At 45.1% G+C, this 142,554-nt stretch overlaps 5 protein-coding genes across 11 annotated transcripts; 3 read left to right on the plus strand and 2 right to left on the minus strand.

Moving 5' to 3' along the window:
• The first annotated feature begins 20,605 nt into the window (after positions 1–20,605).
• On the plus strand, positions 20,606–24,285 carry FPGT (fucose-1-phosphate guanylyltransferase). Of its 2 annotated transcripts, XM_048312547.1 has the most exons (4): positions 20,606–20,690; positions 20,790–20,957; positions 21,823–21,915; positions 22,680–24,285. In XM_048312547.1, the coding sequence occupies exons 1-4, from the start codon at positions 20,621–20,623 to the stop codon at positions 24,140–24,142; spliced, it is 1,794 nt and encodes a 597-aa protein (XP_048168504.1). In that variant the 5' UTR covers positions 20,606–20,620; the 3' UTR covers positions 24,143–24,285. The 2 variants fall into 2 exon arrangements, with proteins under 2 accessions (XP_048168504.1, XP_048168505.1); XM_048312548.1 differs by lacking the exon at positions 20,790–20,957.
• A 325-nt stretch (positions 24,286–24,610) lies between these two features.
• On the plus strand, positions 24,611–65,448 carry TNNI3K (TNNI3 interacting kinase). Of its 3 annotated transcripts, XM_048312545.1 has the most exons (25): positions 24,611–30,288; positions 30,872–30,980; positions 33,386–33,471; positions 34,974–35,071; positions 35,581–35,691; positions 40,253–40,351; positions 41,783–41,921; positions 46,331–46,475; positions 46,564–46,668; positions 47,328–47,422; positions 48,026–48,175; positions 49,295–49,381; positions 50,631–50,687; positions 51,733–51,825; positions 51,911–51,968; positions 52,083–52,277; positions 52,619–52,723; positions 57,125–57,177; positions 57,345–57,397; positions 58,674–58,806; positions 59,503–59,612; positions 62,436–62,495; positions 62,707–62,876; positions 63,844–63,923; positions 64,058–65,448. In XM_048312545.1, the coding sequence occupies exons 1-25, from the start codon at positions 30,249–30,251 to the stop codon at positions 64,132–64,134; spliced, it is 2,508 nt and encodes an 835-aa protein (XP_048168502.1). In that variant the 5' UTR covers positions 24,611–30,248; the 3' UTR covers positions 64,135–65,448. The 3 variants fall into 3 exon arrangements, with proteins under 3 accessions (XP_048168502.1, XP_048168501.1, XP_048168503.1); XM_048312544.1 differs by having other exon boundaries at positions 63,844–65,448; XM_048312546.1 differs by lacking the exon at positions 64,058–65,448 and having other exon boundaries at positions 62,720–62,876.
• Positions 65,449–68,288: 2,840 nt separating this feature from the next.
• On the minus strand, positions 68,289–91,055 carry ERICH3 (glutamate rich 3). The gene is made up of 17 exons (XM_048312157.1): positions 91,036–91,055; positions 90,822–90,962; positions 87,314–87,407; positions 86,577–86,702; positions 85,897–85,968; positions 84,009–84,137; positions 83,289–83,372; positions 82,665–82,814; positions 81,120–81,332; positions 80,325–80,499; positions 79,382–79,568; positions 76,681–76,976; positions 74,717–74,938; positions 73,198–73,665; positions 72,756–72,902; positions 69,835–71,990; positions 68,289–69,425 (listed from the first exon to the last, which is right to left on the minus strand). Exons 1-17 carry the CDS (start codon positions 91,053–91,055, stop codon positions 69,354–69,356), a joined length of 4,752 nt encoding a protein of 1,583 aa, XP_048168114.1. The 3' UTR covers positions 68,289–69,353.
• A 1,410-nt stretch (positions 91,056–92,465) lies between these two features.
• Positions 92,466–100,636, minus strand: CRYZ (crystallin zeta). Of its 3 annotated transcripts, none has more exons than XM_048313257.1 (9): positions 100,557–100,636; positions 99,860–99,984; positions 99,369–99,521; positions 97,979–98,142; positions 97,317–97,368; positions 96,015–96,164; positions 95,517–95,618; positions 95,272–95,367; positions 92,466–95,010 (listed from the first exon to the last, which is right to left on the minus strand). In XM_048313257.1, the coding sequence occupies exons 2-9, from the start codon at positions 99,968–99,970 to the stop codon at positions 94,849–94,851; spliced, it is 990 nt and encodes a 329-aa protein (XP_048169214.1). In that variant the 5' UTR covers positions 99,971–99,984; positions 100,557–100,636; the 3' UTR covers positions 92,466–94,848. The 3 variants fall into 3 exon arrangements, with proteins under 3 accessions (XP_048169214.1, XP_048169215.1, XP_048169213.1); XM_048313258.1 differs by lacking the exon at positions 100,557–100,636 and adding an exon at positions 100,364–100,382; XM_048313256.1 differs by lacking the exon at positions 100,557–100,636 and adding an exon at positions 100,087–100,306.
• Positions 100,637–100,847: 211 nt separating this feature from the next.
• On the plus strand, positions 100,848–109,503 carry TYW3 (tRNA-yW synthesizing protein 3 homolog). Of its 2 annotated transcripts, none has more exons than XM_048313213.1 (6): positions 100,848–101,040; positions 101,499–101,579; positions 104,578–104,676; positions 105,409–105,480; positions 105,732–105,865; positions 106,037–109,503. In XM_048313213.1, exons 1-6 carry the CDS (start codon positions 100,882–100,884, stop codon positions 106,239–106,241), a joined length of 750 nt encoding a protein of 249 aa, XP_048169170.1. In that variant the 5' UTR covers positions 100,848–100,881; the 3' UTR covers positions 106,242–109,503. The 2 variants fall into 2 exon arrangements, with proteins under 2 accessions (XP_048169170.1, XP_048169171.1); XM_048313214.1 differs by lacking the exon at positions 100,848–101,040 and adding an exon at positions 101,103–101,132.
• Positions 109,504–142,554: the final 33,051 nt, after the last annotated feature.

A 142,554-nucleotide genomic window follows, 5' to 3' on the forward strand; every position in this document is an offset into this window, starting at 1 on the left:
CCACCCTCCTGTCAGGGGCTTGTGGAGAGAGTGAAGGTCCCCCCGTCACGGGTCAGGGCCAGAGAGAGACTTCAGGGTGCAGAGCCTTAAACCACAGCAGGTGGGGAGCTGCGTCCCAGTGCCACCAGTGCCGTGCTCCCTTTCTCCAGAGGATCCTTCCCTCTCCACCCCAGTGCTGCACACGTGTGCCATGCTGCAGATGGCTCAGCAGTCCCAGGCTGCTCCCTGTGTGGGCAGCAGCAGTCAGGCAGGTGCCACAGTTGGCACTTGCCAGCTGGAGAGCAGTAGCCAAAGGTTTTTTTGAAGGAAAGCGGTAAAATCCCAATACTAGATCCAGTAAGAAAGCACGAGGAACCATCGGCACTGCTCAAACGCTAATTGGGACCTTGGAGAGCTGGCTGCAGCACGCCATCTGGGCAGACCTTAGAGGCATTTTCCAGCAAGGTACCAGCACAGCAGGTACCAGCCAAGGCTCTTGCCCGGCCTCAGCGCTCTCTCCGTGCACCATGCAGCTCACTCCGTGCGCTGGCTGCTGCTCAGCAGACGACCACAGGCCTCCTTTCCCTGGAGGCAGCTGTCTCCAGAGCTCAGTACATTAGAGAGTCTCCTTGACACTGATAGACAAGTTGTCACAGAGCTGTTTGGCTCTCGGAGGGAGCTGCAGAGAGCTCTGCCCATGTAGCTGGCTCGTGACAAACGGCCCAGGGTGCTCATTTGCTTGCTTGCTGATTACTTTGCCAATTAATACCTTTGCTCCCCATACCTGCACTGCCACGGCTGCACAGCACCGAGTCCCACATGCCCTAGGGCAGCAGCTCTTCTGACAGCAAGAAACTCAGATGGGCACGAAGATCAGAGACCTTCTGCAACAGCTTCTCTGTCCAGCAGACAGCGACATGAACAACGTTTCCCAGCCCAGGAGGATCTTCTCCAGCCCCCACCAAGCCCTGGGCTCCAGGCAGCGCTCCTTCCCCAGCTGGCAGCACCGCCTTTCTCCCAGCTCTGAACGCAGCGTGTAGAGTCAGCTTGGGCTCGGGGGCACGGCTGAGCCTCCAGCTGGGGATGAACAACTCACCTGAGAACTCACTCCTCTTGTGCATCATGGCTGTATTTAAAAGCCTGGCTTTTGAGGGTGTTTGGGTAAAACCCCTGCCCATAACTGCCCATGACTCCTCAGATGGATTTTCAAACTAGATAGATGCCTAGCTTAAACAGAAGTTGATGAAAACATTTATATTAGTAAGAATTAAACATTTCCAGAAAAAGTAAGCCTTGGGAAAATCCCGGTGAGCACCTGGCTGCACCTTTAGGAGCCCATCATCTTTTACATCGTGTCTGTCAGTGACAAGAACTGTCTGCCTTTCCTCGTCACACCGGTATAAAATCCCAGATAAAATTCCACAGAAGATGGTGAGGGAAAAGACGCATTCAAAGCTGACTGGTTTTAGTGAACACCAGCCAATGGACCTGGAAGGTCGCTGAGACCACCTGGCTGCCAGCCCACAGTCCTGTCTGGAGCAGTGGGGTGTGAGCAGCCCAGGCACTGAGTAGGGGGTGACTCACAGGTGCAGCCAGAGCTCCCCTCTGCCCAGTGAGGTGTCCATACCATGCACAGGCTGGTAAATTGGGAATCTTACGCTTGGTTATTGTCGAAACGAGGTCATTCGAACCTCCTGAATTCGAATGATGGAATTCTGGCATTTACATTGTAACAACAGTTTTCCCCTCCCTTCCATTTTTTACATGTGCAGATGGTTCTGACACATGCTACCAAATGCTTTTTTGTGGATGTAGGTTTTTGGGTTGGTTTTTTTTCCCTTTGCAAACCAGAAAGCTGCTCTAGGAATCCTAATGCATGAATTGTCTGTTCTCCAACTTAATGAAGCTGGTGCTAAGTTCCCAAGCGAGAGCCACCAGGAAGCTTTCAACCATATATGCTCAAGACAGAGCTTTTACATATGAAGTGAAACAGCAATCTCAGTGCTGTTCCAGCCCAGCAGGGAAAAGGGAGGCTGTGGCACAGCTGGCAGCACTGGCACAGCACCACCTTGCTGCTCAGCAGGGCTGTGGGCAAGAGCAGGAGTCCGAAGCCTGAGCTGCAGCAGCGCAGCAGAATGGCAGCAAGGAGAGGAGAGCTGTCCTGGGGGGAGCACACCCAGAGATCCCTCCAACTGCACATCCTTGAGTGAACCAGCTGGCACAGCACCATCCCAGCCTTGTTCTCAGACTGGGGATTTCTCATCAGAGACCTCCCAACAGAAGGAACTGCTTCTAGCACCTTCCAACCAGAAAGTACTGCCTTCAGTTATTGTCTTACCTCGACAAACACAGCAATTCAGAAGAGGAGGGTTCCCCAAATCAGCCTCAGCTCTTACCAACCACATCAGGAGAGTCCCCAGCAGACTCTCACAAGCGTGCCCTGGTGCTCAAATCATGAGCTGAGCTCACCCTGATTTTTCCTGGGAGAAGAGAGGGTAAGTGCTGGGAAATAGGGGTTTATCCCAGTTCTATCACTGCTCTGGGGTTGGCTCAGAATCCATCACAGATATCTGGGTGATGGTGGGGATGGCAGTGACCAAGGGTACAGGTGACTGAGGTGTGGCTTCCTGCAGAGACAGGCAGAGCAAACCCCTGAGTTCTGCTGCAAAGAGCTCTGAGCACCCAAACCTCAGGCTGAAAATAAGCCAGGAAGGGAGTTCTGGAGGCACCACACACAGACAGGAGTCCAGGCAGGAAGGAGGGGAACACCTTTTCCTTTTCTTTTGTTCTACCACCAGCAGAGCGCCAGACCAAATTCATGCTGCGATTGTGTCATCTCCTCCTCCTCCCAGGTGCGAGCAGCTGATTCGCTGCCCTCAAACACGTCTCAGCCACATCCCAGCTCGACTGCACAGCTGAGGCACACCCTCTCCTACAGCAGGAAGCTGCTTGGGCATATCAAACGGGGCTAAATAGGAAGACCAAAACACTTAGATGGTAGAAATTCCCCAGCTGGACTGTCTGCTGGTTTTATTACAGACTCCATGTCTGGAGAGTTTCGTGATATCATATTTTATAGAATATTGGGTAAAGGTGACAACAGGAGAAACAGTGAGGAAAATGAGAATAACCTCAGGAAAAAAAAAAAGCAGATTACTGATCATAAAACTGAGACAGTTACAGATTTAAAATGAAAGTTTGGTTTAATTTCTCATGTTCTCCAGTCTCACAGGTCCCAGACAGAGTCTCTGTTAGACTATTTGAAATATTTGATTGTTAGGTTTTCCAGAAAAATATGAAAAGTTTTAGCTCCGAATTTATCCAAGACATATTCTTTTACCTTCACAATGAAAATGCACAAGATGGAAACAGCCTGGTTGAGCAGGTCCCAGCACAATACAGCAGTCATCCTGCCTCCCACAGAACAGAAAGAGGGCTTTTGCTCCTTGAGCCATCCCATTGGAAGGATGGGACAGACATGATGTGTCTGTAACCACTACTTTTGAGGGCTAAAAAAAGTTAATTAGAACTTCTGAAACAATGAGACATCCAATTTTTCAAATATGATTCATCCTGTGTCTGCACAAGTCTCCTGAGGGTCATTTTCATAGTAAATTAATCTCTCTAATGTCAGACTGAAGTTATCAGCAGTGGCACCATGGCCACAGTGGTGGCAGCAGCCGTGGCCGTGCTGCAGAGGCGTGGGGGCGACACTGATGATATTGAGCCTGACAACACGAAAAATTAGTTCGAAATTAAAATAGCTCAAATGACACCAAATGCAACAGAGGCTCTTTCAGCCCCTGGCCATGTCTCTGGCCACAAGCTCTGTTCCTTCATCCTTCCATCTGGAACGGATGAGAATAACACCACTGGAGTGTCCTGCAACACTTCTGAGGTGCTGCTGGAAAGTGCTGGAGACCAGGACAAAATCCCTGATTCCTGCTGCTCCCAGCTGTGGAGACAGGAGCTGCAATGACTGTTCCTAGGGCCTTCTAGGGAGAGGGGGGATGAGGGAGGACCTGACCGGCCAACACGTCCCCGTTGGACACACAGTGACCACGCCGCCCTGGCTTCCCATCACTCAGCCACGGAGGAGACAGGCCCTGATGCTGCTGAATTAAACACTATTTTCTTCAGCTTGCCTTCAAGCACGGAGTACTGCAGCTGGAGGTCCTGAGCTCTGTTCAAAAGGGAGATTTCAGCAGTCACAAAATGCATTGGGAGTTGGGTAAATAAAATATAGTGAGTAGCTGTTCCAGCTCCTCAACAGCCTTTGCCTTGGAGATCACCGTTCTCTTTTATGGAGCTCTAAGCCATTTCCCGAATACATCCTGGAAGTAAATTTGTCTGCTGCCTGCTTGCAAGCAAGTCAGATAATAGTTCATATTTTTCTTGGCAAGATGAACTTAATAACTGGGTTCTAGCAAATATACTCTGGGATTTATACCCTCATTTCATATGCCATCAAAATTCTACAATATTTGACCAAATTTTTCTTTTTTGGCAAGCACTCTTGCCAGGAAGTTCATTAGCCAAGATTTGCAAAACTGGAGGAAAAAATCAACATTAGCACAGGCAGAGCAAATTCATTTGCTGATTAATGCAGGGATTGCTGGTATTTTCTTTAGCCCCAGTTGTCACTGGCAATACACAGGATGTGGCAACTCTTGAATCTCAAAGCCTTTAGCGTCACTCACAAACCAGGCTGAAATGATGGCCAGCCTGGAAATTCATTAAGCACAGGGAGGCACTTTGCTGAAGAATCCAATATTAACTCTCATTAAAAAAAAAGTAACAATTAAAAAAAAAGACATGTGGCCTTTTTGCTCCTGCATTTTCAGTTTGGCTGGCAGCCCGGCCCCCTTCTTCCCAGTTCCCACTGCTCCCTCAGGCAGCAGCACAGGCTCCCTCCAGCACCCTCATGGTCCATCTTGGCTGGAGAGGTGGGACCTCCCTGGGCAGCTCAGCATGCCCCTGAGCTCCTGTTTCACGGGCTCAGTCACCTGTCCCGCCCCAGGACACAGAGCCTGCACGGTGCCCTGGGGTCGGCACCGTGTCCTGGGGCAGTGGGGTGATGTCCCTCTCAGTCCACCTGCGTGGCGTTACCAACCCAGGGGGTCGGGCAGCAGATGAGGGTGTTGGGGGGTCCAACCAGTTCCCCTTGCAGGTGTTTGTTCAACAGGCGCCTGCTGGCGAGGTTGGCAACCACATCAGAGGCTCCCTCCTCCATCACCCACCTGATTTGAAAGAGTGATGCCACTAAGGGAAGGAAGCACCAGCACCATGATCAAACATGCAGAGATATTTCTGGCAGCCACATTCAGTGCTGGGAACTTCCTGGCAGCAAATGCCCTGTGGACAAAACATGAGCAAACCCAACCCCTCCCTGAACTAATGTGCTCACCCTCATTGTGATGCTCAGCAAAAGCTGGTCTAAATAAACAAGAGTTGTGGATCTACAGGAGATTACTGAGACTCCACAGAATCTGTGTGGGACACTTATTCAAAAGTAAAATTCCCATTTGCCTTAAACTTAATTCTCTTAAAAAATGTATTATAGTAAAGTGGTATCTTTCAGCCTTCTTAGGACTGGGGCGCACTCGGAGCTGTCAGGGTGATGGAGTTGAGTGCGCAGAGCCGCACACCACTGTGGGCAACCAACTTCTCTTGGATTCACTTTCAGAGCAAACCCCAGGCCTCCTGAAACAGTCTTAAAAATGCCTGGCTGAGGCAGAAAAAACCCACATCAGTGCCAGGAAAGCTTTTGCATTAATAAATCTATGTTAACTGCTAATTTGGACATTTTCCCTCCATGTCCCACCCAGGTGGGGGATCAATACCCCAAGGCTGGTTGGCTTTTAGTAGGAAATAAAAAGACGTACAGATCAGTATTTTGCAGACTTCATAGAAGTCTAGCAAGTTACATTTTACTATTTTAAAACCCCTCCCAGCCATGGACTTTCCCACTACATTCACAGAACTTACGCATGAGGAGGAGGCACATTTAAATCCTGTGGATGAGAAGTGGACACACAATGTGTAGTGCCAGTACATCACATCACACTGCCTTGGCAGCACCAGACACTGTGTCAGGAGGAAAATCCTGCCCCATCCACGCTGCTGCAATGGTCCCAGCTGCACTGACAACGTAAAAACCAGTTTAAATCCTGGAGGCTGAGTGAGTTGTGCACTTGGTGCGCAGGGGTTGCAGATGAAGCAGCACAGAAGGAAGCAGAATGACCAGTCCTCCTTCCGACCAGTGTCCAAGGCCAGGCTTAGAGCAACTCAGTCTGATGGAAGGTGTCCCTGCCCATGGCAAGGGGGTGGAATGAGATGAGATTTAATGTCCCTTCCAATCCAAACCAGTCTGTGATTCTATCATTCCATGAACCAGAGACATCCAAGCAGTTGTGCCAACAGTCCTCCCAGGGTGACCAAGCACTCAGTGCCATGTCAGAAACATTCACCATTCCTGAGACAGACACACACCCACCAGAGCCCAAGAGCAGCCCTGCCAACCACCACCACCCTCCTCCTGTAATTACAAAACAAACTATGCAACAAAATAAATGAGGTTGGTAATTTGTTATTGTTCTGCTGCTCCAGCAGCATGCTGAGGGTTGTAAATTAGGTCCTGTATTAAAAATGACAGAATCACTGTGAGTCCTACACAGAGAGGAGGATTTCACTGAGGTCTTTGTGCATCTCAGCATTTGCACACAGCAACAACATAGAGGGAAACAGCAACACAGAAACACTGAGAGGCCACAATGCTGCTTAATAATGCACAGGAACAGAAATCAGAAGGGGAATTATTACATGGGTGGAGTGTGTGTTGGTGCAGGATCCTGACAGTGGCAGCGAGGCAGGAAGATGAGGTGAGGTAGCACCAGGTCCCCAGGCAGTGGGCAGACAGCAGAGGGTAGCGGGCAGTGGGCATCCTGAGAAAGCCACATCCCCACAGGGATCCATCCTGAGCTCCACTGCAGCTCTTGGAGGAGCAAGTTTGAGCCATCCTCAAACAGGTGCATCACCTCTCTGAAGGCACTGTGTCACCCTGGACCAAGGGGCACAAGGAGCCCATAAACAGACAGAGGCAGTCAGAGCCGTCACCTGTGCAGCACCCTGGGGAGCAGAGCACCCAGTGCGTGCCAAGGGCAGCAGAAGCACAGCAAAAGGGAACATGGGGACAAAATCCTGGCAGGTCGGGAAGATGCTGGGACTGCAGAGCAACGCAGCCAGAACAATCTGATAAGCCTGGAAAGCAATAACTGAAGTGCTGTCTGTCTGAAACACACAGAGCAGCAGCTCAGACACTGCTTGTTTACAAAGCTTTGCACTTCCCAAAGGGCTTTACTCGGGGTGATCCCACACTCTAAGGCAGGATTTCCCTCCCTCCCTCCGTTCTGCCGAGCACACAGCCCTGTATGTATTATTGAACTCCTCGTTTGCCACGCGCTCTGGGTAATGGCAATCTGTGTGCTGAGAGGACAACCTGCCGATTACTCAATTTCCATGTGCATTATTAACGTGGCACATCGAGTACACACACATCAACAGCCCACGGAAAACCCTGTTTGCTTTAGACTCACACATTATGCAAAGCAAAGAAATTATTACAAAGAGGCTTTCCCCCCATTTGTTAGCAGGTTCAATTACGGGGCCACTTAACCTGTTTTAATGTTTATCTCCTTCTTGCTCCACGTGAAAGCTTTATTGCCAGTGCTACAATCATATAAATATAAGCTAAAGCTTGAGACTGCTGAAGAGTTTTGGCTTCAGAGCTGAAGTAGAGGAGCACAGCAAGAGTTACTGAATGGGAAGGAAGCCGGTGTGCACCGTGCTGTGGGTGGATACATCTCTGATGCCATTGTAGGGGACAAATTAACTCCTCTGTTTAATTAAAGGAGAAAATTTTGGTTTAGCTCTTCTGATGCCAGCATGACACCATGAGAGTTAGCACGGCCCCTGTCCCCTGGCACAGCGCAGACAGCTTGGTAAGAGAGTCTATCTTTGTATTTGCCTCTATCAGTCACACATATCCAGGTGTGTACAGGTTGGTAGAAAATATGGCCACATCTAATTTCTTTCCAAATCAAACAGAAGCTTTCAGGCACTCTGCGCTATTTCCTCAGCAAGAAGCAGAACTGCACTGAAAGTACCTACTGCCCCAGCCCTGCAGCCACAGTCCACGGCTTACAAACACCTCTGGGTACCAGGCTCACCAGGAACCCCCCCGGCCGCTGCTGGAGGTGCACACGGACAGGTCAGCCCCGGGCTGGTTTCGTTATGGGGTGTAGGTTAGAAATTAAACACATCAGACCTCAGCAGCTCTTTGACCACACTATTTTGGAACGGCCACTACAGCTTGGTCATACATAAAATAAATGCATGTGAAAACTTCAGGAAACTCATCAAAGTAGCACCAATATTTCAGTCTGACTCAGTGCCTTCCATGCTGTTCCTTGACTCTCTTTTAGACTTCATTCTTCCAAAGATTTAAACAGGTGTTTAATAAAGTGCACTCAAGGGAAGCAGTCAGGATGTGCTACAGAAGCTGCCTCAGCCTAACAAGGTACCATGGACTCAGATGAAACACAGCACACACAAAATACATGAAAACTTTTTCCTAAATTTGAAAGGGACATCCATTTAACGAGACTCAGAGATGCCATCATGATTTAGTAGAACAATTCAGATAAAATTAAAATTTTCAGTAGACTTACTCAATCACACTCTGTCTTTACATATGTAGAAGAGAAAGATCTACTTATTTGTTCAACACTTCACTTTTCAAAGAGTAACATAAAAAGTGAATTGATAAGTAGTGAAAGCATTAACAGTCATATAAAGATTATTACTCTGGTGCTTGGTCATACAATTAAATTTAATGTTTGTTTCTCTGTCTCTGTACAAAATGATAAGATTTCCCTTGTGAATATCTAAGCAGTGACTGATAACATGAGGACAACTGCTCTGGGTGGCCAATGCAATTCATTACTAACTATGCATGTCATTAAAACTAAATTTTGCAATTACCTTAAGTGACTTCAAATGATAAGCAAGAAGGTAATATTTAGGTGTGATTACAATAAAGATGCATAAAACCATCCCCAAACCAGGTCACTCATTTAAAAAAAAAAAAAAAACAAACCAAAATCAGAACTCATTTGAATAATACTGAGATGTAAAGCTGCATTCATTTTTTGTTGTGTGTTCTCTCATGGACTGTAATAAAGGTGTGATTACATCCAGAGATATGAATTTATAGTTCTCATTTCTGGATAAAACAGCCAGGAAGGCATTAATAACAACTGAGGATCAACCAAAAGCAGAAATGCTTTCTGAAAAAGGGGTAATTGAGAAACAGAAAACTAGACACCTACAACAAATGGTTCTTGAGAGAGAGACATTATTTCTGAAATATGTTGACTGTTATCTAATTAAATAGAAGAAAACATCCCGGTGGTTGGACTGCCAGAACCCAGCATCACAGTTGTTGCTGAGGAGTGCTCATTAGCCAGAGGAGCCGTGTTGTGTTAGAGCAGCTGTGTGTGCGCTCCGGAGGAGCGCAGGGGCTCAGTAACATTTCCCCCTCGGGAGACAAGGAGCGCCTCTCAGAGGAGCCGAGTTGGAAGACGCCAGGGCTGTGGCACAACCGACCAAACCATTTAACACAGATCCTTTCTCTCACTCACGCTGGAATGTCCGCGGAATGCATTACTCGCTACTTTCTCCAGTTACTTGACCAGCCTGTGAAGTTCCAGTTACTTGACCAGCCTGTGAAGTTCCAGATGTCTGGATTAAACCATCAGTCTCCAGTGATAACAGCAATGATCACCCCATCCCCTGCTTCACCGTTTCACCGACTCACACAAAAACTCGGTGATAGCCCTGACCGCAGCTGGGGCTAATGAGAAATCAGGGACACCCAACAACAGGAAGAAGCTGATCCAATTTAAGTCGCGTCAGCTGTAATTGCACTGTGCTAATGACCAGGCTTGTCCTCCCAGCAAAGTCGGGTTCTGTGGTGCTCCCCCGCATGCCTGGTTCTCAGGGCTGCTGCCACATCCTGCAGGCACCAGGTGTTGGTGTAACACTATTTCTGCCTGGTTTTCCAGCCCAAGCTCTTCCTTTCCATTCATTTCACCACTGCATCCGTGTATACCCTGGCCTCACAGCAGCAAACCACCACTGCAGAGACAGCTCAGCACTGCCATGCTTATTGAATCCATTGAATGCTTCCTTGATCACCTGAACTGTTGGTGATCCACACTTATTTAATGTCCCCAGGAGATTCAGTTCATCAGGGTGGTACAATATGTGATCTACAGGATGTGACTGGTGCTGTTAAATTGACTACAAGATAATTAGATGCTAATGTCACCATTGTGTCAAGATGACAAGAATGTCACCCTCTACCACATCTGTGTAATTTCTGAGTGACTGCAATGACACCTTATAGGTTGTGTAAGGCACCCTGATGACATGATTGCAGGGTTGCCCCGTGCAGGGTGGGCTGTTGAGGTGTGAGCAGGCACCATGATCACTGCAGGGCTGTAACACTGTCTCACCTACCACATCACAAAGCTTGCAGCCGAGGGTGAGGACATAAATTCTGGCCTCAAACATGTTAATTAATGTCCTCCTGAAGAATGAGGACACAGCCTGGGATATTCCTCTACACTGCCTATTTAAAAGCCAAACACACATAGAATTATAGAATCACAGACTGGTTTGGGTTGAAAGGGGCCTTAAAGTTCATCCAGTTTCACCCCCCTTCCATGGGCAGGGACACCTTCCACTATCCCAGATTGCTCCAAGCCCCATCCAACCTGGCTTTAAACACTTCCAGCCACAGCTTCTCTTGGCAACTTGTGCCTCACCACCATCACAGAGAAGAATTTTTTCCTGATATCTAATCTACACCTACTCACTATTAGCGTGAAGCAATTCCCCCTTGTCCTGTCAATCTAGGCCCTTGTCAATAGTCCCTCTCCATCTTTCTTGTCAACTCCCTTCAGGTACTGGAAGGCCACAATGAAGTCACCCTGAAGCTTCTCTTCTCCAGGTTGAACAATCCCAATTCTCTCAGCCTTTCACAAGACAGCATATCACACCCATGAGGAAAGATCATGATGCTTTATGTTGAAATATTAAGGAAGAAATAAGAAACTGCCCTACTTGATGCAGCTCAGTCTGCACATCTCTGGTCCCAGGGTTTGCTTTCTCAGCTCTCTCCCGGGCCAGACACCTGGATTTTTTCCAAGGTGGATTTGGGTGACAACTCCTTGCATTGGAGCCTCCTCTGGGGAGCCCTGTCTCCTCACACCTGCAAGTCCCCTCAGCCATGGGACCCCAACACCAGCCCCTGCCAGGGCAAATGGGGAAAGCCCAGACAGCAGCAAACACCTGATGTGACAAGGAGAGCTATTCACAAGGAATTCCACGCTGTCAGCAAGGACTTCACATGGATGATTCCATCTCAGCCTCCCCAGTGAAACAGCTGCTATAAAAGGCTGCAATAGAAGATTTCAACGGCCTTTGCAGCATCTGGACCAAGACCAGCTCCCGTCCCATGTGGTCTAATGAGAGGGTAAATGAGAGTTCAGCACCCACCATGCATCCATACCTTCTGCTTTTATGAGATCCAATATGTAGAAACTGTTCTCTTCTCTACCACAAACCTGAAGTCATTTTAATCTCAGCTGGATCTTATCAGCCGTGATGTACCCATCAGCTCTTTGACACAGAAATCAAGGAAAACACTCGAAAAAAAGTAGACAGACATAATATGAGAGAGGAAGGGGTTATCTATAAAATATTATGAACTTTAAATGCACAAATATATTCCAGAATCCCCTTCTTTTTTTTTTTTTTTTTTTTAACAAAAAGTTGTTGCAGACAGATGTCCGGTTCAGAACAGATCATCAGGAGCAGCCCCATGGCCTACAACAAACCCATTCCTACCTCCCCTGGCCTTGAAGTTAAATGGGGAGTCAGTATTGGCCTTGGTGTTTTAATTATACTCTGAAAAAGTTCCCTAATTAAGGACATGTAGAAAGGATATGGACACTTAGAAGTGCAGACAATCTCTGTTCTAACAAATCCATTTTCCTGTGGTTTGTGAGATCTGGGCACGTGCATCACCTCCAGCTCCCGTCCAACACCTCCAGCCCTCATCCAACACCTCCAGCTCCTGTCCAACACCTCCAGCCCTCATCCAACACCTCTGGCTCCCGTCCAACACCTCCAACTCCTGTCCAACACCTCAAGCTCCTGTCCAACACCTCCAGCTCCCATCCAACACCTCAAGCTCCTGTCCAACACCTCCAGCTCCCGTCCAACACCTCCAGCCCTCATCCAACACCTCCAGCTCCTGTCCAACACCTCCAGCTCCCGTCCAACACCTCCAACTCCTGTCCAACACCTCAAGCTCCCGTCCAACACCTCAAGCTCCCATCCAACACCTCCAGCTCCCATCCAACACCTCCAGCTCCCATCCAACACCTCCAGCTCCTGTCCAACACCTCCAGCCCTCATCCAACACCTCCAGCTCCCATCCAACACCTCCAGCTCCCGTCCAACACCTCCAGCTCCTGTCCAACATCTCCAGCTCCCATCCAACACCTCCAGCTCCTGTCCAACACCTCCAGCCCTCATCCAACATCTCCAGCTCCCATCCAACACCTCCAGCTCCCGTCCAACACCTCCAGCCCTCATCCAACACCTCCAGCTCCCATCCAACACCTCCAGCTCCCATCCAACACCTCCAGCTCCTGTCCAACACCTCCAGCTCCTGTCCAACACCTCCAGCTCCCATCCAACACCTCCAGCTCCCGTCCAACACCTCCAATTCCTGTCCAACACCTCAAGCTCCTGTCCAACACCTCCAACTCCTGTCCAACACCTCCAGCTCCTGTCCAACATCTCCAGCTCCTGTCCAACACCTCCAGCCCCCATCCAACACCTCCAGCTCCCATCCAACACCTCCAGCTCCTGTCCAACACCTCCAGCCCTCATCCAACACCTCTGGCTCCCGTCCAACACCTCCAACTCCTGTCCAACACCTCCAGCTCCCGTCCAACACCTCCAGCCCTCATCCAACACCTCCAGCTCCTGTCCAACACCTCCAGCTCCCGTCCAACACCTCCAACTCCTGTCCAACACCTCAAGCTCCCGTCCAACACCTCCAGCTCCCGTCCAACACCACCGGCTCCCGTCCAACACCTCTGGCTCCCGTCCAACACCTCTGGCTCCCATCCAACACCTCTGGCTCCCAGGGACGTGGCCTGTGCCCCCAAACACCATTTAACCATGCATGTGACCAGTTAGGTACATAATTACCACTTTATATTCACTCTCAGCTGGAGCTTTTGGGTGCTGGGCATGTTCAGAGGCTTGACACTAAAACATGCAGAGCAGTGCATTAAGGCATCAAAAAGGGTAACTTAAAAGTCATTGCCATGGCTACATGACAACTTATTTTGCAGTATAATATGTTCTATGAAATATGTATGATCCTATTCAATATATATCATTTGTTTTTAGCATTTCATTTCTGATAATAGGCTTTTAATGATAATCATGGTCTTGTAATGATTGTAATAATTAGACTCTTATAAATCAACAAGTTTTATGTTAAATATGCTGAAATCCTTTAAAAATATTTATTTTTCTCTGTGCTTTAGAAAGTGCTTTGCTCTTTTGCAGTGTCTGGAATCTCTTTACAGCCACATTAAAACGTCTTCTGGGAGCCTCACTTCCGTCCCTGGCTGCCAAAGGCTCCTCATGTCTTTTTCTTCTTCCTTTAAGCATGTGATAAAGACAAGAAATCAAGCACCCATTTTTTTGCATCGAAATGTAACTGAGAACATTCTTTATCTTTTTACTAACCAGAAACCATTATGGGACTAAATCTTGGCGATGAACTTGTAAACAAGGGTCTCAGAACAGCAACACAACACTGAAGTTGTTCCATACCCATCAGCTCCCAGCACTGCTGGTTCCTGAACGTCCATACAACCAACAGTAGCTCTTTGTAGACTTTGCTTTTTTTCTTTCAGAGCCAATATTAGGCAGCTTTGTAATTTATAACTTCCCCATTCTTCAAAAAACCCACATCTTTCAGTCTTTCTTGGTAAAAAATATTGAGAGCTTTCAGTAAGGTCATCTATCCAGAAGGGAAACCTCATGGTTCATTCGATCTTGCAGCGCCCCAGATTACACAGGGAGGTTTAATTATACATCTAACAGTTACTCACACATTTCGACACAGCTTCATTAGACTTTTATTAAAGGCAGGGATTGAAAAAGAGATAATTATTTGTAATTCTTTCTACTTTTTTCTAACTTTAAATGGAAAACTAGATGCTGTGGAAGTGTTCCCACATGTCTGCCCACCAACACAGACCTGACCCATGTCCTCTGTTGGTCACGCAAGAGTCAAGATTAATTGTTTTTCAAATAAATGGGAAATACAGCAAAAAGATTGAAATGAACAGCACTATGCCTCGTGCCTGCCCTCCTGCCTGCACCCCTGGAGCCTGCCCTGCACACTCTCGACAGCAGGATGACCAGGAGACAGAAGGCACATTTTGGCCTGGCCCAAAGCCAGCACATTTGGCCAATGTATGTTCTAACATTTTCAATTAAGAAAAACTCAGTTTAAGCAATAACTATAAGAGATCCCCTCTATATAGTAACAATGGAAGCAGAACATTGTCACAACTGCCCATGGCAACAACTTGAACAAAAATGGGTTAGAGGGGAAAAAACATAATTAGGATGAGACACACATGCCTGACTCTGAAAGAAAGCAAGAAAGATAGTTTGTGCCTAATGCATTAGAGAAATTGCTCCAGAAGAGCTCAGCGAGCCCCGGGCTTATCTGTCACACACAGGACATGGCACACGGGCTCCAGGGGTTGGAGGAGTCCCACGGGCATGAATCGGCTGCAGCAGCCAGTGGGAGCCGTGTCAGCACCGGGCTGACTCCTCCTCACAGGCACGTGAAATACGCCTCACCTTTATCCATGAGGGATGCTTGGAAAAACGGAGCTGGAGAAGAGCATGAGCATCACCAGGCACCCCAGCTGCCCCAGGGGGATTGCTCCAGGCCATTCCCTGAGCAGACAGCAACACAGGGCAGCAGTTGCCTACCTGGTTGACCAGGAGCACTGACCAGTCCCAAAAGCAGAAGAAAACCTCTCTTCTTTCCCTGTTTCCTTCCCTTTCTTTGACAAAAAATTCCCAAAAGACATTTGTACAACCAATAGACAATAATATATTTATAGCAAATAAGTGCAACAGAAACAAAAGCGATGTATTAAAGGAAAAAAGTGCAGTATTGAAAAGGGAAAGTGCTGGGAATGAACAGAAAATAAGAATATTGAAACTGCTGCCAGGAGCAGTACAAAATAATCATTCCTGTCTTCCTGCATCAGCATCACTGTTCAGGGAGCACACCTGGAGAATGCAAAGCCAGTTTTTGCGACAAACCCCTCATTTCCATACAAGTACAAAGCTACAAGGTCAGACCTCAATGGGTGCCAGGAGTCAGCCCTGCTCAGGGTCCCCCCAGGCTGGGGCCAAGGTGAGCCCTGGGACTGAGCCACAGCCCAGCTGAACTGCAGCATGAAGCCACCACCCTCGCCATGGCAACCCAAGGGCAGATCTTCAGGCGGCTTAAATAGCAAAGAAAAATCCCAAACATTTAAAAACAAACAATCAAGGGGAAAAACCCATCAAAACAAAAAAACCTAAACACTTCTGAGGTGCATTTGCTATCAGGGAACTTGGATCCAATCCTATCAAGCCTACTAAAAGTATCAGCACGTTCAGTGTAAAGCCTGGCTTAGAGGTTTTCACATTCCTGAAGGAACAAACCAGCCCCACACCCCTGTCTTGCTCTTTTGTGTCTCAGGCCCAAAAAATACACTACAGTCAGAAACAGAGACTTTCTCCCACTCACTGAACCCTCCAGTGGAGTCTTCCTACTGAACTCCTCCACTCTGCTTCTCACCAGACATTTCTCAAAGACTGATTTACACTAGGAGTAATAGTTGTCAAATATTTGGTGATTATATAAAAAATAGAAACTTGTACACAACATTGTAAGGATAATACATTGGACTTTATGCAAGCATTTCCTCCACACTTTTTGAAGATTTTACTGTGGTTGGGGTAGGGTTCGTTTTTTTAAAAAAAGACTGAATGTATGGTGCCATCTCCTGGACAGCATAACCTAATCCAGCAACAGTTAAGTGTTTTTCTCAAAAAACTCTGAGAGGTGATCGATTTTACTTCCCTACAGTTCATAGAATCACAGACTAGTTTGGGTTGGGAAGAACCTTAAAGCTCATCCACTCCCCTCCACTGCACGGCAGGGACACCTCCCACTGTCCCAGGCTGCTCCCAGCCCCAATGTCCAGCCTGGCCTTGGGCACTGCCAGGGATCCAGGGGCAGCCCCAGCTGCTCTGGGCACCCTGTGCCAGGGCCTCATCACCCTCACAGAGAAGAATTTGTCCCTAATCTCCAATCTAAATCTCTCCTCTTTAGTTTAAAACCATCCCCCCTTTGTCCTATCACTATCTGCCAATGTAAAAAGTCACTTTCCCTCTTTTTCACAAGTTCCTTTAGAGACTGGAAGGAGCTCTGAGCTCTCCCTGGAGCTTTCTCCTCTCCAGGTGAACACCTCCAGCTTGCCCAGCCTGGCTCCAGAGCAGAGGGACTCCAGGCTTTGGACCATCTCCATGGCCTCCCCTGCACTTGCTCCAGCAGCTCCATGCCCTTCCTGTGGTGGGGATCCCAAACCTGGGCACAGTGCTCCAGCAGTCCTGCAGTGCCAGAAAGGTGCCCAGCTTGCCCACTCCAAAGAAGGGGGAAGGCAACCTGACACCCAACCCATAATATGACAGCACAGCTTAGCTTCAGACTGTTTATATATAGAGAGAGAGAGAGAGACTTCCTTTCTGGGCTTTTAAAATTTATTTCTAGCAGGTATCAATGTCATTTAATTTGAACATACTGCCCCGTGGGACTCATTAGCAGTTTCACAAACTGTCCAGGTACAAACACACAGCAGATAAAAGACAGAATCTTAAAATATTGTATGTATGCCTACAAAAATAATCCAGGTGAATGATGAAGGTTGTCAGGGAAGTGCTCAACCACATCAAACATTGAAAACATTCCTGAGATGGGCTGTTTAATTATTAAATAAATACCCTGAACTTCTGTAAATGTCAAACAGGAGAAATGATGGAATGCTATTTTTCCTAATCTGTTTCCCACTGTAATTATGGACTCTATACTCCAGCTAAAAAGATCATTTATCTTCTGCTAAGCATTTCAATTGCTTTGTCTCCAATAAATTGCAGATATTACCTCTGACAGGTAACTAAGCCCAGCACAGACACAGCTGATGTGCCTAGAAAATATTTAACATTTTTCTTACATATGACTTTTATAAAATGTTTATAAAATGTTCTATTTTTGTGAAAGCTTTTTTACCATATTATGTATTGCTAAAAAAAATAATTTCTTCTACCCAGAAAGACTAATTTTAGGGAGGGAAAGGTTATTTACAGGCAAATGTTCTGAACTGTATCCCCTTTTCTTATAATGCCACCAGTACAACATATATATACTAATATATAGTAGTATACAAATAACAACACATGTAAATTATTTTTCCATGAGCTGACCTGGCCACCGGCATGCAGTGGGGACATTTCCACTGTGACATGGATACACAGATAATTTATGCAAAATAAGCCCAAACCATAAGTAACTGCATGTGTGAGAACTGGGAAACTAATCAAGTAGAGACAGCGCTAATGAGGGTTGGCAGCCAGGAACAGCGGCTGTGCCAGGCGTGGGGAGAGAGGGGAGGGGGGAACACATCCGTGGGAACGGAGCGGGGCCGTGCACTGCAGATCCTGGGCACGGAGTCACAGGATCACTGAGGCTGGAAAACACCTCCAGGATCACTGAGTCTGTGCCCGATGCCCCCGTTGTCCCCAGCCCAGAGCCCTGAGTGCCACCTCCAGCCCTTCCTGGGGCACCTCCAGGGATGGGCACTCCAAACCTCCCTGGGCAGCCCCTGCCAAGGCCTGAGCACCCTTTGAGTGAAGAAATTCTTCCTGCATGGCACAACCCAGCATCATACCTGTTTATATTTTGCCCCCTGAAGCATGTAGGTATTTCCTCCCATTTTATGCAGCATTTAAAATCTAGTTCTAAGAAAAGGGACCAGTAAGAGCACAGATTTGCAGCACTTATCAATGCATTTAATTCACCTTGAAATACCAGATACTTGCTGTTGTGGGTGGGATTACAGGAAATCTGAGCTAAATCAGAGACTATACTTTAGTCATTATTTTTTATTGCTATTTAAGCCAGGCAAAGCAGAGCAGCGGGTCTGGTGTTACAGGTCCATCACTGCTGAGAATAAATAGTTTCTCATTGTGCCTCTGCAAGAGCTTAGATTACAAAAATGACATCAAATCTCAGCACTTCCATAAATATTGAGCATATTCCATCTGAGGTGTCAGAGGGACTCAAGGTCTTCCACTGGCAGCACAGGTCACTGCTGCTCACACTGCAGGTGTGGGAAACCTCTTCCTCACACAGTTTGATGGAATTTGGTGGAATAACTGTGCTCAGAATCAAATGCCTGTGCTTTTTTTATTACTGCATTACTCTAGTACAGCAGCGAGTGAAGGGATACCTGTTCAGTGACAAATTTAGCTCGGATTGTGTCCTGTGTAATCACAACACAAGCGAGGCGCCAGCACTGTGGGGGCTGTACTGGGGGGTGCACTGCCAGCAGACGGAGTGGGAGACACCCTGGCAATGCTGGGTCCAGCTCCCCAGTGCAAGAGAGAGAGAGATACTGCACAGTCCAGCGAGGGGCCACAAATATGAGGGGCCTGGAGAATCTGGGCTCTGAGCAGAGGCTGGGAAAGCCGGGACTGCTGTGCTGAGGCAGAGAAGGTTTGGGGGGATCTCACCTATGTGTACAGATACCAGCAGGAGAGAGCCAAGGAGACAAAGCCAGGCTCTGCCAGTGGTGCCCAGGGCCAAGACCAGAGGCCATGTCTACACACTGACACAGAGAAGGGTCCCCTCGGACGCCAGAAGACACTTTTTCTCTGTAAGGTGGCCAAGTATCATAGGGAGATGGTGGAGTCTTTGTTGCTGAAGATACTCGGAATGCACCTGGACGTGGCTCTGGGTGGCCCTGCCTGAGCACTTTCCTGTTCCAGCCGACTGCTGCTCCCCCTCAGAGCTGTTCTGGTTTAACGGTGTGGCACTCAAAGTTTTTCCTATTGCAGACCAGAGCTTTGCTTTGACAGCTAATTCCTTCAGCCTCGCCTCTGGCATAACAGCTTTGTGGTGGAAGCTCAGGCAAAGGAAGTCTACTTTAAGAAGCGGCCTTGTGACTGTTACTGTACAGGATAACAGAAGCAGGCAGTGCTCAGAACTGGACTGAAGCACAGTTCATTCTTTCAGTGCAGCTTAAACGAAGTGAACCGACATGTAAATGTTTGTTTAACATTACTGAAATACCTAGTCTGAAGTTTTAAAAGATTTAAAATAATCCATATTTAAGCTCCGCAAAGTTATTCTATACAATATTCTATACAATATCCTGTACAATATACATAATTATTTAATGTATCTCAGCTGCTGTCAGCAATGAAAGCTCAGTACAAAAGAGCAGAGGTGTAGTTCCAACAGAACAGACCATCGTCCTTACTGGAGCGAGTAGAGAGCACAAGGAAGGATCAAACGGATCTTTGTGGTGTGCATTGCTCTGATTAGGACTGTTATCACCTGCATCACAGCAAAGCCTCACACTGAGAAAGCACAGTGAAGCATTTATCTTTTTTTCTTTAATCTTCTCTGTCAGTGGTTTACAATCATGAAAAACTATGGATTTGTCATACCTTTTTTTTAACTTCATAAATTCTTTTTTTTTTTTCTCAGTAGCTCCTATTGTGCTTTCACAGCTACTTTTTATTGTAAGATTTGTGTATAATGAGATCTTATCACGGCAAAGCCTTCTTCCATTCCTCTCTGATTGCATTTGGTATCCGTAATCTCAACAGACTGAATACAGACGGAATCCGCAGATCAAAACCTACAATACCCAAGGCAAGGAACCACAGCGGGAAAAACCTTCAACTGGAAAAACCTTCCGCTATGTGACTCCTGCCAGTCGCTAACAGACAAAACACACGCTAACAGCCTGCAGCGAGTGCGGGTAAATTCCGCCCACCAGTTCCCAGCCCTGCTCCGCGCTCCCAGCGCGCCCCGCCGGCTGCAGGTGCGGCCGGGAGAAGCACCAGCGGGGCGGGAATGGGCAGGGCAGGCGGAAACGGGCGAGCTCAAGCGCGGTCGGACTCTGTTTCTAACCGGATTAACAAACCGGGCGCCCGACTCCAACCCCCGTGAGCTCACGGACCTGCCCCCGAGCCGCGCCCGCTCGGAGCGCGCAGAGCCGCCCCCGGCCCCGCCCGGCGCCGCTCCGCCCCGCTCCGGCCCCGCTCCGCCCCCGCTCCGCCGGCGCTTCCGGGCCGCGTTCCGGCCTCGGCCTGGGCGCTGGAGCCGGGCCCGGCGGCGCCGGCGATGGGCGAGCGCAGCGCGGCGCGGCGGGAGGACACGGGCCTGCGGCTGGCGCGGTTCGCGGCGCTGCGAGGTGCGGCGGGCGGGCGGGGCGGGCGGGGCCGGCCCGCGGGGCTGCGGCGCTCGGGGCCGGGCGCGTCCCGGCGGAGCTGAGCGGGGCCGCTCCCCGCAGGCGCGGCCGCCCGGCCCGGCGAGTTCTGGGACGTGGTGGTGCTGACGGCGGCGGACGCGGCGCAGGCGGGCGCGTTCCGGGAGCAGCTGGCGGAGAAGCTGCGGCGGGGGGAGCTGCCCAGGGGCGTCCGGTACCTCGTGTGCGCCGACCCGCCGGGGCCCAGGATCGGTGCGTGGGGCCGGGGCTGCGGGGGGCTCCCCGCGCCGGCCGGGCCGCTCCTCGTCTGCCGCGGCTCCGGCTCGGGGGGCCCGGGCGGGGCTCGGCGGGGCTGTGGCGGGCAGGCGGGGCGGCGTGGGGGTGCTGGTGAATGAGCTGTGCAGCTCCTCCGTGTGTCCCATGCATACAGAATAGCGCTAACTCGTGTGTTACGTATTCGTACTTACCTTAGCCTGGTTATTTAAACAGTTTGATTATGTTTTAATACACTACCCAATGGTGATGTAAAACTGGTCTCACTGCCCGTAATACCATCCTGTAATTCTTAATTCCTGTTCGCTTGGATGTACAAAGTAAGTAAGCTCAATATTATCTGCAGTGTAGAGTAATATGTAGAGGCTAATTCTCAGAAATCTGGCAGTTTTAAGTTGTAGAAGCACATAAAATAACCCAGACCATTTCCTCAGATCCCAAATCTTCCTTATATCCATACTGTAAATGTCAGAAATACTTCTGAACACTGCCTTGAATCCATTAGTAGGCTTTTGTGTGACTTGTTTCTTACAGGAGCTGGTTTTTATGGCTGAGTTGTGGCCTATTTAACTGATTAAGTGCTTCAAATGGTGGGGCTGTGTGGAGGTGACTGGGAGGGGAAATCACAGAATTTTCCCGGGAGCTGTCTGCTCAGGATGCCATCCCCTCAGAAAGCACAGACTTCCAGAGGGACTGTCCATCAGCTCCTGTGCGTGATCTTACCAACCATGATACGGTAGAAAGACTACCCCATCAGTGCTGGCCGGGCACCAGTACACCTCACCTGTCAGAAACAGGCATTATTGGAGCTCTTCTCACAGATACTAAAATACTTTTTCTTTAGGAAATGGTGGATCAACTCTTCATGTTCTTCAGTGCTTGGAGGAACAGTATGGTGATCAGTGGACTTCCTTCACTGTGCTGCTAATCCATTCTGGTAAATTCAGTTTTCCGTATTTTGCTCTAAAATTATACCTTTTCTTTTTTTTCTTTCTTAAAATATTAAAGTGGCAGAGGAGTCGGAGTTCCAAAATACAGTTCCCTTAGAAAAGTAACCAGTGTGTCTGATAATTCGAAATTAGGTTGGTGCTTACAAGATGTTACTGTCACTTCAGCATTTCTTCTCAGCACTAAATTTGCTCAGTCAGTGAGAAAGAGATGTGATTCACAGGTGTGATTTAAGTTTCTACCTTGAAATATCCATTTAAGGAGCACAACCCTTCTCGGGGGACCTTGGGCTCCTCATACCTCTGGGCAGGCTGAATACTTGCCTTCTTATGCACTTAGGCCACTTCCAGATCTGGAAGAACATCAGTTCTCTGCAGAGGAGAAAGAAACCAAGTGATAACAAGTGTTGCGACCAAACCTCTGCTTATTTGACTCATCTCTGGCTTAAAATTCCCATCAGGAATGTGGGGGTTCTCCTCCAAGCAAAATGGGTATCATTTGCTTTTGTCACTTCAGCGACAGGTAGCTCTGAAACAATTTTAAAAGGTAACGAAATCAATCACAGTTTTAATATGAGCTGTATAAGGCAGGCTGGGTTTTGGACACAAAGTCAGATCTACTTTGGGACTTGGTATATGACCAAGCTGGGAGGTTTTTAATGCCTTTGTGTACCTGTGAAACAGCTGCACATGTTTAGTTTTTTGCTTACTTACGCACAGTGTCTCTGTGTAACTAAAAGAGTCTTTTTTTCAGGTGGTTACAGCCAACGTTTGCCAAATGCAAGTGCCCTGGGGAAGATCTTCACAGCCCTGCCGTTTGGCGACCCCGTTTTCCAGATGCTGGAGCTGAAACTAGCCATGTACATTGACTTCCCCCGTCACATGAAACCAGGAGTCCTCATCACATGTTCGGATGACATAGAGCTGTACAGCACTGGAGTCACAGAAACCATCACATTTGATAAACCTGGATTTACTGCGTTGGCTCACCCCTCAGATTTGGCAGTCGGGACCACTCACGGCGTGTTCGTGTTAGATCTGTCCAGTTTTTCGGGAAAAGGAGGACTGGAATATGTATCATGCTATCGTTTCCTGCACAAACCAGACGTGGAGACAATGCAGCAGAGTGGTGCAGTGTGTGTGAGGGGAGATCGCCCTCAGCTCAGCTCCTCTGGGAACCACGGCGACTCGGGAATGGCCTCGGAGTGTGTGTACACGGACAGCGTATTCTACATTGATCACAGCACTGCAAAGCAGCTACTGATGTTCTATAAGCAGATGGGCACTCTTTGCTGTGAAATAGATGCATATGGTGACTTTCTGCAGGCGCTGGGGCCTGGAGCCACTCCAGATTACACCAAAAACACAAGTAACGTCTCCAAGGAGGACTCAGGGTTGGTGGAAGTGCGGCAGCAGCTGTACTCCCTCCTGCAAGGCACCGCCCTCAATGTCATAGTCCTCAACAACTCCCAGTTCTACCACATCGGAACTACTCAGGAGTATTTGTTTCATTTTACTGCTGAGAGCAAACTGAGATTCGAGCTTGACTTGCAGCCTGTGGCTTTTAGCATCTTTGCTGACGCAGCCACAACCTTGGATCGCTTAAGCATCATCCAGAGCGTCCTTGAGCCCGGATGTGTGATAGGGCCTGGGTCTGTCATTGAGTACTCCAGAATTGGGCCTGAAGTCTCGGTGGGGAAAGGCAGCATTATTAGTGGGTCCTACATAAATTTCAATGTAGACATACCCTCAAACTGCTTCCTGAGTTCAGTAAGTGTGAAAATTAATGATCGAGTGGAGTATGTCACCATGGTGTTCAGTGTAGGCGACGACTTGAAAAAGAGCGTGAAATTGCTGTCGGATATACACTCCCTCCAGTTTTTTGGGGCCTGTTTACCAGAATGCCTTGAGCTCTGGAGCATAGAGGCTTCAGACCAGCTCTTCTCCAGTAAGGATATGCATTTGGGGCTGTGGACTGCAAGGATTTTCCCTGTTTGTTCTACTCTAAGTGAATCGGTTAGGATGTCACTGAACATGCTGAATTCTGTGCAGCACACGTCAGCTTTCAAACTGAGCGGCTTTCAGCTTTTGTCTGTTGAAGAAATGCTCATCTACAAAGATGTGGGAGACATGCTGAAGTTTAGGAAGCAAATTTATGATGAAATCTGCCAACAAAGACAAAAAGGGAAGTCTGATTTTAGAATGAACAGTACTTGAACAAATCTCCTGTTTTCATTTGTGGATGAATTGATTAATTCTTACTTATAAGAATCCTGAGGGAAAACTACACAGATCTCTTCTCTGATCTCATTGAAGTAGAAATAAAGAAATTGCATAACATTAATAAAGCAGCAAATGCAGATAAACTGTTCTGTTGATTAAAGCAGGGAAATATTTCAGATCTGAAAACACTAACTGGTGACTTTTTGTGGGTTATATGTTATGTCTTGTAGTCTTTGTCAGTAAGGATATGGTACAGATTAATTCATTAATTGTCTGTTTGACTGAAAGCTGCTTTAAAAGCTTTTAAAGGGTAGAATATTAGCTCCAGCAATGTGGAATAAAACAACTTAGGTTTCTCTGTTTTCATGCTGCCATTTTGCAATACAGTTTCAACTGGGTAAATTACTAAATGTGCTTTTAATTCAAGATGTCTTGTCTTGGGCATTAATAATTTTTTCTCTTTTGTAATTTTTTTTATCCTTTCCTGTTTTTTGTCAGAGGATAAAAGATTGCCATGAGAGATTATTCTTCCCCTTGTGACTCGTAATAGCTAGGTCAACACCTGTCATCAAGACCTACTGATTAATTTTTTTTGCTGGTAGTTGTTGGAAGCTGGCAGTGCAGTTGAGAAGGTGCCAGCTCTTTGTTACCCATGGATTGACTGATGTGGGCCATGCAAAAAACAGCATTTTGTATTTCTCTAAACTGAGCTGTTGGAGTCCTTGGTGTGGTGGTTCATCTTGCAGAGCAGACACCGGAGAGGTTTGTTGTGAGCAGCATCACAGTGTGTATCTTCAGAGAAAATCTCTTCTGCTTCTCCCCCCTCTGCACATAGAGTTAACAATAAAGTCCCCCTGTTTCTAGTTTAGATGCCCAGGATCCAGCTCCAGATAGATAAATCTGCTGGTTTTAGGAGTATGCTGTGCAGTGCATCAGTGTGATTTGTCTGTAAACACGATGCATCTTTTTCTCTTGAATTTCTCTGTGGGTTTTCATGTTTTATTTAATGTTTCACAGTGACAGTGTTTATCTCCCTGCTGACTGAATTCCCAAATGGCACCTTTCTTATACCACCTACGAGGCAGCAGAATAACATCCCCTGAGTATTACCCACCCTTCTTTAACCTGCACTAGGTTTCTTCTTTGTTAATAAAGAAACCTTCCAAGAAGAGATTCAAAGAAGCTAGACATGGAAGTTGGGAATTGCTGGAGTTGACTTCGAAGGAATAAGAATTTCTGAGCATACAGAGGGTCTAAATGTCAGTATGAAATATTAGTTAAACAATGGCAGCAGTAGGTTTGGGAACGCTCAAGTCCAAGATAAATGCTTTAAGTCACAAAGTGAAAGAAGTCATAGAGCATGGAGTTGTCATTTGTATATCACCCTGTTTGCATGATTTATTCATCTGTTGTTACACAATTCATTTTAGGAGAAACATGTGTCTGTTTGACACAGACTTTGCATCTTCAGTTGGAGACCAAACTTTGTTTGGCACAGACTTTCCTGAGGGTTGCTGTGCTGCCAGCTGAGTTCTCCGAGTGTTTGGTAACAGCGAAAGGCATCCTTTTAACATGGTTATCCACTTTAACTGTTATAATCGCATTTGTTCTGAATTCCCTGAGTACCATGTGTTGATTTCATTAGTGAAAGCAAACTGGATAAAAATAGGAAGTGGATTTACTTCTGGTGCATAGGTATTGGGAAAAGAGAATGAGGAAAAGCAGTGACAACAACTTGTGGAAAAGATTGCAGTAGGTTGGGCCAGCAGCAGCTGCTGCTGTAGTTTAGGGAGCAGTGTGAATTCAAGACAAAAAAAAGGGGCAGGAGTGTCATCCTGATGGTAGCCATGGACTAGCACAGCTAGCCCCCAGGTCGGATCTTGAGGCAAAGGTTTTAATGAAAAAAAATCAGTTGTAATGGAATAAGCATTGATTTACCAGGTAAGAAACATTGCAGTTCCTTAAGTCTGTATGTCACCCAATGCTTTCCTCTTACACTGAGTATTTTTGTCTCAAAATGAGAAGGCAGATTTTGGTCACTATTAGCCCTGGATAACATCAGCAGGTTTCATGGATTTACTCCACAGGTATTGGAATATCTGGTGGTGTACCATTTTTCATTTATAAACTGCAATCAAGTTTAATGTAAAAAGTTACAAAAAACATTAAAATATATGTTTTATTTATACAGGGCAATATTAATTATTTTCTCATATGTTTTTGTCTCACATAGGGCTCTGTGTGTGCAAGTTCATTCTGTAAATTCATTCTTGGATTCCACACTTGGCCATAAACACTTTTTCATATGTAGGCTTCCACTAATTTTCATTGAGCAACAGATAGTATATATTTGCCCATTAAATTTCTAATGCATCCATCATCCTTGTTGGTCTTACTATCAATAAAGAGATCATTGTGAAGTTGGAGATTAGAAAGTTTATGGAACTATTCAGAGGAAAGGGCCTGTGCTGTAGGGAATGTCAGTGCATGGAGGTTTGTAACAGTACTGGCACTCTTAACGTGCAGCTGTCCAGGGCTGGGAGAATTTAAAAATTAGAATGCACATCCACTGTACTTTGGTGAATTTTGTTGAAAAGACTCGGCAGACAAGAGACCTGCTTTTGTGCAGCCTCTTCTGTGAGGTTGAAATGTGGCTTTAACCCACCAGCTACAGAGAACAGCTGGTTCTGTTGAATTTCCTGTATCAGCTTCAGACCAAAAACCCAGAGCCTTCATGAATTCTGTGTTTGATGGAACTCTTTGCTGTTTCTCCCCATTCCTGGAGGGGTTTAAAAGCCATGTGGATGTGACACTTGGAGACAGAGGTTAGTGGTGGCCTTGGCAGTGCCAGGGGGAATGGTTGGACTTGATGGTCTGGGAGGGCTTTTGCAGTCCAAATGCTTCTTTGATCCTACGATTCTCTCTAGTGCAGCTATTTATGAAGTGTGTGCATTTTTAGCTATAACAAATTGCAGTCCTTACAGCAAGGGTTGTGTTACTGTGTGAGCACATGTTATTAAAATCAAAAAGCCTGCAGACCAGACCCTTCCTGACGTTAACAATCCAAGTCTGATGTATTCAATCCGTGTATGTATTTTACCTGTATTGCATTTACAACTTGAGGTACTCTTTGTATTCCACAGTCTGCTGTTATTGTAGATGACAACAATTTTCTCATGCAGCCAGCTGGGATAAGTGTGTCCCAAGGAAACTGAGAGACTTGTGCAAGGCCACCCATTAAAACTTCACAGCAAGATCGTAGTAATTTGGGGGTTGCTGGTTTCCAGTACCAGGTTCTTAAGACCATCACAGGATCCTGGCCCATGATTTTCCTGCAGTCTGAGTGATGAAGGATGCAGTACTGAGAGTGCCAGGCATGCAAAACCTTCTGTGGATGGAAGTCATCTACTGAAACCTAGAGTTTGATTTTGGTTGAGCCTCATAGTTTCCCAGATGGGTGCAGTGTTCGTATGTCCTCTCGATCATTGCTTGGCTCCATCTATCCTGAAATGCAATTTGGGCTGGTACAATCTCAAACAAAGTCAAGATGAGCTTTTGATGATTTTTTTCATGTCAGCTTTCTTTATTTGTTTTGCTGTGTAGTGCAATAATAGGCCTCATAATGAACCTCATTGCAATGATTTTCCCTGAATGCCTTGAGCATGTGCTGTGATCAGCAGAGGTTTAGCCCTACTGTCTGTGTTACACTGAAACTTGAGAGGGGTTATTTGAGTGACCTTTGGTGCAGGAAACTGAAATCTGAGAAATTGGGCACTTAACAAAGAGCACAAGGGAAGGCAGCTGAAATAAAAATGAGCAGCTGAGAGGAATCTGTGCCAGAAGGATTTGGGGAGCTGACGAGAGGAAGTAAGCTCCAAGGATCAGTTGGATCTGTAGAGCAATGTTCATGCCTTGTCAGGGTGTTTTTGCTGGAGCTCAGAGGTTCCAGCCTCTTCTCATTCCCAAACCTCTGATGCAAGAGCTTCGTTTTTTGCTCTCTGCACATGTGGAACTTGAGTTCCCATGCAAAGGCCTCTCTGGTGGTGTGAGAGCAAAAATAGCAGCACTGTTCTGCCATACGCTCTGTTCATCTGTGGCCACAGGGGAGCCACTGCAAACACCTGCTCCCTTACAAGGGCCACAGAGTTCCTCTATTTTCTTCTTAAAAATACGTATTTTCTTTTAGCACCCTTTTCATTTCCTGTGACATATCTGAATATCACTGGGATGGCAATGAAATTTATGGGAGCAACTTACAGCATCTCCAAGTTAATGATAGATGTGGATATGTTCTATGAATCTGAAATAAAGATAATTTCAAAAGACTTCTGTAAAGCCTCCCTGGGAAGGACATTTAAAACCAGAAATGGGAAAATAATTTTTCCCACATTTCTGCTGTAAGATTGGCCATGACAGCTGCACGTTCCAAACATAAAACTGCAACAAAACTTAAAAAAAAAAAAGAAATTTGTACAGCTCAGTGTTCTGTAAAATTCACATCTGAAAGAATTTACTCGCTGACAAATATTGCTCATGGTATTCCAGTGCTTCTTGTGGAGATGTTCATTCAAACTGGCCATACAGAGTCAACACAGTTTCTTCCCTGTTTGCTAATAGGCTCTACAATTATTCTTTTGTCTTCCTCCCCGATTTCAATTATTCTGCAGCTGCTTCTCACAACCGAGGGTGTGAATGCTCCAGGAATTCACCTGAGGCTGCTGCCAGGTGAGCAAAGCTGCTGCATTGGCATGGGGGGCAGACGGGGTCAGCCCCCGGAGCTGCCCTTCCCAGGGCTCTGCTCCCACCATCCCTGCGAATGAATCTTCACCCACACAGACGCTGGCAAAGGGTGAACAAAACACGACTCCTTTTTGGTGTATTTTCATAAAGTTGATGGTACTAGAATACAAGTACTGTGCAAGGTATTTACTTCTTGTAAAGCAAAGAATTTCATCTCTGTCTCTTCTTGGAAATCTTGTGCTCTTGATTTATACAGCTGTTGTGTTAAACTGCATTTTCTGTGCAGGATGAATAGGGCATTTCTTCGGTTCTGGGGTCTCTCTTACTCCTGTCACAGCTGGCTTGGTCTGGATGGAAGGAAAGTCCTGTTCTTCAGGAGAGGGGCTCCCGTGGAAGAAGGGGCCCTGTGGGAGAGGGCACACATGGGAAAGGTGTCACCCTGAGAGAGGGAATCCCGCCTGGGAGCGTATCTCCAGCTCTCCCAGTTGTTTGGCGACTGGATGTAGGAATCAGTTGCCAGGCTGGTGCCTTTCTGCAAGTAATTGGTTGAATATCGCAGGATACATTGTCACAGCAGTTCAAACTCTTCTGAAATAGATCCTTGGATTCATATGTAAATTTGTGCAAGTAAATTGATGAGCTAGTAGTGCCAGGAGCTGTCAAGGCATCGAGGTTGTTACAGTGGGATGCAGCATGCAGGAGGTTTTAGAGATGTGTGTTCTATTGACATGTCGGCTTGCCTGAAATCCTTCACTGAGATGAGAACTCACACACGGAACAGCTGCCAAGGTCAATCACCACACTTTAAATACATAAATATATAAATACATGAATATAAATATTTATGTGTGTATATTTGCATTTCACTTTGAATTATATCTTGCACTTCCTAAGTGCCATACCCAGATGCTCCCACGGCCACCCCCTGTGTCAGGGGGTTGTGAGTTGCAATCATCCCCAACCTCTCCGAGCTGGGGACCCCCTGTGCTCCTTGGGGATTCTCACAGAGCACCTGGCATTCAGCTGCTTAAATTCCATTTTCTCTACAAAATCGGTAGCAAGCTGCCAAATTACCACTTCCCACTAGTTTTAAGTGTTCAACAGACGAAGGCAAGTGTTTGTGTGAGAAAAAACAGGAGATTTTTAAGCAAGCTGAGTGGGTGTTTCTGTGACTTCAGCCGTGTGGACAGCACAGGCTGTTTCGCTCCATGCTATTGTTGCATGACATTCCTCTTGGCACAGTGTTTATTTTTAGCCAGAGACTATCACAAGTATTTTTCAGCAGGACTGTCACTGCCCCTGAACAGGGAATCATATTACTGCAAGAACTTTGCTGAAACAAAGAAGATATATTGGACAAATGGGAAATTATAAATCTAGACCAACCCAGACTTGCACGGGTAACTAATGTCACTTTTTTACAGGCAATGTGCCATCCATCCATCGGCAAGGAGCAAATGGTATTTCGGGAGATAACTCATTGCTGGTTTACTCTTGAGTTCAAGGCTCAGGTATTGTTCTTGACTTAACCCAGATACAGACTGTGAAAGAAGACAAAAAGGACAAAAAAAGCTACTAAACTAAATTTAGCTGGGCAATTATATAAGATCATATTAACCTATATTACTATGTTGATTTAACTCATACTTCATGAGAAAAGCCTTTAAATCTCCAACCTTTTTCTGCTGTGTGCCTGTTTAGGAAATGAGAGCTAACAAATGCAATCTGAGCTTTAAGTTTTCTCTTAAATATTAGTTAATATTAAAATATTTCTGGTAAGGATTCATATGCACTGTCTCTGAAATCCTTGTATATATTTCTGTATTGGCTGCAGCAGGAGCAGTTTAATAGCTATTTTAAACTTTAATAGAAAGATATATGAAATTTTACAATTGGATGTTAAAAAATTGAGAGTTTCGGTAACAGGGACATTATGACTTTTGTGCTTTGAAGTGTTTTATCAATTAGGAGTTTTTGTTGTAGATGAATGGAAGAAGAAAGTCAGTGAATCCTATGCCACAGTCACAGAGCGGTTGGAGGACAACCTGCAAGTCAAGGAGAAGGAGCTGGCAGAGTTGAAGCATGTTTTTAGGTAAAATATTCTGGGAATCTGTTCATTGATTTCTTTCAAATGACTATTTGCTATCGAACAGTATTTTCAGTCTCAGGTGTTTTTTATGGACAGAGTTTCTCGTATATGGAATGCATGTTCTTTATGTCTATTTTTGGGAATACGTCATCACAGTGCTGGGCAGAGCCCCACAGCAGAGTACCAAAATTAGTGGCTGCTGATTATTAATGCCAGTATTTTACAACAAACACCTATATACTTTTGTAAATTAATTAGCATTAGTAGAATGTCTGATTTTGCTGTGCACTTTTCAGTTTTGCGGATGTGTTTCTGCAGCCAGGAATATTGCTGAAGTATCACACTGTAAACAAACACAAAAGTAGTGGATTCAAAATTAGGATTCTACTGGTTTTCTCAGGGTAGCACATGCTCCCCCACAGGCTCACCCAACCAAGTAATGCCCTGACGTGTTCATTACCTGCAAAGCTCCAGTGCAGCAAACACCCAGCTCACAGACTGGAAGTGAGTTGAGAAAATGACCAGGCAAATAATTTCAGACATCAAAATCCCTTGGAGAAACAGGGGATTCTAATCAGAAATAAATCACAAGATCAAAAAAGCCAGATATACCTGGCTCTATAAATTATTCCTCATGCTCCATTTCAGCTGCCACTGCTACCACTGTTTGAGCCACTGAGCTTTCTCTGCAGGGTGCTGACTACTTCGGTTATGCTTCAGTTAATTACTTCCCTCATTTTAATCCTGTTTAGTAGTAAAATTGATAATTTTTACAAATTGGAGCCAGGGTACTCTTTATTTTAGATAATCAAGACAAGGGAGTATATGGTGGAAGTGCTAACTCCCTGCACTAAGCATAAGAAGAAATTAAAACTCCCTTCAAGGTTAGCAGGGCTCTGGCAGCTCAGCTCAGTCTGTCGGACCAGCCCAGGTAAGCTTCAGTGTTAGCGAAACTCTTCAGCTACAGAGCCTTGCTCCTCTCTCCATAGCAGGGGGAACTGATCATCCTGAGGACAGTGCAGTGGGAAGGCTTTTCTTTGTAGGTCAGGCTTTAAGAATCAGCCAGTGATTTAGTTTCCAAAAGTTGCCCTCACCCATGGGGGAAAAAAATGTTCCTTACCAAAGTGGTTTTAATATAAGACATCAAAAAATGAGCTCCCCTGGCATGTGAAACCCTTCTAAGGAATGCATATGAGAATCTAGACTGATTGTAGAATCATTCTCTCTGAAGCACACAGTTTTGGCAAATAAGTCCATTTTTTGCATAAACAGTAACTGTTATACTCTGGTTTTATCCTTTTCAAATCATGCACTGTTTCTGCACATCATAAAACGCCCAATATGGAAACACAGGTTTTAGTCCACCTTCAGAGTGATGATATACAATGAACAAGTAGGTTAAAGCATAGACTTAACTGATAAAACAGAAGTAAAGACAAGTCTCCATCTTTGTCTGCCTTTTAAATTCTATTTAAAGAATAAATTATTGAAATATTTATTGAAAGAAAACCCCAAATGTCCCCTTTCTTAATGGGTCATCCTGCTAAGGGGAGCTCAGCATAAGTTTGTATTTTAAAATTAGAGAAAAGTACTGAAACATTACTTTTTATTGTAACCTTGTTAAATGTATTTAATGGTTGCTTCTCCCTCAGGGTGGGTTTATAGTTACACAAATCCTGCAAAATCAGGGTCATGGATGTGCTGATACGGAATGGAAAATCCCAAACTTCTATGGGCAGGCCAAAATCAAGATTCTCCAAAGAAATATTAACTATAGGTCTATTTAGTTTTCAATAACTGTAATTACTTAGAGTGTTTGATGGATCAGTAACAAATCAGTCTGTGCTGAAGGAAACCTACAAGGCTTGATGACAAAAGCTAAAATGTCCAAGTACCATTTCATTTAACAACTTGTAAGTGAGCACAGTGATCACTGTCCCTGTGATCCCATTTGGGGAGTATAAACTCATGTTTTATAGGCTTTTCCTGATTATTCTTTTCACTTAACAAGATGGTCCCCGCTCCATGCATGCCCTACTCACCATTTTAGAATCAATACACACATTTAAAAAATACTTCTTAATTATTACTGCATTACAAGAGAAGCTGAGTTTGTATGGATTATTTATATTTTTAAAGAGTCTTTCCTCTTATTTCCCCTAATTTAGATACATCTTGAATGTATATATTGTGATTGCATAGCAGGATTTCTCAGAAAACAATAAATCTGGACCACCCAACCTGATAGTAGTAAAGTATTTTTAGATTTACAGACTGTAACCTGGGTATAAATTCAGCCTTGTGTCTCAAAAAAATTACATTGAGATTTTTCTTTTAAATGTTTCCCACATGCAAGAAGCTGTGCTGAAAGATGAAAGAAGTAATCATCTGTAAAATCCCCTTTTCAGCTCTGATGAAGCCTTCTGCAAAGTCAATCTGAATTACCGCACGGAGAACGGGCTCTCGCTGCTCCACCTGTGCTGTGTGTGTGGGGGTAGGTGTCTGCAACAGCGCGGTGAGACACTGGGGACAATTACTGATTTCTTCTGGCTGGAAGTGTCAGGAGGACTGTGTTTTCAGGGAACTTCTCAGATGGAGAAGCAGCTCTCAGCCTCACTCTAAGCTGCACTGCCAGAGGGCTGCACTGAGTTACAAAGAGCCCCATAACAGCTGATTCTTCAGTCTGACAAAAGTTCTGGTTGATGATGCAGTGTGATTTACTACAGGGGTTCAACTCATTCAAAATTGCTTCTATATCCATTCGTTAATCTACACTCATTACGGAGCATGGCTCCACATTTCCAGATTCTGTCCATGGCTCAAGCTCCAGGACAGGGACATTGTTGGAGCAGCACTTTGCCATACTTAAACCACCAGTTTTTCTAGTGTAATGAAAATACCTGTATTTTATTTCACATTGATTAAAAGAAGAATAACTGAAATGCTTTAGTGACAATCATCAGCTGATAGGGCTTTGGCAGATAGGAGATCAGAATACACAGGAGAAGAGGGCAAGATGTGTTCTGGGATGCTCATAAATGGTGGGATTTTCCACTTGGATCCACACAGCTGCTCTGTTATCCACACCAAGTCATTAGTTCATGCACTTGCTTTGCTCTTGTTATACAGTTTTCAGCAGAAATTGGCTAAGAGAGGCAAAGAGACTTTTACCCTGAGGTTTCAGCTCTGCGAAGTACTGACTAATGATATGCATAAGTGATTTTATCAATCTTTGTTAGATGTTCACCACGTGGAACCACCTGATCCTGCACTGCTGAAAACCGAGTGGATCTTCACTTGCCACTTTCGAATGCAAGAGCCTATCCAAAGATGGCATCAATGCATGGGAACATTAGAGCAGTTGGGGTAGCTGAGAGGAAGAAAGCACACGCGAATTATTATGTGAACACTTGGAGGAGGGCGAAGAGCTACTAGAGCTGACATTGTCCTTGGTTACTGCCACAACTATTCAGAAGGCAGATGAATTTATTGAATTTATTTATGTATTCACCATGCATCAAAAAGGTCAGAGCAAAGCTACTTGCCTGTGTGGACCTACATTAGCACTCCCCAAAATGACTGTCCCTGTGAGGTTGTCCTGCGTAGGGAGAGCAGTGCTCCAGTTGTGAGATGGCAAAGGAGCTCAGAGACTGAGGAACCAGAGGTTCCAGAAGCACCTTCTGGTTCATGGAGCTCTTTGCAGCATGGTCTGGATGTTAAAGGAGGAGTTTGCTTCTCTAGCAGTTCAGCTAAATCCTCATTAAAGTGTGAACAAACAGTGAGCTGGTATGTGGCCAGACTTCCAATTGTCCTGGCCAATGAGATATTTCCATCAGCCTCATCATTTCAAGGTTTCAAAAGATGTATTTTATTACTTGCCTCAGGTCAGCAGTCGAGATACCTATTTCTCTGCTTTCAAACTCACACAGGAGCTTCTTACCTCATCTGCATGTTCTTTCCTTTAACTTCCTTTTTTTTCCACTTTTCTCTCTAAAGGCAACAAATCACACATCAGAACTCTCATGCTGAAAGGGCTGCGCCCATCCCGACTAACGAGAAATGGATTTACAGCTCTGCACTTGGCAGCTTATAAGGTAAATGATTTTAAATAGAATTGATGACAGGAAATCAGAACTGAGCAACTGATTTGTCTGAACTGTCTAGATGAGCTCTCTAGTCATTATTTCTGGTGAAAATGTAAATTTCACAATTGCGGTGCATAGGAAAATGCCTTTTTAGGAGCCCATGCACAGGAAACAGCATGTGCTTTTGCAATGTCATCCACGGGGTAGGATATTGCTTTGGAATTACTGATGCAGACATCCAATGCAACTCAAGACAGAGGAGTTGTCCAGTGCCGCCATAAAATCAGGATAGAGACTTTTCTAACACACAGGCTTTAGTATAGCAAAAGAGAGATGTCTGGTGCCTGGGACAAACCTTCCCCCAGCCTCTCCTTGCACCCTGAGCCCCTGGACCACGGCTGGTCCCTCTCCATCAAGGCCAGCGGTGTCACAGCCGGAGAGGCCAAGGCTGGGGCTGCTCCCTTCAGCTGTGAGAGCTGTGTCCCAGGAATGATATGGGTTAAATCCATGGCTTTTAGGACAATGTGGAGCTGCTCACAGCGCTGCTGCATGGCGGGGCTGACATCCAGCAGGTCGGGTACGGAGCACTGACGGCCCTGCACGTCGCCACCATCGCCGGCCACCACAAGGTATGTCTCTCTTTTGCTGCACAGGACTGAAACAGGTGAGTGCTAACATTGGCAGGTCATTCTGTTTTATACTGATGTCTTCCAAAACAAAACTCAGAACTGGTTAAGTACAGCTGGATTTTACTGGATTTTTTTCTGCATTTTGGGAAAATTAATCTGTGCATGTATTTTTGCATTGAACAAACATGCACAAAGGACACAGACCAAAGGTTGGACATGATAGGTCTTGGAGGTCTTTTCCAACCTTGATGATTCTTTGATTCTAATAGTTCTGTGCAGGCTGATGGTGGAGCTGTTACCCTGAGCCCTGCCTCTGGGAGGGTCTCATTCACAGGTATTTAATGTCTCCTCTGTGGACAGTGCAAACTGCTTTTCTCTGAGCACTCTGGGGTTCCAAGTAATTTTTAAAATGTCTGGGCCTTTTGCTGTAAATACCAAAGGCAGACCTGCTGTTGCTCCCACGTCCCAAGACCCTGCTGAGGTTATGGGCAAATTAGGGTGCTCACAACCCAACAAGGATGAGTCCATTAACTCAATAAAAAATAAACTGTAAGTAGTTTTGAAAAGTTCCTTATATCTACCTTGGGAATGATCAGCTCTGTATCAGAAGCGCCTCCATAAATGAAGTGCGACTCTATATAACTCATTTGGTTCATCTGCTGCTCTTGGAACCAAGGATTTATAGTCCAAGCTCTTGCTTTCCTTCTTTATATAGTTGTGAAATTTTCAGTCAGCTTAGAAGTTCCTCTGCTAGATAAAGTAGCTTGTTTTGTCCACAATTTCATTAATATTCATGACAATATGGAATCATTTTTTCAACCCCCCTTATAAATACAATAGGTTTAAGAAAGAGGAAATTGATTTTTGGTTGTCTTCCTGATTCAAATAAGGTAAATAATTTTTTATAGCATTAAATAAATAGCAGAGGTATATATCCCTGTCTATGCAACATAGTTTTTTACTGCAGGAGATTACTGACTATATTTAGAAGAAAGGTAGAACTGAGAAAAAAATGCTTTTTTTCCCACTTCCCCAAACAGTCAGTCTTTGGCTTTTCTGCATTACCAGACCTGAAACCTCTGAACCCACTCTCTGGGATGAGGCCATCAGCATCAATGGGATGTTGCCGCTCATTTGAGCCAGTGGGCATGTTCTCTATGACTTAGGGCTGTATTGTACTTCACCAAAAATATGCTGTTTGCTGATTTTGACTGTTAATGGAAATTGCAGTTCTCAATGAGAAGAATGAAAAATTAATGAAAAATTAAAAAATAAATTTTAAAAACCTGTAAGGTAAAAAAAATTAATGAAAAATTATAAAATAAAATTACAAACATATTAGAAAATCAGCAAATAAGTTCAATAAATCTCTCACTAAGACTGTTATTTTGAAAACATGAAATGTTTCCAGTCTAGGGAAGTCATTGCTGAATAAATAATGCATGGACCTCTTCCACATTTACGTGCTGTCCAATATTAGCACCTTGGAAAGCCAGTGTCTTTCTGTCTTTTCTATTTCATATAAATTAAAGTTTTCACTCTGAGACTGCAACACCTGCAGATGCATGAGCTGGATGGAGGGTCACAGGCAGGATGAACCAGTGCCACTCAGTTTCTGTACCTGCACACCTGAGGGTCTGAGCTATGAGTGTATGTGTGCCAAGGATCTGTTAGAGAAAAGGGAAGAATCTTCTTAGGGATTCTGTAGATATTTCAGTGTAAGGCTGTATGGAGGCTGGCACTGTGCAAAGGCCTTAATTGCTGAAATTGTCTTCTCATTTAAATTTTACCTGCTAAAAAATCAATAATCACTGATCTAGTTTTCTTAGATGAGCTTTTATCCCTTGCCCTTGTCCAAAACATAAGGTCCTTATGTCTGTCTCATGGGGTTTTTTGTTGGCTCCTTCTGAACTTCAGAGTGACTTAATTAATTGTCTTTGAAGTGAATATCATTTGACTTGACTGTTCAAAAATTTCTGAATAAAACTTTTTAAAGAGAATTTTAAGAGAAATTACAAAGTAAGACTATTGTACAAATAATTCAAAGTATTGTTTTGAAATAAAAATTGGTTGTACGAGGAAAAGGGAAGTATTAGTTCCCCTTGTTTTTCAGGATGGCGTGAACCTCACTGGGATGCTGCTGGCTGCCTTTGACCAGCCCATCCAGCTTCTTTCTCTGCAGCTTGGGAATGTCCCCTGGGTTACGAGCTTCACCTTCACTCACAGTCTGTCTCCTGAGGATTTTTTTTTTTTTTCTCCTTGGTTTCTGAAGTATTTCTATCCTTGCACATCCCTCCAGCATACCCTCCTACTTGTGATGCCTATGACAGCTTTCAGTGCTTTCTAAGACTCCTTTTTTCTTTCCTAGAAAGATGTCTTGTCTGAGAAATTATCAAGCCTGTCTCTGTACCCCTCTCATAATTTACACTTGAGTGGAGTTTGCTTAGTACAGCACACAGAATTCTATTTATCAGGAGATCACAAAGCAGCAAGCATGGCTGCCATTGCTACAGCCTGGAAAATGTGTCAAAACCCATCTAATTTTATGTTCATCATCAGAGATGGATTCACATTACTCAACACAGTTTTTTCATCTTGAAGATCCACCTTGAAAGCTTCTAGATTAATCTAAATTTTGAATTCCAGCTCCCAAAGAGATTAAGGAGAATTGGAGTTGTGGTCACATCTCTGAATGTGTTGCAGCCTCACAGTTCATGGCTAAATTAAAATCAAGCTGATCCAAAGACATTTCAGTCATATTCATGTAAAAGCCACAGGCTCGAACATCTCTTTTCAGAGAAAACAGCTACAACTTCATAGTGGTTTTATCATGGAAGTTTGCTGAAAAATGTCTTAGATGAATCACTTCAAAGCCATTTTAAATCCCTGGCTAGCTGGCTCTATGTTTCCACCTCTGACCCACCAAGATATTGAAAATTGGCCAGACACGGGAAAGACAGTGGAGGGAATCAGTTGTTTGTTAACCAGCCAGCTGTGTTAACTAAATAACTGAGTGTGTCCTTTATTTACTACCTGAACACGTTCCCACCCATCCAGTGGGTGCCTGCTGCTGAGCTGTCCTTTGGTTGATAGAAGAGCCAGCAGCTTCTCCAGCGATCTCAGGGGATCTTTCTTAAGATTTTTATTATGTAGTCAAATGCTTTTTTGAGATCTGCAGCAAAAGGATTCACAGCAAAAGGATGTCAACACATGTGACATTTAGCAAGGGAAATTCTGACTGTATATAAAGGGGATGAGGGGATCACAATGAGAGTGATGCAGCACTGAGAGCATTCCAGGGATGACGCAGAACCTCCACCCATGGGAATAGTCAGACCTGGCCCTGCAGTGCTGCCTCCAAGGGAAGTTACAGCTGATGCCATAGAAAAATGGTTAAAACTAATGGGAAATGGACACATTTACATATGTCAGGCACAGACTTTATGCAGAAAATATCTTCAGGCCATCACACGGAAAAAAATAATTCAAACTGTGTAAAGAAACAATCCCTGTACACTGATGTTGCTTGGGAACAATTTGTGTTCTCAGAGCACTTGGGAGTGACATGGATTGAACTGACTGCCCTTGTTGTTGCACGTGTGACATGATTTGGGGGGTCTCAGCCTAGAGGGCAGGTGACAGACTTCTGCATCGCTGCAGCTGACACTGGCTGGCGTCCTCCAGGGGCTCGTCACGGGCAGGCTCCGGTAGGAACGGTGTAGTACAGGAGCTGGCCACTTCCCCACCCTTGTTAGTCCCAGTTCTTCACTGTGCTGTGGTGATTCATGGTCCAGTGTCTTTCATCATCATGACATGCAAAAATTTGCATCCATCAAAAGGATATGTAGAACTTCTGGAGTAATCCCCAGCCCAAGCCCTTCATGTGCCCAAAGACTCCCTCGTGCTTCAGAAAAACGAGCAGCCCTCAGGCTTCAGTGTAGAACCCAAAGTGGTTTCATTCAGGCTTCTATTTTGACAGCTGTGCAGCAAGATTTTTCTTGAGAGTTCATAGCTTTCCAGAAATACATGGGCCTCCTGAAGGACCAAAAAAAAGTAGAAATTTGAAAGAAAACACTTAGGGTTATTTACTGAAGCCAAATAACTATTATCTTCTAAAATACAAAGAAATGCTTCCATGTTTGAGGATTTACCTTCACACATTTAAATTTAAAAGGATCTTTCATTTTGTGTCCCTTTTTCACTTCTAAAAGCTGTGATATGTTTACAGCTCTTTGTTCATAATGGCTAAAAGAAAATTAAGGTTGTTCTGAGAACATCCACATAGCCATTTCTGTGCCTCTTACTTCGTACATCAGTTTTTTTACCAGCACACTGATTTTCAGGCTTATTTATAAAGCATCAGTGACATTTAGTGTTCAGTTCAAGTACTGTAAGTTAATCACTTTTACATGCTGTACACAGCTCTGCACCATTATAACTTGTTTGGGGCTGACTTTTTAAAATTGGAGGCATGAGGTTTCAAAGTCCTGTTTTATCAGCTGAGCACATATAATATATATATATTGCTTCTAACTGGAATGTCGTGTTGGTTTCCTTGCAGGCTGTGGATATTCTGCTGCAGCACGGAGCCTATGTGAACGTGCAGGATGCAGTGTTCTTCACCCCCCTGCATATTGCTGCATATTATGGCCATGAGCAGGTAACTGAGGGCAGATTCAGACCCCTGGGAAGGGGAGCCAAGTCACCTGTAGGTTTAGTGTTAGATGGTTCTGCTTTACGTTCCAGAGGGTCCTTCCATGCAAAAACCTCATATACTGAAATTACACTCAGAGATGTGTATAACTACACATCTCTGCTTGCCCTAAGAGTCTGAAAATCAACAGGAAATTTCTACACTTCTGTCCTCTGTACTAGACCCCAGCAAAACATGGAGTTTTCCCCTTGAGACCTCTTGAAACAAAGGGTTCTTTAGCGGGCTTTGATAAGCAGGCTTGGGCCTAGAGGCACTTTTCATCTGCTGTTCATTCATCCCATGTCAGAGATTGCCTGGGGAATGTGTCTGTGCTTTCCAAACCTCTCGAGGAAGTGAACATCACTTTCCAGTAATAATTTAATGGCAATTCTATTGGCTTTCCTTGGAATCCACAAACTTTTCACTTAGTGGGAAAAAATGATCATTCAGCGAGCAGGATTTTCCCTGAAGTGCTGTGCACATGATCGGTGCAGCTGAGCTTTCTCCATTCACACAGATCACAGGCTGACTGAAACACAGTCTGGAGTTCTGACCAAAGCTGACACTGAGCCCCTCAACTCTCTTTCTTCTGTATATTTGGACAGTACAATTGACACATGGCTAATCCACAGCCCAGTATTAGCCCTGAGCAGCCCTTTTATTATGTGAACTGTGATAATGGGCCTGTTTGGTTTATGCAAGTATTCTCTGTGTCTTTCTCTGGCTAAAGCCTTGTGTTCTGGGGTGTTCAAAGTTTCAAAGGATGACTTTGAACGGTGTCTTTTCCACTCCAGTGAAGTGTTACTTCGAGTGCATGGAGGAGCTGTCTAGGGAGAGCTTTTGAAAGCAGCAAGTCCAGATGATTGGAGTGCTCTGCCCTGCAGCTGGGTGAGAGCAAGGGTGTGAGTGAGCCAGGGACCTGAGGTGCTGCTTTCATGTCTGTGCACCTCATCATCCAGAAGAAACTGCTGCTGTAGGGGCTGAGAGATTAGCTCGCTCGTTTGCCACAAGCCACTTCAGAACAAGCAGTCACAGTCCTGTGAGATGGTGCTGAAAGCTCCTGTGGGGCTCTGGGAGAAGAGACCTATCAGACAGGAGCCACAGCTCTGGCTCGTGGGGACTTTGAGAGTGTTGCTTTATTATGCCGATTGGTCATTCAAACATGTCTGGTGACCCTTCACCATAGAGAACGTTTTTGAGAATGAATGTGAGCTTGCTTTTGAGAATTTTAATATTTTTATAGACATGTAACTTAAAAATTAGTTTTCTATTGAATCTCTTCTCCCTGTTTTAACTTTACAGAGATACATATAGTATTACCCAATGCAATACTGGATCTGATGTTCTCAAAGTTTTATTTTCATGTGATATTTTAATTAACCTTAATTAAATATTTAGGTAACCCACCTCTTACTGAAGTTCGGAGCTGATGTGAATGTGAGTGGTGAAGTTGGGGACAGACCTCTCCATCTGGCTGCTGCCAAAGGCTTTCTCAACATCACAAAGCTTTTGATGGAAGAGGGAAGCAAAGCTGATGGTAAGAAAAGATATTTAAAAATCATCCTTAGCATTGTGTTTTGTAGACAGAATCTTAGCTTCCTAACACATACTATTTGTGTGTGTGCATGTATCATCTTTGGACAACTGAAACAAGAAAAGGGCAGCTGGAGACTTTTCCTCACTTAAGTATGCTGGTTTGTCATCTCTCATTTACTCTATTTTCAGTAATAAGTTAGAGGTGAAAAACATCTAACAGATGTTAGATAGGGCAGAAAACAAAATTAAGTTTCATATGCAGAGGTGGCTCATTATTTAGACATTTATCCAGGCAGGGAACATGTGGCCATGTGGTGAGTATTTGTAGTCAAAGTGACTTAAATGCACAGAGAACTAGAGAATGAGGTACAGGAGAAGGGTTTTAAGTTGAAATTATGCAGCAAATAATTTAAAATAATTCATACGGAAGTTGAAATTCCACAGAAAAGGAGATTTTTTAGCACATGATTTATTACGCTCCACAAGCTTCCTACTCTTCACTGTGGGCCATTTTCTGTCAGAGAAAGTGCCTGTGTGAAAACGTGGTGGGCTGCACAGAGGTGTCTGAGCACACTCTGGGTGTTCTGTGGGTTGGGGTGTTCCTTGCCCAGCTGGCCTCACAGCGATGTCACTCGGCTGTGACTTTGCGTTTCATTGCTTATACTCCGCCTGTGTCACAACTCAGAAGAGTTTCTCCTGTGACTAATGTCAGTGTGCAGCTGGTGGTTCTGCTGGGTTCTTACTCTTGCTCTGTTCCCCCTCCTTTTGCTGTTTCAGTAACGCTGAAGGCACAAAATGTGCCACACTGCAGCCTTACTCTTGCTTTGCTGTGACTCCTGTGTCAGTGTGGCCGTGCATACTGCTGACACATCCCACAAAGGCACACAAATGTTGTAACTTAGAGGTCACATTTTATGCATATTGTGATTATTAATGCAGAGATTCTTACCTGTGCCTGAAGGTAGCCCTAAAGAAAGATGGAGAGAGACTATTTACAAGGGCCTGGAGTGACAGGACAAGGGGAATGGCTTCACACTGACAGAGGGCAGGGTTAGATTAAACACCGGAAAAAAATTCTTCCCTGTGTAGGTGGTGAGACCCTGGCACAGGGTGCCCAGAGAATCTGTGGCTGCCCCATCCTTGGAAGTGTCCAAGGCCAGATTGGACAGGGTTTGAAGCAGCCTGGGACAGTGGAAGGTGTCCCTGCCTATGGGGAGGGACCTTAAAGGTCAAGGTCCCTTCCAACCCAGGCCATTCTATGATTCTGTGAAATACTGAGCAAAGTTCAAATTATTTAGAAATTAATTTCTTATCCTCAGAGTAAGGGACAGAGATGGTTTTTGGAAAGGAACAGTACATTGCTTGGAAATGTACTGATCTTTAATACATCAATTTACCATGTTCTCTGTGAGTCTTGCCAGCAATCACACATCCTCCTCATGCAGGAAAAAAGCATGGAGGGAAGCGGCACGGTCAGGTCTGTGCATGCTGTTTTCAGTAGCGAGCTCAGGGTGTTTCAGCCTCGATGTGTGTGCACTGAGCCGATATAATTATAATAAAGGGGGGAAAAAAGAGACATTCTCTCATCATGACAAGGCAGTGGGAGGTTTGCTCTGCATTAGAGACTTTATTCCAAAAGGAAAGAATCTGGGGCACCATTTCAGGTCCTTTTCTTTAAACTCAGAATCTTCAGCACAGAAAAAAGAAAAGGGAGACTGGAAGCGGGAAGCCTTTTGCTCTTAAAGTAGCACACTTTGAAACTTGCTATAAATGCAGCAGTGGAGGAACAAGTCTTTAGAGCCCAGGAATGAAAGGATTTGGGGAAAGAACCTGAATAAATTTGGCACTGTTCAGTGCAGATCAGTAATTGGGGTCACAAACTTGAACTATTTCTTTTAACATAATGTGACTCGCTAGTCAGCCCAAAACCACAGTGACTGAAAACAAGCAGTGACCACTGAATCAGGCTGAAAAGGTCAGAATGCTGCTGAAAGTAAGAATATTTGCAGCCTAACAATCGCCAAAATCCTTCTCCAGCCCAACCACAAATTATAAGAAAAGCATGTAAAAGAAATGTGCTGCTTATATATGTGTCATCACAAAGGTTCATGTTCTACATGTGGCCCATGTATAAACCCAGTGTTACAAGTGTGGCTGGTTCTCCAGATGCCAATCCCATAATTTCTTTTAGCATAAACACTCTGGGGAAGAACTAAGTAACCTCTCTATTTTCAGAAATCCCATAAGCTCTTCCAGGAACTTTCCTGCACTGTCCTTTTTTCCATTTATTCGTTTACAGTGATGGTTTCACCTGTTACTTTCTACCAATGTCATGTCTCAGTGCTAAGAATGATTTCTGCAGAATTCTTTTTTTTTCCAGACAAGAATTTGGCATTTGCTCAGTTTTCCTGCTTACTTGTAAGGCAACCTCAGTTTTCAGTCCCTGACTGCCCAGACAGTTGCATTCTATGGTCTAATTTAATATAAATGTACTTCAAAAATTTCAATTTGAAGAACTCTTCTGTAGTCTTCTTGAGTAAATCCTGAATCAGTAGGATGGTATTTTTTCTCCATAACACTCTTCTAAGATGTTTTGACTGATTTTCTGCTGTATTGAATGTGAACTTCTCCTTCTTTTTAAGACAATATTCTCCTTCTTTTTAAGACAAAGTGTATCTGGTGTGCTTCATTGAGAAAGCAAAAAGCTACCAATTGAAACAAAACCCATTATCCCATGGTCTAGTTATAGATCCTTCTAGAGGCAAAGGAAATGGTTTGCAGGCATTTCTGACTGGATAAGTAAAGGAGTGTTCCTTCCTTTCTCCACCCTGCACCTTGTTGTGTTGTAGACTGAGGCCCCTGATGTCCTTCAGGCCATTCTGTGGGAACATGTTCTAAATTGCTGATACTTATCATTATAAAATTTTGACATTTATTCCACTCTTACTTATTGCACTTCACAATGGATCTGGTGAAATGGTACCAGAATGTCAGGTCATAATAAAAACTAAAGGCCAACATGTCACATGACGCTATAAAGTGAAGAATTATTTTAGAATAGAGAGGGAAAAGAGTCTACTTTACTTCTTATATACAAGACTGCTGGGAAGGTTAATGGGAGCAGTTAATGAAGTTTGTGGATTTCAGTAACAGAACACACCATTGGAGCTCTCTGTCACTAGACACAAGGGAAGTTGTAAGTTCCACACATTTCAGAGGACTGTCCATTTCTGTGAGCATTCAGCATCATTTCAAAAAGGTTTTAAAATAGGAATCTATTTTCATTTTCACTGTTTGTTATACTCACAGAAAATCAAAGAGAAGACAGACCCTCAGAATGTGATTGGGTTGGCCTCTGTCCTGAGGAGGCTGAGCTGTAGGAGATGTTCCTGAGGAGTGTTTGTCAGAGTTGCATGGAAAAGCCTGGCAGTACAGGTTTGGACATCTCCAATGGACAACTATTCCCTTGTAGTCTATTCATTTATGTAAACTGCCTCAAAGACCTGGTGCCAGGCTGAACCAAGAACTAAATATTGCACAAAGAAGCCTAGGTTTGTCATTTTTATCAGTTACAAAATCAACTGGTTATGGTTGTTCTGGAAGGACATACATACCTTCCAGAAGGTTGTTCTGGAAGAACATAGGAAGAAATACACCAAGAGTCAAATAAACACATTTAAAACTGACTAAAGACTTATTTTGGATAATGAAAACAGTACTTGTAGGTGTCTGTACCAACAAAGAACTCTGCCTAGAGCCTTGTCCAATCTCTTCTTCACTCCCTACAGGATAGATGAAGGAAGAGCCATGTAAGGTACCTCCACTCCCGTTTCTGGTGCTGGAATGCAATTGCCCATCCCATAAACAGGCAGAAGGCCCCCTGGCATGGATGTGGTCCATGATAGCTGGCAGTCTGAAACAATTGCCATCTGCAGATCAAGGATACTCCAGGGACACTCCATGCAATTGCCCTTAGAACAGTTTGCTACTACTGGTAGATACCAGCAGTTCTGTGCTGCCTGGACGTTCCCAGTTCTGTTGATGTTGTTATTATCTTACTTTTGCTTCAAAATTGGTCTTTCTAAGGGTCACTTATAACTCATGATTGCTTCATAGAAAGCTGCATCAAAACACTCAATAAGTTTGCAGCTGGAAGAAAGCAGTTATGCCCCAAGTTCAGAAAATCACCGTGACAGTGCACTGCAGGTGACACAGAGCAATGTGGGTTCAATATACGGAAGGTCACAGACATTTCAATTTTAAATAAATATGCCCACAAATGTTTTTCCAGGAGGTTTCAAAATGCATGGGTACAACACATAAAATTCTACTAAATATCCCAAACAATCCCAGACATACTGTGCTAAGGATAAAATCCTTTCTGTGGTCTTTTTCTGGGTCAACCGGCAGTGAATGCTCAGGACAACGAAGATCATGTGCCTCTGCACTTCTGCTCTCGATTTGGGCACCATGATATTGTGAAGTTCTTACTGCAGAGCAGCTTCGAAGTGCAGCCCCACGTGGTGAATATCTATGGAGACACACCTCTACACCTGTGAGTGCCCCGGAGCAGCTGTTTGACAGGTTTGGGGCTCGTGGGAAGGCCGCGTTTGCTAACACCTCTGTACTGGCTTCCTCTTCAGTGCCTGTTACAATGGGAAGTTTGAAGTTGTCAAGGAAATAATTCAGCTCTCAGGAACAGAAAGCCTCACTAAAGAGAATATATTCAGTGAAACAGCTTTCCACAGGTGAGGTGTTCAAATGCCATTGTCAATAGAGCTCCACTTACACACGTGTGTGGCACAACACCCAAAATTACAAATGTCTCACCAGCAGCCAGGTGAGGGACAGAGCCAGCAGGGAGCTACACAGGGAGGGTGAGTTTGTGTCATGAGATGCATGACAGGGCATGAAGTAAGAGGCAGAACCAGGCAGTGAATGAGAAGAGAGAGAGAGGGAGAGAAGAAGTGAGAGCAAGGAAGGTAAGAAAATCAGGTTCACCAACACCTGGTTGGACGATGGTTCCTTTCCTTGTGCAGTTTGGGAGCTGAGATCAGAGCTTGTTCCACCTGGATGTCTGCTGGAGCCAGGTACTCTGAATGAGAAACCAGGTGGCAGAACATGGTTTGGTTGGGATGCTGGAAATTTGTAAAGGGCTATTTAAGAGGCACTTTGCAACACAGACTGTTTGCACAACTGTGTAAAATTAGGTGATTCAGCAATAATTAGAATGTTTCTGAAACAATAAAAATGAATATGCTTTGGTGGATTAATCATGCATTTGCACATTTCTAAAGATCCTTTATTACTGCATTTTTATCTCTGTGTAATTCTTTGTAAATTTTTGGCTAGCCAAAGTACTTCTTTTATGGACTATAAGCACTCACCCCTCCCTTTGCTTCTGCAGTGCTTGCACCTATGGAAAGAACATAGAACTTGTCAAGTTTCTTCTTGACCAGAATGTTGTAAGCATCAATCATCAAGGGAGAGATGGGCACACAGGTAACATCATCATACTTACTGTGTATGAGGGTATATGCCAGCACCAAAATATTGGGAAGCCATACACCATCAGGATTTCCAGGGTAATTCCAGCACCCAAGTACCTTTCAGACAGAGCACAGCTTTCTTGAAATATTTTTACAGGAGGCATAGAAGTGATAAGACTTCAGTGAGGATGTATCAGGCTCCTCAGGGTGTATATGAGTAACAAAACCTGGTGTAAACTGTTCCTCCCATAGTGAGGCTTCTAAGTAGCATTAGAAATTTTTCTGCAAAGACATAGGCTCCTGGGATATAGTGTCTGAAGGGCTGCACACCTTCCTGTCCCCACTACAAAGAGCTGTCTTTGTTTCCACTTGCTTTTTCTCACATACAGAGTCGTTAAATGTGGTTTGCAGGTGGCAGAATAAATGGTGGCACATTGGGCAGAGGCAATAGATTGGTTCTTGCAGCCTTAATGTTTAATTTTCACCTCTCGCCTCAGGTATTTTTTTGACAATATATTTGTTTATCAAGGAAATCAATTTGCACTTTACAGTTGTTGCTGCAGTTGTTTTGCCATGTTCTGACAGTTGTGCTCCCCACACATCTCTGATGTTCCAGGATTGCACTGTGCTTGCTACCATGGCCATATTCGCCTTGTGCAGTTCCTGCTGGATAACGGAGCTGATATGAATCTCGTAGCTTGTGATCCCAGCAGGTCCAGTGGAGAAAAGGATGAGCAGACCTGTTTGATGTGGGCTTATGAGAAAGGTATTTCCATTTTTTAGTTTCTGCTACAAAATCCGCAGAAGCCGTGCAGGAAGGAGAGGGCAGCATGGGAAGGAGATAATGCTGCAAAATAACCTGCCAATGCCTGCAGACAGAGCTCTCACCATCTGCTCCCCAGGGAATGGCACAAAGGCTTATAAACCCCAGCACTTCAATTTGTCACCTCAGATCTCTGTTAAACACCAGTTTAATCCAGCACAAACTCAAGAAGAGGAGTGTTTCTGTGCTGCTAAAACAAGAGACATGCAGCCTGAGCAGCAAGGGCTGTTCCTCCTCTGGCATGTGCATTTTATTGCTGACCATTTTATTGCTGACCATTGTGAGGAAGGATGAATCAGTCAGTAATCTTGAATTCTTGCAAATGTGGATCAAAGTGAGGCATTTTCCATGGCTCCTGTTATACTGTCTTGCATGGACAGACAGGTAGCAGCTTCCATCTTTCTGAGTCTGCAACTTCTGGGACATTCCCCTGCAGTGCCTTTTATTGTGAGAGTGACTGTAATATATTAAAACTATGAGTTTGCAAGGCTTTTCAAAACCTGATTATTGGCAAAATAATACGTATTAAATTACTGAGGGAAAACTCATCTTGGAAAGGTTTAGGAAAGAATTTTAAATGCTGCCAGGCAGAGTTTTGTGTATCAAACACCTGAGCAGGTGGCCCCACTGCCAGCTGGTGCCTCTCAAGGGACAGGGGCAAGTGTAGCTTCCATCTGCAGCAATAGGTGTACAAATTTCTCCAGTTAGGACTACAAAAAGAATGATTACAGGCCCTGGTTTTCCTTGTCAGGTCCACTGAAGACTATTTCAACTTCCATTGCAGAATTTCTGCAATGCAGGTTTTTCCTTTGCCATATCTTGCATTTTAGGAGTAGGGGGACTCATGAAAACAACATGCTTGTTTTTACTGGCGGAAATTTCCCACATTTCTACAATTAAGAATCACAGTAGGTTTAGATTAGCATCACCACATCTTTGCATATTTTATAGACATGTTGTACATTTTTTTTAAAAATCCCCTGATTTTGTATAAATTAATTTAAAAAAAAAAAAGTCTTTTGAGTTACCTGCAAATCCATGTATTTCCTCTTTCCTTCCCAGGTCATGATGCAATTGTGACCCTCCTGAAGCATTACAAGAGACCTCAGGATGAATCCCCCTGCAACGAATACTCCCAGCCTGGAGGAGGTATGGGCTGAGCAATCACTTTGTTCTCTAGCCAAAGGGCCTGATCTAAAGACTGCTGAAATCTCTGGAAAAGCTCCACCCATGTCAGAGAGCTTTGGGTCAGTTCTGTCTGCCACAAATAAAATCACTGTCATGGGACTCACCATTTTCTGGGTACACTTAATTTAACGTTCCATTATTTAAATTAAAGTTGTCAGTTGGTTTTATTCCTAGAAAGGAGAGCCCAAAGCTGTGAGTTGAAGATCAGCCCCTGTCAATCATTGCTCACACCTTTTCATGTCCTGAGCAGTCTTCCATCACTGTTCTTTGTGTGCTCTTTAGTCCTGATGTTTCTTTGACTGTTGACATTTTCTCTTTCTCTACTCAGTCCCCTTCATACTTTTTAATATCTTTGGATATCTAATGCCCCCTTTGGAAGAATTAATTACACATTTTGCTACAAAAATACACATTTGTATTGGTGACTAAATGACAAGAGCCAGGAAGTGAGCTAGATTAAACAAAACCTTTGGCCATGTGTTAGAGCGCTGCCTCAGAGAGGATGAGGATGCTGTGCCTTGTGGTTTGTCATGTTCTGCTCCAGGTGTGGAAAGCGGAGGAGCCTACAGCCAGCAGCAGCAGCAGCCTGCTCCCTGAATCTTTTGGCCTGTTCCAGGTTTAGCTGTAGTATAGCTCAAATGTATGTAAATCTGTAGGGGACTAAGGTCACAGGTGTACTGGAAATTATTTTGGCAAGCGATTAGCACATGCAGGGATATTTTGTAATTCTGATTTCTAAAAGGACTTGGCTTCCACTTGAGCAGAAAAAAGGGGATGAAATTTCTGGTATAGGGAGAAAGCTGAGGCCTTTGGGAAAGTCTCATCAGTGAACTAAAAAGTGCAGTATGTTCACAGTCCAGTTTGGGAATCTGGCCAGAGCTCCTTTACAAAATCTAGTGGATCTAAAGGCTACGTTGGCTCCCTTAATACCTGTGAGTCGATACCATTCTGCAGCAATCAGTAAAGCCATACACAGATTCCTTTCAAGGCTGAGGGGATACAACATCCCAATCTGCTGTGCCTGGTAGAGTGAAGAAAATGAACTATATCCCAGCCCAAACCAGCTCCCATCAGCTGTGTTCGTGTGTTCGTCTGAATTCTCACCCTTTATTATTAATTCTTTCAGCCATCATTGACTCATTAATTTATCAGCACTATCACTTATGCTGTTGTTGAACTCCATAATATTTCACGCTGTTCTTTATTTCAGATGGTTCCTATGTGTCAGTGCCATCCCCTCTAGGGAAGATTAAAAGCATGACAAAAGGTATTTGCCATGGCAAGGGAAAACTTGAACTTTTGTGGTCTTTTGATCCAATGTGTTTGTCAGCCTGAACATCCTACGCAGGATTCATTATTCCTGGAATTTTTATGGTTCATTGTTCCATTTCCTTGGCATAATTTTAGGAAACAATATACTTCGTTTTGTTACTCAGGACAATGACAATTCCTGTATTTGCCTTGTTTTCATTCACTTTAAAATATATATATATTTCTTTTTATTTCTTTGAGAAAAGGCTGTGATGTGAAATAGCACTAATGAAATACCCACTTCTCCATGAATGCAAATAAATATCATTTAAATCACACCATAAAATGCCTGAATTATCCTTATAAGAAAAATTCTGTCCAAAAATAATTTGTGTTACTGTGAAAAAAATACAGCTGAAATATGCAGATAAATATTTTAAGGTATTTTAAGGTATTTTAAGGTATTTCCTCTTTTTTTTTTTTTTTTTGGTGGTACTTTCAATTTTCCCCTTTAAATGTTCACTCTGGATATAATCAAATCCTTACATCTTTTACATAGCAGCATCAAAATTCTCTGTTTAGAAATATTCTGATAAACTCTATAGTAATAAACTAACAAGATCAACAAGATAGAGACATTTGACAACTAGTTGACAAATTCAGTTGCAAAGTTTAGATTCCACATGTCACTAAGAGCCAGCCAACTCTGGAATAGCATCCCCAGCAGCAGCAATGAGCACTGGCTACACAAAAAAATGAATTAATTCTCCATGTAAAGAATTTTGTGCTACCATCCCGTGGTACAGGCAGAGTTTGGGAACGTGGGACAGTGCTCATGGCTGATACAGTGCTAGAGCCAGGAATGCCCAAGGCAACCTGTGGCATTGCAAGTGTCTGTCACTGGGGTTTGCTGTAGCAGGGAGCAGGACTAGCAGTCAATTTTCAGGGAAAAACCTGTAAAAAACAGCTCTCCCCATGCAAGAGTTCTGAAGGTCAGAGCTTTTATGCTTGCTCCTCCCCTGACCCGTGTTTTACAAATGGGATGAGTGTTTCTCTTGCAGAAAAGGCCAATGTCCTCCTCCTCCGCGCTGGTTTGCCATCACACTTCCACCTTCAGCTCTCTGAGATAGAGTTCCATGAGATTATTGGCTCAGGTACCAGAAATTAAAGTGCATTGACTTTAAATGTTTGATGTTCATAACCAACATATTTGAGCTTATTTATTTTAAACTGTTTTAGGGTCTTTTGGAAAAGTCTATAAGGGACGATGTAGAAATAAAATTGTTGCAATCAAACGGTAAGTTTGTCAGGCTTTTCCATCCTACTTGGTCAGTGACCTAGTTTGAAGTATTTAAAAAGCCCATATTTTATGACACTTTTGCCTTCTGCTTCCTCTTATGTGAATTCTAAGTTACCGAGCCAACACCTACTGCTCCAAATCCGATGTGGACATGTTCTGCCGTGAGGTTTCCATTCTCTGCCGACTGAACCATCCCTGTGTCATCCAGTTCGTGGGAGCCTGCCTGGATGACCCCAGCCAGTTTGCCATCGTCACCCAGTACATCTCCGGGGGATCGCTCTTCTCCCTGCTCCATGAGCAGAAGAGGTATTACCCTCATCCCCCACGGAGGCCTGCCACACAGAATTTGGAAGTGTAGGGAATCTATGCTGATGTAAATACTCATTTCAGGATAAGACAACAGAGAAAGGAACACAGTGGAAAATATTGAGCTTTGGTTCGCTTTAATGGGGTGTACGAGGTAAATTGATGAGTAATCACAAAGTTGTTATTGCCATTATTTTACAATATATAGGTTTACTTTGCATAGATTACGTAACATTATTTTGTATGTAAAACAATTTTAAACGTCCCATGATTTACAGATAAGAATAATTTTCAACTGTTTATTACCTTCAAGTAATTTTAATTTTTTTTACGAAATACAGAATTCTTGATCTGCAGTCTAAATTAATCATTGCTGTAGATGTGGCCAAAGGCATGGAGTACCTCCACAATCTCACACAGCCCATCATACATCGGGATTTGAACAGGTCAGTTTCAGTCTTCAACCTAAAAATTTAGGCAACATGAAAGCTCAAAGCCACGGGGACACCCTGCAGCCTCCTGCAACCCCACAGTGTCTCATTAGCACTCAATTGAAAATAATCTCAGAGGTTTTATACAAACCTCTATGAGTCACAACTGCTGAACTGTGATTGTCCTGGAAGGCTGCAGTCACTGATGGTGTTTCCCTACATCTGTTTGTTTTTCTGAATCTCCATTTCCCAATGCTCAATTTCAGCCTAACACCTGCTGGCAAAGGACACTTGGTCACGTTCCCTCATCGCTTCATCTCCTCCCCTTTGCTTTGTCTCTTTTACTCTAAATATTTCCTGCTAGTCACTGAGTTCGTGTGTTTCTCTGTTTGCTTGGCTTGTTTGTTACAGCTCACAGCAGCTCTGATTGCTTCCCTCTGGGAGCTGAGATCTTCACAGGACTGGGCACTCACCCATCTCTGGTGGTATCCGAATGGGAGCACTGAGTCCTTGGTGGCTGCAGGGAAAAGCCTGTTCTTGCTGCTCCAGCTGTGAAAAGGGTCTTGAGCATGTTTCACCAACAGGGGGTGAAATACCTGAATGGCATTGATTGCAGGATTGGAGATGAAAGTGATCCTTTTGCTAGAGCCAAAGCATGGTCCTTAGCTCTGTCAGCCCTCGAGAGCAACAGGCACGCTGAATGGCGTCCTCCACTATCCTTCTGAGTCTCCTTCTCATACCTGCATCCCTGCCCAGCTTCCTTCCAGGCCGCACACCTGTGTTGTTCCAAGGGAGAGCCTTGCTTTTGAGGCAGTGGCACGAGCCAAGAGCCCCAGGCCTGACTGCTGCAGCCTGTGGAACTGCTCTAGGGGAGCCAAGGCTCAGACCAGGGCAGCCAAGACTCAGACCTCACAGTTCAGCTTCATGCCTTGGTGGCTCTTAGAAGAACAGTTCTGCACTGAAGGATTTTAAATAATGATTTCCACAAAAGAAAACCCAAACCAGTATCTTCCTAGAGATCCAGAAAGCATGTAACTGCCCCACAGAACTCATACAGATCGTATTTGTGAGGGTCAGAAGATAATGTGCTGTAGGGAACGTTGGAGCCATTGATGTGTGCTGCTGAGAGAGCTCAACTTCTGAAAGTTTAGTGCAAGAGCAGGAGTCGTGTTTGCAGCATGAGTCCCAGCCAACCCACAGGCACAATTACCAGATGAAAAACTTTGCAACAACTTAAGAGAAAGACTAAGAGTGAAAATCTGTGTTAAGTTTTGCCAGTGGCTTCACAGGAGTCTCATATTTTTTGCCTTAATTTTTCACGTAACTCATAATCACTTTTGTGAGTTCTGAAATCTAATGCACTACACATAATGCATTAAATAAACCTGCAATATGGCTTGACAGAATAGAGAAGAAAATTAGTCTTTCGTGTCTCTACCCTGAAAAAGGAGTTATCCTTCCATTTGAAGAATAATTGGGAGTTTTATTTTGCTTTTCACTTCTGACAGCCATCAGTAATGGTGACATGCATCACCTTATTACTACTTACACCATGGTGAGGGATGGAAGCCACAAAGATTATAGCACTTTAATAAAAGAGAGACCATTTTAGTATCCATTTAATTTAAGCCATGACAGCTGAACATGGCTGGAGCAAGCCTTTGAGCAACTGACCTGCTTTTGATGGCTCTAACTATCTGTGAACACTTCTGAGAGCTGCTTGGTGAGGGAGATGAAAGAGAGGATGGCAGCCTGGTGGTAATGGGCATGGAGTCTGCAACTCTTTGTTGAAACGTCCCTTGTGAAATCTTAAAATATCCATTGCTTTTTATTACACCCACAGCGTGTTAAAGGCAGAAGGATCTTTTAATGGCCCAAATCCTTAGGAAAGGGACATGCTGTGCCTGTCACTTGACATGGGAGAGAGAAGCCTCCACGCCTGGCAGACCCCAGAACCATGTCCTTTCACAAAGCCAGGATGATTGCACACTCCTTGTTCTTATCTCGTTTTCTTCCTTCCATGGTTTCATGAAGAGAACAATGCCTGCTCTCACTATTGCAATCCCTGTGTGACCTTAACAGAAGAAAATTAATTTCTGATTCTGCTGAACTCTGTATTAGTCTTCTGCCAGCTCAGTTCAGCTTGGATTTTTCTTGCTGCATTTCTCAAAACACAGGCTTAAGAACACCTGTTTCACCTGAGGTTTTCACATTTTCAAGTGCCACTGAGTCAATTACAGCATTTTTAAGCTGTTACCTTCCAAGCCTTATTTCTGTGGGGTGTATTTGTTTACTTTAAAAAAGAAAAATCAGTATTTGTAGTGTTCCCTGGAGGTACCAGACTGACGAAACCCTCCCAGAGCCTGCTTCCTGCCCTCAGATATGCCCGTCAATGCACTCAGCACCAAGATGAGCATTTCAGCATTGTTTGTCAGATTCTGAGCCAGGGGAGGTTCAAATTGGACATCAGGGAGAATTTCATCACTGAAAGGGTGGTCAGGCATTGGAAGTGGCTACCCAGGGCAGTGGTGGAGTCACCATCCCTGGAGGTGTCCAAGGAACACCTGGACATGGCAGTCAGTGCTGTGGGCTGGGTGACGAGGTGGGGATTGGTCACAGGTTGGACTCCGTGATCTTGGAGGTCTTGGAGAGCTCCAATCTCAAAGATTCTGTGATTCTATGAAAGGCTGATGCATGCCATGAGGAGAAAGGGAATTTCAATTGATTTCTCTGCTTCTCCATAAAAACTGTCAGCCTAGATCTTGATTATGTCTTGACTTGTCAAGTTGGATTTATTCAAGTCTACACAATCCTGGAATAGCCTGAAGTTGAAGCTAGGGCTCAATGCAGTTGAGACATGGTGATAATTTTTGTCCCTACTGACAGAGGCCAAATTTGAGCGAAGACCACAGCAAAGTCTGTAGCTCTGTGTGGCTTGTGTACCTACACTCAGCCTGGGGTGCAGCCTTCAGGAGTCTCTCTAGTTCCACCTTGTGTTTGATTCATATTTTCATTTGGCATACGGTGTGGATCTCAAAACAATTCCACATGTGATACTAAAATAATTTAAATATTTTGATGGAAAGTACATATGAGAGCTAAAATCAGATTGAATATAAATCAGGAGAGTCATGGTTACATTTTTATGATTAAATTTATCATCCCAAGGGTTGGGTTTAGGTGAAGGTGGAAACCTTGAAGACAGTGATTTGTGGGAGTCCTGCTTGGGAGAGCTTAAATTTTCTTCTGTCCTAAAACTGTTATCTGGTAAAATTTGTGTTCCTCACTTGACTGCTCTTGTTTCTATCTGCAGCTCTAATATGAGCAGGTTGTGCTTTTTGTTGAGACCATCAATATTACTTCCATTTTCCCTCCTCATGTAAACTCTTGCCAACTTTTTCATTTCTGTTTTTCATACACTTTTCACTCTTCTGAATTTTCTTGACTCAGTCAGCATTTGATAAATACCCTGACATCATCATTGTGTCCACATTCCTGCACTTTTATGTTGTGATTTGCTCGGCCCTTCCAAAGCCCTGTGCCATGAAGGTATAGTGACTGGGGTAGGGAAGCCTTTATTTCCAGAGGTACTGGAAGCTTGTGACCTAGCTAAAGCATCTTGTGCGTCTTTCCCCAAGCTTCCATTCTCTTTGGAACCCTGTATTTGTGTTGCCGATTTCTAAAATTCTCTCTCTGGATTTGTTGCATGCAAATCAGTCAAAGGTTGGATTAGCAGTCAAAGGTTTGACTCTGTGATCTTGGAGTTTTTTCCAGCCTTGATGATTCTATGACTATACTGTTTTATGAAGTGGTCTTTTTTTTACTTCATCTTGTGTGTTCTTTGCTGAAAATTAAATCGGTTGCTGTAACTTCCATGAATCAGTAAAAAAATTTTCAGTAGATTCTATATACACTTTTCCTGCTAAATGACATTTTGCAATAGGCAAATATATTTTGCCTGCATGATCCATTCTATACGGAGTCTTCAGATCTGCTCCTTCTCTTCCATACACTGGCGTAAATATGGGATTGCCACCTACGTAAGCCTTAGAAGGAAACAGAATCAGTCTGTGCAATTTTATTTTAAGATCATCACTATGTTTATATTCAAATATCATGATCTTTATCACTTCATCACTGAGATTCAGTGCACATATTAAATAAAGCTCTTGGACTTGGTCTCTAACTAATTACAGAAGGTGTTTTGCTCTGATATTGATTAGAAGCTGGTTTGCCCTCTCAGGGGTAAGGTGCACTTTCTAACAATAAATATGAGATGTACCTACAGACATTTAGCTACCCAAGGAGGTGATTTGAACTCAAACATTTAGCTATGACCCAAAAATGATAACATTTTCACCATCTTTAAGGCACTAGCAAACAATTACCTATAGGATTTGTTTTTTTTTCCCCCAGTCACAATATTCTCCTGTATGAGGATGGTCATGCAGTAGTCGCTGATTTTGGAGGTAAGGAGATTTTGTGAAACACTTATAAATTAACCCCAAATTCTCTAAAACTAAACATGTGCTGACTGAGAGGGTCCTGTGTAATTGTACTTAAGGTGGGATTTTTGTATAATAAGGTGTGTGTCTGTATTGGCCTGAGAGTAATTCTTTTTCTTGCTCTGTTTCAGAATCTCGATTTCTGCAATCCCTGGATGAAGACAACATGACAAAACAACCTGGGGTTTGTTTCTTGTTTTATTCCACATAATTAATATCAAACATACAGGCAAGCACAGTTTAGGAGAAGAAGACATTGGAAATATGTTTGTTGGAAACGATGAACTGGTGTAGTATTTCATCTCTCTCAGTGTTTCTCTGTCTTGGTTTAATTTTTTTCCTCTGTCTTTAATAGCAGAGATGAGAGAATATATAACATCTGCAGCAGAAAACAATGCTTTATAAGGTTGTCTTTGGAGCTCTATTGCCCCAGTTCCTTACTAAAGAGTTTTTTTTAATCCACTCTTCCCCACTCACACACACATGCTGTTGGCAGGTGGTTCCTTTTTCTAACGGGGAATTAGTTACTCAGCACTGATTCCCTTATTTCACAGTTCTTTTCTTCACAATAGCCTATTGCTCACTGTCAGATTTACAAGACAGTTGTTGTCTTCATGGGTTGGGGTCCAGATATGTCCTGGGTGTCACCCCATGGCCAGGAATGTTCACATCATCCTAACTATTAATGTGGGGTGGGATGGATGATGGGATGGAGTGGGCAGTGCCAGAGGATGGGTGGTGCTACAGCCGGCCTTGGCAACCAGCTCTTTAACACTCTGCAGTGGTACTCGCTGTGTGGGGAGTGGGGCTGCTGCTCAGACATTAAGTCTTGCTGGGGCTTGGTGCTGTTCTGCTGAGAAAGGCTGTTCTATGAAAACTGACCTGATGGGGGCTGTCCTGCCCTGTATAGGATGCAGAGTACGGAGCACAAGGAATCTAAAAATCCACCCTGAACCCGTCACCCCAGGGAGAGACTGGTTGCTTGTGAAGCAGCCTCAGAACTGGGGCTCTGCAGGGAGCAGCAAGACCCCAAGAGAGCAGGCCCCAGTCCAATACAGCTATTGTCACCTTTTACTTCTGCCAGCTGGAGCAGTAGTTAATTCTTATTATGTGTCACATATGCATATATCTCTCAAATCATATGATGTGGTCTCCAGACCTTGAGCCTGGGCTTCTGTTTTTATTCTCATCCTACTGTCACAGTTAAAGCCTGCTCAGCCTGGCTCTATGGAGCTGAGATAGCACCAAGCTGATGCAGTTACATATCATACACAGTAACACACTGACTACATTTTGCAAGTCAGGTGAAAATTTTTCCTGGCAGATTACCAATTATTTTATGGAGTGATGGAGGCAGGAAATAAGGAAACAAAGGAAAACAAACATACAAATACAGGAGTAGGTGCTTGTATGAGGAAGCAAACACTGCTAATGTGTGATTGCTGTTTCCTGGTGCGCAGAACCTGCGCTGGATGGCCCCTGAGGTGTTCACCCAGTGCACGAGGTACACCATCAAAGCCGATGTCTTCAGCTATGCTCTGTGCCTCTGGGAGCTGTTAACGGGGGAAATTCCTTTTGCTCACCTGAAACCAGGTAACATGCTCAATTAATTAAATTTTTTAATTTCTCTAAACTAGAGAAGTGGCTACACCATGTAATTTTAAGATTCAGTAATATCTTACTGAAGTGTGTTATTAAGTGCTAAGAGATTGCATTCGGTGAAAAGCACAGACCTATTCTATCTAGGTCTAGGACTAGGAACAAGACACCCTGACTACAGGCTGTTTTGTCTCTCACACGGGTGCTGGGATTGCAAAGCCATTCCTCGGTACATCTCCTTGAGTACCTCAGGACAGCACCCACAGACCGGTGGGGAGGGGGGTGTACAACAGCAGAGCAACATCTCCAGGGCTGCACTTTGCACTCCTGAGATTCTGACCCCTGGATGTCTGACAGGAGTTGTTCAAGATCATGAGCACTGCAGGACGTGGTCAGAGCCAGCATGGGTAAGGAGCAAGGGTTCAGCCCCCTCTGCCAGTGAGACCCTCACTGCTGTCTGACCTGCGACCAGAGGTGGGCCTGTGGCCATGGTGATGGGCATCTCACTCTGCTCTCGGTCTGATTGGAAAAGCCTCCTTTAACCTCCAGCCTCCATGCAACCTCCTTTATTCGTAGGTGGGATGGCTCAGCGTTTCCACACCTGCTGGGTGTCTCAGCAGTGGGTAGGGGTGTTCCCAGGATCCCTGTGACCGCTGGTGCTAACGGGTGTCTCTGGGCTGTCCCTTGCAGCGGCGGCGGCGGCGGACATGGCGTACCATCACATCCGCCCACCCATCGGCTACTCCATCCCCAAGCCCATCTCCGCCTTGCTGATGAGGGGCTGGAACGCCTGTCCTGAGGTGAGTGCCCCTGGCAGCTCCGGCTGACACCCCCAAAATCACAGTTTCCATGGGAAGGGTCACTGCAGAAAGTGCCCCGGCAGATAATGGGGTGTGTCAGGAAATACAGGAGAGTTGGTGAATTGAGGAGGAAATTAAATTAACATTTAGCCTTTCAACAAAACTTAATTAATTATGTAATTCTGATTAAGAATTGAGCTGTTACAGATGAGTAGAAAATTCCTTGCTGCTCTCAGATTTTTGTAAGGAACAGGTAGTGACAGCATGTAACACACATTCATTTTAAATTTATTGATATTAAAGTGTTGACTTAAGCAAGCACTGAGATGGGTGCATTCCCTGTGTTTTGTCAGCATTCCTACAGCCACTTAGCCCCTAAAAGGAGAAACCATCTTTTCAGAGTCCCAGCACAGTTTGTTACCCATCAGTGCAACTCTAATGTCACTTCATCCTGCCAGTGTTTTAGAGCTTCAGGACAGAACTATAAAACAATTGATACCTCAATCAGCCCATGGATGGACAGAACTTTGCACAAGATGTGAAAAAAAACTTGTCAAAATTATTTTTATTAAAGGTTTTTTGCTACTGTTCTTTATTAGGCTTTATTTAGCTTTGCTAAAGGTCTTTTGTTATCATTTGCTAGGGAAAAATAGTAAGTTTTGGGGTTCAACAAGTGTTCACAGGTCAAAATACTCCACAAGGTCTGCTCAGTTTAAAGAAAAAAAAAGGCAGAAAATGGAGTATACCTGGAGGGGTTTTTCTGGATGGCCATGAAATGCCTCCAAATTAGAAAATGTATCCTTTTATTTATCTTTAATTTCATTCAAGGCTCATCCCAGCTGAAAACAAGTTCCCATGTGCCATGTCCCTGTTTCTATTTATCAGGTACTTGAACATCTGTTTCCCAGAAACTTTTGAAAGCAGCTGTTTCCAAAGGCAAACTGGTGATTAGAAGATTAGCAGCATCTCCTGAGAAGCCTTTTTCATTGGCTAATTGGATTTGTGAGCTTTAATTAGAGACAGAGAATTTGCCATAAGGCCTAGGGCTGAGCTCTGTAAAGAAGTAAACATTTTCGTTTTATTAAATGCAACTCTGAATTTATGGCCATTCTTCCATTATCTCCAGTGGGCAAATCTGATGGATTCTGATCACGTTCCACTGGCAGTGACAGGGCTTGTCACATGCAGTAAATGAGTATGAACACTTTGTAAATTGGAGCTCAGGGACATACTACTGGTTTTTTAACCAAACTCTTTTCTAGAAGGAACCACTGAGATCATCTCACAGTCAGGTTTGTGCCCAGTCGTCCAATGGGATCTCCCTTCTTCCCACCAGTCTTCCCTCAGCTAACAGGAGGAGCCAGCTTGGAGGACTGTGTGTCTCTGGGAAGGGCTCCGAGTCCAGAGGGTGGGTTTTGCCAAGGTCGTTTTTCACACTGCTGTCCTAGGAGTAAGTTACTCAGAGCAGGGCTTATGGAGCCCAAGGTTCTTGTAGGACCAGTGTCATCCCATTGTATTTTTCCAAGTGAAGGGTCTCAGTGCAGTGGCAGCAGAGCAACTGGATCAGTCAGAAGAGCAGAAGGCTTTAAAGACTAGCTGAGGATGGCATCACCCAAGGGACTGGCACATGTCCCTGGGGCAATCCTGTCCCTGCCCCAGCTTGTCTCAGCCATGGAATGGCTGGTTGGAGGCACCAGGAGGAACCCACAAGTTCTGCACCCTGGCTCTCAGACCAGCCCCTGCTGCTCCCCTGGTCAGCCACCAGCATGGAGAGCACACACTCTTCTCCCTCCCTTTCCTGTGGACACAAACAAGGCTGTGGGAGTGAAAATGGACACATCATGTTCTTCCTACCCTTCTGAGAAAGCAAACCACGTAGTGCCCAGTTTGTTACTATGCTTTCTCGCAAAGGGATAAAACTTGGAGCCTCATTTGTGTGTGTTATCCCTCTGATGCCACTCATGGATGAGAGGGCTGCTGTCACTCCTGGACTGGAGGACTTCTGGGACAGCTACAGGGCTTTGTCCCAAAGCCCTTAAATCACATCTACCTCTTGCAGGCAGTTCTGTTGAGAATGATGTGATGGGAATGTGTGGAGCTTGTTTAGCAGTTACCTCACTAAGGTATTCTCAGCCCTTCCCTATCAAACAGTGCTGTATGTGCTGCTTCAGTCACACCTGAGTTTCCTGGGAAGGCTGAACTGTGAGCTGGGACAGGACATTGATAGGCAATAAGAGATGGAGGGCTACTTGTCATTCCTCTCAGTTGCCCAATCCTGTCCCGAGCATAGCCTCCAGAAATCCTTCTGCCACATGAGGCATGCAGATAGAGACACCTGCCCAGGAGTGGGCTGGGCAGGCAGTGTGGAGCAGCCATGGAGAGATGCAGGTACATGGATGAGGGAGGGAGGAGGATGGCCATACAGGCAGGTTGGCCAGGAACTTGTCTGCTGCTCATCACTGCTTTTGCTGTGTCCAAAGTCCTGTTCATGGGCAAAGAGAAAGTCAACCTGAAGAGCAGAGCCAATAATTTATTGATAGTACTTTTGTGATCTAGTAATTATTAGCTCAAATTTAATTGTTACAGAAAAATAGATGATTTGCAGTTAAAGTTCATATGCACACTCATCTGCATGTTGTAGCTCAGCACTGAACTTGCAGTTTTCATCAGATTCCCAAACAGACTGACAGCTATGCCATGAAATTCGGAGAGGGGAAATGCTGGGGACTGTGACTGATCCCTTCCCTGTGTGTCAATCTAATCACATCAGATCTGCCCCCTTCCATTTTTAACCCAGCTCTGGTTTTCCTGTTGTCTTCACAGGGGAGACCAGAGTTTTCAGAAGTCGTCACAAAGTTAGAGGAGTGTCTGTGCAATATTGAGGTAAGGACCTGGCTCCCAGCGGGAAAGGTCTGTGTGTGTACAAGCAGATGGGAGTGCAAGTGGGGACAGGGACAGTGGCAGCAGCTGAGGACAGCGGTGGCTTTGGAGCTGCTGGAAAAGTCCAAGGAAAAGTGGGATACAACTTATGAGAGAGAGATGAGAAAGGACTTGTAAATATGCCATAATGGTACCTTTATTTTTTTTAACCCAGTTAATGTCTCCAGCCTCCAGCAATAGCAGCGGGTCCCTGTCTCCCTCCTCCTCCTCGGACTGCCTGGTGGCCCGGGGCGGTCCTGGGCGCAGCCACGTCGCCGCACTGCGCAGTCGCTTTGAGCTGGAATACGCCTTGAACACGCGAGCGTATGCTGCCTGGTCACAGGGGTGCGTACGAGTCACCGCGGGGCCCACGGGACACAGAGGGGCTCTGGAAGGCTCCCACTGAGATGACTGAAGGAAAGAAGTAGGCTGTGCTGCTGGGAGGTGGTGTGGCAGGACCAGGAGAGAGCACCTCCAGACCTGTGCCATCACCTGTGTCCATCACAGAGCCCAGGCTGCCATTGGGAGGGCAGCGGGGAAAGGTGAAAGTGTCCCTGCTGAGAAGGGAAGGGACAGATGGACAGACAGAAAGACAGAATCCAAAGCCTTCCAGCAGGTACAGAGGCAGGAGACAACTATGTAAGGAAGACCCTCACAGAGGGTTGTGGGAGTCAGCATTGCTGTGACTGTTCCTACCAGGGTGTATCCTAAAAACTGTGTATCACTCATTTCATGCCCACAGAATGGTAAGAAGAACTCCTGATGTTTTTTAAGGCAGGGACACACATGGGTTCTCTATAGTATTGTACCATTAAGTAAATACCTGAGGTATTATACCCTACCAGTGGGAGAACTGATTTCAAGGGCAAACATAGCAACTCTTACCTCTAGGATCAGGGATGAACAACATGTTGGCTGGACAGTGGGTTTGGTCCATGACTGGAAGATAATTCCACGATCTTCCTTGCCTGAGAAATGTATCACCTTTTAGCAGTGACCCATAAAATACATGTCAATGACCCTGGATTGATGCCTGGAATTGCTTCCAAGATGGCAATCCAGAGACAGCTGCAAAGCCCAAAATGGGGTATTTGAGGGCAGTTACTCTGAGAAGGGTAACTGAGTGCCAGTGTGCCTGGGGGTCATGGTCTCGTTTCATGATTTATTCTTGCTGTGAACTGCTGTGGCTGGGCCCCAGGCTGATGTCTCATGGTACTGTTCTTTCCTTCCACTCTGGAAAAAATGTTCTCATGGTCTGGAAATGTGTCATCATCAGTCTTACCTAAACTGACGCCTCCTGTTTAAATTGCAGCACTGGGCAGCCCCCTTCTCAGGGCCTGTCTCTGGATGACATGAGAAGGAACTTCCAGTACCCACCCGTGGACAAAAACGGTGAGCTACTGCTGAGTGCTCCTCCGAGCTCACGGAGCAGTGCCCCTGGTTATTCTGCTGGCACTGCAGGGAGGGGGCTGGGGAGCACCGCTGCTGTGCCAAGCTGCAGGCGACTCTCTCTCTGCGCCTGGCAGGGTACGTGTCGGACCCCTTGAGCACCATGAGGTTCCACTCCTGCGGCAGCAGCAGCAGCTTTGAGGACAGCAGCTGAGGGAGGGACCATCCACGTGGCACCAGCCCAGCCATCGACCTGCAGCTCCCGCTGAGCGTCACGCTGACATCCCTGGACTGAACAGCTTTAGTGTTGATGGCAAATGTCCCTGCCTTGCATTCTGCTTTTGCATCTCCCTCAGCTGACCTGCCCAAGGGCTGGGTTTGGTGCTGTGCTGCTGTTCTGCATCATGGGAATGTTGCATTTTCATCCTGGGCGCTGATAATGCAATGAGATGAAAGTAAAGAGACATCAGTTATATTCTAGAGCTCTGAGGTAGGATGCCCTTAGCTTGGACGGCCCTGAGGCAGGGGGCAGTCAGCCCACCCTTGCTGGGAGGTACCTGGGAACCACCAGCCCCATCCCCAATAAGACAAGGAACAGCTTGTAAGCCTCACCTGTGGGAGCTCAGTTGTTCCTGCTCACGGGTTCTGAACCAGACCTGGTTTGTTTTTGAGTTCCCCACAGGCCCAGACACATCCTGTGTCCCATTTCCTGCTCCGTGGCTTGATGCAGCTCCCCAGCACAGCAGCCCCAGCCCCAGCTCATCAGGGCCCTGACCCTCGGGTACTGTACTGGTCGCTGAGAACACAGACGTATCTGGATGCCCACCTTCCCTGAACTCCTCCAGACACCTGTGTTTTCTTATCCACTTGGTTTGGTTTGAGGGATTGTTTCTCCCAAAGAGTGTAAGCTTTCCTTCAGATGTTTGCTTACAAAAAGCAACACAGGAACTTCAAAACAAACTTTTAACCAGAAGGAAATTGTGTAAAATTATGTCACAAACATTAACACAGTGCAAAGTGGCATTTTTGACTTGAAGTAAACCATGATGTCAGGATGCCATCATGCTGGGTGCCCAGTACCACCAATAGGCCCTGCAGCAGCAACTCTGACCATGGGGCATTAATAAAGAGAACAGAGGCAGGGTAGCAGAAGTTGAACTCTTCCTCTCAAAGTGATTACAGAGTTAATTGCACTGTTATTTTCTGGGGTCTTTTTTCAAATTAACAAAATTTATCTGTAATACCGTATGTGTGGACAAGGCAGAGCTGCCTTCCTGGCTGAGTGGGAATCAGTACTTACCATTGCTGGGCAGGGTGCTGTGGATGTTATTGAGGATGTTGTTTTTCTACAGCCATGATCCCCGAAGCAGGTCTGCAGTGAGGCCTCGAGCACTGTGATAGACACGAACTATGACTGTATGGTGGGCTCTGACGATGCTTCTGACATGCCTGCTGTTACTTCCATAGTCCTAAAGCAATAAAAATGGAGAAGATTTCACTAAATAAAGCTTACAGGTCATTTTCCATTTGTTTTGTTTCGCTTGCTGAGAAGTTGAATGGGGAGAAGCTGTAAGTGCAGCTCTGTCACAGCTCTCCCACCAGCAGCCCCTGGTACCAGTCCGTGGTTACTGCTGCTCCCCTGGGCTCATGTCTCAGGGGCAGTTCCATTTACACCAGCAGCTGCTGGGACAATGGAAATGTCAGAATGAATACATAGGAAAGCCTGGGATGGGGCTCACAAGGTGATCTGCTGGACCCTGTCCACAATCTCCTGGCCCAAGAAGTCACAAGATTTCCATGGAAGGGGCTGAACAAGAGGAAATATAAGGCTCCAGCAAACCAGAACAAAACAACATCCAGATTTATCTACAACTGGAGCAAATCTGTTGTACTCTTTCTAGAAGTACAAGTACAGTGCAGTTTGCATGCTGTGACGGAAGACAGGCAGAGCAGAAGGGAGAAGGTGCATCCGGGATGCTGATGAAAATTCCCTACCTGACTAATTGGCCAGATGATAATCTGCTCCCCATGGCACAGCTACAGAAGCACAGGCAGGGAATAGGCTGATGAAAGAGGATGGACAGAGATTAGGTCTCATTCTTTGGTCTTGCATAGGCCAGAAACACCAATGGTGCAGAAAGGATCGATTGTCATATCTGAAAAATCAGCTCTAGCACTAAGATTCTTTTTCAACAGGGATTTTTTTCTTACAAATACCTCTGCATTCTGTCTGTAATTCCCTTGCCTAAAGTAACCATGCAGTGACTGTGCATTTAGTGACTGGGCCTGAAAACCAGAAACTAAACTGGATTAGAGAAACAAAAACAGAGCAAGGAGACTTCATGTGCATTAATACCTCTGTATACTCACTGATACCTGAGCTGCTGGTGTCATCCTTCAGCACCTTCTCAGAATACGTCAGAGGGGAACACATGGGAACGACAACAAAAAAATCAGAAGGCAAAACTTTTTTAGTTTCAAAGGCTCTTTACTAAGACAAGTGCTTGCAAATAATTTTAATATTAATTAAAATTACTGGTTCCTTGAAGGAAACAATGTCTTAGTTAATTGCTCTCTATAGAAGAAAATCAGGCTCGGGTGTTTCATAGGCATAGGAGTGATCAGTTAGTAAAACAAACAAAAACTCTGAAAAATGTAAATGAGTAGAACATGTTCCAAAGCAGTTTGTGGGAGTGAAAGTAGCCTGTGCTGTTCCCAGAGAAGCCTGAGGAGCCCAGCATACTGAAATATTTACCAAGAATGAGATGCTAAGAGGATTCTTACCTTGCTTTGGAGACCTGCCAGTGCCTGGCAGCTGTAGTGATATTTTAAATTGTTTAACATTATCAGCAACAGGTGATCTAGATTAAAATAATCTGGTGTCCAACCAGACAAGGATTTGGACAGCAGCCAGAAGTGAGCTCAGCATCCCTGCAGCAGGTCCCAACATCCCTTGGCACACCACAGCACAGGACAGCCAGCACAGCACAGGAGTGTTGGCACAGCATGGCACAGCATGACATAGGACAGCCAGCATGGCACAGCACAGGAGTGCTGGCATGGCATGGCACAGCACAGGACAGGACAGGACAGCCCAGAACATCCAGGACAGTACAGGAGAGCCAGGACAGCACAGGAGAGCATAGGACAGCCAGGACAGAAGAGCTGGCTCAGCACAGAAGGGCCGCCTCAGAGGCTCAGCCCCAATGGGCAGGCAGAAGGTTCGGTCATGCTTGGTTTGTACAGCTGAGCCCCAAAACCACTCATGCAATTCCCAGCCAGGAAACCCACCTTGCAGACCTTGTTTCAGACAGATGGATGAGCTGCCCATGCTGTCCACACCCAGGGTCCTAGGTGGTGTCTGTGAGTCACCATTCCTCATCTCTGCCAGCAATGGCAGGGCTTGGTGCCCAGTTCCAGGAGCTGGACTTTAAACTTTTCCCATCCTGTGTCCGCAGTGCACAGCCGGCATGGTTTTGAACTGATTAAATGCACCTCTTCAGCTGTGGAAGTCACCAGGTTCCAGCTGTGTGAGACACATCTGAGGCACAACCATCAGCAGCCAGTGACAGGCAACTGAAAATACCTGACACTTCAGGGAGTTAAAAAAGCCTTCCTGATGAGCAAAGAATGAGTTTTGCCCATGGCAACACTGTTGGATAGTTTGCTTTGCTCACATATGCTCACTTTAATAATTAGTCTTTTTTTCTTTTTGCTACACATCTTGTTTTTCCCTAAATGCAACGTACTTTTCACTTTGAAGTTAATTACTAATTAGCACCATATAGGAGAGCAGAAAGGACCATGGGAAACATTTCCAAATCTATACAATTACCCATTTCCATGGTTTGGCTTATTACCAAACTTCTGCCTGCTCAAATGACAGGGACACTAATGTTTTGGAATTCCACATATGTGTTCCTAACCACAGGATACTTCCCCCCAACTGTTATAATCACACACATAAGTGTCACTTACAAGTATTTCAAGAATGTTAAATAATGAACTATTAGCATTCCAGTTCCTTATAATCACACTGCTCTGTTCATCAGGGCCTTCTCTGATGCCCTGGGTCTCCTGCAGCCCCAGAGGGGCTCCCAGGGAATCCCCGCAAAGGCAAATCCCTGCATCCCTCTCTGTCTTTGCTCATCTGTAAACCTGGAATTGCCACCCATGTGTCTGAATGCCCAGGTGCAGCCATGCCCGCAGCCCTGGGCATGAGCTTTACAGGCATACCTGCACAAGGCACAAACACTCAGCCCAACATCAGTCAGCCCACTAGCAAGCAGAGACAGACACTGAAGCCCAAGCCCTGCTGCACGGGCAGAGGTTGGAATAACCATTGGCACAAACTGAAGGAGCTGCACAGACTGGTACAGATATTTAATAGACCTGAGTGAACGTGCAGGTGTGGGTATGTACACAGAAAACACAGCCCTCTGAGACAGTCCTTAGCACGAATGCAGGCAGACTGAACATACAAATGCAACCATCTCTAGTACAGGAACATCTCTAGGAGGAAACACACAGCAACCACTTGATCACATTTGAGTTTCCAGTTCCATGTATATTGATCTAAAGTGACTCACAGCACCAATCCACTCAAAATTCCACTAATTCCAGTGTCTTTTCCCTACCCGAAAATGCAGCTGCAGTCCTCTACTGCGTGGGGCTGAGTCTGCTGCATCCACCAAGTTTAGAGTGCCTAGAGGCTGCTGCACACCCAGCCCCAGATGCCCAGCCCAAAAGGATCTTAAGGGGCCCCAGTGTTGCCAGAGGTGGAGCAGAGCTGAGAAGAGCCTTGGGCAGCAGAGATGGGCAGCCAGCACCAGGCTGAGACAACTCTAAACTGACCACCCTCCTGGCAGCCTCAGCTGAGGTGCCGTGGACCACTCCTGAGTGATTCCAGCAAAAGCAGAAGACCAGGCTTTATGCATTTACAAATACTTGTTAGAATTGTTCTGATTTGACAACTTTCAACAGCATTTCAAATGCCCTGAAGTGTGGCCAGCAGCAAGCCTGGACCCCCAAGGAGAGGAAAGCCCCGCAGACGCCTCCTGGCACAGGGGGCACTGCGCATGCAAGAAGGCTCCCTTCCCCTAACATGGGGGGGGAGCAAGTGGTGCCTGGGGGAGGAGGGGAAGTTCAGTCAGTCCAGTATTTCTCTGGTTTTCAAGAAAAACAAGCGAGACAGCTGTGGAACAATCCTTGTGATGAGCGTCTCCCTCATTCCAAAGGAGTGCTGTTTCCTGGGCTGGCAAACACAAGCTTGTTTGAGTTGTCTGCTGCACGCTGAGGAGCTGCTCCAAGGAAACGCGACAGTGGTTGTGGTACTCAGAGAGTGAACAGAGGAGTGACATCCCAACCCGCACAAACCCACAGCAGGCTGAGCGCATGTTGCAGGACACAACACTGAGGAGCTGCAGAAAAAGCTCAGAGCAGAGTTTCTTCCCCATCCTGAGGCTGTTCCGAGGACACGATGACTAGGTCTGGGTTTGCACCGTCCTACAAAACAATGACCAAACGTCACAGAAAACGTGCTGAACTCGGAGCGACTGAGGTACTGCTGTGACATCTCCTACGAGGCGAGACCAGAGTAAGCCCCAGGTCTCACCCAATGCCACCAGAACTGCGACACGCTGGGTACGGGGAGCTGCTCTGCACGGCCGGAGGGGAGAGAGGGCGGAGGGGCTGTGACAATTAGTGCCACAGCAAAGGGGTTTGCACGGGATTTTGGGAACAGGAAAGAATGCGGAAGCCGCCACCCAAAAGGATTTATCATCCCTTGACCCAGCTACCATCAGCAGACATTTAAGTAATGGATAAGGAATAGGACGAGGTGGTGCAGCCTCTGTCTCTGACGCGAATCAGCCTCGGGACTGCTGGGACAGCGGCTGAACCACGCAGGACTCACCTGACGGGGACTGCGGCTCCTGTCGCCCACGTCGGCGGCTCCCAGGACACCTGGGCTCCCTCCGCCGGGACTGTCCTTCCTCTGCTCCCCGGCTCCAGCGGCGCTCCCTGCACTCGCCGAGACATCCGCCACCTCGCTCTCTCCCGTGTTTTCACAGGGGCTTGCCTGTTCCCCCTCGGCTTTCACTCTTGCCTGCTCCATCCCCTCCTCCTGCCGCCCGTCCTTGCCCCGCGCTGTCCCTGTCTCTGGAGCTGCCAGGAGCTGTGGCTGGGTGCCCAGGCACAGTCCCTCGCCTCCTGTGAACCCTTTCCCCCTCGGTTCCCCTCCTCCATCCCCATGGGCAGGGGTGCTCGGGGAGGTTTCTGCAGTCGGCTCTTCCCTCAGCGACATTGTTCCAAGCACCTCTCGGTGCCGTGGGGACACGAGCCGCACTGCGCCCCACTCCCGCTCCGCCTCGCACTGGCCCTCGACTGCCGCCGGCATTGGTCCCCTTCCCTCGCACCCTACTGCTGCCTCCTGGTTCACCTCTCGCCCACCAGCCACAGATCCATCGGCCACCCCTTCCCCGTCTCTCCCAGACTCCCCGACTGCCCCTCTTCCCTTGGCTGACACCTCCTCTGCCACTGCCGCGCCTGTCCCGCTCTGTGCCCCCAGCACTGCTCCTATCACCCCCTCCTGTGTCATCGCCCCTGCGCCCACCCCGCCACCGCCAGCCACTGCTGAACCCCTGGCCAGCGCCGGCTCCCCAGCCAGGGCTCCTCGCCCGGCCTGGCCGCCCACCACAGCGATGGCCACCAGCCCGGGCTCCCCGGCCCGGGTCACGGATAGCCCCGGGGGCGGCAGCGCCGCCTCGCCCAGCACCCCCTCCCCGGGAGACCTCCCCTTCGCTCTCACTTTTCCACACCTCAGCCACCCCTCTGCCTCAGCTGCCGGCTCCTTTGAACCTGCTGCTCCATCTGTGGCCTCCTCTTCACCTTCCGGACCCGCTCCCGCCGCCCCTGCAGACCCTCCCACTACCTCTTCTTCGGGTTTTCCTTCCACTGCTATCTCTGTCTCCGCTTTGCTGCCCGCAGACGGGTTTCCACTCCGAAGTGCTTCTGCTGCACCCTCCTCCACCTGTGATGACCCTTCAGTGACAGGATACCCCCGAGCATCCCGCAGTGCCCCTAACCCAGGTGCCACTTCCAGCACAGGACCCTTGTCAGGCTCCTCCATCGTGTCCTCCACTCGCTGGAGACTGTTCCCTCCCACCTCCCATGCCTGAGCACTCTCAAGTGCTGGTGCTCCTGTGACAGCTTTCCCCATCTCCATCCACTCTTCCCCTGACACTTTCAGCTGGGAAAACTCACTTGGCTTTACAAACCCTTTCTCTCCAGGCATTGCTTCTCCTGGTTGCATATCCCCTAGTGCTTCCCACAGAGCCCCAAACTTTCCCACAGCCTCTTCCCCTTCAGAAATGTCTTCTTCAACAGCCTCTTCTCTTTCAGGGCCGACAACTCTGGCAATCCCATCTGCTGCCACGTCGACATCCCCCACAGCCTCTTTTCCCTCTGACACAGCACCCACCACAGTGCCCTTCCTTGCAGACCCTCTCTCTCCTAGGGACTCCCCTGCCTCAGACACGGGCTCACCTACGTCCTCCTCTGCTGGCAGCCCTACCACTCCTTTGAGGCCTTTCTCTGCAGCCTCCTCCGCCTCAGTGATCCCCCCAGCCCCCTCCTGCCCCTGGGACACAGTTGTGTCTGTCTCCCATCCTGGCAGTGCCCCAGCTGGCCCCTCTCCCCCAGGTGCCAGCTTTCCCAGTGCCACCTCGCTCTCCAACCCCTCCACCAGCACCTCCTGCCCCCCAGGTGACCCTTCTGTGCCCAACTTCACTGCTTCCCCTGTCTCCTTTCCTTTGGGATGTTCCTCTGCCACGGCGCCTTCCTCAAGTGCGGATTCCTCCAGCGCAGCCCCCGTGTCTGCCCGGGGCAGCAAATCCCCCGCCCGTGCAGCTTTTCCTCCGGCCTCTCCGCTGCCAGCATCTCCCTCAGCAGCACCGTCCTGCTCCAGGGCTTGTCTCTGCCCTGTCACCTGCCCTTCTCGTACCGCTTGTCCTGCTGCCTCCTGCACATCAAGGCTTCTCCTCCCATCTGCCAAGAAATTTCCATCTGGTGCTATTAGGAAATAATCAAACATTGGTTTACTCAGCACCATGTCAGTGTTACATGCTTTACAGGGTTAGTGTAAAGGTGCCATTTCTGCCAAACAATGAGGGACATCAGCCTGGGCCCCCAAAGAGAACTTGCTATGCTGCTTCTTATCACGTCCCTGGGCTCTGATTATGTCTTTAGTACTGTTGTTCTGGCATCTGGCATAAAGAATTTAAGGAAAAATGTTGATGCAAGGCCAGTCATACCTGCTCTGCCTCCCTCCCTCCTGCAGGGAGCTCAGGTGTGTGTGTGAACACCTGTAAGCTTGACAGTGACACTCAGAAATTCAGAAATAAGTGGCAAATTGCTCATCTGAAGTATGCACACAAAGGAGGAAGAACACTCAGCTTCCTGTGGATTCTGTAATTACACCAGGGAATAATACAGGGTTGATTCCTGTTCCTGGGAACCAAGGCATTTCCCAAGGATGCTGCACACTACCTGGAAGCACATGGAACCTCACTACATTCCTGCTTTCCACAGCTATTTTCCTGACTCACAGTTTTTTCATGGCATGGATTCTTCTCCCAGAACCATTTAACTGCCAAAAAATCATTAATTATACATGACTACAGATGCCAACTAGTCATCACCTGGTTTTAGTTAGGAAAGAAAAAAAGCACAGGGAGACTTTGATAGCCAAAGGAGAAGGAAAGGGCAAACACTTCTGTTAAAACACTTCAGCTGAGTAAGATTTAATCCTTGTCCCTGACTGACAGCCAATCATACCTCCACTGGCATCACACTCTGTACTTGCTGCATTCTTTTCTTCCTCACTGGCACACGAACCACCAGGTTCAGGGTCAGAATTCACAGGATGATCATTTCCAGTTGCTTTTGCTATTTCCTCCTGGACTGGTTTGCAATCTTCAGAAACTATCACAAAGAAAACAGGAAGCAAGAAGGAGAAACCATTAAAGAGCAAAAAGGGAGTAGAAGCCATTCAGCCATCTCAGCTTTAAAATTCATTTTTGAACAAATCCTTACACTTGAAACACCAGCAGAGAAACACCGAGCCACTGTTACATTCTGAGTGGATATTGAGCTCACAGCACAGAGTATTCCAGCAGCCTGAAGAAGTCCAGCAACTCCCCACGCTGCACCAAGAATGAGTACAAAGGCAAATACAGCAGCACAGGCATGGAGAGCTATGCAGAGGGACTGTACTCACCACCTCCTTCTTCACACCAAGGAGACTCTTCATTGCCATCCTCCATGTTCAATGCCCTGCTTTCCCAAGGCACTGGAAGACATTTCTCCTCCTCATTCATGTTACTTTCTCCTGACCCAGTCTGTTTGGATTCCCCATTAACCTCAGGATTTTGAGGCTGCATTGCCATTATGTTTTCATGAGAAATTCTATTATCTTCCCTTGCTTCTACATCTTCTGGTTTTATCTTTTCTGCTTCATCTATTCCTTTCTTTTCCAGTGCAGAAGTCTCCTGATTTTCCTCCATTCTGAGTAGTTTCTTCTCCCCACTCTCATTTCCATAGTGTACATGTGCTACGCTATCAGCTGTACTTTTGATATTGCATTCCTCTTTGCCATTCATATTGTCTGTCATCATTTCAGCATGAGAGTCAGTCTCAGTGCTGCACTGAGTGCTCATGGATGAGAGAGAGTCTGCAGGCCTCCTCTCTGAAAACAGCAAACAGCACTTTAATTTAGTATTTGTCACTAAACATCTGCATTCACTGGGCACTCACAAAGAGACACATAGCATTCTCTGAATTACACCATCTGAGGATATCATGACAAAATTCCAGTAAGTGTAAATAGAAGAACATTGCCCAGATGTATGAAGTATTAAAATGAAAGCCATTTAACATGGAGGTTTTCTTCTGATAATGGAAATAAACCAGAGTAGTTCTATCAATCACACAGAAATACACCTCCAAATGCACCTCTAAATACAGCTCAGACAAGGTTTAGCATAGACTCTTGAGCTTCATTTGATGAAAGACTTCAACCACAGCAACAATCCCTCAGTGCCCTTCTGTTAACTTATTCAATACTAGAAAGATCTCCAAAACCCTGTGTAAACCCTTCAGGTTGAACTGGAGATGAAGTTCACTGTCTCCTCTAAAAAAACATACAGACATCATCATATTAAATTCATAAAAGGAAAATTTGAGGGGAAAAAAGGCAGTAATCCTTCATCTAACAGTGAGCTGAACAGCAGAGCTGACTGCTGCACAGCCTTGCTGCTGTCCACAATCTGCATGGATTCAAGAAGAGATTGGTCTAACTCAAGGCAGAAAAATCCAGTCAGGCTTAGTAAAAAGTGTCAGAACTATAATCCATGCCGAAGTGCATGTTCTGAAAAACATGTTGCACCAAGAAACCTGGGACCCCTCAGAAGGTGTAAGGGGTCACAGCTTCCCACATGTGAGTGCCCGCTGACATGGAGGGTTGTCCTGCCTAGATTCTCAGAGCCAACCTGCAGCCTGGCTCCATCTCCATCTCAGCACCTAAATAGCTCAGCAAAGGCCCATGCTCTCACTGCCAGGGGGGCTGCCTGCATTTCAGTGGCAGATGTAAAATTAGTAATAGATAAAACAGCTGTCTTTTACCATTTCAGAAGGATCGACATAGGTTTCCCTATGCAGACTCAGCATATATACTGGACACAAACTGTAAAACATGCATCAGGTCAGCTTCTCTAAGCCTTATTACGAACAAAACTAACCTTGTTGATCATCCTCAGAGTCCCTGTCAGAATATCCATCACTTCCATCTTTCTCGCTGCCAGAGGCCTGCGGTGCCTTCTGGGATGAGGTTTCACTCTCCTTTCCATAGTCTAAACAATGGTTTTTATCACCTGAGGATGACTCTGACATTCCATTCATTTGATCACCAGTCTGTCCTTCTTCATCAACTTCTTCATCTGCTTCAAAATCTTCATCATATTCTAAAATAGAAGAATTGTACTTTGAGACAGGAAAGAGAATTCCCAATTAATAAAATTCTTTTTAAGCAGACAGAAGTTAACTTCATTAATCTCCTTTTGCCCTTGAATTTGCTCAGTCTTTTTAAAGCCATGAGAGCATCTAAGACCACAGATAGGAACTGTAACAGCACATTATCATAAAAAAGCATTGTGTTCTTCATAGAGTAGCAAAAATGCAGCAAAACTACTGATTGGTGCACCGAGAATGATTAATACATTAAAACAAAAATAAACAAAATTACTGGCCATGGCAAGTACTAGAAAAATTTAGAGCTGGGCAAACTTAGAAATTAAATGTAAGAATCTCTTATTACAGGAGAAAAACTGGTTGTGATGAAAAAAATATTACAAGCAATTGAGAAAGCTGGAGAAAGGTAATATATTGCAGTGCAAAGTACGATAAATGTGTATTGACATGCCTAAATCGCAAAGAAGTGTCTTAAAAGCTTAATTAATTTAATGAACTCCAGCCAAAGGGCACTGCAGAGGCACTGTTATCACACTGCTCTGACCTGCTCCTTCAGGGCCCAGGGGAAAACCCAGTACAAAGCAAGCCTGCACAGAATTACCACTGTTATATCCACATTCTGGATTTCAGGCAGGCACTAGCGTGACAAGCTACATCATCTGATAGATCACAGAATAAGTGGAGTTGGAAAGGATCCACAAGGATCATTGAGTCCAGCTCCCAGCCCTTTGCTCAGCTCTGGAGGTAAAGACCCTCTTCCTGCAGATGCATCAAAGAAGACCCCCCTTCCCCACCAAAGCTGTGCTGGGCACATCCCAGGCGCCAGCACACAGGGGTGTCGTGATTCCCACCTAAAATCCAGACGCTCCACTGCTACCACAGGCTCCCTGTGCACGCAGTGGCAAGGGAACACACCTGCACCATGCAGGCGAGCTGTCACTGCTGCCATACCAGCTGTCCCTTGCGGCCATCATTCCTCACCTCACAGATTTTATTGCTGCCCTCCTTTCCTTCCATCAGGGCTTTTAACATACTGAAGTGACAGAACACCAAATGCAGAACCAGTTAGGCAAATAAACAATTACCAAGACAATGAGAACTAAGGGAATAAGGAGATTTATTTTTCTGTATTAAAAATCAATTGAGATTCCAATTGCACTGTTGGCAGTCAGGCCTCCTTAGGTAATTGTCAGAAGGGCAGTTCCTCCTGAAGGAAAAAGGCTTCATTAATCCCAAACACACATCCGGAGGGACTAACAAGTCATCTGAGCAGTAACACTGCAGAACTGTGAAAGCAAAAACAGGAATAGGAAGTAGGGATTAAAATCTCTCTGTAAATGTGATTGCCTCTCAAGAAGACTGTGATAAGGAGTAAGTAAAGGCAGAGACTGAGCTCAACGCCTCTTCCATAGAGGAGTACACCTTCCAGTAGACCAGGTTGCTCCAAGCCCCATCTAACTTGGACTTGAACACTTCCAGGGATGGGGCAGCCATAGCTGCTCTGGGGAACCTGTGTCATTGCCTCACCACCCTTCCTTACTCACTTTCTTGGCTCTTGCAAACCATCTCATCCTGCTGCATGGCTGAAAGGAGCCCCTCTAATTCTATTGCCCAGATACAGACATCACCACATTTCTCATGCCCCAGTCAAAGGTGGAGGCCCACAATCCCATACCTTCTCCAGAATCATCCTCTCCCATTTCTCACTCCCTGCTCATGTTTGGGAATACTATACCATTTTTACTGGTGTCTTCCTGACTCTCTTCGCTCTCCTGACTAGATTGGTTTTCCATTTCTTCTCTTCTGTACTCCTCTCCAGTCTCCAGTGTTTCATCAACAGTTTCCATACTTGCTTCATGACCCGGTAAGACGACTGACTCTGAATTTTTGCTTGATTTCTGCTCAACACAGCTGTTACTTGGCTCACAGTGCACGGTATGTTCCCAGGAATACACATGCCTCTCCTCATGGTATTCAATCTTCCTCTTGGGAGTGGATAGCTTTTTGTCCAGACCCATTGCAATAATGCACCTATAAAATAACACAAATTGGGAAGTATCACATTTTTCTTCGTTCGAACAATGAAGGACAGCAGACATAGTAAGTTCAGCAAGTACCCTTTTGCCTCTGCACTGCCACAATGGAGAACTCACACGGAGAAGCACCCTGAAATCCCTGGGAGCTCCCCTAACACAGATGCAGCTCTTCCTTGAAGGAGAGTAACGCTGCCTACACTTACAGGTGACAACTGACATACAAGCAGAATCAAAATTATTACAAGTGCCCATTAATTTGAAGCTGCACCAAGCATTGGCTGTGAAGACAGAACCACTGAGAAAGGCAAACAAGTTCTGAGTCAGACATCTTCTGGATCCAGATCCTGCTGTAACATCCAATAGATTGATAACTGAGGGTTTGTAGGTAAGACTGGGGGTTTCTGAATTTATCTGCTGGGTCTAAGAACTGTGGGGGAAGAAGACTGAAAGTTAATAATTTTCAGTTTCTGTTCTGTTTGCCTACCTAAAAGAAACCCACACAGATGGAAAACAAAGCATTTTGAATGAGTTGTTGAGACTGCTCCTCTTGTATAAAATGGAGTGATGTGTCCTCTCTCTCTCTTACAGTCAGGATGCCCAGACAAGAGACAAGAGCTCCTAATCCTGATGGAACATTAACTGGAGACATGAAAAGCCACCCTACACCACCCTACGCCCTCCATGAGGGCCAAGACACCGTGCTGTGTGTAGTACATGGAGTCAAATCTGCAAGCAGAGGGTGAAACTGAAACTGGAACTTTCACTTTAGCTAATCCCAAATCTCTCTGGGAAACCGTATTTTCTTCACAGACAACTATGTTTTAAAATATCTTCCTCCCCCAAAACTTCTTTTTTAATGTAAGGTTTGATTGCAATTCCCCTCACATTCTAGTTGACTCCAAACTACTGTGAAATATGCCACGGTCATTCAGGCCAGAAATCTTTTTGTTTTGTGGGCACAAAACATAAACATGACCATTTCTGAAGAGTCCTACCTCTTAACGCATTGTTCCTGGTGTTTTTTTCCAGGGACCTTTGGGATACTGAAGCACTTCTGCTGTACAGAAATGCTGGACCTTGGCCAGCAGAAAACTCACAGAACAAGGCTTATATGGTATGGAAATCATGACAGCATCACCTCTTTGTGAGCAAAAGCCCTGACCCACCAGGGAAAATCAACTGGGACTTTTACTGGGAACCAGAGTGGGCATTCAATGTGTGTCATAGAGCAGAAAACAAACACAAGTCCACTTGGCCTGAAGGGATGTGAAAATAGTTGTCATTTATGGGGAAAATCAGGTTAATGGAGGTGGTTTTTAGTCATCAGATAAGGTTGGCTGGATTGGTAAGAGGCAGGAAGAGAGAGATATCACTAAGACGGGAAGGGGGACACAAAGGGGGAGTAACTCAGGAAGGAATTAATCCAATTTTTGGATACTATATTAAATTCAGAAAATTCACTTCAAATCTTTCTAGAAATCACAAAAAGCTGAGATTTGGGCATTTCCTAAAATCTATAGCCGCTATATCCATTCTGAATTCAGATTTTTTTCACTCCTTTGAACATGCATTTACATAAATCATGTTCGTTGTTAGACTGGAGTAAAAAAATATGGTACCATAAAATGGCGCTTTTTTTCTTAGAATTCAGTCCTTATCTGAAGGAACAGAGTACACCTCTATGGAGAGTCTCTTGTTCCAACTGCTTGCTGCTCGTTTAAAAATTATTTATTAGAAGAACATAAAAGATTTTAAATTATCCACATGTCCATAAGTTTACTTGTCTGGCCTGAATGAAAATTACAGAAAAGGAAGATTTTATGAAAATTAAAGCCTCTTGGCAAAATCACAGCTGTTTGTCACAGCACTGACTTTTGCCCAAGCCCAAAACCTTTCTGCACAGATTTGGTTTCTGAACCATGGCAAACATTCAGTGCTGCCTTATTCTGGAGCCGGGGGTCTTACAACAGAATCTCACTTCAGAGGCAGAGCTGTTTAAAAATAAGTTATCACAAAATGAAGCCTCTGGAAACCACAGCTAACTGAGCAGCATGCTCAGTATTTATTTCACTGCCACTTTGGCCACAGACACAGGGGTGGCACATGTACCCCACTGCCACTGCCCCGTGCTCAGCCACCTCCGACACAAACACTGTCCCTGCCGTGCACACACCACAGGGAGGCTGAGGAGGCACAGGGAACTGGCTGTGCTCATACTCTTAGGTGTGAGACCCTGACAGGTAACCTCCATCCTGCACATTCCATGGAATCCTCTCCATTCCTGAGAAACAGAGCAGGCTCTACAGAGCTGTGTGGAGCCAGAGAGACGAAAGAAGAGAAACAAGTGAGAAACTCTCTCAAAACTAAGTCCTTGTGAGCAAAGTGTACTTGTCTCTGTACCTGTAGCAAGGAAATGCTCCCTCCACATTGAGAACCCTGAAGTATCTGTGTCTGCCTCGCAGCCGGGAACGCCTCTGATGTTTGTACTCACAGCAACAGCTCAGCCTGTCAACTTGAATCCCGTTGATAAAAAAGGTGAGGCTGAACGGGAAACCTTGGTGCCTCTTGGAGGTGAACTGGAAGGTATCTGCAATCACAGAAAGAAAGGGTTCAAAAAGAAATACTACACTTCACTGTCAGCCTGTTTCAGTTGCTGTATCTCAACTGCATCACCACAGCACCCAGCCCTCTGTGGACAGGCACTAGAGTTCTCAGGTCTGTTCAACAGTTTGTTAAACTCTACCCCTCCACACACATAGCCCTGGCTCTTGCCAGCCCCAGAATCCTAAGGTGGGACAGCTAGGACAAGTGTCACACTGTCAGCTTGGCCACTCCCTGCTACAGCAGAAAAAAGGCCAGAGCCTCTCAGCCATTTCCTGTGTCCAGGTTCCCAGAACACAATTCATCTTTTACTGGTTTGATGGAATTGCACTCACATAAAAAGAGATGGGAACTGGGCTCCCACTATGTACTTTTCCTTCTGGAATAAAAAGCATCATTCACTGATGTATTTTAGTAACTCAGATAACCCCTTTTTAAGGACAATTTATTGCTATGACTACTCTATTAACCATGTATCTCTATAGAAAATTAACCTAAGCCACAAGTATTTTGTTAAATCAATTCTCTAAATTCCTTCTACCATCATTGCAAAAGTAATTGTAACCTCACTTTCAATCATGGGACAGTAGATCCAGATTTAATACGGAGGCAGATGGTATAAACATCTCTGGATGCATATATCTTGACCAAGCTGAGCTGAAATCATTCTGATGTCAGGGCAAAGTTTTAGCCAAAAAAGATGTTGCCAGAATCAACATGAACTGTCTGACTCTATCCTTACCTCCTTCCAACAGCTTGCCTTTATAGACACAAATGTTTTCTGATCCACAATGTTGCTGATAGACTTTGATTTCCTCCTTGTAATAACTGAGACACACGTTCTTACTCCTTCCTAGGTAGACCATGGTGACGAAGGCATTGCTGCATAATGGGGACTTGGGGAACCCTCTAGTATTCTGCAGCAGAAAATGCACAGAAATGCCTTCAGTTTCCAGCTTCAACAAGGGGTGAAAGCAAAGCTCACATCTGTGTAGCGCACACTGGAGGCTTCCAGGCTTTTATGACAAGTACTGAGCTGATTAAATTGGGAAATGTTTGTAACATGCAAAGGGTCTGGGATATATTTCCAACTGAAAACCCAATGCATTGAATAGCCCCAAATTGCAGGGACCAGGTTTAATGACCCACATCATCCCTCCTAGTCCTGGGTTCCTACAACTTCTTTTACAGCAGTTAAAACTGGCCGGAGACAGTGTAACTGATGCAGTGTTCATACACTCAAGGCATTTCACAAATCCCTGAAATTCTAGTGCCAGCTACAGCCAGGGACAGGATCAGACTGACTGAAGTGGAAGGCTTTGAGTAGCAGTTGCCATAGGTCGTTGTTCAGTACCTTTTTTCTCCCCAGCTGATGAAAAACATCAAATGCTTTAGTTTACAGAGACATGCATAGCAATTATGTATTTTAATAGTTACACATTTTCTTTATGCAAACTAGGTATGCACATCTTTCAGCATTAAGCAAAGACACCAGTGAGGAAGGCAATACACCTGTACATAGACAGAGACTACTTACGTTTATTAGAAGTTGTTCATTGAATGCAGTGGTGGGACGAAACCGTCTCCCTGTGGGCCCCCCACCTCTGACTGCAGCAACACGCCTGTCCCCTCTGCGCAGGCGGGGCGGTGGCACTGGCGCCACACAAGGGTTAATGACAGGTAGCTGATACGGTGATACACCACTCACGTACTCCACTGAATTCATAAGCCTTAACTCACTCCTCTCCCCCTGAAAAAACATTTTAACCAAGTGACACAGGTTTTGCAAACACAGCTCCCGAGCATACAGAACCGGCCACGGTCTGACTGCTTGGTACATTTAGCAACAAGCATCCTTCTGAAATAGTTCCTTAACCCAGGGCCTGAAATTTTGCTCACTAAAATATTTCTGTGCTAAAACCCTTTATTTTAATTTGCAAGGCAACATTCATATTGCTTGAAAATGTCACCCTCAGAGATACAGACAGCAGTGTAAACCAAGCCCTGGCCACAGCCCTGCAGAGGTCCGATCTCAGACAGAACCCCGCACAGCCCTGCAGCACTGCTGCTCCCTTGCAGCTGGAAAGCACATCCCCAGAGCAGCCAGTCATCCAACAGAAACATCACTGGGCATCAGTTATACAAGATGTGATTCAAAATGCTGCTTCCTCATCTGAGTAGAGATTTAGTCCTCTTGCAGAATGAAATGGAGAGGACCAGGGCCCTGAAGAGCAAGACATCACTAGGGAACAAGTTCTGTAAATGCTGCATGCTGTGGCTCTGAGTTCCGCATCACATTCTCAGAACTTACATCTGATTTAGCTGTTTTGTCAGTTGTGAGCACTAAAGAAACCATTAAATCACCCATAATTTAAGTAGACATAAACAGAACCAGCAAATTCTCGGAGAAAGAATCGTGACCATCCCAATACACAGCAAATGCAGAGCAGAAGGGAGCTATTTACACAGTGTCTGGCAGACAGTGGTAGCAGATCACAGTCCCACTCCAAAACCCTCCCACTCCATGGAATGCATATCACAAAGCCAATTACATTATGTTTTTCTAGAGCAGAAGACAAGTCCAAATATTACTTGAAAGTAACTGCGTATATATCAAGACCATGTTTGACTCTCATTCTCCAAGCCCACTAGTGTGACTCAGTAGAAGGAATGATCAAAAAAAGGAGTTTTTTGCTACTTTGCAGCTGTAGATGAAGACAAAAACTTGTAGAACTTGCAAGTGAAAACATTCCTGAGTTACTGGAGTTAACCAGGTGTCTGACTCTCTCTACATAACAGAAAACCCACATAGAGGGAGAAAATTTTGTATGCAGAGAGATTTTACACTGTAAAAGGTAAGTCACCACATTTTTCCTCACTGTGATCAAGAACCGGGCATTAGACCAGTAAGACAGTGTCTTGAAAATTGAGGGGAAGTGGAAAAGGATAGTTCAAATAAAAGCTGATGCCATTTGAAAGGCATGCTCCCTGTCGTATACAGTTCTGGGAACTACAGTACTTAAACAATATTATAAAACTGTCCCTAAAATTATATTATTTTCAGAATGAAATACAGCCTCACCCCATGGGCAAACTGCTGATCATGTTCCAGTGCATGGCACTTCTGTTTGGAAGCCTTTGGTACAAACCCTGCTGCAGCCCAGCCATGAAGGGGCTGAAGGCAAGGGGGCTGCTGCATATTTCCTGGAGCTGTATTTGGTCGCAAGGAACTCTACAAAAGGAGAAAGAAAACAATGACAAAATCTCAGTATGCAGCTTCCAGTGCAGAGCAGCACTACAAAAAAAAAAAAATATATAGCACTGATGAAGATACCTGGAAGTGATGAGTTATTTCAGGTACCTACAGGACATGACATTTTCTAGTCTGTCTCCAAAGAGCCAGACCCCTTTAGGCACCTCTAACTGACCATCCAAAACAACTCTTGGTCATAAATACAAGGTTTGCTGCTGGCTCTTCACCACACAGCCTTGGAGCAAACACAATTAACTCACAGAAACTGCAGCAGTGGACATCACATGGACATCACACGGACACAGAGAGAATGTACAACAAAAATGCACCTATTTTTGTTCAATACTCAGCTTTTTTCTGACTGTTCTATTTCATGTTTTCCTTGTATGCCCTTCAGAATACCAAGTTAAAATGTTAAAGCCTAACAGCACTGTGTAACTGAGGTTAACTCACCACCTTAGAGGGGGCAGGCTCCTTGGTTTGGTGCTGATGACGAGAATGTCCACCACCATAATCAACTCCAAGTCCAGATGCCCTCTATATGAAGAGAAGGCCATTCAGGACTTGAAAGCTTCTTTTCAAACTACACCAATTACCATTATTGATACAGAGAACCAGTTAAAACTGAGCTATATATTTGACCTTTGACTTTAGGATTTAGTACCATTATATTTCAAGAGCATATTAGCATTCCTTCTTTGCTGTTAACAAAGAGCAAAAACCAGAGCTCCCAGACCACAGCCCTCTGAAATGAGCTCCATTCTGATTTCACCCCTTCAACTCTGTTTTCTAAAAGACCCCCACCATTTTCAGGACCTTACACCATGTGTAACCTTGTCTATAGCCCCTGTGTCCACTGACAATGCTCAACACACTGATAGCAGCCTACCTGAGGCCATGAGGCAGCTAAAAGGGAAAGATTGAAGCAGATTTATCAGAGAGCAAAGTTTTCGGGGTTTTTTCTAGGTTCTGATGTGCCATTCCTGCAACACTAGCTTCTGGAGATTCCTCCTTAACACAACCCAGCAAACAGGAAATCAGCCTCAAGTAATCAAGGATGAGGCCCTAACCCAGCATGATCCAGGCAGTGAATGCTCTGTACCAAGGTCCATGTGCACACTTCCTGCTGTCTGTGCTTCCATGACAGCCCAAGGAGAAGTTGATGAAACTCACCCATTGTGAGCGAGCAGCTCGTTCTCCAGCCACTAAAGGACTGAGCCCATTACGGTTCCTTGGACCAAGTGGTGGATGCGGGGAGTGCATAGGGATGACATCTTCCAGTGATCCTCTGAATTGCTCCACCTGAAAGAAAAGGAATTTACATCTCTGACGTACTAAATCCAAAACCAGCAATGTCTGTCTCATTATGTCTTTCACTGGACAGCTGTGGCAATCAGCTGGCCTGGACCCAATGGAACAGCTGGTTAAGGAAGGAAATCATGGGAGAATGTGAGGGACAAGCAAAAAGACTTGTCTCCACCTCTGATTCATTTTCCTGCAGCTGCATTCAGCTGCTGACCCACCATATTCAATTCATCTGCTTGTTTCTGTGTATCTCACAATCCTTGGTTTGTTTGAAGGTCTCTTTCTTTTTTAAATTTGAGTGCACCTGCCACTTCCCTGCTCTGACTGCAGCCTCTCCCCCACCTTCTCTTCTCACCAACCCAATGCTGGGATGACTGCCCCACTGGAAAGAGAGAGCTCTCTCTCACCCTCCCTTGCCCAGCCATCTGCCTTTCTCCTTTCAGACAGGCGACTCAGATGAATTTACTGAATGTATGAGGTGAGAGTTAAATTACACCGCTGGCTCCAGCCAGGCTCCTGCATCCCAGCACGGCAGCACAGCACATACAGATCAGGTATCTGCAGGTGTTTTACAGAAGGAAGCAGTTCTGGTTTATGTTCCAAAATTATCCAAGCCCACGATCCTTTGACAGGGTGCCAGAATCACTGCTTCCATGGGGTGGCTTCCTACCACAGGAGTTCCATCAGCAAACGCCTTTGCAATTTCCATAGTGACCAGTGTCTTTCAGGAAAATCTCCTCCTCTCTTTACCCGATGAGTTGCTCATAGATGTTATTATTTACAATTTAACAGATCTGACATTGTTTAGCAGCTGCTCAATGAAGCAGCAACCTTCTCAAGGCACTCCTCTCAAAGCATTCAGGTTCCTAATACAGAAATTAAATACTGAGCGTGTTTCTGCCAAAATGAGGATGACTTTTCCCATATGAATTCAGGTGATTGCATGGGGAGAAGAACCATTGACTTCTATGGGATTTCCATGAATCTAACTACAGAATCAAGTTTGATCTACATGACACCTAAATGAAGGCTCCTAAAACCTCTTTTTGTTATTCACATGCCAGTTCTGCCCAAATCCTGTGGAGAGGCAAACAACCAAACACGTGAGCTCAGTGCTCAGCAGCAGTCAAAAGCAGAGAGGGTCTAGAATTACTGGGAGGAAAATGTATCTTGAATTATTCATTCTGTTATGGTTCCCCATTTCAAAACAGAAACAGTAGAATGAGAAAAGGTAAAAAAATAGCAACAGTAATGAGAAACCTGGAATGGCTCAGGTAAGAAAAATTCAGACTGAGGGACCTTCAGCTTGGAAAACTGAGACAGAATATGAAGAAGGTACGTAAAACCACAGATGCCTTGGAAAAGGAGAACATTTAATAACTTTTGTCATACCAAGAACAATGGAGCATACAACAGACATATCAGACAGCAGATACATTAATTACCATACAGAAATGCATGGAGGCACCATTTCATGCAACTCATGATTAAATCACCCAACCAAGAACACTGCAGAAGTAGAATAACAACTAGATTCAGAAGGAATTAAATGAAAGCTCCTGAACTTCTGGACAAAGGAAGAAGGAGACATAACTTGGGGCAGGATCATCCTCTACTTGCCTGTTTCTTGTACTTTTCCATAAGTGTCAGAGACAGAGCACTTGTCTCAGTTAATCACTGGACAGGCTCATGGTTATTACTCAACACAGGCAAAACTGCCAGGTCCCATCAGCACCCAACAGTGCTCAAGCCTTACCTTGATTTTCTGCATCCCCTCTTTCCTCACAGAATATTCAAGTTTCCTTTTTATCTCCAGCTGATGATGACGCTATCAATATAAGAGGAAGAGAAATCTCATTACTGGGCATGATGAGATGTCAGTGTATGCGAGAACGCTTCTGTCCTGCTTGTCCCATGTCTTCTCCCTGGCCACTACCCTCATTGAGCCCTGTAATAAAACTACTATGGATTGAATCTATTTGCATTTCACCTGCATATATTCACACAGCCAAGGGAACAACTGAGCACTGGTAAAGTTGTAGGAACCAACTCCATTCTTGATACGCCACAAGAACATGCACAAATTTTGTACTCAGACAATATATATAAACATGTTCAAACTGGTTTGGTTTTATTAGGATTTTTTAAGCAAACTAGCCCTGTGCATATCATCTCATAATCTAAGGGCCGTCAAAAAGCAATAAGGAAGCCAGGACAGTGCCTGCTCTCACAATAGCATGGTTTGACAATGAGAGGCCCATGGAGGTTTCATGTGGGGAATGTCAAGCACAAGACTGTCCTTTTTCCCAGCAGGAAAGAGCCTTCCAGGGGAGCATGAGGGCACATATGGAAAACAGTCCAGCCACAAGTTAGCAGCCCCTTGCTGTCATCAAGGAAGCACCTGAGAAGGCTCACACATCCTCAGTAAGGGCATACCTCCATGTCAAGGACCTTACGAAATATGGCATCAGCCAAGCACTCCTGGACGTATCTCTGGTGGTCCTTCCTCATGGCATTGAGACGGTATTCTTTCTCAGGTATTATTCTTCCACTCTTTGAGATCTGCCATACACAAATATAATGTTACTGAAGAGGAGAAGATGAAATAAAGTATGTTTTGAAACGGTACAATTTCCCAGAAGACCACTTCTTCCTCCTGGTTAGCTACCACTTCTGCCCCTGCCATGGTGCTGTAACTCACCTTCCAGCACGGGATTGTCTTTGACCCCATGAGCTCCACCAGCCAAATGGAAGGAGCAGCAGCCACATTTCTAATAGCCTAGGGCTCAGCCTTACTCTTCACAGGCCACTGCCCAATGGGATGGAAAGGATTAAACACTTGCCTCCCTACTGCACCTGCCTGTGCAAAAGAGAGTCACACCTAGGAGCGCACCAATGTTTTTTAAAAAATATTCAGCATATTCACCTTTACCAAATCCTTCAGTTTTCCATTAAACACTTTTGAAAAATAACACTGAAGCTATTTAAACAACAAGTCAAAGATGCTTACATCTCACACTGTAAAAACCCTGAGTGAATCAATATGATGCTGTATATCTGCAAACTGAAACACTTTGCAAAGGGAAATTCCAATGAGCAAAAGGAAATACAGAAAAAAAGCATAAAAATATTCTGAATTGAATGCAGAATTGAGGAAAACTTTTCAGTCTCACCAGTCCTGATTTCTGAAGATGTCGTCTTATCCTGGCATTGCTGAAATATCCAGCCAGATGTTTGTCTGTAAGACTGTTATAGGTTGCAAGAGATCTGCAATAAAATCAATGGAGATGTTTATAATGCCCTCGACTGAAAAATTATTACAGTTTAAGTTAAACAGAGCTGCATTAGTAAATCATCCTGCATTTGGTCACATAAATGCCCATTAGATTGTGTAAAAGCAGTATCTTGTGACCTCCTGGAAATTCGTATCAGTGACTTGCACATAAGGCCAAGAGCTCCGTGTGTAACAGCACTGGCACCACCACGGCAAGGGACCGACAGGCCAGCCCTGACAGCCTCCTCCACGACCAGCTCCCACAGCAGCTCCTGGCATGATAAGCCCTGACCATGGGCAGGACAGTGCTGTGCCTGGAGCTGGATTCCAGCTGCACAGACCCAGCTCCCCGGCCACTCTCCAGGGGCCCTGTTGGTGGCAATCTGGTGACAACTTGTCCCAGGTTGCTCCAAGCCCCATCCAACCTGACCTTGAGCACTTGCAGGGATGGGGCAGCCACAGCTCCTCTGGGCAACCTGTGCCAAGGCCTCACTACAATTATCACAGTTACCAAAGATCAGAGCTTCAAAAAACTGAACCTCAGATGTGAAAGTTGAACAGAAAAATGGAAGCATCCATAATTAGCAGTTATATTTTTAAACTGTTCTTAGCACAACTGTATCTTACTTCAGCCTCTGGAAAACAGAGTCAGAGACAGTATGACACAGTTTATAATACTCCAAATCCTTTCTCATTTGTACAGTTTACAAACTCAGGTACATGTTGCATAATATGTTCAGCTTGACCTTTAGGGTCTCTGGGCAGGATGTGTTTTAGTAACACAAGAGACTAATCTCTTGTTTTCTTTGGCTGTAGATTTAAATGCCACTGTACCTCTATTACATCCCCTTCAGCTGGATAATTCAGTTATATGTGTATTGCTACACTGATCTGCCACACACAAAAGCGTAGTCAAGGAAAGAAAGGACAAATTTTTTTAAAGTAAAGAGATCATGGATTTACTGGAATTTTATGTGGAGTTTCACAATAACCTCAAAGGTATCTGCCAACAATAAGTTAAGCTTTAAACAAACAATGTAGCTTACCCTTTTATGCCTGTTGGTTAATGTTATAAATAAAGTATGTAATTCGTGCTATTATGTACAAAACTGGAATGTAATCAGACCATGTAGAGACAGAGTTCAAAATCCTTCCACCAGCCTGGCTGAGAGAAAAATTTCACAACACTAAAAGAAGTTCTCTCACAATAAGTGAGGATTCCACCTAGGTGGGGTTAGATCTTATCACCGAGACATTTGCACCCGTGACAACTTGATCACCACACTCTGATATCTACATCTCAGCTGATAAGGATTGGGACACTCTGGGAACTAAAAATAACTGTTCCAGGAACCAGAAATGGCCCTTCCATCACCAGAAATGGCCCACTCATAACCCAGGATGGACAATTCATTGGACCCAGGAAAGGCTTTGTGCAGCCCAACTCCGGGACAAGAAAACTTCATGAATATGCTAAAATTACGAGAAGAATAGAATTAATTCAGACTCTGCCCAAAAACTGTGTAAGAAGGAACCAGCCGAAGCAGCAGTCGTGAACTTGGGAGGTCTGGTGTGATAGAGATCAGATCTGTGCGTGTTCACCCAGCTCCGACCCTGGGCTCCGAGCTGCTTTTCTCAATCGTGGCTTTCTGTGTGACCGATCTTTTGGCCGCAGAATAAAATCTATTTCTTTATTAAATTCAATTTGGCTGAACTTTTTTATTTCAGTTAAACACTGGTATGATAGTAACTGTTCTACATTACTTTTTTAATATAGAGTTTGCATTTGAAACCACCAGATTCCACCAATTGTGCTAAACACTCATTAATGGTATCACCTGGCAACTGCGTGTTGTGGCAGAGGAGAAACTCAATCCAACTCCTTTTCATTCACTTCTTTCCATCTAAGATTTCCTGCACCATGTAACTAGTTAAAATGCAGCTCCCACCTGAACATAGTGCTGTGGCAATTTCTGTTTCACCAAAGACTCAGAACATGTATTTTCTCATTTAAATTATGAACAGTCTGGCCCTCAAAAATGTTGAATTAAATTCAGAGTTCAAAAAGGTATTAGAGGAAATAAGGAAATGTGTTGGGCCTGAACCAAAACCCATTAAATCATTGGAAAGAATGCAAGCAGGCCCACTGGGGTTTGGCTGTGCTGTCCTGCCCAGAACAGCCACACTCCAGCCCTGGAACCCCCTGCGGCCATAAATGCCGGCATGGACCAGTGCCTCAGGGATGGCTAGGAACACTCCAGCAAAGCAGCCACTGGTCCCGTTTAGTCTGCACAGGGTATCAACAAAAGGATAAGAGAAGTACTTGTCTGAGCTGTTTTGTTCAAGATTCCAGCATTTAAGAACCACACACAAACATCACCTTTAAAACCTCTGCAACAGGCAGAAGTGCAGAACTGACAAAATCCATGTCAGGAAAAAACACAGCAAAGGGAAAGCACCAGCCTCAGATAGCTCTCTACAGCCCATGTGTCAAAGTAATCACATCCCTTTTCTGGGTATTCCTGGGACTTCTTTTTCTCTGCCCATTTATCCTGTTCATTCTTCTCTCTAAAAATGCTCGGGTTTTGTTAGAATAGCAGACAATTTTCCTGGCACAGAACCTAAACTGACTGATCTGTAGTTTCCTGGAGTACATCTGAAGCTCTTCTCAAGATGAGTGTCATGTTTGTTTCTCTGGCATCACAGCCAGTGACAGCATGTCACTCTTAGGTCAGTAATTTTATATTTGGGGTTTTTTAGAATTCTATGATCCTATCATCATTGACACTATTATTTATTAGTATATTTGTTCTCAGATGGCAGCTTACCCAAAGCACTACACTCAGAGCCAGAGCTGTGTACCATGGTAAATTTTAAGACCACTCTCACTCGTTTGGACGAACATCAAGACAAAGCCACAGCAGGCATCCTATGTGTTTTCACAGTTAATATTTCACAGTGAAATTAAATCAGTGATCACCAAATAAATGATGTGAGAGAGCACCAAGCTGCAGTTATTAACTGGCAGGGTCCCAGGGGATCACGGTGCCTGTGCTCTACCTGGCACCTGTCTGCCATTTTCCCCCGGAGGAAGCCTTAAGCCACACAACCAGACATGGAACTGCGAGCCAAAGGACTGTTTGGCAACAGATTTCTTGTGTGGCCCAGGAGCAAGTCGCTTCCTTACTCAGAGCACTGCCCACTAAACCAGGATGTGCCACATTTTGTCATGGAGACCTGCAGAGATTCTCTGTTTCTCACTGTTTGTCTGTGACATCTGCTCGGGGAAGTCCGGATTCTCTGAACTCAAAACCTGCAGGTCTGAAGGCAGATAACTAGGGAATCACCTGCAGCCAGCAGCCCCATGCCCCGCGGCTCCATCATCCCTGCGCACAGGAAGGCCTTACCTGGACGGGAGACCTCGGGGTCCCGGGCGCTCGCCCGCAGCCGGGGCAGATTCCCCCGGGATCCCTCGAGGCAGGTCGGGGCACCCGTAGCCCCTCTCCCCCAGCCCCAGCGCTGCAGGGAGGCGCCGCTGGTGGCCCCGACCGTGTCACTGTTCCCGCAGGGCTGAAAGGCCGACAGCGAGCGGACCCCCGGCCCCGGCCCCGCGCCACTCACCGGGGCTGCGGGACGCTCATGGTGGCCGCGGCCTCGGCGGGCCCAGCGCTGCCCGCGGCACCGGCGCTGCCGCCGCGTCCCGGGCGTCGCCAGGAGACAGCGGGAGGGAGGGAAGGGAGAAAGGGAGAGACGGGAGAGAGGGAGGAAGGGAGGGAGAGACGGGAGGGAGCCGGTGCTCCGCCCGCCGCCCCCGCTACCCCGCGGCGTCACAGAATCATAGAATCCCAGAACTGCTGGGGTTGGAAGGCACCTCTGGAGAGTCCAAGTCCAAGCCCCTGCCACGGCAGGGTCACCTGGAACAGGTGACACAAGAACGCAGACAGGTGGGTTTGGAATGTCTCCAGAGAGGGAGACGCCACACCCTCCCCAGGCAGCTCTTCCAGAGCTCTGCCACCCTCCATGGAAAGAAGTTCTTCCTCATGTTGCGGTAGAACTTCTTCTGCTTTACTTCATGGACATGCTCCTCATCCTGTCGCTGCGCACCACTGAACAGAGCCTGTCACCATTCTCTGAAACCCCTTGGAAATATTTGTATGGATTGGTGAGATCCTCTCTCAGTTGTCTCTTCCACACTAACCTCGCCCACCTTCGGCAGTCTCTCGTCGTTAGAGTTGTTTCAGACACCTCATCTTTATGACCCTCTGCTGGACCCGCTCAAGTAGCTTCTTGTCCTTCTTGTACTGAGGAGCCCAGAACTAGCCACAACACCCCAGATGGGTAGGGCTGGCGTGGGGGCTGCAGGACGCTGGTGCTGCAGCAGCTCCGGACTGTGAGGGGAGGGGAAGGAAAAAGGGAAAGGAAAAATGGAAAAAGAAAAAAAAAAAAAAAGGGGGGGGGGGAAGAAAAACAAAGGGGGGGTAAGAAAAGTTAAAAATAGAAGTATGGAGAAGGCATTTTCAAACAACACAGACCCAGGATATTAAAAACATAGCATGAGGTGACACAATGCATTTCCAATATCAATCCTGATTTCCATCTCTCAGTCCAGACACCAGGAAGCACCAAAGTGTGCATGGCAATGGACACCTGATTTACTGAAATAAAGGAGATACAACCACCCTTCCATGCTCGTTTTTCCCTTCTTCCTGCAGTTCTTGTGAGTCCCAGTTAAGTACAAACTCACAGGTAATGCTTCCAGGGTCCACAGAGCGACTGATTTGAGCAGAGATCCCTGCAGCAAGGAGGAGCAGGGACAACCTTCCCTCCTGATGCATCTGCTCCAAGTTAGACTTCATCATCCTCAAGTTTTCTGTGGCATGATCATCCACATGCAATATTGATCTGCCTTCTGTAAAGGTAGCAATTATTAAGAACATCAATATTCTCTTGATATTTTATCTTCCCAACCCTGTAATTAAAGTCTCAAACTAACTTATTGTATCATCCTGCAGCACAGGAAGAAGTCAGGAACAGACACAGGACAATTATAATAGAGAGGAGATGACACTTTTAATGACTAGAAAATGTAGGCAGCACAAATTATTTGGGGCACAATGAGATTAACCAAGAGCAGCTGCTTTTTAGAACAATTCCACTCTTTTCTGTTTCAGAAACACATAGAACAGCAGTTTCCAGACCCTTGCATTGTACACAACTCCTCGCTTTGAACCCCAAACCTCTCCTGCAGATGCCAAAGTCGGCACAAATACAAGAGCCTGTTCGACCCTTCCAACCACCCATGGCAGCACCAAGCAGGCTGCCACTGGGAACCACTGCCTCCAAAATCCCATCCAGTCAAATCTGGAGAAGATTCTCAACAAACTGATGGAATTATTCTGCCAAATTCAATTCTCTGTGACCCCCCACTATCTTCCTGCATCCTGTTCTGCACTGCCAAGGGGCAGCATGTCCCAGAAAGAGAGCCGAACCACGGACTGTCCAGGTTGACACATTCTCTAGATGGGCAGCTTGCACAGATCAGACACACCTCAGTCCTACCTCAGTAGTTCCATTCACACTACTTCCAAAATTAAAATAAATTCTTGCATTTATACAGTACATTGAAAATAGACAGAAGAATAAACGTTATATGATATTCCCAACAAGTCAGTCCCACTCCTGCTGTGCCGTTCTGCCAGGTCACCTGGCAGAGAGCAGCGGCAATGTGATAACACAGAACTGTTCTGACACCTTCTGGTGACAAACCCCATTACAATCACGGCCCTTAGGACAACAACGATGAGGACAGATCACACACTTGCTCTGAATTTCACCTCTAAACATCATCCACGATGCAGTGGCAGCACTAAGCAAGAAAGGAGCCACTGCAAACCACCAGCCTCTCGTTCATTCAGTAGACCCGTACTAAATTAAAACTGAATTCAAAATAATTCAATATTTAAACACCAACAGAGTATAGAGAAAAGGTATATACTTTTATATGCACTTCATCTCCACAATCACATTCATTATTAACCATTACTTTTAACCTCTGTTTAGCACATTGATTTTAAGAGATGTTTTACTTTCTCTAGCAGCGTTGCCAAGAGGAATAGCAGGTTCCCAACACAGCACCACTGCTCAGGCTGCATTCTGCTTGAGTGAACAGGAACAGTCAGCACCTTTCACCTGGATAATCAGCTGAGACACTACCTACACACATCACTTACACCAGGTGAATCGCTTAAATCTTCACATAAAAAACACAGCTCCCTACTCCTGTGGGACATGCAACAAACAAGGAAACCAGCTTCATTCCCCTGGGGCAGCCTGGAGGGAGGAAGGACCCCACTGCACCTTGGCAGACAGGGTCCCTGCCTTCCCACAGCTGAGCTGGCCTCATCCTTCTCTCCCCAAGCAGCTTTCTAAAAGCCCTCACTGAAACACTAAACTGAAATTACTAACTCTAGAAACATTCTGTTGTCTTTCCTGGCAACGCCATCTGTTGTGCAAGGGCTTTAAGGTTTATGAGAACAAGACACAACTAAATGACCCAGTGTAATGGCAAAATGACCCCACACTGACACCTGCACACAAGCCCTAGTGCTGAGGCTGTGCCCTGCCCACTTCAGGGGATGGAGCTCAGGAATTTCACAGGAGTTCTTCATGCCACAAAAGCCATGCAGCCTCTGCTCTCCATGTAGCCAGGGATCCAGGAGACTTTAATAAAGGTCACAGGAAGAACTGAAATCTTCACAGCCAGCCATTTACCATCCAGGAATCAGCTGCTTCGGTCATGATCACCAGTTCCAAAGAGGCAAATCCCAGCATGCAGCTCCAGAGTGACAGTCCCTATGGATGAGCCAGGACACAGTCACCTCACACTTAGAGGCAGGCACAGACAAGCAGAACTGCCTCTGCTTCAAAGAGTTGATGTTTGAGAGATTCTGCCCATCTTTTGAGCTGGAAAGTGAACTATTTTGTCAGTAAAAGCTTTTATTTCAAGTAAATTATGTGACAAAATTTGAGTACAAATTTTGTGGGTAAAAGAATTTACATTTCTAATTAACGCACATAGTGAGTTAATTAATTTTGTGTATCTGTAAAAAGCAGCTTCATTCTGTGTTACCTAGAGTGGCCTCACTCTACCTTCACACAGACCATGACACCAAACCTTACCATCCCCTGCAGCACAAAGCACACTAGCAGAGAAAATTTATTATTTCCATATAAATCAAAAAAGCTACCAAAATTACTTTACAGTAAATGCAACCCTGCTCATTACAAAAAGAAAACATTCATCAATTCATCCAAGTGAGCATTTTCTGCTACTGTCAAACCTGATCAAAGGTATGTTTATAACATACATTCAGTGAACCATGTAGCAAAGGTGCAGTTAGAACACCTACAAAATAGACGAAAAAAGGTGCTCCTTTAGAGAAGGAGCACCATCTTCCCTCGGGCACCACTGCTATAAATAATGTCTTCATGAGCCTTGGCTACTTTCTCCAGGGGATATTCCAAGCCCACAACGGGTTTCAGCCAGCCAGCTTCTATGCCATCAAGGACTGCTGTGGCACATTCATGCCTCTCCTCCTGCATGTAACAAACACAGTGTTTATGACAAGGTCTTTGCATTTTAGAATAGTACTGACAATTTATGCAAGAGTTAAACCAAATTCCACAACCTGAAAATATTTTATGATGTTCTGAGATTGAATCAAGACATAAAGGAATAAACTAACAAGTTTGTTACAGTGAAATTATTCTTTCATTCCTACAAATAATTTTAACTGTAAAGAGAGGGGTGCTGGAACAAGCCAATAAAGCATACTTTAAAATAGAAATGTTTCTTACCTCAGTTGCAAGAAACAGACTCACTCCAATTATGCTGGACTCCTTGCTCATTGTGTCTCTTGGGTTTATCTCGATGCGTCCTCTGCAGCCCACAACCTGCCCAAAGGAGTCCAAAGCGTTGAGTCAGAGCTGTTCAGTGTGATGCTGAATGCACAAAATCAGTGACATAAGCACCCACCATCACCTCCCTGCTCAGGGACACAAACACTCACTGTCACCCTCTGGGCAAGGACACAAACACTCACCATCACCCTCCCTGTGCAGGACAGCAGCTGCAAGTCAGCATCCAGGTTGACATTAGAGAGCATTTCTATGATTATATCGACTCCCCCCGGCCCTGTGCACGCCTGTACAGGACACAGGATGTTATTTTAGTGCTTGGGTACCACCATTTATTTTATACACTACAGAAAGTATCCATTCTACAGCTTATTGTTTAAATTTTCAATACAGCCTTTGTACTGCAGCTGACAGCTAATGAGCTGAATTGTAGCATGTTTTGCTGTGCTAACTTATGATGTGATCCCACACTGGAATTTGCTGAATGTAAGAAGTTCTAAATGCCACTGCCTGTGAGGAAAGCTGGCTTTTCCAGACTGAGAAAGTTTTTCCTTGTGTAGAAATGAAAAAGGCAGGACACTATTGTTCCTACACAAATCTGCTTTAAAGTCTTCTGCAAACAACTATTCACATTTTGTTAAGAACAACACAACCTGCATTCCTGAGTCCTGCCACATGCCTACCTTAATTCTCTCAGTGTAATTAGGGTCTCTGTGATTAAAGGCTTGGTGAGCACCGTTTCTCAGGACCACATTCATGCCCTCCTCAGTTCCTGCTGTACCCAGAACCTTCAAACCAAAAGCTCTGGCAATCTGACATGCTGCTAGTCCCACCTGAGAGGAGAAAAAAACAAAAGAGAAAATTATTTTACCTTTGTCTTTCTTAGAATTTGAAATTTTAAATATTCTACCAGTGACTTCCCCATTTAAAAAGCTAGTCTGGTAATGGTTTTTTTAGCCAGTAATTTGGATCTTAAAGACAGCCAAATAGTCTTTAAAAAAGAAAATGTATTTACAGAGGCATGGTAAATTTTTGAGGTGTTTTTAATAGCTATCAGCATTTGATATACATTGATGTAGAGTGCTGTGTATCTGTCAAAGCTGGGCCATATATTTTTGATGCAAATCCAAGGAAATTCTTCTCTTCATGGAATCACCTGCTATTAATACCAGCATTATACATTGCAAAGACAACCTGCAGGCACAAATTTTATTAATACTACTTCTTCAGAAAGTAAATTCTCAGTGCCTCCTACCAGCTTTGCACTCCAGTAAGAACAGAAGCACTACATTTAGCTTATGAAAATTTTAAAAAAAGAGTTATGATGCTAAATGCCATTCTAGTATCTCAGAATAAGATATGAATTCATTTTTTTGTTGTCTAACAAATAATTACGGAAACTTGGCCTGTTCATAGCAGCTGCTTGGTGCATCACCAGAAACTGAGCAAGAAAGTGCAGTGTGGGAGATAAATTAAACCAGAATGTTATGTGATAAAGATCTAAAATAAGTTTGTCATGAAAACCCAAAGGAAACTAGAAGTGCGATTTCATATAGTATTCAGTCACAGATTTATATATTCCAGTGCAGGTAGCTGCTGGCTCATGGGTAAGAACAACCCAAAAATGCACAGTCGCCCTGCACCAGTGATGTATTCTCAGAGGACTGAGAATAACTCGTACATATTGAAAAAGTACAGCCTTCTGCTATCAATTATAGAACTTCCAGACCAACTACCACCTGCAGCAAACACCTGTTCAGTGTGTGACCCTCTGACTGGGCAGCTCACACCAGCACTCACGCAGTCTCACAGCTATTGGGAATAACAGGGTTTGTTCTAAGCAAATGTATCCTAGAGGATCTGAAATAAAAACCCAATCTGCTAATCTACTGATACAAATATGACCATAACTCATATCCCAGGAAGAAGCAGATGCAAAGACAGAGAGTATTGTTCTCTATTACTTGCCTCCTTGGAATACTTACCCCGCCACTAGCACCATGAACCAGCACACTTTCCCCTGCTTTGGCACAGCCTCTAAGTGAAGAGCACAAGAAATATTGGCACTGTGATTGCAGTACATACTGACTATGGGGCTGCAGACACTGACATCAAATCTCATTGTTCACACAGCATAGTTTCCAATTTATGTTCCAATTATATTCCAATTTATGGCTAAACAGATATCATTAGCCTTTCTGGGAGAATAAGGAGACAAAATAAATCCTGTGATTGATGACTTGAAACAACATGCAGCCAGCGACAGCCTGGTACTGAGCCTCAGTTCAGGACTTTCACCTGTCACAGGAAAGGAGTGGTTCTACTCCACAGCACCTGTGTGCTTACCAAGGAAATTAGAACTATTACTGTTTTTCTTCCCTGGCTAAAATACCAGTGAGTACTGAAAGGAAGCCGTGCATTTTATTCCATGAAGCCTTTCCAGGTATGTTCTCTCAAGAAAAAAGACTTAACAGGAAAACACAGTCTCATGCTTCTAGGTCACAATTATCTGAAAATTCCTTCAATGTAACATTTTTAAACATGTCCCACTCATCAATCTCCCCATTTTACAGGACAGTGAAAAGATGGACTTCGGTATTTTAAATATAGAAGATTAATGTACACAAACATGGATTTGGTGCCTTACTTCTGGAACAGCGCCCGGTAGGCAGTGAAGTAGGGCACTCCAATCGCTGCTCCCTGCCTGAAGTCCAGTTTGTCTGGCAAAGGAAAGACTCTGTTGGCTGCAGCAACTGCATACTCTGCATATCCTCCAGAAACTGTTTCAAGGGTGAAAACTCTGTCACCTTTCTAGAATGGAGGGAGAGAACACAGAGAAATCAATAATTTCCCTTGCTTTTTCCTTAATAAACACTAAGAACCAATTTACAGAGTTTAGGCTATTGTTAACAGTTCTCCTATCAAAAATAACTAGTTATGTTTGTCACAGAATTTTTTATAAATGCTGATACATACCATCAATGCAACACAAACTGTATAATTTCTTATATTTAAATCTAAGTATCATAATTATAACCCCACCCTGTAGTGCAACACACAAACCTACTGCCTCATTAGCATGAACCCTAATGAACTTGAAGTCAGGAATTCCATCCACAGATTCCAAGCGCAAAACCTCAAAAGCTTTTACAAACACAAAGGAAACATTTCTAAATTATTTAAATGTGAAAATATATATACTCTTAATATACCCTAAAACATCTCTCTCTCATTCAAGCCAAGAACATCACAATTGTCAGAGGAAGCAAAAAGTCACACATAGCAGATACAGCAAACTGCTGGTAAGAAAATATGAATACAGATGATTCTTCTTTCTTGATAACCCAATCTCTCAGGTCTCCCAAAATTGTTACATAAATTCAAAATAAGAAAATTCCAAGCCAATTTTAACTACAATTTTTATGTTTGTTTGGGACCAAACATCTAGTAATTTAAATGGGAGAACCGATTTAAAAACTAAATAGATGTAATAGATATGTTTTAGCAAACTGACATTTGCCTTCTCCTGTCTCAAGACTTTCCCACTGAGAACTTCAAGTAAAATTACTAGATGGGAGTAACAGAGTATTTGAACAGTTTTAGCAACAAATAACAGAATTTATGGAGCTTTAGAAGTAAGCAATTTCCATTTCCCAAATACTTTACAGAAAAAAATTCAGTTCTGCCTGAAATTACTACCCCCAGCAAGAAGCATCCAATCTCAACTACTTCTGCAATGCCAGAAAAATAGCTCTAAATACCAACTTTTGTACACCAGATATCACTGCTTTAAGCAGACAGACTGCAGTGCCTCTTCTGAGATCTTTGAACTTCAGGAGGGCACAGCATTCCTCAAGTCCCACCAGCAGATTGGTTTGCCAATGGGATCCCACTGTGTGCTTTTACCAGTCCATGAAGGGGATTCCCCCCTTGAATAGGTTACATTATTCTAAGGAACAAAACCAGGTACAGTAGCACAGCAATCAGCCAAAGAGGACACATTAAACAACAGTGATTACAGCCCAGTGTGCAAATACCTTGAATGCAGTCACATGTTCCCCAACACTTTCGACCACCCCAGCCACATCCGATCCAGGAGTGTAGGGTAAAGCCGGTTTCCTGGCGTAAGTCCCAGAGCGAATGTATGTCTCGACAGGATTTACCCCACAGGCATGGACTTTAATTAAGACCTAAAAGAAAAGACACTTCTTAAGCAGTAACTAAAAAGATTTAGCCCTTGAATTCACAGCACGGCATTGTAGCACTTTTACTGAACTCTCAAACAGCCTCTGTGACAACCCAGTGTCAAACTGAAGCTAATTTCAGGAAAATCTTGGTGTGGAATACATGGCCCACCAAAGAGTAAAGAGCCCACATTTGTTAAGCATGATATCTCAAGTAGTGTGAACACACTGATCAAAATTCACCTACTCTAGGTGTAGCGTTCTGGTGTGTATTCCTCATACTGTCCTGCAGGCACCTGTTAACATTCATTATCGCTATATCCCTTCACAGAGCTCACATATACCTGGTTTTCTTTTGAAACAGGAACTAACACATCTGACTGGAGTTTAAGCACTTCAGGGCCACCAAATTCAAACACTCGGACCGCTCTCATCACACTCCTGGTGGCTGCCATGGCGACCAGAGGATCTGGGAAAAAAAACAATGTGATCCCTGGTAGCTGTTCAGGTCATGGGGAGCCTGAGCCACCAAGACATGCCCTGCGGACACCGCGCGGAACACGGCACACACCGCGGGGCCGAAGTGCGGGTCGATCTTGTCATAAGGAGCCGAACCAGAGGGAGGGGAGGGAGCCGGGGCAACGGAAGGCCCCGAGCTGCCCTGGCCTCCCCGCTCGGAGCACCTTCCGGGATCCCGGGCACGAGGAGGACGGGAAACACAGCCAGGGCCCCGTGGCCAGCGGGGCTACTGCCGGGTAAGGAGCGCCACGACGCGGCCCCGCCACGACGCGGCTCGGCGGACGCGCCCCGTGACCCGCTCCAGCGCCAGGCCCCGCCCACGAACCCACCCCGCGTCCCGGAGGCGCTCCTTGCGATCAGGCCCCGCCCCAGTGGCCGTCGCCGCCTGAGGACTGGCCGTGTCTGCCGTGGCTGCGGAGCCCGGCACAGGCGGCGCAGAGCCGCCGCCGCCGCCTTCCCGTCCCGTCCCGTCCCGTCCCGTCCCCCCGGGGGAGCGCCGAGGAGCCCCGTGCCCCCGCCTACCTGCGGAGCGCCGCTGCCCCCGCGGCGGAAGGCGGAGGTGGACCTGGGCGGGGCCGATCTCCGCCCCGCCCCGCCGTGCCCCGCCCCGCCCCGCCCCGCCCCGCCCCGCCCCGCCGTGCCCCGCCGTGCCCCGCCGTGCCCCGCCCCGCCCCGCCGTGCCCCGCCGTGCCCCGTCCCGCCGTGCTCCGCCCCGCTCCGCCCCGCCGTGCTCCGCCCCGCCGTGCCCCGTCCCGCCCCGCCGTGCCCCGTCCCGCCGTGCCCCGCCCCGCCCCGCTGCTCGGCCGCGCGCGGACGTTTGGCCCTCGTGGACCCCCGTACCCCCGCGATGGCGGCGTTCGCGCGGCGCAAGGCGCAGCGGCTCGCGCGGCCCGATCCCAGCCGGAAGCGCGCGCTAGACGCGCGCGCCGCGGGGCTCGTGCGGCTCCTGAACGCTCGCGAGCGGTTCTGCACCACGAGCTCGTGCGACGGGAGGGTCGTCCTGGCGGTGGGTCCGGGATATCGGGATGGGGACCGGGATGGGCGTCCTGGCGGTGGGTCCGGGATATCGGGATGGGGACCGGGATGGGCGTCCTGGCGGTGGGTCCGGGACTCCGGGATGGGCGTCCTGGGGAATGGTTGCCGGGGTGCCGGGATGGGGGTCCCGCCACTCCCGCGGATTTTGCTGGCACGGGGCTGCGGTTCTGGAGCTCCCGCTGTTCCCGGTGCTTCCTTGGCCATAGCCCAGTTCTTCAGTGAGTTGCCGAGACTCCAGCCCGCTGCTGCCGGAGCTCAGCCCCGGAGCTCAGCCGGACTGAGCGCACGGGCGGGCACAGATCAGTCGCGGCGTGAGTGGGTTCTTGGTTCAAGGTGACGCTCTTTATTTTCAAGACCGGTTTTGTAGCAGCACCAGATCAAACCTCACCGAGCTGCGGAGCCATTTTAATGGTTTCTGTCCATCCCTAGGACACGGACGGCACGGGGATCCAGAAGAAGAACTGCACGTGGCTCCTGGTAACGCATGACCCGTGTGTCAAAGGCGATGTGGTAAGGGCACAGTGTAATACAGCTTTTATATTTATTTATTGAAATGTTCCTGGTGTCATGCAAAACACATCGTGTGAAAGGATTTTTATTCCTGCTACTGAGATGAATTGATAACTCTACTCTCAAAATTAACTTTTCTTTAGATGTGTTGCCTAATAAATTCTTCAGACCCGTTTTGAAGAGAATGCTTTTATGTTCAATATCAGATTCTCTGCATAATTATAATTGCAGCTGATATAATTGCACCAGGAACTTAAATAATTTCTTACTGTCTGGAGTCATTTTTAAAACTCTTGATTTAAAAAAAGCCTTGAGCCTGGCTTGCTGTGCTAGCACACAGACACCTGAAAGTGGTGTAGCAGGGAATCTCTTATACTGCATTGTTAATTTAGTAACATTAAATCCCGTGAAATTAGAAGCATCTGTAGTGCGATGTTTTTCATTTTTAGTGTGCTTTCAAAATAATCTACTCTTTGCATATATTGCTTTGTCCCACAGAAGAAGCAGTTGCAAGGTCAACATTTTCTCACTGAATTCATAGTTCACTTTACCATACATACACATTCTCACACATGCACAAAAGTCTCCTCTGGAATATTTGTTTTCATTAGTATTTGTTCTAGCAAAGCAAAGCTTGCTGAAATTTTCATCAGAAAATTTCAGACCAAGAAGGATGCAGTAAGGTGTTGTTAACTCATGCAAGAGGAAATATACTGATTTTTCCTGTTCCCTGTAACAGGTAGATGGGATTTTTTTTTTTTATGCATGAATTGCAAGTGCAAAAAAATCTTTGTTAAATTTTTAAACTGCTGTAACTTATGATAAAGCTTTGCTAGTATTTGCAGTATTCAGGAAATGAGAAGGGAAGTCAGGATCCTGTGTGCTCTGTGTTGTGCTTTTCAGCTTCCTGTGTAACTTCAACCATACAAACACAGGATGTTTTCTTTGTAATTGATTTTTATCCCTTTATGCTCCCACTGCTAGGAGAAAAGCCTCATGTATTGCACTTGATCACCAGTCCAGTGTATCTTAGGAGTGAGGTGTTATCCCCACTTAATAGAAAATTGCTTTCAGTATTTGATTGAGTTAGCAGGAAATTAATTATTTAGCTTCAGTAAGACAAAAAACTGTTACTGAAAATATTTTTTTCATTAATAAGCTTTTTGAGGACTCAGGTGAGACAGGTTCCCAGCAGGGTTAACACACATGGATGATTTTGGTCAGAGTGATGTTCATAACTGGTTGTGTCCTTGATGAAAGGCTGCCTCAGGGTATGTGCTGGATTCCTGAGCCTTCCCAGAAACACACAAACCCCTTGGAATACCCTTTCTGATCCCCCAGGGTGGGTCACAGCTCATGTGTGCTCTGGCACAGCACCTGCCCAGCTCAGCTCCACAGCATGTGCCAGCCGAGGGGTAGAGCAGGACAGTGTGGCTCAGAGGTGGGGAAGTGTCTGGAAGGGGTCACAGAAACACATCTGAGAAGGAAACACGTGCCCGTGGCCAGCCCCAGTGGCTGCTGCCTGTGTGTGTCCCTGCTGCCAGGGGGGCCAGGGAGCACATACATGGTGACCTCATGCTCAGAGCTGGGGGATGCTGTGAGCCCCGGGCATGCTGGACAGGGCAGCACTGGGTCAGCACAGCCCGTTCTCTGACCCAGGGGAACCCTAAATAAGTCAGCTCAGGTGTTCCGGTACAGCACTGCATTGTGCCATATCAGCACTCCTGTTCCTCACCAGTTGAGCTTTCCTGGGAATGTCTTACATCTGTCTCACACAGTGCAGACCTAGCCAGACAGAAAGCCTGCTTCTAGCTGGGAACAGGAACACTGACAGGGGAGATGCTGCATAAATGCAACTAAATACTTCTCAGTAAAGGAGAGACCTTTACCGCTGTGTAAAAGAAAGACCAGAATGTTACTTTGGCAGTTTTATGTTATCATGTATTAAAAAAGCCTTTGAATTTTATTATTTCCTGAAGATTTTATTGTCTATTTTTATCCTACGAGAAGGATGAGAAGGGCTAGACAAAAGAACAGAGTATGGAAAAACAGCTGAAATTTATGAAGTTATCACAGCAAAATTTTTAGTGCTGTGAATTAAGCAGATGAAGGCAAACAAGAAGGGGGCAAATAGTGCTTATGACAAAATAGTCATACAATGAGATAAGTAGTGTAACTGCCTCAAAGTGACCTTTCTGAATGGAAGAAAGTATTCCCAGCCCTTAAGGTTTCTCTTTTTGAAGATAGCACCGAAAAGCAGATAAACTGTCCTCATAAGCTGTGCAAGATGTCAGACAGCTATCTGCACACTCACAGATCCAGGAAAAACTGCCACTACCATCTCAGTGTTCGGGCAGAACTGATGGGTCTGAAAGGGATTGCTTCAAATTTTATAATTATAGTTACTTCTGTTTTTCTTGTCTTGTGGGTTTACACCTCTGATTTCAACCTCTGAATTTATTTTTATAACTGTCATATAGTAGGCTATGCATTGGTATTTAAACAAGGATTAAAGTATGGTCAAGTATGTTAGGGTGTGGATTTAATCTGCTGAACCACAGGAAGTTTTCTGAAGCTGAGGGATGTACTTCAGCAACTAAATGCCTTTGATTCTAAAAAACAGTTTAAGGAAAAAAAACAAACCTCAAATTTCACCTGATTGAAGCAGAACAGTCATCATCCCTCGCTGGACTTACAGTGGCTCTTGGTTTGGATGTATGAAGGAAAAACAGGGAAGGATGAAACACAGTTTTTAATGTCTGTCTTGCCATAAATTTTTATCAAACCCAGTTTAGCAAACAGAATCGTGGAAATCCACATCATGAGCAAAGAAAACTCAAGAGCAATTGATCAAACCTGGCTGCTTGGGACTTGTTTGCTCCATTTCTTATGCGTGTTTCACACACAGACTAGCTCCTTTTGGGGTTTTTGGGGTTTTTTTTGGCAATAACAGTGTGCACTTACAGTGGTAATATAAATATTTTGGTGTATTTTCCAGATGACAGCACTAGAGAAAGCCACTGGTGATGTTGTGTTCAAGTTTGAACCATTTGTTCTTCATGTGCTGTGTCAGGAACTGCAGGATGCACAGATGCTGGTAAAATGTCAAGTACAAAATGTGGCGTTGTTCTGTTACATTCCTGCCTGTAAAAGTATTGGCTCCTGGGTAAGCAGTTGCACTTAGAAACAGTCCCAGGTGTGCTGTGTTTAATAATTAGGGTAGTAAAGTAAGTTGATGAAAAAAAACAGCATTAAAGGTGGTGAGGGAATGACTTGCCTGCAATTCAGCATTCGAGCTGAAGCAGACTGCCCTGTGAAACACTACCTGAGGGGCCTGGGCTGCTCTCACTGGCTGAAAGGGATGGATTTTAGATGTTACCAGCCATGAATTGAATGATGCCTTTGCCTTCTGCTTTTCCAGTATGACTGCAGAGAGCAATGAGTGCAGTGCTGGGCTTGTTTCATCATTAGTGCAGAAGAGCTGAGGAGCTCACTGCGGAGTGCAGCTGCACTCACAGCTATAAACGTGTGGCACGACTGTCTGTGAAGTTCCAGCTCATTGGGATAAAATAGTTCAGTGCCTAGAGAGATGTTACATCCCTTCTGCACTGATGGGTTCAGACAATCAGGATCCACCGTGGGTCTTCGAAAACCACCCACAATTTGTGGGTTTGATCTTAAAAAATGTTTTACTGTAATAAACCTGTGTAGATGGTTTTGAGTAAGTTTTTTGCAAAACCAAGATTGTATGTTGCATCACAACCCATCCATAAATATTTTTTGCTGTGGAACTGTACAAGACCTGTTTAAGCTTTTATTTTTTCTGCAGCATTCAGTGGCTGTTGACTCTGGGTTCAGGAACTCTGGTATTACAGTTGGCAGAGGAGGAAAAATTACAATGGTAAGGACTCTGCTACTTTAAAGGGTCTCATTGTTAACCTTGATTTTTGTATGAGCCGGGACCTGACTGATGCTTAACAGCTGTCACAGGGCATGCTATAGCAAAGAAATAACTGGCTGCTTTAGGTGACAGCAACCTAACTAATCGTATGGATAAGCAGGTTTTTTGCTATAATGAACTCCGTACATTATTTAAATAACCTTCATAAACTAAGAAGCTTTAGTCCGGGTAAATCATGTGTGTGTTTTCAGGCTGTGCGGAGCACTCACTGCTTAGAAGTTCCATTGAGCCACAAAGGGAGATTGATGGTCTCTGAAGAATATATTGAATTTCTGGTACATGTAGCCAATCAGAAAATGGAAGAAAACATAAGGAGGATTGACAGGTTTGTAAGAATACACCAGTCCTGCTTGTGACATCTAATTTTTCTTCAGTATCAGTTAGTAACCACTTTTCTCCCCTTGCCTGTTTTGATTACATTCTAAAAGCAGTTTCTCAGTTTGCAGATCCTGAGCAAATCTATAAAAATAGTAACTACAGAATTGTTTCTGTCTAGATTCCACAAAGGCTTGGAGTTGGCTCTGGAAGCTGCTGTCCCTGCAGACACCTTGTCTCCTGAGGGGCCAGAGAAGAGCCACTCTGTGTACGTGCACAGAAGAAAGAGACGGACTGCTCAGGAACAGGCCAATCTCAGTGGAGAGCTAAAACCCCAGGATGATACTGAAAGCAGTCTTGATCTGTTTGCTGAAATCATGATATAGACTAAGACATTTGAAAGCAAATGGCAAACTGAAAAATTATTTTAATGCTCTTTTTAAGAGATTTGTGTACTCCTGTGCTCCAAGTAGCAATACTCTCATGGACATTGACCAGAAAAAAGGTAATTAACAGAATAGCAAGCAGGTGTAGCTACAGGACACCGAGAACAGAGCCGTAGAATGTTCTGGGGTTTTTCTAACTGTACTCTTGAATTAACAAAATGGTACTCCATCAGTTACCCCGGAAATAACTGGTTTGCTGCAGCCGTTTGCTGTGTTCTCTGTGGCAGCATTTCACTGCCAACTTCCTAGGTTTTGCAGAGCAGAGAAATCTAAAATTTGCGTTTTTATCCCTGAGGATTGTTATTCCCTGGAGGACCTCTGTAGACCAGCATGCACCAACACAGCTAGACCTTCCCAACAGCACAGGGCTGGCTGTTAGTCACCTGCAGAGCATACCTAGAGAAGAGGTTAGGACAGAACAGCAGGAGTTGGGTACTTCTCTGTGCCAGTCTCAGCTGGGCGCATCCAGATCTCTCCTGGCTGCTGCACCAGCGGCTGCTGTTTCCCTTCTCTTTGCTGTGTTTTGGGCTCCAGCCTCACTGTTGTTTGTGTGCTCCAATTCCCAAGCAACTGGTCACTCAGTGCCATTCTTCCTTGCCCCTGTAGACATCTCTGTGTTCCAGTGCCCATTTTCCTCACACACCCCTCACGCTCTGCAGCCAGCACCCAGCTCTGCTCCAGCTGCCAGCACAAAGTCATCTCAAGGGCTGAGCTGGGCTGTGAACCACCTGACTAATAACTGTTAAATACAAACAGTGCAGCACTGTGTGCATTCCTCGTTATGCAAAGGCAACTCCATGCTTATGCATTTTTCAGAAAAATGCTGGTTTTAAACCTTAGCAACAATGAATTCCAAACTGCAGGTTTCTCCTTCAGGGAGGGGAAGAGGTGCTGGGGACAAATATTGAAGACTGAAGACCATCCAGTTGTGAGACAGCCAATACATGAGGTGGAAATTCCACAGAAACCTTCCAAAGTAGCAGCGTGTGCACTGGTCTCAGACCTTGTGTGCACTGGGCAGACCAGCTAAAGTAGGACTCAGCGCAGGGGCATCATTTCTAACAGTGCAGAGCTATTGGCCAGGAGCTATGTGAACAAAACTGGAGTCCCACAGCCCATGGGGCAGCAGGCAGGTGGTGGGAGCAGCCACGGGTCCCACAGCAGGGCAAGGCACAGCAACTCCTCAGGTGTGGGGACATGGCTTCTGCCACAAGCATTACTGAAGCCTTGTCAGGATGGGGGCTTGTGTCAGACCTTTGCAGTCACGGTTTTTCACAGACCTTCTTCCACCTGGGCTGAACTGAAATCCCAGGGCTTCTTCCATCAACAAAAAGCGACATCTGCCTCCATGCAGAGGGTCCTGCCCAGCCTGCTGCCTCAGCAAAGCCCTGGGGAGCCCCTGTTGCTATCCCCACTGCTGGGAGTCCCACTATTCCTGCAGATCCCTCCTCACCACCTGGAGGGCAGGTCTTGCACACAGAGGAGGTAGTTGTTGCTTGTGGATTTCAGGAAGTTCATTCAGAATAGTCTGAACCCTCATCTGCATGTGACATTTCTTAAAACATCTGTTGCTGGTCTGTTGGACATGGCTCAAGGGACTGACGACACCAGCACCGACCACAAGTGGTGCCCAGACACTGTAACAGCCCAGATCCTCACAGTGTGTAAAAGCACGACAGTGTTTACATTCTGAGAAATACAGTTTGTCAGAAACTGATGTGTGATATGATCCCACATTCCTCTGAACAGTAATACAAAATTCAGGAAGACTTTTTGGCATCTTAACACAAAAATGTTACCCTAACCGTTGGCATCTTGTTACTTTATTCCCATCATCTCCAATGGTTGAAGACTGTTGGGGGCCTCATACTAAAAAAAAAACTAAACAAGACCCTACAACAAGAAAAATAAACAGAGAAAGATCAGGGAAACATGTTACTTCAGTGCTTAAAATGTAGAACAGTTTTTACAAGGTTTTTCTGAGGTTTTTCTGTACCCCATCCAAGGCTGCAGAGGGTGATGCTGAGGTGGTTTCACCACCTTACTGTTCTGGGAAGAGGCAGAGCCCCAGTGATGCCTTCCTCCATGCACCAGTGCACTTACACTGGGGGATCACCACACCTTGCCCCAGGCTCACCCAAGTTCCACTAGCTCGTTTTGAAGTTAATTTTGCCAAGCTGTGTTTCATTTCCAGCTGCTGTATGCAATTCTGTTGGGCGGTAAATGTGCAGAGCACAGGCAGCCATTGGGCAGAGCATCCACAGGCAGCTGGAGGCAGCACCCCTGAAAGGGGATTCTTGGGGTTGTGGGTGAAGGGAAATTCACCAATAAGCAACAAGACTCCAAAAACTGTCAAATCTTTACCGTTTGTAACTGTGCTTAAGCAGTTAATGAACCTAAAAGGTATTTTTATATTTTCTCTCTCTGTGTTAATTTTTTTAAAATTACAATTTCACTCCCTGTGCACTCAGTTGTTTCAGGGGAGGCAGATGGGTTCATTCACTCCAGGAACTGATTGTCATTTCTCACCCCATAGCATTTTGCATCCACACCAGGAAACTGCTCAATTCAATGCTGCAGCATTCCCAGCTGGTTGTGCCACAGGTTCCAAGCCAGTTGTGCTCCCCAGCACATCCATGCACTTGGGCACAAAGTCACTTGACAGATTCACTGGGATAATTCTGTACATGCAAATCACAGATGTCAGGAGCACAAGTATTTGCTTGAAATAGCTTCTTCCTCTGAAATTCAGGTACTTAAACTGGTTTACAAGAGCAGGGCGGTGACAGCTGCAGAGTGCAGTGAAAATCAGTGTTTTCACATGGGGTTAAACCTCTCCAGACTGGGGCAGTTTTGCAGCTCTTAGCCTCCACTCCTGCCAGGGCTTCACTTGATTTTAACCAAGTCTCAATTTAACTTGAATTTAATCAGTCTCAAGTTTTTTGAATTTATCATATTAAATGTGTCGTGCACTGGAGGCTTTTGCAGCTCTTCAATAATTCTGGTTACTGAAAATACACAATTACTTGGCAATATCTTGTCAATTCGATTTTACATAGTGGGACATTATGGGAAACGTTTTTTTACTTCTGATCTACCCGTAGTTGAAACTACCCCAGTGGAACATGCTGGGATGTTTTGTGAGAGAACCTGTGAAAAGTAATTTGAGTCTTTAAAAAATTGCATAAATGCTTACATTTCCTGAGCTGCTCACTTCACTTCTTCACACCAAGAGAAAATAAAGCCTGTAAGAATTGTTGTCAAATGTGCCATGCTGGCAGTGGTGTGACAGCAGGCAGCTGCCTGGGATCAAGGTCAAAGAATTCTTAGCTTTTTTTTTTTTTGGATCAGAGAGTGACACTCAAATTCCATACAGGGATCACATGAAAGATTTTATGCTGCTTTCTGGATGCAGTTTATTTACGGTACCTGAGCAGATGCGCTATTTTGGTCAATTTTATACTGGAGAGAAAAAGCTTGTTTTCTTTTTCTGCAGGATCCCGACAAAAGAGAAATATTTCTCTCAAAATGAGGCTTTATAGTGATCATAATTGCGATTTTTGCAGAGTAATTCTGATAGCTCAGACCCGGGTTGCTGTGTGCTTGGCCCAGCTGGCAGAGGACACCCGCTCTTCCCCAGCCCTCACCACCCGGCTGTGCCCGAGCCCGCACCGCCCGGCTTTATCCCATTCCGCACCGCCCGGCTGTGCCCGAGCCCGCACCGCCCGCCTTTATCCCGTTCCGCACCGTCCGGCTGTACCCGAGCCCGCACCGCCCGGCTTTATCCCATTCCGCACCGCCCGGCTGTGCCCGAGCCCGCACCGCCCGCCTTTATCCCGTTCCGCACCGTCCGGCTGTACCCGAGCCCGCACCGCCCGGCTTTATCCCATTCCGCACCGCCCGCCTTTATCCCGTTCCGCACCTCCCGCCTTTATCCCGTTCCGCACCGTCCGGCTGTACCCGAGCCCGCACCGCCCGCCTTTATCCCGTTCCGCACCGCCCGCCTTTATCCCGTTCCGCACCGCCCGGCTGTACCCGAGCCCGCACCGCCCGCCTTTATCCCGTTCCGCACCGCCCGGCTGTACCCGAGCCCGCACCGCCCGGCTTTATCCCATTCCGCACCGCCCGGCTGTACCCGAGCCCGCACCGCCCGGCTCTGCCCGAGCCCGCACCCGTCGGTGGGCGCGATGCTGCGCGGGCAAAGACCCGCTGTGCTCGGGATATACTCGGCGCATCCCCTCGGTGCGCAGGTGACACCTTCCCTCTGTCTCGGGGGCTCGGGCAGCGGTGGAAAGTATCGCCACGACCCGCGCTAACGGCGGGTGAGGATTCCTACAGGCACCGCAGTTCGCTCCGTGTGTAACAGAACTGGATTTTTCCTTTCTCTAAATAAGCACCTAGTAAGTTCTGTTTTATCGTATTTTAGCACCGCACAGGGAGCGTAGCTCTCCGCGCCTGCCCTGGTCCGCCGGTCTCTCCTTGGCTTCATGCCCCGGTGGGTGCCTGGCGGCAGCGGGACCGAGGGGGATCGGGACCCGGAGCGGGCACCGAGCGGCGGAACCGAACGCGCGGCTGAGCCCCGCGGCCGCCGGTCCCGCTCCCCCCGCCGGTCCCGCTCCCCGCGCCCGTGAGCTCGGGGCCCGTGAGCTCGCCCGCTGTCCGTGCGGGGAGAAATCAGCAGGAGCCATTTAAGCTCCCGAAATACCGAACAGCTGGCAAGGAAAAACCTGCTTTTCTTGGGAAGATCAGCAATTCTCTGCTAATGGAGATATAAATGGTCCCATTGCTTCCCAGCTGCCAGTCCCCGACAGATTCTGTATCCGTGTTACACAGGCAGCACTGCTCTCTTATCATATGCTCATTTAAATTTTTGCATAACGTTGCTTGCAAAAATCAAGGAATATTTACAAGTGAAATGCACCCAGAGTTTATGCATATAATCCACTTTTTTCTTTTATTTTGCATCCCTTAATGCCTTATTTCAGAGTTTTCTTTGATTGCACTGAGCCTGAGCCTTGTTTTGTTTTCTCTCACTGGAAACACTCACCTTGAAAATACTGCAGAGAGTGATGGGAAAGTTAAATCTAGCAGGATTTTACTTAGAGCTCTGTGCAGGGTCTGCCTGTTCTTCCTGTAACATATTCACCTCATAGTGACATACAGGACCCAGGGACACACTAGTTTTGGAAACACACAGGAATGCTGTGGGTAGTTCTACATGGAATCAGAATTTGACCAAAAATGTGCAATATTAAAAATGACCATTTTCCCTTCATTCCTATTACCTAGATATGAAAGTTCAAATTCAAGAATGTGTTTTCACATCCACAGCACTCTGGGGTAATATTAAATGAACTCTGTTTAATAAAACACATTCCAAGTTGCTATTTTGATTGAAGCATTATACTTGTCTTCCTATAAGTAGTTCAGATTTCACTGGGTCATTGAAAATTTTTGAATCAATCTCTTTTCCAATCATATTTAAAATACAGACATAAATAACTGTGACACAGATCCCTTCAGAGCACAAACCAGGAGTAAGGGACTCAGTGCTGCACAGACAGTACTGCAGTTACCTCTCATGATAGGAAGGAAATTTTGTCATTCTCCAAACACGCTGATCGTACCTTTCATAAAACATCTCACATTCATCCAGGGAGACAATGGCATCCCATTTTGTCCTTGAATCATTGAAATACGAAGTATTTTGATCACAAATGTCTGCTATTATCAAAACACCATCATGATTTCCACAGGATTAGAATAGATAACCCAGGTGAAGCTGTGCACAGGTCTCCCCCTGCACAGGTCCCCCCTGGTTCTTTTTTTCTGCATCGAGTTTTATCTGTTTTTAAACACTCTGTCATTGAGAACAGCAGCACCGAACAAAGTCCCTAGTTCTGTCCAGGGCAGCTGTGGCCCTCACAGGTGATGGCTGGAAGGAAAATTGTCCAAGTCTTCTGTTTCGATGGTTTCTCCCTAGAAAACCCTAGAATCATAGAATTGCTTTGGTTGGAATAACCTCTAAGATCAACTCTGATGTGTATGTGAAAATCACAACAGACTTACAGAAGACTTGTTGGAAAAAATATTCACATAAATACTGAAATATTTACAGATATTTACAGTTCTCCCTGCTTGAACCAGGAAAACAAATGCAATAAATGCAGCTCAGGTACCAGGGTTCCAGACCTGGTACTTCCCATCAGGTTAAACTATGGGTTAAATGGTTAATGTCCTCCGCCTACTCCAGACAGTCCAGGCAGGATTGGGACAGCAGAGCACCAGCTCCATCCAACTGGGTGGCCCCCGACTGGAGGAGGCCAAGGGCCAGGGTGGCTCCATTGAGGTGTCGGGTGGGCAGCAGATTCTTGCTGCACCAGCATCCCAAAATCAGCCATCTGCCTGCATGGCTGGTCCTCATCCTTTCCTTTGAGAAGTTCCTAATGCAGAAGGTTTCCCGCTCCAGTGAACTCATGCAGGAGCCCCTGGGTTGGGAACAATGTCTCTGCTCAGTGCAGCTGCTGATCCCTGCATGAATCTCTGGGCACTGTACAGTAGCAAAGGGACAAGCCATTTCACCTCTCTGTGCTTCATGTAAACTTCTACATGTCAGAGTCCCACGGTCAGAGGATCCCTCTGGACTTTTCTTTCTTACATATTTTCACTGTACATCACTTCCCTTCCAGTATGAGATCAAAGAGAAAAGGGGTGGTGGAAGTAGGAGAGCAGTAGCAGGAAAAGAATATCTGACAAAGAGCAACAGCTCCCCAACACCCCTTTAAAGTAATGACGATTTACCAAATGGTTGGGAAGTTGTTATAATTCCTTTTCCAAATTATTACTCGCCCTTTAGATTAGAAATGAGGCCAGGGTTAGCAATCAGCCATAAATGGTAGGATTTCTGAAGTAGAAGCACTTGTCTGATTGTGAAGTGGAGGCCATTATTGCCTTGATTGAGTCTTTTTTTTTCTGGGTTGTTTTTTTTTTTTTAAGCTTGCTTGATTTGTGGCTGAGAGCACACATTCACCACAGTACTGGGAGCAATCAGAGCCTTCCCTGCTCTTTTTTGCTCAGCGATTTAGGGTCCACTACTTTGGCACAGCTGCCACCTTTTAGCCTCCATCAAGCAGAGATATTTTTAAGTGAACTGCATTTTGTGTTTGTCTTTTATCCTCCCATTGCCTTCCTCATGCTTTTTCTTTTCTTCTTTTTTTTTTTTTTTTTTTTTTGGGGGGGGGGGGGGGGGGGTGGTACATTAACGCCACCAGTGCATGTCTGTGAAAATATTGTGTGAACTTCAGTTCCAAGTATGAAGTTGAAAGAAGGCAGCTGAAGCTGGCTGGTTGTCATCTGACTCCATGTACATATCAGATCTGCAGTTACATGAGAAATAGGGTTGAAGTAATTTGCTCAAGGACTGAAATAAGCCAGAAGCACTGGTGGGTGTTTGGGTGCTGGAGTTGAGTTTAGTTTGCCTAAAACTCAGATTTCAGCCACGAATTTGTATTTATACCATTTATTTCCAGAAATTATCTGTTTTGCTAGCATATTGTATTTTAGAGCTCCTCCCAAGCTATCTCTAGAGGTGTGAAGCACAGCTGAGGGGGTTGGTGCCTGGCAGACCCCAGGGTTCACAGTGGCTCCCAGCCCATACCTGGTGGCAGCCAATGAAGCCAGTGAAGAAAAGGCAGCAGAGCCACACCAGGGCCACCCTGCTCCAGCCCAGCCACAGAACCCACCAGCACTTCGGGCTCAGGAACACATCAGCACATCTGCAGGAAGCCACAGGCATTGACCTCATTCCTTTAATTGCTGGTGCTCTGAAATAGCTGAATTTTGCCTAATAGTCCATTTGCAGGGAGGAACTCCATGTCAGCTAACCCAGTAAAACACACTTCCATTGGCCACTGGCACATCCCTACAATCATGGTGAATGGAAATGCACCAAATCCCCAACTACAATGGTGTGATAGGCCCTGGGAGCACAGACGCCAGGTTGTGGCATGTAATGCCATGTAAATTGATGTAACAAATACCAGGTAATGTGATGTGATGTATTGTGATGCAGTGTGATGTGATGCTGCCTTAGAAGGCTAGTGCTGGTGACTGTGTGCAAAAACAGGCAGTGGAAAAATAGCAGAACTAATACTTCCCGGTGCTGGAAACTGCAAATGCAGCAGAACAGGTATTTAGTGCAGGTCTGTAACCCACCTTTTCCTCAGACATGTTTTCCAAAGTGTAAGTTTGGAGGGTCTAGTGCATCAAGAACATCAGCCACACCAGCAGTTCGTCTCCCAAGCCAATTAGGAAGCTGGTGTGAATGAGGTAATGGGAGACTCTCAAAGAGGTATTACTGTAGCAAAGGGAAGAATCTATTTCAGCATCAACCAGGAAAACCCCACTTTAGGCAGACTCAGGGGGAATGCACAGTGAAGCCAAGATGCAATGACAGATGCTATTTGTTTTATTAAACCTGTATTTCTGGTATATTCAGAGCAACTACATTCACTGTTCTTTGAAGCTGGTGCCAGGACACGGGGCAGAGCGATGCGACCAGCCTTCAGAAACAAACAGGAGAACCAGCTCTGGAAAAGGGGGCATGGCCTTCCAGTGATGACAAAAGGCACATTTTCACTCTGACATCACAAGCAATTAAGAAACCAGCCATAAATCCTGAACACAGACTCAGAAAATGTGCTGCACTGTATTTACATTTTTAATAAGCACAAAGAGTCCAAAGCAACTGCACGGGGCTGTTGTGCAAAGCTGAGGTGGGGCAAAGACAGAAGAGAGCCTATCGCTTTAATTCATCATTTATGCTGGCTGTTACTAACATTGTCCACCTGAGAAACATTTTATTCCCATTGATCCCAGTGCTGAGAGCCAAACCCATCCACCCACTTTCCTTCTACATAGACAAATGTGCCTCATTGCATTTGCCCATCCAAGCAGCTCACCTGACATCTAACAGGAGCATTTGCATAATTAATTACCTCTATTCTGAGGTGCACCAGTTTCTAGGCAGGACGGAGCGAGGAGTTTGACCTCATCCTCATGCCCACACTTACTGTGAGGTGTTTGTGCCTGCAAAGCTGACGGAGCAATTGGGCCCCACAGGACCTCTGGGAATGGAGAGCCAGACCCCATGCAGCTCATCACCTCCACGGGTGAGAGCTCAGGAAACTGGCAATGACCTCTGACCATACACTACCAGCTCTGTAAATTGTGCTAATGCTGCCATTACAACCAGGCCAATAGAACTGGAGAAGAGACAAAGATAAAAAACGATACACAATGTGACCCAGAAGGATTGTCCTTGTCCATCTCTCCTGTCTGAGCTAAGGAAAAGTAAAGAAAATTTGGTGTGACAAAAGTCACAGAAGAGCAATCCAAACATTGAAATGTAGCCAGCAATTGCTCTTTTGCCTGCACCATCCTACTACCTTCCCAACCTATGTCTCATGCCCTTTCATCTCCTCAACCACTCTGGGGTCAGTATTCAGAGCTTTGCCCACATGTATTTTTTCTCTCCCCATGCAACTTAGCTCCTCAGTTGGTCTGGCTCAGTTTCAGCAAGTCTCTGATGGAATTAGCTGGTTTATTTGTAAATAAATCTTAAAGATCTTAAGGAATTATGTTAGCCATCCTAAGTAAGTCCATATATGACCCCATAATGTTGCTTGCCACAGAAAACCTGCTTCAGGATGGCTTAGGCTTGGCCTGAGGAAAAATCAGATCCAAAGAGCCAGATAAAAGAAAATAGACAAACATTTAAGAGACTTAATCATGTGTGGTATCATAAGGGTCCCCAGAGAGAAATAGAGTGAAATTTCTATCTTCCAAAAAACACAGTTTTCACTTATCTGCCCTTTTTCCCTTGGTGGAAAGGCCAGCAAGGGGATGAGACAATGTTTGGGAAGAGGCACATTCCTCCCAGCACGTGCTGGAGCCTGGCACATGGCTGGAATTTCCCCTCACTGGCCCCATCCAAGTGTGGCTTCAGAGGAATGTGTTCTGGGTGGGACACAGAAGAAATTGCTCCAGCAGGCTGTGTCTCTTTCTAAGAACAGCCCATTTGGAGCCAGAGAGGGGATGGGTGCCAAAACCATCCCTGAGGGGAAATGGGGGCAGAGAGCAGCAATGGTCACAGGGCCAGCTTGCCCCTGACTTTGCAACGTTCCTGCAGGGTGTATCTGTTCATCTGACAAGAACCTTCCATCAACCAAAAAAAATGTTGTATTTTGAACAATCCTTAGTTAACATTTCAGCCCACTTGAAATCCTGGGGTAGATCCTGTGGTTATTTGTCCGGAACAACTATCTAGTATTTTTCCAAGGATTTTTTTTTTCCTAAATTTATCTTCCAGGAGAGGTTCTGTTAAAAACAAACACTGAAAAAGGTTGGCCAGTCGCTGTTACCCATCAGACCACTCAGAGATCTCTCCAGTTGTATTTTGTCAGCTCTGAGGATTTTGCCAGTGGGGTGACTTGTCAGATCAACCTGTCTTGTGTGTTGGCCAGCTTTATGAATTGAAGGGTGTTGCTCTGCAAGGATGATGGGAGCAAAAGGAAATGGTCCCTTTTTCACATGTACCTCCTTTTCCTTACATCAAGTTGCCGTGGTTCCAGTCACCACAGTGGGCTGGCCGGCCGAGGACATGCAAAATTTTCTTGGTCAGCCATGAGGTCCAGCATCAGGAAGGAATGTGTGTCTCACTTCCTCCCTGCAGCCTGAAGCTGAACACATTCAGAGTGCAGTGGTTCAGAGCTGTCACTTAACATTATCAGCTACGTCTACTGTATGCCCTGGCAGCCCCCCAAAGCAGAGACTGTGCTGCAGGGTGGTAGCCTGTCACCAGTGCTTCGAGGGAGAGGGATAACCATCTTGGTACAAACTTGACATCTATAAATTGATTACATAAGTGGGCAGTGGTGGTCCTTTCAAGTATGTTCCTTTTGTTTCAGCTTTACAGTAAAATTACCAGCAGCAGTTTACAATTAAGGGAAATAATAATAACTGTATATGCTTTCATCTACACATACAATTACAATAAACTGCTTGCTTTAATAGGATTGTGAAAAATCTATGTTTGACCCCTACAAAAAAGTAAACATTCTTGTTCTGGATACTATATCATTATCACAACAAAGGGAAACTCCTGAAATCTGATGATTTAAACATCTGGAGAATGTTAATCACTTCAAAATGACGGATGTTTTTTATTTCAGCTTTTGACAGACACACTCCTTTCATAGATAGATGATTATTTACATAAATTACATCACCAATGTGAAAAAAAAATCCAGAATAACTTCAAAGGATAAAGACCTTAATTAAAAGGAGGTTTTTACATTTCTTCTGTTGCAGAACACAGAAGAAATACAAGAATTTGCAAAGGGAAAGTGTAATGCCACCATTTTAAACATTATGCAGTTTGGCTGTAGGCATTTCCCCTCTGTGCATGGGCTATGGGGGTGCACTTTGGAGGGGGCTGAGGTGCAGTAACATCACTGCAAGAGTGGTCCACACTGCTCCTGCCCCAGGGAACAGGGTATGTTGTGAGATGGGCAGGGGGCCTAGGGGCAGCTCAACTCCTCAAGTGTCTCTGCAAAGGCTCTACAAAGGTCTTGGTGCCCTTCTGACCAGTGCCTGCAGCATCCACTGCTGTCTTACCACCAATTCCATACAATATAAAGCCACTGACTTCAGCAGAACTACTCCTCACTGACTCAGATATTTTTGGGTTCACATGTATAAGTAAAATAAATAATGTCAAATTTATAACAAATACATAATGTGTTCTGTATAACATAACATGTTGTATATAACATAATGTGTTCTGTTGTAACATACAGATCTACACAGAACAGCACCAAGGTATTCATCAAGAGTAGGATTATGGGATCTCCATCCAATCCTTCAGTCCTGTGCCTCAATGTCACTCATCAGGAAGCAAATTCAGCATCCTCTCCCCTGGCATTGTGAATGATGAGGACAGGCTCAGCTGCAAGCTTTCAGCTCCCAGCTACTTGTAAGACAACAGTTTCAAAGAAGGTTACAGGAATGAGTAGGAGGAACATGCAGGAAAATCGCCCTGTGTGACATCTGCAGAGACCCTCGAGCACTTTGGGTACAGCAGTAATGCTGCGTTTAGTACCAGGAGTCTGAAAGACCACTGCACACGTCCGTGTAAAGCCAAAAGGATTACTGTGCTGATCCAATTCACAGTCACTGCTCCAGCTGAATTCCTTAGACTCCAGAATGGCTGGAATTGGCCACACTGCAGCATGACCCTGATGGAGAGCTGCTGGGCTGTGGGGGCTGTGCCCTCAGTGCCGGCACAGGCCGAGCCACACTGCCCAGCGCTGTCAGCCAGACCCATCGCAATTTAGCTGATCCGCTACAATTTCCTCCCACACGCTGAGCTGATCTGCATGCTGACCTTAGCCAATTTGTCTTCTTTCTGGCAGAAATGTCATCCAAAAGGAAGTTATTAAGTCAAGGAGGTAATTCTGCAAGAGCAGACCACTGTATAAACAGAACTTGACCCAGGGTAATTTATTTCTGGTCCTGCACAAAGGTACGATCAATACATTGCAGGATCTAAATATGCCAGTGAAGGCAAAACCGTAAGAATTTTAGACAATATTTGTGAGGAGTTTTCTCTAGTACTAAAAACTGAGAAACAAGTGTAAACCAGCCTTTAGAATCTGAAGAGATTTGGTATCTATATTTAGGAGGATAAACATCTGCAGACAGTACAGCTTGGTCTAAAGTTTTGCTAACCAACTCTTATTTAATTCACTCTCTAATGTGTTAAACTACATTGATGCCCCCACACTTAACAACGTTACAAAGGAGACCATTTATTGTCTTTTTTCTTTACCAGCTTGAAAGACTGCTTAAAAATAATTTTTAAAAGGAGGCAAAGAGTGAAAAAACTACAAATTCCTGTTTTCCAATGTAGAAAAAAAAATAATTTGGAATGCAGTAGGAGGCCTGTCTTCCTTACTAATATTAATGTTTTGCTTAGCCTAAAACAATTTCCTTACCCATTTCTCAACACATACATGAACAGAAACCATCAGCTTTTCTTACACTGGGTGCACATACAGACACCTAGCAGCTGGTGGGAATCTGGTGCTCCCAGCCCCTGCAGTGACCAGTCCTCCCCAGGCACAAGCCCCTGGGTCCTGGCCAGGACCCCTCCATCCTGGGCAGGATGGCAGCCACGTTTTCCCTCGGACATGCCGTGGGCTGGACACCCTCCTAGGCTGGTTCTAGGAAAGAGCCCAGGGGTGTGAAGGTAGGAAAATCACCAAGATGAGTTCTGCAAAAAGCAGCTGGGAACAGCCCCTGAATTGGGGCAGGAGGTGTGAGGGCTGTTTTGCAGGCAGAAGACAGCTCAAGTCTAGGTTTGGCAAAACTATAGGCAATGCTGTCACAGTTTCAAGTATCAACAGAGTATAGAGGGCTAATGTCACAGTTTCTGCATCATCAAAACCCTTTTCTGGCATGCAAAGGTATGAAATGGTTAATTGTATTTATATTGAGAAAGCACATGACTTCCCAAGCTATGAAAAGCAGCTCCCTTTCTTGCCTGGTATTTACACTTACATCAAATAACTCACTTTCTAGAAATACCAGCATTTGAAGTTTAAGGAACTTCACAGTATCAAATGTTTCTGTTATGGCTGCACCTGGACCCAGATGAGCTCATTGTATACAACTACAGCCCCACTCAAATGCACTGCCTGCTCTGTTTGTTTTCATCAGTGAAACATGGATGTATGTGTCCGACAAACACAGAATCTGCTTTTTGTTCTTGCTCTTGTCACCCAAAAGGGATTTCACAACACATTATATATTATTGACTTACTTGAAAATTACTTATACTAACAGGAATAAAAAGACAACTCAATTTATTCACTTTTGATCACCACATTGCATTTGGGTCCCCCACCACCAGCTGGAAAGTCTTCTTCATATTTTGTGTGAGAGAAGTGAGTCTGTTTCTTGGCATTATTTGTGCATTTTTCCCTCCTTCCACATTTTCCACTTGAAATTTCAAATTCTTTTCACAAGGGGTTCATTTTGTCTGCTGAAGCAAAAAAAAAAATTCCTGTTTCCTGTCCAAACTTTATTCCTGACACAATGCAATGAGCTGTTGGTCATTTGGGGTCTGCTTCTGCTGGGATGACTCACATCACACAGACGTTTAGCAATCTGGCACAGAGAACAAACCTTCGTAACACACAACCCACTGCTAACACGCTGCACAGGACACAGCCCCAGGAAGGGCAAGGCAGGTCCTGTGAGCTCTGACTTCAGGGAAAACCTCACATCTTTGCTTCATGGGTCTGGCTGCAAGAAAACTTTTATATTCTGCATGAGGCAGCATAAGGGAGCAGTGTGGGACACTGAGAATAGATCCCTAGACAGCTTTCTGCTCCCAAAGAGATGCCCAGAAAAGTGCCCATCAGAGAGGATTCCGTTTGCATCAATACAGCCTAGAGGAGGGGAAAAAAAGTGTCACCCCAAAACCTCTCTATGAAAGGTATTATATATATATGTTATCTGATTTTTATCAAATTTCCATGGTTTAAACAAGTTGAGTAAAGTTGTAGGATTTAAAGGCCTGCCTGCAACATGAACCAGAGCATTGCCTCCAGCCCATCAGACAGTCAGAGTAGTGGTCATCTCTTGGTTTGTCCTCAAGCTGTCTTCAACTAATCTTAAGCAAGACTAGAGCTTAGTCCCCTGTTTTGTACCACTGAATGTATTGATAACTTCTAGTTTCAATAAATAATCTCTGAAAACAGCTAATAAATAATATGTGAAACCAAGCACATTTCCCATTTATGTGAAAGCTTGACTTTGGCACTGCCCAGAGCTGGAAAAGCATGAGACTGTTGGCGTTCCACTTCAAGTACTCCAAACTCTTCTGGTAGCATCTGCAATCTCAGTTGGAAAACAGGTCCCCAAATAGCCAGCAAAGTGTCAAGACACAGAACAGGTGAAAGCAATGAGCTCTTTGATGATCAATCTGTCACAACATATTTTTGTGTGGAGTTAAACAAACTTCTAACATGACAAGTAGTGGCATGCAATGCCATTTGGAGTTAACTTGAGCTTAATAAAAGAACTAGCAACTCAAAATCAGAGAGGAAAAGTGACTCAACAAGACAGTTCAGGGTATCAGATGAACAGCAGTTACTGATCCCAACAAACTGACTGGTCCACAGGAAGTTAAAACATAAGCAGACACCAATCTTTGCCCACTTTTGCTAATTTTCAAGGGTCTGCAAGGGTTGTCATTGTGGAGTTCTCCAACCTCTGCAAAATCAAATAGAAAACAGTATTCATTCACAGTTGTTTAGGGATAGGATGTATAACTACTCCATATCAAGGGTGTTCAGAAGGTTACCGAAATGGTTTGCACTATTTTAGAATTGGAATCAATGAAAAATTCAGGATAGAAATTTCAAAGAGCCTAAAGTGCCATACATGTTCTTATATATCTCTATAAATCTCTTGGCTAAAGTTAGAATTCACTGATGCCAAACAGCACAGGTCTTTCAAGTAAGTCTATCAATAGCAGACTCACAGCAGCCTGATTCCCCACACATCTTCCATCCCTCCCTCCATTTCAATCTAATTAGGGGCTTATGTAGCGCAGGCACTGAGAGATCCTGGGAGTTCCACACTATCCAGTTGTTCATTGCCATTGAATTTAACTATTCTGGGAAAGAAGCGGAAGGTTTCAGCCCCCTGACTCTGGAGTTATCATCTACCACTGATTGATGAGGATCCAGGTTGGCTGATCAGGGCACGTGGTAAACCCTGCTTCCTCAGCCCCTTTCCAAGAAGAAATCTTTGGACTAAGCTTGACCTTTCAGTCGTGCACAATTTCTAACACACATTTTCTGTGGTCAGAAAGTGATAAGGTGAAAACTTTTTTTAAAATCAAGAGGCAAACAATAAAACTAAATCAATCAAAGTGGCATATGGAGATATGAAACACATCTCCAAATCTGAGCTAAAGAAAAGCGAACACCCTGGCTATGCCCAAAACATGCCAGGCAGCTCTACCGCTGCATAGAAAAGGGATCTTAGTGCCAAGACACAAGTTCTTAATATTGACAGAAATCAATGGTTAGAAAGAAAGAAAACCAGCTTGATGACTAATTCTCTGTCTTCACTATCTGCAGCTGACTTATTGGACTTTAATTAATAACGAAAGCAGTTGTGTGAGCATCCCTCAATTTTGTCCACAGTTTTGTCCATGGTAGCTTCAGAAACATGCTCTAAGGAAACATGGAAAAAACAAGCAAATTGGTTTTCAAGGAAGGCAGCACAAGAGAGATCTGAGCAGAAGTAGAGGCAGAGGGAGTAATTTGGGTTCTGGTATCGGCAGCTCATGCCACAGAAGTGAAACAGCCAAGGCTGTTGACACTAATTCAGATACTCAAGTCCCAGTGCACTCTGAGAACGCTCTTAGTAGTTTTCAACACAAAAAAGGTGCAATATTATTAACCTTGGGTAGATATTATGTCAAGGAAATCAGTGGCCCTGGCAGCAGCACAGTGCTGTGACTCTGGGAATTCCACATTAAAAAAACAAGAAGGGAGAGGAAGAGGTAGAGGCTGAGAACTCCCTGGGGCTGGAAGCATCACTCCCAAACCCACACCATTTCTCCTGTGCTTGGAGCAGCAGCACAAGACACAGGGATGGGCAGGACAACTGCCTTGGTGAACTGATGCTCAGCCCTGGTGGGCAGAAAACAATGATAAAACAAAAAAACTCCACTGCCCTTGAAGCTTAAAGTGAATTTAAAATAGACACTGAGCAGTCCCCAGGCAGACTCAAACCCCTCCTGGGACCCTTCCCTCCACTGACAGCACAGTCTGGGACCCGGAGGAACCCCCAAGTGAAAAACTGATCTCCTGCAGAGTTAAATAGCAAAAAAGAAGTAGCAAGGCTGAAAATAAAGTTATGAAATAATTTTTGACAAGGCAAATGTAAAATGAGATGTATGAAAATTAAAAATTACAAGAAATTGAACACAGGTTCCTACTTATACAGCTGAATCCCAAGTCCCCTTTTTTTATTTGGTTATCACATAAAGTTGTGTTATTTTCAGTGAGTTTCATATCAGACATGCCTTAGATTCTTACTACAGCTGATAATACCCATTAGCTCTTCATACTGTTATTATAATAATTGTTTGGAATTATCATTACTATTATGTATGCAGAGAATAGAAAATTAAAGTAGCACACAAATCAAATGGGAAAATGCATTTTAAAAGACCAGAATTCAAATCTAAAGTGACAGACACAACACTACCTCTCTGTGGAAAAGATGTGGGTATTCTTCACAGCTATGGATGAGGCACTCCAGAAGATTGTTCATCAGTTTGCATTTTAATACAAGTTTAAAATATTAAAATTAGAGCTGGGTGCAAAGTGCTCAGCAAAATAATTTCAGTTCTATCCATTTCAGAGCACAAGCCCTTCTGTCCCCTTTCTGCTACCCCAGACAAGGTGACAATGGTGCCATCCAGTGAGAGCCCAGGGTGTCCCAGGGAGCTTCACATCCTTCTCCAGCTGCAACATGGCTGGAGAACTTACCACTGCAGCACAGCTGGAGAGGAGAGCTGGGGACATAGGATCTCCTGGCACCAGCTGGTACCAACCCGGGACCTAGGTCAGAAAAAGGATTAAGGGCAAAACCAAAGGATGAAATTTCACAAACAAATATTTCTTTCTTTTCCAAACCTTAGTGATCTTTTGTCTGACAGTAACAAGGATGGCTCTGAATTCTTCTGCTGCATTAGGAGCTTAAATACATGTGCCACAAACAATCAATACTCAAACACGACACATCTGTCCAAGTTACCGGGTCACAGTCTTAAATCCGGAGAAAGATATGCTTCCATGAGTCAGAGTCTGGCATCGACATCAAAACACTCCTGCTTAGGTCAGTCTTTGAGCAAATTGAGGAGATATGGTAGTTTCCAGTGGGATACCAAGATTTAGTAATTTGATGGAGAATGCACAATTGGAGCAAGCAAAAGTAAACTGCAAGAAGAGTTTCCTGGGTATATAAATAAACATACATACTAACATGAGCAATTTTATCATGGCAAGTGTGGCAGGCAATGAGCACTGAGACTTCTAGGGATTTAACAAAATAAGCTCCTGATGACAGTGCAAGTAAACAAGAGTAAAACAGGTTTGTAATTGTTGTTGAGGCCCCCGACTTTAGAGAATTGATCTCTGTCTTCTGCTTTCCAGTAGATTCTTTGTGTGACTTAAATATATGCCCCATTTTGCCTCTCTTTCTGCAAGCAAACGACAGTTGCCCTTTTAACATGAGCTTTAGCCTCAGAGAGTGACTGTAATATGCCCAAAGCAGCAGGTAAAGCACCTGCTGATAACTCACAGTACCAAACAACTTTGCCTCACACATTTCTCTTGCACTGCCCAATGGTCTGTGAAGGAACATCCAGAGGAGAGCCTCAGGCAGCTGCCCTGCAAGCATCAGCCACTGAAACTTTTCAAGGGGGTCTTTGAGGAAGGCTGAGCTCTTACAAAGCCTGCCCAAGTTACAGTCTTGTTTGAGGGTGGCTCAGCCTGTGCTGTGGGTCCCTGGTGCCAGCAGTGTGATGGAGCCCTGTGGGTGCCAGCTTGGAGCCTCTGGGCACAAACCTGTGCATCTGTATGCAGAACCAACCCCAGAGAAACCCCCAGGCAGACACGCAAAGACTGGGTTTGAGCTGCAAAGGCAGCTGATACTCAAACCAAATACTGCAATCCATTATTATGCAGATGGAAACAGTCTAAGCTTACACTTTTCACACCACATTTTTACTCAATACCAGCCGAAGACCAGAGCCAAAATTCTGTCAAGACTCTGTTCTTTTCAGTTTTGATTCCTTGAGAAAGAATCTGAGGGAAAAACATGACTAGGACTCCTTTAACCTAATTAAAAACTTACACCCTCTTACAAATGAATAGAAGAGATATAGACAGTGAAAGGAAATGTCATCAAAATCCCAGGATTCCAACAGTCACAGGGATGTGAGCAACCCTCTGGTAACCCTATAGCTGCATCAAACGCAGCCAGTGAGCCCCAGGCAGTATCGCCAAGATGATTACTCAGTTCCTCTTGGAAGTTTACATCCAGCTCATGTCTTACGTGCCTCACACTCCACATTCTGCAACAGGTAAAAGGAAACTAAGCCATGTGTTCCTGTTTTAATTACAAATCCAACCCTTTCAACTCATTCCTGGATGACTTAATCACACTGGGAAACTGAGCAAAGCTGACAGGTGAATGTGAGTGTAAGGAATACACGGTTGTTAACCTAAACCTTTGCTCTGTGCTGGGGGACCATGGACTCCCACCACAACTGGCAGAAGCAAAACACTCAAGGAACCCAGGGAGGACTGGTGTCGTTGCAAGGCTGAGGCAGAGGTTGCACAACTCCCTGCCTATGATATATTTTCCTTTGTAAAACCTCTAAGAAATGCGGTTGTGCACCACTTTGCAGAAAATGAGTGGAGGTATACCAAGTGACTGAGCAATTTACCCAAGGGCACACAGATGTCATGCCACAGGGGGAGCATTCAGCAGGAGACTGAATTTTCATGTCCAGAGTCTTTGGCTTCTTTGCCAAACAAGTGTGCCCTCCACACCCAATCTGTGCCCAAAGGCATGTGCCATGCAGCAAGAACCAAAAGAGCAGCAGAGGCATGGAGTGTTTAGAGTCACTTTCTAGCTGTAACCACACATGGCTCAGCATAGACTGCCCTCTTGCCCAGCATGGTATCATTGTTAGTGAGCAGAGCTCCCTCTGATGCAGGACCATGGCAAGAAAAGCAAAGGGAGGTTTGACCTTATTCGGGATTTTCCTTCTAACATCCATTACCACATGCACCATAACACTCAGTATCAAAAAGAGATCTCCTAGCAGACTGATGACGGAGCATTCTAGACCCTTCTCAACCCTTGGGATGATAGCAGATGGCTCTCTATTTCACCACTCAAATGAAAGCCCATGGGTTCAGAGGTATTCCATCTCTCTGCAGCATGTCTTAGCTTTTTCTTTACCAATGATGATTATTCAACAAAAGCTTGTAACTGCAACTTCATATCCACAATATAAATCAGTTTTAACTGAACAGTCTAAGTATGTGAGTGTTCTGGCAACCAATTGGAAACAGATAGGTTCCTGCTCACAGCTCCATGGCAGTGAAAATCATGACAAGCTGAGGAAGGTATGTTCAGAAAGGAAAATCTCACACCAATGCTCATATGGAAATGATTCTTTCAAAACACTGTGGTATTACAAACCCAGCCCAATAAACAGCAAGGTCACAGTAGCATTGTTCATCATGGCATCTCCTGTAAAATTCAACTTATTCAGCATTTTTGACTGTCAAGGCCCTATTTGCTCTTCAGTGTTGAAAGTTAACAGCTGAATAAAAGAGTCATCTTCATCATTACTAATTATTTCTAAAGGTTCTAGAAACCGGGAATTAGGCTATACACAGTCCTGAATGCTGGAACCTTACCCATAATATAGTTGCCTATGTACCAACATGGAACGTTGCATACTTGCTACTTACAGTAACAAAAAATACCATCTTCATTAATTAGCCCCAAGCCTGCCAATGCTTAAGAACTCTTTGGACAAAGCTCTCAGATATATGGTTTAACTTTCCAGTTGCTCTGTGTGGAGTCAGAAGTTGGACTCAAGGGTTCTCATGGGTCTGGTTCAGCTCAGGATATTCCATGATTCTGTGCATGTTGTTGGGCAAAGATCAAAGTACCCATGACAATATGTTCAAAAATCATGCAAACGTGTCAGTTTACAGGGATCTTCTTGAGAACCTGTGCAGGCTGCACTGGATATGTCTGTGGCTGGAGACAAAGCCATGATCAAACACATGCATTTAACCTGAAAGGCAGGAACAATTACACAAAAAATTCCTGAGTGAAGGCACCCATTCACCCTGCTCTGAGTAAGGGCTGACCACCTTTGAGTGGCTGGGAGGATCCAGATGTTGGCTGGGCTTCCCAGCAGTCATCAGATAGACGAGCAAGGGGGGGGACAAGCATGCCTCTGCTCAGGGTACTCTAGCTTCTTGCACAGGGGAAATTTCTCAGCTGTTGCCAAGCCAACCATCCTTTTGGCTTGCATACTCTTATACAAGACACTTTATCTGTTTTCAGTGGTTCCTAATCCAAGAGAGGAATTAAACATGTGCTTAACTTTAAACACATACTGAAGTCCCATGGAAGCAAAGAGAGAAGCCTAGGAATCAGTGCCAAAGCAAGGAGAATGATTTCAGTGGTTTGGGAAACGGTGCTGCGGTTTTGCTCGTCCCTCCCTTGCTCCAAGCTGTCTGCTCTCACCCCAGCACCTGGCCACCCTCTGGGCTAGCAGGGTTATGTGTCACTGCCAGAACAACGCGGGACTAAAACCCACCTCACGGTCCTTCACAAGCAGCACCACAGGTGTCACTTTGGTGCTTCACTGCGGTTTTATCACAAACTACATCAGCCCAGGAAACTTGGAGTGGAGCTCAAAAATGCTCAAGGGACAAGGACCACATACTGCTTGAAGACTAGGACCGTATTATTCCCAGTGAACCTAACCTGCAAGAACCATTGACAGGATGAGAGGAGATGGCCTCAAGTTGCACCATGGGAGGTTTAGATTAGATATTTGGAAAAAATTCTTCATGGAAAGGGTTGTAAAGCCCTGGCACAGCTCTCCAGGGCAGTGGGGGAGTTGCCATTCTTGGAAGTGTTCAAAAAGCATGTGGCTGTGGTACTTAAGGACATGGGTTGGTGGTGAACATGGGGTTGATGCTGGGTTGATGGTTGGACTTGGTGATCTTAATGGTTTTTTCCAGCCTTAACAATTCTATAATTCTGTGATTGGAGTTTCTTCTCTGTTATTTGGAAAAACTATGTTTTTTACTATATTTTTCACTCAGGCAGCCCATCGCAGACTGTCACGATGGTGTCACACAGGGAGGGGCAAAAAGCAGCTCCAGGAGCAAGAGGGGCTGGCTGTGTCTAGTGGGAAGGAAATCAACTTCGTCGGTAGCAGAAAGAGGTAAAGTATTGCTGCTACCAAAAAAAACCACAGGTGTGACTGAGCAGCAGGTTCTCAGAGAGGTCTGAGCAGGCATAGAACTGGCTACAGTAATAGTCAGCCTTTCACAGAGGTGCTTGCATGTCACAGACACAACCAGCAGAATTCTGCCTGCTACAGCCCTGCTGGTCCTGGATACGCATTTTTTCCTAAAATGTACCTCTGCCATCTAATTGCTTATCAAATAATTAGCCTAAATTTGGTCTTCAAGTGGTTGCTGCTTTTTGGGGCGAGTAAGGGTTTCTAACAGTTCATTCCTGTCCTCTCACTGACACGCATAATGAAACATGGGCGAAGACAGGGAATAAGCCAGGGACCTACAGCAGTGGGGTGGGCCACAGCTGAGCACCCTCCAGAGACAAACCCACACACTGCTGTGGACACTCAGGGATCAATCAGTTCTTCCCCATATGTTCTAGCAAGCACTTACACGTCCCATGAAGGGGCTGTGTTCACTGATAAATACCAGATTGCCTCAACATGGCTGTTCTGGGACTCAAGTTTCTTGAAAAATGCAGCTTTTATTAAAGATAATTAAGCATTGTTTTCTTTGGTGTGAGTCACTGAACTGCATCATGTTCTGTTTCTGCATTTTGGGTGATCAGTACGGTGATACTGGGAAAATATAATAATTTTGATTACCACAGCAAGAGCAAGGGCAACAAGTTCTGGTCTTAAATTTCACAATGCACATTTATTACTACTCACATATTAACAAAGCAGAGCCCTGAACATGTTCATTTTTTACCCATGCTCCTTGGGAGTATTGGAATAGCTATTGTTCCATCCCAGTTCTTAGATACTACAGCTCTGCAGTTTACCAGCTCAAGCCAAATTCATACTGACTTCAGGAAACTATTAGAACATTTCAGCCAATTTTCCTCTAGGAAGAAATAATCACTTGGGAACAGAAAGGATTAAACTCCATCTTCAATGGGGTCTAAGAGGGTTTTTAGGCACTTTTTCAGGAACACCACATTGGAGAAGCCAAGATTCATAGTCAATCTTGTAAAAGAAGATTTTGCATCACCAGTAAAAGCTTATTGAAGTGAACCAAGACTTTGCTGTCATTTAGTCAATGGAGCCAAATCTTGTTCACCTGTGCAGAAGTGGGGGCAGGATTCACCTCCAGCCACTCACAGGGAGCAGACACTGTGAATTTAGGGCACATCCACCTCATACACAAAGGCAGTGCTCCAGGGTTCTGGTTTGCATCAGAAATGCTTCTGGCACAGTGATGTGGAGGCGTTATGCCAAAGCTGTTGCATAAATGATTTGGCTTTCTTTTCTGTTAAGACTGCTGGCTAACTCCCGGGCAAAAGGGGGCACTCTGGATTGTAGGCACACTAGAGTCCACCTCTCTCCCCTCAAGAGCTGCCCAAAAGTCAATTTTTACTTGGTGGAATTTCTATTCATTTCAAGGTCTTGTGCCTATTGCAAAGGTAAAAGTCTGCTTATTAAGAATAAAAAAGTGTTAGGCATCAGAATTTATCAAGCAATCTTTCAGAGCCTCAGAGGCTCTGCTGAAGCATTTTCTTGTGATTTGTTAACACGTGTTTCATTCCCTGAGAGGAAAGACTCTCACTTTGGTTGCTAAATATAGCTCAGACCTATAAAACCTGTACAAAATACACTAAATCCAAAATAATAAAGAAGTAGATTTGATTCCACTTCCACCCAGATTTTCTGAAATTTCTGTGGTCTGATCTCCAGGTGATAAAAGAGGACCATGACCATCTCTGTGAGAAGAATCTACTCCATGATGGGAAAATCAGCTGTAGCTAAGAAAAGAATGAACCTCAGGACTGTTACTCTGTTTTGCAGCACAGGTAACAGCTCACAGCTTACAGCAGTACAAGACTTGTGAGTATCCCTGTTCCCAGCTGAGGCCGCTGTCAGAGGATCGTTGGTGGGAAGCTTCAGTCTTAGTTCCTTTGTCTTGCATGTTCAGATTTCAGAAGGCTTCAGGGCTTAACAAGTCCCTGAAACACTTGGACAATTGGTTTTTGGGTGTTTTGGGGTTTTTTCTTTCATGTAGTTAGAAAATGGAGACAGAAAGGGGGAAGAATATTCCAGAAAAAATAATTATAGTTATTCTTAATGATTATAAAAATACGAAGATATACAGAAGAGTTAGATTTCTTATGGAAAATTATTAATTCTCTCTAAAACTTGATTACCTACAAAATACATCTCTGTGGCAAAGCTTTCCAAAGGAGTCCAATTAGTTTCTACAAGACAAAATCACAAGAATTACTCAAGGGGTCTGTTTCTAAAGCTCATTTTTATTGCTAATACCTGCAATAAACTATTTTTACCACTTTCTAAGTTACAGGCTGCCACAAAATGACCAAGCCACACTACTGGAGTAAAACACTTTAAGGCTTACCATTCCTATGAAGTATTTTGATTATGTTATTCAATTGAATTAACGATTAAAAAAAAAACCCACAAGGGAAATTCTTGTGTGGTTCAAAGCCATAATCACCTGGTTTCAACATTTGTTTTTGTCTTGAGTTAAAGCTATACTCATTAACTCGAAACAATACACTCAAACTTTTAACATATGTGAGTTGAATTTGACTCAATGTCCCAGCAGCATCCTGGTAAGGTGTTACCCAGTACCTTACTTTGCTTTCACAGATGTACAACAACTTAGAGCTCCATAGACAATTCTGGTGCCTCCAAGGTAGCCCAGATATGTTTAAATTTACATTAAAACACAAAATATTAGGCTGCCATAGCCTTGTTACAAAGGGTGTCTCAATAGTGCCAGCACTTACACTGAAACTCCAGAGTAAACACTGGGATGTTCTTCTGTGATGAAGAAAGGTACAAAAAGAAAGGACAAATGGGTCGTCAGTTGCTCAATAAGATGCTGGATTTTCTTTAAGATGGGTGACTGTGTAAAGGCCACTTGTCAGCAGGAGGGATTCTGCAAAAGCTACCTTCTTACTACCATCTAGTTTGAGTATGAACTTTGAAGATCTACAGGGTATGGTGCACAGCCTCTGCCAGGGGAGAAAATGAATCCCCACAGTATGCTGGACACCCCTCTGCCTCCCCAGTCTGTAAACCACAAGCCAGGATTACATTCCTGGCTCAGTGGTGCCTGGTGTTACCTTGGTCACACACAGTTCACTGTCATAGAAGTGCTTACTAACAGCAATGTCCAAAGGAGTCCCACAGTCCCCTGAATTTAAAGCAGGAGATGATTTTTGAAGTGTTGTGGCATCTCACAAAAGCAATTCACTGTTGTTAGCATTGGATATTCCATTGTATTCTCCAAACCTTGAAAAGAGCTCCAATAGTTTCAGTGAAAATTCCCTGAAGTACATATCTGATGGCAGAGAAATGCAGTTTAAACACTATTAGCTGATCACACATCATTCGTGAGAACTCTAGATTAAGTGATAGTGCACTCCTTGCTAAATGAAAGCCAACTTCTGCCAATAACCATAAAATAGGATTGTGCAAGTGTTTAGTGCAGATCCCAGTAGCTAAAGTAGAAAAACAAGCAAGGGCCAGAATCCCCCACAGACTCCCCTTGCAGGGGCACCAGCACTTCACCCTCCTCTGGCTGCGCTCTCACGTCAGCGTTCCCCCAACACGCTGTGCCATTCCACACCAGCCGGGAGCACAGACATGGCAGAGCACCTTTAGTGCCAGCACTAGGCCAGGGTCACAGCACCCAGCATCTGAACCTGCACACACAAAATTCTCACTCCAAAATGCTCATTTCAGTTTTTGTTGACATGGCAAAAAACCACAATATAATGCAACACACTAATGCAGCCAAAAGAAGTATCTACAGAAAAGATTTGCAAGATAATTTTCACTCATGGCGAAACTGAAGAAAATCCCAACTCCCACAGTACGCATACCAAGTCCAGAAATAAATTTCTATCCCTGCGCACATGCTCTCTATACTTACATTGCCTGCCAAATGTTTTTAGAGAAACGTTTATATTTAAAAATGTGCTGATTCATCAACAGTAATTTTGTATGTAGGCAAAAAGGTCAGTTATGAGAAACTGACAGTTTCAATATCCAATCCAAAATCCAGTTTTAAAAGTCTAAATTAAAAGTTCCAAGTTTTTATTCAAAGTCAGTTATTTACTATGAAAAACTGATCACTTTTTCATAAATTTCAAAAATATAATATGAAACAAAAAAAATGAAGTTCAGAACAAAATATTTTAAAATATTCTAAGCAAGCAGTTACAACTGACTCCCTTAATTTTTGTATTTTCAGTCCTTCCTCACGTCTTAATGGTACATCCAGTAATATGGAGAGGGGTCTTAAGTCTTTTCTCACTATTTTTCCCTGCAGCATCCCTCTAAGTACTATCCATAGACGTCAGAGCTTCCTATCAGCATGATTCAGACCGACACAGAGAGCTCACGTTGCAGGGAGTCAAGTCCAACACACTGAGGCAGCTACAGCCCCGTGAGTAACAAGTCTGACAAACTTGTCTGCTCTGACAAACATTTCTCATTACAACGCTCCTTACTCACCCTCTGCTAATGCTCCATCACAGCGTGGCGCACCGGGGCAGCCTTCTGAAACTACCTTTGGCTCTAAAATTCATTTAGGAGCTTATTTTACTTGCCCCAAGCACTCATTTTGTTCACTTAGTAACCACCTCATGCCAACCATCATTAATGAATACTGTCTCCTTTCTTGCTTTCCTCTATCATTTCTCTCCTTCCCACCGGGAGCATGGAGGGCCAGTCAGGCTTCCCAGGAAGCCTCTCTGCCCTGGGGTGACCCCTGCAGCGGCCGTGGCCACTGAGAGCCGGCATCAGGGCTGGAAAGAGACTCCTTGCCATCACAGCGCTCCCCGGGATGAAGGTGGTGGGCACCCAGCCCCTGTTAGCCTGCCCCATCAGCACAGCCTTTTGCTGTCCTTCTGGGCTCACTAGCAGGGAGATAGGCACCTCTGGGACATTCATCACGGAGCTGATCATACAAAGTAATTTATAGCTCTGTAAAACTACAGCAAGTTATTAAACACTGTGTGGTGCATATTGTCCTGAACCACTAGCAGTAGCAGCAACCCAAGGACAGAAGCCTAGACTAAACTACAATTTGTTTCTACATTTTAATCAAGGACTAACTCCTAATCAGACTTTCTTGTAACTCCCACTAAAACAACACCATGGAGGGTCTAACAGCATTTTCCAAAGTCTCTTTCTACAATTTTATTTTAAACAAAACAAAAATTAAGGTTGCATGGGATATATGTTGCAGGTCCAGTTTTCAAGGCAATTAACTCCTTCTGCTTTAAAATCCCTAGGTTTCTTTACTCAGCAGAGCAGGGAAAATCTCTCTGTTCACGGGGAAAGTGGCGACTGGGATTTACTTATTTGTTCTCATTGTGCAGAAACCCACTGCCAAAGCACTCCTCCCACCCTGACCACTCACCTGGGAAGGGCTCTCCCACGCTCCACGTACTGAAACGTGACCTTGGCTTCCCACAACCATCAGTACCAAATGTTAGAAAAAAACATGTGGAGGAATTAAATTAAACAAAGGCAGTACTATAGAAAGGCTTCCTAATCCACAAGATACGCTTTCACGCTTTAGCAAACATTTTACTTCCAAAGGACAGCAATCTGGGTAGCCCAGAATATTATGTAAGGGACATCCACAACAGAAGAATCATAAAGTTTAAAAGTCTCTCTTAATCAATGACAAATTTAGTACTTGTTGCTACAATTACAAAGATAATAGTTCCTTTATGTCAGTGCCTTTGGTTTTGCAGCTGTAAAATAGCTTTGAATTCAGCATTTCAAGTAACAGAAATTAATAGGAGGTCATTTCTACCAGAGAAATTTTAGGGGCCCATCCTCTCTAATCATCATTAAAAACTAAATCCACAGGAGAAGAGGCACTTTACTGATTGTCAAGTGGAAGCTATTATTCATTTGATGAAGCTCTTGGCACTGTGCCATTTATTCTGCTGTAGAGCCTGCTGGTTGCTCTACTTCATCTCATGCAATCAAGGTTGTTTCTGCCTGCCAAGAGTTATTTATAGAGTGGGGGGGAAAAAATAGCAATATGTTCTCTTGCTTCAAAAGCAAATTTCAAACTTTCTAAGTGAACAACTGCCTCCCTTCTCCCTAGTGACATTCTTCTTTTTGATCCCCACTTGCACAAAAACAAAAGCACTTTCCTAGATTTCATCTTTCTTGAAACGTGAAAACAATTGCCATGCCATGGACATTTTCATTGAGAAATCATCTGATTTTCTCCAGTTAAGATTCTGCATAGCCACACAGTTATAGCAGCAGGCAGCCAGCTTCCCCACATGCCACCCCTTTCAGCCCTCCAGTGCCAAAGGGGACGTGCAGAAAGCACCTTCTTCGAGTGTCACCTTCACTGGTGCAACTCACCTGTACCCACAGAGTAGGGAAATTTTGTTGGTGACGGGGACACTTTTCCTGTCTTCACTAAGCTGCCAGGTTGAGGAGGTGGCCGAGGCATTTGGGACAAGGGAGGATGGATTTCTATCCCAAAGCTTGATTCTCCAAGTCCAGACCACGTACAATCCTTAGACCCAGGCAGAGTTGTCTGCTGTGCTGTGGAACGTCTTTATATCCACTTCGATGTGCAAATGACCATAAATTCCTAAACAAAAGCTTGAAGTCTGTTTTTGACCTCAAGGACAGTTTAAATTAGAAATCCTGACATTCTTGAACTGGAATATATAAAATCAGAAACAGTCTTTAAAGCGAATGTAGCAAAACACCACTAGTGTTGAGTTTGTGCATGAAACCAGTACCAACCCTTTATGGTTTTTTGCAGTTTTTAACAGCGGCCCCAAATAAAGCTCAGACTAAACATCTGAAAAGGGGGAAAAGTAAATTTCCTGCACGGTAAGACTAGAAGTCTCACAAATTCGCAGGAAGCAAAACCATCAAAGTGCAAATGAGTAATATTCAGGTCTGGTTTATTCATTTCTGCGAAAGCAAACCATGGTCATCTCCACTCCAGAAAATACTGTTAGCCCTCCATTTCCAGAGCTATTAACCAGTTAATTTAAACAGACATGGTTATTTCAAGTTTACTCATTGCAGTTCTGATCCCTTTGCTCACACAAAGTAGTACCTTATACCATGGGTGTTTTCCCTAATATCACACAATTATTTCCTGAACTATCACTGGTATGCCCTTCCCACTCCACCTTAGGACTTCAAACATAATAAATAAAGCATAATCCCTGCACCAGTCTCCTTCACCCATAGACCAGACTCTAACTATTCCCCAATAAAGTGCATAATAAAGTCTCTCTGGTGTCTGGCTTAGGGATGTGTGGGTAACAGAGCAAAGGCTGGGGCAGGCGTGTGCAAACAGCAAGGGATGCATGCAGCAGCTCTGCCGGTAATCACAGAATCATTTGGGCTGGAAAAGCCCTCCAAGACCACTGAGTCCAAGCATTTCCCAGCACTGCCAAGGCCACTAACTCATGTCCCCAAGTGCCACATCCACATGGTTTTTAAATTCCTCTGAGAATGGGGACACCTCAACTGCCCATGGCTGACAAATTTCTTGTTTGGTTTGCAAACTTTGTCTGGAGACTAACAAAGATGATTAAACCAACCCTGTTTCTAAGCTTTTTTTATTATTATTATCATCTTTTAATGAACCTCATAGACAAAAAAAAAGCAGAAATTTGACTTCAGATCATAATTTCCTAAATAAAGTCCCAATCAAATGCAGAAATGCCGTTTTCTGATGGGTTCTATTCCCTTCCTTCTGACCAATGTAAAATTTGCTATAGTTTAGTGGACCATTAGTTAAACAGAATTCATAAGACATACAAAGAGCTACTAATATACAACTGCTATGGAGAGACTGCCAGGAAATCTCTTCAGTAAAGAAAATGTTGAGCAATTGTTAGCCAGTTTCCTAGGGATTTTATACATAATAAGTGAAGTACATTAGGAGCTCTTGATTTAACAAAACCCCCTGAATTATGCATTTGTGTAAGGACAAGTATTGCAGGCAACATTTCACATGTATGCAAATTTTATGTAAAATATAGCTTGCATATGGTATAATATCCATCCCCCAAATAAAACATGGTATAATTTCAAGGAAGAATTTTCAGCACAGTCAGTTTTATCAAGAAAACACAGTTTTCTAAAACAACCAGCAAAGCTATTGTTAAAACTGATATGTGGGGGGAAAAAAATGCATAAATCAGTGGAAAATCATATGTGCTTTGAGGATTATGTCTTGGAGCTGGTTTTCCCATTGGATGACATGCCAAACCCCAGACACCAAAATGGGTTATGCTGAAGAGCAAATACCAGTCATTAACTTTCCTGTGGTTTAATAATTACACCTCTTCCTGGGGATGTGATTAAACCACACACAGCATTAGAAAACAGAGGGAATTAAGTCAATATGCCTCAGAGCTGATGAGTAAGTGAATGTATAGAGTCAAGAAAAAGCTGGATCAGATGGCTGGCTGTATGTTTCCAAGGTCCATACAGCAGTGCAACACACGAATGCAATAAGAATAACATCATTACCAGATGTAGCGGCATTCCCCCCTCCACAAGGGAAATGCAGCATTGCATTACAGATCAGTATGAGGAGTTCCATGGTCAGCAGAGACCTGACCCCCCACCATGAGCCCTGGCTCTCCCAAGGGAAGGATGACTCCTTGACACAACATTTTGGTTCACTATTTATTTTGTCACCGATGATGTGGATTTATATTCCTTCTTGGAATACAGGGAAAAAGAACCTGAAATGCCTGGCATGGAACTGCAGTCCCTTAAATCATAAATGCAATCAAACTGAAGCCTGTGGAGAGGAGCATTCAGCTCAAAGACAAACACTCTCATTCCATACGTGCCTGGCCAAAGACAAACTGAGAGTCCAGACATTTGTGTTCTCTTCCCCTTCACTGTGACTTTAGCACTGCAGTGTTGGAAACATTCCCAACCAATGAAGTACTACAGCATTGTGCCATGATCCATGTGGCACTGTGAGGTGACATAAGCTACAGGAAACATCATTTCTGAAGAACTGTTTTAAGCAAGGACTCTCCCATTTCTCCATTTTTTAACTGGAGTAATTCCAGGAAATTCACTCAAGTTACTTCTGGGTGGGAAGCAAGAAAGGGGGGAAACAGTTTTTGTGCTCCTGCCTCTGCCTGTAACACTGCACAGCACACTGTCCATGGGAAACTGTATCAAAGCATCTACAAGGAAATAGTAAACTCAAAATGTGACACTGGCGGGGAGAGTTTCCAGCCCTACTCTGACATGTCTCGCCCTCCCCACATTTTTCCCAGCCCACTTGCTTTCCAACCCACGACCTCACCTTTGTGGCTGAAGACCAGCGTAGCAGCAGGGGAGGCTGGAGGAGGGAGGACTACTCATTCTCCAACAACCCTTGGCTTACATTGGGCAGCTCCATCACATGCCCCCAGGGAGAGCAACTGGAGGTTATCAATCTGCTCTGGATCTGAACTAATGACCAGGAAAGAAGGGACCTTGTCAAGCTTTTGTCTGCTGAGCCAACATGGTGCTTCTTAAGCTGAGCAGCAGCTTAGCTGCCAAGTGTTTGTGGACTCCAGTGAGTGAGATTTTTAGTCTTTACATTGTATTCTTTTACATTCTCTGGAGAAGAGAGCATTTATAACAGCTGACAGAATTTGATGCAAGCAATAAATAACAAATTCTAAAAACCTTCCAGCTTTATTAGACCCACTGTTCATACATCATACACAATCTCTTCAGGTCAAGTGCAAATCCATAGGCAGGGGACAGCTCTTTCCCCAATAACACACCTTTGCCCACTGACCATGCTCTTTAACTGTGGGATGGGAAGAGGGCTTGTTCTAAAACCATTTGCAAGCAACAGGAACAAGCCAAAGAGGTTTGGCAAAGTTCAGAAGGATGCTGGCTGAGGAGGCCAACATAATTGGCTTTGATGGAGCAACATCAGGGAGGAATTTAGGACTAAAGCATTTCAGTTGTGAGTAATTTCGGCTCCAATGTCACCATCTGGTTTTGGGCAATTCTGTAACTGTGCTGCTCAAGGCTATGCTCCTGGGAAGAGCTGGCAGCTTTGTGCCAGGGCAGGGACCCATAGCTACCCAGATGCTGTTTGCAGTCCCCGAGGAGGGGGAAATGACAAAAGTGACAATGTTTTCATTGTTTTTGAACATTTTTCTTCAATAGTTTTGCAGTTCTCTTTGAAATATGCAGGGAGAAGGCATTGCATCTTTCAATCATTTGAGAAATCGTTTTCCACTCAGTGGTAACATCCCCAGAACGTAATTTTAAGTGACTGTCCCTGTGCAAATTTGCACTTCAACGGAGAAAAAAATGGAAGAAAGGAATTTCCCTCCCAAAAAAATTTTGATCTCTCTTCACTTTGAAATCCATCCCTGAGTGACTGCAGTAGATACTTGGCACTATCTCACTAAAGCCCCTTGTACTACCATCCTTTCTCAAAATTATTTCAGCTCAGATTAGCCCTGTACATGAGCCATTGTGGCCAGGCCATTTGTGTGCAGCCTGTCCCCCTAAGCACACGCATACACACTCCCAGGGGAAGGGAACCTGCTACGCATCATCCCACGGCTCCTGCATGCTGCTCCCAGGCTTCTGCACTCACCTTCTGCTCTCCCGACCACTGGAAACTACTGACTTCAAGACCACACTCCAGGAAAGAATGTAAGGAGTGGATGAACAGGAGGGTCCCTTGCCCAGGGTGATACTTTCCACCAGCTGGCATTGCAACACCAGTGCTGGCCAAATCACACCTGTGCAAAACACTCAAGGTCCCTATTTATGGGGTCTGTGAGCACGGTTGGGATCTCTTCAGTGTTTAGCAGAGGTTTTCTGCCTGCCTTATCTCTACTTACAAAGTTCCCCTATTATGGAAATATTCTATTTTTTGCAGACAGGAGCCCTGAAATCATAATATAGAAATGGAAGAAAATGCTGAGGGTGAAAGCACTGGAGATATGCATCGTTTCATTGGCAGCAAACAGAAATATTTTGGACCACATGTATCCAATGCATCATTTATTTAAATTGTAGGGGTTGCATCAGGAGTGAAATGTGTCACATCCCCAGAGTCATTGATGTGATATTTTATACTGCAATATAAAAAACACACTAGATTACGTGATAGATTGGTTTATTATTAAAAAGTTACAAAGATAATAGAAGTAAATAAAAATTATAACTATAAATTGCAAATAAATATATCTCTTTGATAGAAAGGTAATAAATACATAATTTTTAATGAAGATGCATGCCCCTGAAATTCCTCTGACCACTGAGGCAGAAATGCAATTTATCCCATCTTGATAGTCTAATCAGGAGCCTTTAAAAAAACAACTGTTTCACTGAATAAAAGAGTCATTTCACAGCCCTTATTATCTAAATCACATAGATTTACAGCATAAGCAGGGGACCCAGGAAGGGTATGGAGCTCAAATGCTTTGACTATACTGAGTGAGCTGATTCTGTATTTTCTTAATGTGAAAGAGACTGAAGAACTAAATTAAAGGCATGGTTCATGTTCTAAGCTTCTTGCAAGAATCAGACTCTTCTAAAATTCAGTTGCTCTTTCCATTGTCAGTATCTCCTTTACCTGGACTGCCTCACTATTTGCTTTCAGGTATTAAATCTACTATCTCTCATAGTAAAGGAGACCACTCAGGGAACTGCAGTTTATTAGAGGATGTCACAGCCAGCTATCAGGCCACACTTCCTCAGTTACACTTAACCACATATATGGCACATAATCATTTTCTCCCGAGCCTTAAGGAAGCACACAGCACGTGTGTATGTACTACTCTCACTTTGAGAGAAGCCACATTATTCATACAGACCCACAAACGCTAAGCTTAAATATTGACATTCACAAAGTTCTATTGTGAACCCTATTTAAACAAAACAGATTTACAATGTATGCTCTACAAAAAGGGATTTTTCTAGCAAATTCTCGGATTAGCCTAAAGGAAGGGTGAGACAATAGATTTTAACATTTTAATAAACGTGATTCCCCAGGGAAATAAAAAATTCAAAAAGAGAGGAGTCATTGGGGTCTGCATGCCAGATTGTTTCTGTGCTTCTGCCCTGTTATTCCATCTCACCATTCCCACAGCATATGCTGGAATAAATGGGCAGCTCTTCTGTCCCTCTCTGCAGCTGAATGCCATGTCTCCTGCTGGCCTCAACAGTTCCCACAGAGGCAGTAGCCACAGAATCACCTGGGGAGAACACCAGGCACTGCTTGGTGGGGACAGCTGAGCCCAACGGGCTGCCCATGGGGTGCCCCCCACCCAGACAGCGCAGCCAAGGGCACACAGAGCAGCAGGCACCCCAGCCCTCCCACTGCCACTGCCCAATGCCAGGGCCAGCTCGGGCAGGTGCCCCTGCCATGGCTAAGCAGGGTGGTGGGCCAGGGCTGAGAGCCAGGGTGGGCTCTGCCCCAGCAGCCCCTGCACACCAGGCAGGGCTTGACAACAGTGCAGGAACAGCTGCCACAGACAGAGCATCCCAAGCCCTGCACACTCTCGGCTCCTGGTCACCTGCACTCACTGTTTGGCTTCATCTTGCCCTTCCCTTTGATACAAGTGCACAAGGGCTGGTTCCCTTGGAGTCCAGTAGAAGCTCAAGGATTCTTTCTCTCCTCTGTAAGTTCACCCACAGCTACCCAGGGAATTGGGTTGTATAAATATTGACAGAGAAATATACGTAACAAAAATATTTATCATTTCTGTTCCACTCAGCACTGAAATTTTGCTTCAGGACATGAGGTGCCAGTTTCAGCGAATCTGCTCATTAGTAGACAAAACAAACAGGATTAGAAGATATGTTTTTAAACAGGATGAGTGATGCACGCCCTGATTTAGAAACTGTCGTGCTGATGCCCAGGCCCAAGGAGTCCCTGAGCAGAACACAGTCCCTGCCTGAGGGGAACACAGGCAGTGCCCAGCTCCCTGCTCCCAGCAGCACAGCACTGGACGAACTGACAACTCTGTTGACTGAATAAAGCTTGGTGGGAGTTTATTGGGGCAGGTGCAGGGCAATAAATGCATTCCTAAGTATCTTATTCTGGCTATATTGAAGCAAAAAGCCATTTTTCCTGGCCTGTCCTTCCTCAGAGATTTCACACAGACTGGAGTGTGAGTAAATATTGAAACACACACTGGGATTCTCAGCATAGCATCACAGCAGAATCATTCCCAATCCAGTCAGAGGAATTTCACTGCTAACAGCACGACATACAGAGCCACAGTGCCCAAGTCAGAGTAACTGGAGCCCTGAGCAAGATGTCGGTCTCGGCCCCATAACTGGCCGCAGCCAAAACGAGAGCAAGTACAGCAGAACAGCTGTGATCTCCAGGACCTGCCACTCCATTCCTGTCAGTGCCATTTTACATTCACCAGGAACCCAGTGAACAGAGCTGGGAGCAGACTGAGGGTCCTGTTCTTGAGAACCTCAAACAGCAGTGTGGTTTATTGAGTCAGTTTTGTACCATCTGCCGTAAGAAAATAAGGGGAGACATGCTGTATTTGTATGAGTGGCTCAATTCCTATGTCATCCAGGCAAAACAGGAGCCATGTTATTTCTGTCATTAGTTATAATTAGAGAACTCTAATCAACCCCCTGCCTGCTTCAGTACTCAAGTGTTTGAATCTGCAATTTTACTTGTGTTCTTCATTAAGAAGATGGAAAAAGGAAAAGAAACTCATTCATGAAATTTCCATCCATATCAAAGACTTATTTTAGGATTTACTTCCAACTTATGTATCTTTAGACCTTTTAAACAGGAATACAGTTTTCTTCCTCTACTATTCTCTGTATGTATAAATTCATGTAATGTCTATTAAATATAGGATTTTGGTGCAGAGATGGAGAAGAAACGCTAAGAGAATATAAAGATCTTTAAGACAACAGGAGGTATTTCTTGCATGTACTTTCTGGTGCAGAAGGACAAATTGCTTAAAAATCTTCAGCATCCTAAGTCTCAACTATTTCCAATAGATGGAGCTGATGACATAATTACTAGTGATTAAATTTTAACAT

Source organism: Corvus hawaiiensis, chromosome 9 (assembly GCF_020740725.1).
Source record: "Corvus hawaiiensis isolate bCorHaw1 chromosome 9, bCorHaw1.pri.cur, whole genome shotgun sequence".
Taxonomy (NCBI): domain Eukaryota; kingdom Metazoa; phylum Chordata; class Aves; order Passeriformes; family Corvidae; genus Corvus; species Corvus hawaiiensis.

Excerpts from the sequence above, each read along its gene's own strand:
- FPGT (XM_048312547.1), top strand. The coding sequence starts at position 20,621 with ATGGGCGAGCGCAGCGCGGCGCGGCGGGAGGACACGGGCCTGCGGCTG. Across the intron at positions 20,691-20,789 it reads GCGGTTCGCGGCGCTGCGAG|GCGCGGCCGCCCGGCCCGGC; the intron begins GTGCGGCGGGCG and ends CGCTCCCCGCAG. Across the intron at positions 21,916-22,679 it reads TGTGCTGCTAATCCATTCTG|GTGGTTACAGCCAACGTTTG; the intron begins GTAAATTCAGTT and ends TCTTTTTTTCAG.
- TNNI3K (XM_048312544.1), top strand. The coding sequence starts at position 30,249 with ATGGGAAATTATAAATCTAGACCAACCCAGACTTGCACGG. Across the intron at positions 47,423-48,025 it reads AGGGAGAGATGGGCACACAG|GATTGCACTGTGCTTGCTAC; the intron begins GTAACATCATCA and ends CTGATGTTCCAG. Across the intron at positions 52,278-52,618 it reads CTGCTCCATGAGCAGAAGAG|AATTCTTGATCTGCAGTCTA; the intron begins GTATTACCCTCA and ends TACGAAATACAG.
- ERICH3 (XM_048312157.1), bottom strand. The coding sequence starts at position 91,055 with ATGAGCGTCCCGCAGCCCCG. Across the intron at positions 83,373-84,008 it reads GAGCTGCTCGCTCACAATGG|AGGGCATCTGGACTTGGAGT; the intron begins GTGAGTTTCATC and ends CTCTTCATATAG. Across the intron at positions 74,939-76,680 it reads GGAAGACACCAGTAAAAATG|AATATGATGAAGATTTTGAA; the intron begins GTATAGTATTCC and ends CTTCTATTTTAG.
- CRYZ (XM_048313257.1), bottom strand. The coding sequence starts at position 99,970 with ATGGCAGCCACCAGGAGTGTGATGAGAGCGGTCCGAGTGTTTGAATTT. Across the intron at positions 98,143-99,368 it reads AACATGTGACTGCATTCAAG|AAAGGTGACAGAGTTTTCAC; the intron begins GTATTTGCACAC and ends CCTCCATTCTAG. Across the intron at positions 97,369-97,978 it reads TACCGGGCGCTGTTCCAGAA|AGGCTGTGCCAAAGCAGGGG; the intron begins GTAAGGCACCAA and ends CTCTTCACTTAG.
- TYW3 (XM_048313213.1), top strand. The coding sequence starts at position 100,882 with ATGGCGGCGTTCGCGCGGCGCAAGGCGCAGCGGCTCGCGCGGCCCGAT. Across the intron at positions 101,580-104,577 it reads CGTGTGTCAAAGGCGATGTG|ATGACAGCACTAGAGAAAGC; the intron begins GTAAGGGCACAG and ends TGTATTTTCCAG. Across the intron at positions 105,866-106,036 it reads AACATAAGGAGGATTGACAG|ATTCCACAAAGGCTTGGAGT; the intron begins GTTTGTAAGAAT and ends GTTTCTGTCTAG.